Source organism: Pongo abelii, chromosome 6 (assembly GCF_028885655.2).
Source record: "Pongo abelii isolate AG06213 chromosome 6, NHGRI_mPonAbe1-v2.0_pri, whole genome shotgun sequence".
Classification (NCBI taxonomy): Eukaryota; Metazoa; Chordata; class Mammalia; order Primates; family Hominidae; genus Pongo; species Pongo abelii.
In genome coordinates this window covers 9,540,263-9,642,045 of record NC_071991.2, presented here as the reverse complement: position 1 = coordinate 9,642,045, position 101,783 = coordinate 9,540,263, and the positions used below count along the sequence as shown (strand labels likewise).

Genomic DNA, 101,783 nt, shown 5'->3' with positions numbered 1-101,783 from the left:
TGCTATTGTGAATAGTGCTGCAGTGAATATATACATGCATATGTCTCTATGGTTGAATGAAGTCTTTGGGTATTGGGCATATACTGAATAATGGGATTGCTGGGTTGAATGGTGGTAGTGAGGATTCTTACACAACTTACAGCATCTTCCCTAACTCATCCTCCCCTCCTCCCCTCCTCCCCTTCTTAGACATCAGCCATCTTGGCTTGTCTTCCTATTCAGCCTGAGCGGCCCCCTCATTCAACAGTTTCTACTGAGTTCTCAACTTCCCAGGATATTTGCTGTTATAGGTTGAATTACGTTCCCCAAAAACATATGTTGAAGAGCTACCTATGAATATGACCTTATTTGGAAATAGGATATTTGCAGATGTAAACAAGATAAGGTCATTTGGGTGGGCTCTAACCCAATATGACTGGTGTCCTTATAAAAAGAAGGAAACTTATGCATATGTTCGCACACTCATGCCCACATACACACAGAAAAATGCCAGATGGAAACAATGTGAAAGAGGCTCTGGAAGATGGAGGCAGAGATTGGATTGGAGTTATGCTGTCACAAGCCAAGGAACCTGGGGCTACCAGAAGCTGGGGGAGGGCAGGAAGAACCTTCCCCTAGAAGCTTTGAAGGGAGCATGGCCCTAGAAGCTTTGACAGGAGCATGGCCCCATCAACACCTTGGTTTCTGATTTCTAGCTGCCAAAACTGAGGTTAGACAATAAATTTGCATTGTTTTAAGCCACCCAGTTTGTTATGGCCACCTTAGGAAATGATGACTACACTTGCCCATCAGGACATCCTTCAATGCCTGCCTTACTAATAGCTAATCCTTTGGAAACTCATCAGTACCTTCTCTCCTCTCTTCCTTCTGGCTTTTGAAAGCTTGATTGATTCTACTATAAATCCTTGCTCTCTGCCTTCAACTGGGCCCTTTGGGCTGCACTTTTTTATCACTTGACTTGTTTTTACGTCTTTGGTGGCAATGATTCCAAACTTTTCCTTTTAAGCCTTCATGAGTCCCCCTTCATATGATTGCAAAGAACTTGCATCTTCAACGGAGAAAAAATTGTTTTTCTCTACCCTTCTTATTCTTCACAGTTCTTTGTGTCTGTGCTTGAGTCTTGATATTGACCCCTCTGGTCTCATCAGGTATGGGATGGGACCTAGGTGTTCATTTTAATTTAAAAAGCCGACCAAAAGAAAATCCACCCATAAACTCTTTCCATGCTTCTTAATATACAAACAGGATTGAAAATAAACTGTCAGTTGTAAACTAAAAATCCTAAGCCTGTCTGACTGAATGAACCCCCTCTTGGCTAAGGGGACTCCGGAGAAACCTGAAAAACAAATTTCTGGCCATGATGGGCTGAGAAGTTAGACATGCCTCAGGTGCACCTCCTCCCTTTTGGAGTCTAGATGCAACAACTGCCCAACATTAATATTAAGATAGAGACAACAGGATTAACAAAATGGGCTCTGTGACAATAAGATACCAAATCATAAATAAGACCTAAGGCCATGACAGACCTTAAGTCACACACCCTTACAGGTCAGTCTGATGCAGTGAATTAGCTAACAGACTTCCTGTCCTTCAGGGATGTCCTAGAAAGGGGCTGTAGTGCTGCAGTTGTCCACTTTCCAGTGGTACCTGCATATCATGCAGACCTGTCTGCAAGCTGAGGAGCAAGGAAGCCAGTGTGAATCCCAAAGCTGAAGAACCTGGAGTCTGATGTTCGAGGGCAGGAAGCATTCAGCACAGGAGAAGGATGTAGGCTGGGAGGCTAAGCCAGTTTAGCCTTTTCACATTTTTCTGCCTGCTTTATATCTTGGCTGTGCTAGCAGCTGATTAGATGGTGCCCATCTAGATTAAGGGTGGGTCTGGCTTTCCCAGCCCACTGACTCAAATGTTAATCTCCTTCAGCAACACCGTCACAGACACACCCAGGATCAATACTTTGCATCCTTCAATCAAGTTGACACTCAGTATTAACCATTACAATACCCATATATATACACACTTCTAGAATTCTTTGTCTACCCATCTATATTTATATTCAGCTAAGCATGAATTAATACTGATGTCTCCAACTCTAATCCAGCTCCATGAGATTCATTCTAGCCTTCCCTCCTTTCTTATCATCTGTAATTTTCTTCTCTGATAGAAACCTGGCTCTCATCGTCCACAATCTGTTTATTTATAACCCCATCATACATGCAAAGCAGATTCAGAATTGTTAACCTGTATCCCAGTGAGAAATTTATCAACTGGAGTATAGTGTTTGTGTACAATTCTTTTATTTTTCACCTTATGTTTTTCCATCAAAACAGCATTTTCCAAAGTTATTCAGCTTCTTCCCCTACCACTCCATTCTTCAGTGAGATTGTGTAATAGATTTGTAATATAGTTAGAGTCTTCCTCACAGTCTGCATTTCATCCCGGAATTCTTCCAACATCCTGTTTAATTTTTAAAATTTTATGTATATCAAAGTTCACTCCTTGTTGATGTATGGTTCTATGGGTTTTAGCAAATGTATGGGTTATGTATTTATCACTCCAGTACCAAATAGAGTAGTTTCATCATCCTATCATTACCCTGTGTATCCCCTTTGTAGTCATCCACCTGCCCTCCCACCTTCATCCACCTGCCCTCCCACCTTCATCCAGCTGCCCTCCCAACCCCCAGGTGGGAGGGCAGGTGGATGACTCCCAATGTATTCTGCATGTATTGATATAATCATATGGTTTTTGTTTTTGGTTCTGTTTATGTGATGAATTACACTTACTGATTTGCATATGTTGAACTAACCTTGCAACCCAGGGGTAAAGCCTACTCGATAGTGGTGGATTACCTTTTTGATGTGCTGCTGGATTAGATTTGCTAGCATTTTGTTTGTTCGTTTGTTTTTTGAGACAGAGTTTCACTCTTGTTGGCCAGGCTGGAGTGCAATGGCGTGATCTCGGCTCACTGCAACCTCTGCGTCTTGTATTCAAGCGATTCTCCTGTCTCAGGCTCCCAAGTAGGTGGGATTACAGGCACATGCCACCACACTCGGCTAATTTTTGTATTTTTAGTAGAGACAGGGTTTCATCATATTGGTCAGGCTGGTCTAAAACTCCTGACCTCACGTGATCCTCCCTCCTCGGCCCCCCAAACTATTGGGATTACAGGCATGAGCCACCACGCCCAGCCAAGTATTTTGTTAAGAATTTTTCCATTTATGTTTTTTTTAAGGATATTGACCTGAAGATTTCTTTTTTTGTTGTGTCTTTGCCATGTTTTTGTATCAGGATGATCCTGACCTCATAGAATGAGGTAGGGAGGAGTCCCTCTTCAGTTTTTTGGATAGTTTCAGCAGGAATGATACCAGCTCTTCTTTATACATCTGGTAGAATTCAGCTGTGAATCCTTCTGATCCTGGGCTTTATCTGGTTGATAGGCTTTTTATTACTAATTCAATTTTGTAACTTGTTATTGGTATGTTCAGATTTTTAATTTCTTCCTGGTTCAATCGTGGGAGATTGTATGTTTCCAGGAATTTAGCCACTTTTAGTAGGTTTTCTAGCTTGTGTGCATGGAGGGGTTTGTTATACTTTCTGAGGTTTTTTTTTTTTTTAAATATTTCTATTGGATCAGTAGTAATGTCCCGTTGTCATTTCTGATTGTGTTTAATTGGATCTTCTCTCTTTTTCTTTATTAGTCTATCTAGTGGTCTATCAATCTTACTTGTTCTTTCAAATATCAACTTCTGGTTTCATTGATATTTTGTATGGTTTTTTTGCACCTGAATTTCGTATAGTTCAGCTCTGATTTTGGTTATTTCTTGTCTCTTACTGGCTTTGGATTTGGCTTGCTCTTGTTTTTCTAGTTCCTCAAGGTGTGATATTAGGTTGTTAATTTGAGATTCTAGCTTTCTGATGTGGACAGTTAGTGCTATAAGCTTTCCACTTAATACTACTTTGGCCATGTCCCAGAGATTTTGGTATATTATATCTTTTGTTCTCACTAGTTTCAAAGAATTTCTTGATTTCTGCCTTCATTTCATTGTTTACCTAGAAGTCATTCAGTAGCAGGTTGTTTAATTTCCATGTAATTGTTTAGTTTTGAGTGCTATTCTTATTATTGTTTTCTATTTTTATTGTTTTGTGGTCTGAGAGTGTGGTTGGTATGATTTTGGTTTTTTTGAATTTGTGGAGTATTGTTTTATGGCTGATTGGTTGATTTTAGAGTATGTGCCATTGCAGATGATAAGAATGTGTATTATGTTGTTTTTGGAATGGAGAAAACACAAATAAATGAAAAGACATTCCATGTTAATGAATTGGAAGAATAGTATTGTTAAAATGTTCATATTACCAAAGCAACCTACAGATTCAATGCACTCTCTATCAAAATCCTGATGGTATTTATTACAGAAATAGAAAAAAATCCTAGAATTCATATGGAACCACAAAAGGCCTCAAATAGCCAAAGCAATTTTCAGCAAGAAAAACACAGCTGGGGCCATTACAAGTCCTGATTTAAGACTATATTCCATAGCTACAATAATCAAAACAGCATGATACTGATATAGAAGTTAAAAAGGAATTATTTAGGCAGTTAGTAAGGGTAAAAGAATTCTCAGTGGAATTTCCTTTTGATAAAAAGCAGCCCCCACATCATTTCTTTTCTAACAAAAAGCAGCCTGAAAAATCAAGCTGCAAGCATAGATACACAAGCTGGAAGCTTGCATGGGTGAATACTGGCACCTGTGCCAATACAAAAGAGATACCTGGAAGCCAGGTACATCCAACATGGAGGTTTTCTCCTCCCTTCTCTTTGTCGCCACATGTGCAAATGTCGTGGTGCTGGCCAGGTGGAGACCCCACCTGCATAATAAAAGATTAGGGTTGGATGGCCAGCCTAATCATGGGGTATGTAAATGGCACACCTGGTCCAACCAATCCCATGGGCCCTATGAAAATCAGACACTGCCTTTCTAAGCCCCTCTATAAAGTCAACTGCATCTCACCCCAAACCTGGAAACCCACTTTGGTTCCCTTCCTCTGCATGCGGAAGCTCTGTCTTCTTTCTTTCACTTTAATTAAAGTTCTGCTCTTAAACCCACTCCTTGTATGTGTCCTCATATTTCATTTCCTTAGCACAAGACAACGAACCTTGGGTATTTCCCCAGACAAATGATGTCGCTTCAATATTGACATAAAAACAGACATATAGACCAAACAGAATAGAATAGGCAGTGCAGAAATAAACCCATGCATATACAGTCAGCTTATCTTCAACAAGTGTGCCAAGAATGCACAATAAAGACAGGATAGTCTCTTTTCCATCCTGGCCAACATGGTGAAACCCCATCTCTACTAAAAATACAAAAATTATCTGGGCATGGCGGCATGTGCCTGTAATCCCAGCTACTCGGGAGGCTGAGACAGGAGAATTGCTTGAACCTGGGAGGCAGAAGTTGCAGTGAGCCGAGATCATGCCATTGCACTCCAGCGTTAGCCAGGATGGTCTCCATCTCCTGACCTCGTGATCCGCCCGCCTCGGCCTCCCAAAGTACTGGGATTACAGGCGTGAGCCTCCGTGTCCGGCCGAAACAGTTTTCTTTACCTGTTATTTCCACTTTTTCTGCTTCCATTTTCTCCTGAGCTCACTTCAGTTGGCTTTTGTCATCATCAATCTATGGAAACCATTAGTATGATTGTCACAAATGGCCTCCTTGTGGCCACATTCAATGGCCGATTTTCACTTGCTCTTAGCCAAAAGGCCAAGAAGCGATCAATGGCCAATTTTCAATGTACCCAACAGCCTTTGACAAAGTCGATTATGCCTTCCTTTTTGAAACACTTTCTTCACTGAACGCTACACTCACTTTAACTCCTTCTTCATTGAGTCTTCATTTTCCATTTCCTTTGCATTTAAATTCTTTCATGTTACTTCCTTGTTCTCATGCTCTTCTACAGCAGCGATTCTCAAACATGAGTACATATCTGAAGGTCATGTTAAAGCAGTTGGCTGGGCCCCAGTTTCAGGGTTTCTGATTTAGAGTTTCTGATTCAAAAATTCTGAATTTACATTTTTAATAAATCCCAAGTAGTGCTGATGCTGTTGATGTAGGTACTACATCTAGAAAATGTATTTTTCTTCCAGAATATCCATGGTGACAATTTAGCTGATGAATAAATTTAGGCTTCTGTGAACAGAGGAGAAAATAATCCCCCTGACTCCCGACGCCACACTGCTTCCCTGTCTTCTCATGGGAGCTGTCCCCTCTTGGGTGGCCCATTGGAGTCACAACACTACAGCCCTTCTTTTGTCTGGTCACTGGAATAACCCAAGAGTGGGGATATCAGCTCCATGGCAGGCAGCTGGAGGGGCTCATTACAGCTCAGAACCCCGTGGCTGTGCTCCTACTTACTCTCTCAAAGTGAGGGGCTTACCCGTCTCTACCTTCTGTCTCAGGTTTCTCAAGAACACATCTCCGTACTAGAGTATGATCAGGAGCATCTCAACACTCAAAGAATATGCAAGGGGAACTCTGGAATAAAAAAATGAATTCAGGCCGGGTGCGGTGGCTCACGCCTGTAATCCCAGCACTTGGGACGCTGAGGTGGGTGGATCACTTGAGGCCAGGAGTTTGAGACCAGCCTAACATGGTGAAATCCATCTCTGCTAAAAATACAAAAATTAGCCAGGTGTGGTGGTGCATCCCTGTAGTCCTAGCTACTCAGGAAGCTGAGGCAGGAGAATTGCTTGAACCCGGGAGGCAGAGGTTGCAATGAGCTGAGATCGCACCACTGCACTGTAGACTGGGCAAAAGAGTAAGACTCAAAAAAAAAAAAAAAAAAATAGGTGAATTTAGCACAATTGTAAGATACAAGATCAACACAAAAAAAGTCAAACACATTTCTACATGACAGCAATGAATATATGAAAACACATTATAAATGCTATATGATTTATAATCCCTCCAATTAAAATGAAAGACTTTAGGTATAAACCTAACAAAACATCTCACTATCTTGAAACTACAAAATGTACATGAGAGGAAGAAAGGAAGGAAAGGAAATGGAGACGTATCCTGTGTTCATAAGGTCAAGATTGTACATAGTAAAGATATAGATTTATTTCATATTGATCTGTAAGTTTATTTCAATTTGTATCAAAATTTCAGAAAGTTTATTTTTAGATATTGATGTTTATTCTGAATTGTATAGAAAGTCGAAGGACCAACAATAGATAAAATATTTCTGAAAAAAATAAATGAAGTGGGAGAAATCACTCTCGATGTTATGACTTACTATGCAGCTGCTATAGTCAAGACGCTGTGATCACAATAGAGAATGAGAAAGAGATGCACACAAATAGGCCCAGCTGATTTTTTTTTTTGAGACGGAGTCTTGCTCTGTCACCCAGGCTGGAGTGCAATAGCGTGATCTCGGCTCACTGCAACCTTTGCCTCCCTGGTTCAAGTGTTTCTCCTGCCTCAGCCTCCTGAGTAGCTGGGATTACAGGTGCACACCACCATGCCCGGCTAATTTTCGTATTTTTCAGTAGAGATGGGGTTTCACCATGTTGGTCATGCTGGTCTCGAACTCCTGACCTCGTGATCTGCTGTCCTCAGCCTCCCAAGATGCTGGGATTATAGGCGTGAGCCACCGTGCCTGGCCTGATTTTTTTTTTTTTTAAGCTGGAGTCTTGCTCTGTCGCCCAGGCTGGAGTGCAGTGGCTTGAGCTTGGCTTACTGCAAACTCCACCTTCTGGGTTCAAGCGATTCTTCTGCCTCAGCCTCCCGAGTAGCTGGGACTATAGGCATACGCCACCATGCCCAGCTAATTTTGTATTTTTAGTAGAGATGGGGTTTCACCACGTTGGCCAGGCTGGTCTCGAACTCCTGATGTCAAGTGATCCACCTGCCTCGACCTCCCATAGTGCTAGGATTACAAGTGTGAGCCACCGTGCCTGGCCCAACTGATTTTTGGTAGTGGTGCAAAAGCAATTCAGTGGAGGAAGGATAGCCTTTCCAGAAATGGTGTTGGAACAATGAACGGCCATAGGCCCCAAGAAACGAACCTTGATCTAAACCTGATACCTTATACAAAAATTAATGCAGAATGAATCATAGGCTTAAACGTAAAGGATAAAACTATATAACTGGCCGCCCACTCTGGGAGGTGAGGAGCGCCTCTGCCTGGCCACTCCGTCTGGGAAGGGAGGAGCGCCTCTGCCCGGCCACCCCGTCTGGGAGGTGAGGAGCGCCTCTGCCCGGCTGCCACCCCGTCTGGGAGGAAGTGAGGAGCACCTCTGCCCGGCTGCCCCATCTGGGAAGTGAGGAGCGCCTCTGCCCGGCCGCCACCCCATATGGGAAGTGAGGAGCGCCTCTGCCTGACCACTCCGTCTGGGAGGTGAGGAGCGCCTCTGCCCGGCCGCCCCGTCTGGGAGGTGAGGAGTGCCTCTGCCCGGCCGTCACCCCGTCTGGGAGGAAGTGAGGAGCACCTCTGCCCGGCTGCCCCGTCTGGGAGATGAGGAGCACCTCTGCCCGTCCGCCCCGTCTGGGAGATGAGGAGCACCTCTGCCCGGCCGCCCCGTCTGGGAGGTGAGGAGTGCCTCTGCCCGGCTGTCACCCCGTCTGGGAGGAAGTGAGGAGCACCTCTGCCCGGCCGCCCCCTCTGGGAAGTGAGGAGCGCCTCTGCCTGGCCGCCACCCCGTCTGGGAGGAAGTGAGGAGCGCCTCTGCCCGGCTGCCCCATCTGGGAAGGGAGGAGCACCTCTGCCCGGCCGCCACACCGTCTGGGAAGTGAGGAGCGCCTCTGCCTGGCTGCCCCATCTGGGAAGGGAGGAGCACCTCTGCCCAGCCGCCACACCGTCTGGGAAGTGAGGAGCGCCTCTGCCTGGTCGCCCCATCTAGGAGGTGAGGAGCGCCTCTGCCCGGCCGCCCAGTCTGGGAAGTGAGGAGCGCCTCTGCCCGGCCGCCCTGTCTGGGAGGTGAGGAGCGCCTCTGCCTGGCCGCCACCCCATCTGGGAGGAAGTGAGGAGCGCCTCTGCCCGGCCGCCCCCTCTGGGAAGTGAGGAGCGCCTCTGCTCGGCCGCCCCGTTGGGGAAGTGAGGAGCGCCTCTGCCCGGCCGCCCCGTCTGGGAGGTGAGGAGCGCCTCTGCCCGGCTGCCACCCGGTCTGGGAGGAACTGAGGAGCGCCTCTGCCCGGGCGGCCCCGTCTGGGAAGCGAGGAGCGCCTCTGCCCGGGCGGCCCCGTTGGGGAAGTGAGGAGCGCCTCTGCCCGGCCGCCCTGTCTGGGAGGTGAGGAGCGCCTCTGCCCGGCTGCCCTGTCTGGGAGGTGTACCCAACAGCTCCGAAGAGACAGCGACCATCGGGAGCGGGCCATGAGGACGATGGCGGTTTTGTTGAAGAGAAGGGGAGGAAGTGTGGGGAAAGGAAGGAGAGATCAGATTGTTGCTGTGTCTGTGTAGAAAGGGGTGGGCATAGGAGACTCCATTTTGTTCTGACTAGGAGAAATTCTTCTGCCTTGGGATGCTGTTGATCTATGGCCTTTCCCCCAGCCCCCTGCTCTCTGAAACATGTGCTGTGTCAACTCAGGGTTAAATGGATTAAGGGTGGTGCAAGATGTGCTTTGTTAAACAGATGCTTGAAGGCAGCATGCTCTTTAAGAGTCATCACCACTCCCTAATCTCAAGTACTCAGGGGCACAAACACTGCAGAAGGCCGCAGGGTCCTCTGCCTAGGAAAACCAGAGACCTTTGTTCATGTGTTTATCTCCTGACCTTCTCTCCACTATTATCCTATGACCCTGCCATATCCCCCTCTCCGAGAAACACCCAAGAATGATCAATAAATACTTCAGAAAAAAAAAAAAAAAAAAAAAAACTATATAACTTTTGGAAAAACAACAAAAACATCGGGGGTGGGGTGCGGTACACAAAGAATTTTTGGACTCAGTACCAAGAACACAATTCATAACAGGAAAAATTGATAAATAGGTCCCCTCAAAATAAAGTTTTGCTTGATAAAAGCAAGGAAAAAACCTTGTGAAAAAGAAAAGTTAAGCTACACATTGTGACTTTAAAAGAATAGCAGGTGACAGTCACGAGGGTCACATGCTGATGGAGCAGTTCCGTTATCTTGATTCTTCTGGGCGTTATGCAAATCTATATATGTGATGAATTTGCATAGAGCTACACACACACACACACATACACACAAATGAGGGCTCCTAAAACTGGTGAAATCTGAATAAAGCCCTCTGGATTATATCAATGTCAATTTCTTGTTACTAGAGTAATAGGAGTATACTATATACACAGTTATGGAAGACATTAACACTGGGGGAAACAGAATGAAGAGTACATGACACATCTCTGTACATTTTTGGGGCAACTTTCTGTGAGTATATATTTCCAAATAAAAATTAAATAACTATTTAAATTAAAAAATGAATGTCTACCCTCCAGTTTGGGAAGACAGAATAACATTCTTTCACTAGCACTGTTTTGATCATTGCTTTTATTTACTCAATAAAAGCAATAAAATACTTGTTAAGAGGAAAAGACAAGCAACACATTACAATTCTAAAAGAATAGCAGGTGAGGCCAGGCAAGGCGGCTCACGTCTGTAATCCCAGCACTTTGGGAGGCCGAGGTGTGAGGATCACCTGAGGTCAGGAGTTTGAGACTAGCCTGACCAACATGGTGAAACCCCGTCTCTACTAAAAATACAAAAATTAGCCAGGTGTGGTGGTGCATGCCTGTAGTCTCAGCTACTCAGGGTGGCGGGGGTGGTGGTGAGGGTGAGGCACGAGAATCCCTTGAACCCTGGGAGACAGAAGTTTCAATGAACTGAGATTGCACTACTGCACTCTGGGCTTAAAAAACCCCCAAAACCAAAACAAAACAGCAGGCGAAAAAAAAGCTGGCCAAAACCCACCAAAACCAAAATGGCGATGGAAGTGACCTCTGGTCATCCTCACTGATCATGATATGCTAATTATAATGCATCAGCATGCTAAAAGACACCTGCCAGTGCCATGAGAGTTTACAAATGACATGGCAATGTCAGGAAGTTTCCCTATATGGTCTAGGAAGGGGAGGAACCCTCAGTTCTGGGGATTGCCCACCGCTTTCATGGAAAACTCACGAATAATCCCCTTGTTTGGCATATAATCAAGAAATAACATAAAAATAGCCAAAGAGGAGCCTATGCTGCTGTTCTGCTTGTGGAGTAGCCATTTTTTATTCCTTTACTTCTTAATAAACTTGCTTTCACTTTACTCTACGGACTTGCCCTGAATTCTTTCTCATGAGTGATCCAAGAACCCTCTGTTGGGGTCTGGATTTGGACCCCTTTCCAGTAACATTATTGCTAATACTACACGCTATATTAGGGTAATTTCCCCTTGTTGAGGAAAAGAGTCAAACTCTGTAAAATATTTGAAGAGATTTATTCTGAGCCAAATATTAGTGAGCATGTCCTGTGACACAGCCCTCAGGAGGTCTTGAGAACATACGCCCAAGGTAATAGGGGTGCATCTTGGTTTTATACATTTTAGAGAGGCATGAGACATCAATCAAATACATTTCAGAAATACATTAGCTTGGTTCAGAAAGGTGGGACAACTCAAAGTGGGATGTTGGGGATGTGTGTGCTTCCAGGCTATAGGTAAATTTAAACATTTTCTGACTGACAATTGGTTGAGTTTGTCTAAAGACCTGGGATCAATAGAAAGGAAATATTCAGGTTAAGATTTAAAAAAAAAAGGTTGTGGAGACCAGGGTTCTTTTGAAGTCTTACAGTCTTACAATGAATGCCCTTAGAGACAATAGATGACAAATATTTCCCATTCAGACCTTTAAAAGGTGTTAGACTCTTACTTCATCTCTTCAGGATTGGGAGGGCCTGGAAGAAAAAGATCTAGCTACATGATGAAAAGAGATTCTTTACAGATGCAAATATTCCCCCCCACAAAGGATAGCTTTGCAGGACCATTTCAAGATACGGCAAAGAAACATGTTTTGGGGTAAAATATTTTGAGTTCCTTCTTTGTCACGTAATGTTATGCCAGAGTCAGATTGGAAAGTAAGTCACGATATATAGGGTTAAATAAAACGCATCTGATGAGAATTTATGGTTTGTAGGGCATGACTCCCTAGACCCCGTAGATAGGAATTTGGGCAAGATGAAAAAAATCAGGGCTTAGTCCTCACTCTGGAAAAGTGGAGACCCATATACACAAAATAAGAAAAACTGGCCGCATGGTTACAACCTGTCTCAACTAATTCGTTACGGTCATTTGGTTTATTTAATTACTTGCCTTTAAGCCTAGGTTCATGGCTCATAAGCATTATGAAAACTAGAGTTATCATATTACTATTAATTTCACTTTGTTTTTTTCGTTTTAAACCCTTGTATCTGTTACTAGTTACATTTCTTTACATAAGCACAACTCTCAAGCAAATAGTGCTGGTCTAGCCTCTTGAGATGATTTTAAAAATGTCTACAACACAGATAAAATTAGACAATAATTGACTTCAGGTAGACTTAGCCAGTTTATTGCAGCACTGTTTACAATAGCAAAGATTTGGAATCAGCCCAAATGCCCGTCGATGATAGACTGAATAAAGAAAATGTGGTACATATACACAATGGAATACTATGCAGCCATAAAAAGGAATGAGACCATGTCCTTTACAGGGACATGGATGAAGCTGGAAGCCATCCTCCTCAGCAAACTAACACAGGAACAGAAAACCAAACACCACAAGTTCTCACTCATTAGTGGGAGCTGAGCAATGAAAACACATGGACACAGGGAACAACACACACTGGAGCCTGTTGGGAGGGGGCGGGGGAGGTAGAGCATCAGGACCAATAGCTAATGCATGTGGGGCTTAATACCTAGGTGGTAGATTGATAGGTGCAGCAAACCATGGCACCCCTTTACCTATGTAACAAACCTGCATGTTCTGCACATGTATCCTGATACCTAAAATAAAATAAAAGAGAAACAAACAAAACAAAATATCACTGCTCATTGATAATACATTTAGTCACTCAAGAGCTCTGATGAAGATGACAAAAAGATTATTGTTGCTTTAATGCCTACTAACAAAACATCCATTCTGCAGCTGTGGATAAAAGAGTAATTTTAACTTTCAAGTCTTATTATTTAAGAAATACATTTCATAAGGCTATAGCCACCATAGATAGTAATTCCTCTGATGGATCTGGGCAAAGTCAATTGAAAGCCTTCTGGAAAGGATTTACTACTCTAGATGCCATTGACAGCACTTATGAGCCATGGGAGGAGGTCAAAATATCCACATTATTTTGAAAATTTGGGAATATATAGCCCCATTTCTTTGGGATGAAGCAGAAAAGGAAAAGGAAGAACTCTGTGCAGCCTCTGATACCGGCTGAAACTGATGAATGCCTTTAGCTTTGCTGCCCAATCAGTTGACTAATAAACCACATTTTATTCAGTGTTCATTATGTTAAAACATTTGGAAGTTAAAGGTGAAATAGAACAAGTATAGGAAAACATGTTCCCTGTCTTCCAGCACTATCAGGTGAGATGAGATATAACATTAAATCAAAACTAATAATGTAAAAATAAATTCCTAAGTTGAATGTTACCAAAATATGTGCTTCAGAAGAGGCCCAATGAAACTACGAATATGTTTTCTAAACAATGGGCAAAGTCACAGTGGTTTAACTCACACCTAGATTAATAATCAAGTTAGAGTCCTGTAAAGGACCCCACAGAACCAGCGATTATAATGACCAACAATATTTAGTTGTTGATCCTCATTGATCTAATTCTGTAGATTCATCCTTAATATGCAGGAAGACATCAGATAACAGTTTTGTAAAGAGGTGTTTATTGACTTTCTCAATATAATACTTATTATAGAATATCACAAATAGAACATGTAATATAAATGTCACTACGAGAATCACAACTATAATTTTCCTTTTCATTAAAAATTGTTGGTAAAATTGTTGAGAAATGTTTATTCTCCGATCACAGCTCAGGAGGACTTGAGGGTACTAACTATAGATGGTGGGGAGATAGTCTTATGAGAAGTAGAGAAGACGACTGTACTTATTTGGCTCTTGTTTGTCACCTGATTCATAGTATGCAATGTGTAATACTCTACCCAGACAATGAGAGCTCAATGAATGTAGAGAATTTCTAATTATTCACCCAGTACACTAGGTTAAGCTCATCTTCATTTCTGAGTTTTATTCACAAAACAATTTGAAGTGTCTAGTGTTCTGGGATACAGCTTTCTTGAACAAAGTGGAAGCTCTTAGGGAAAGTCAGGGTCCACTTGTAATCCCATCTCTTAAGTGCACTTTTAGAACAATAGGTTTTTCTGGTTGAAGAATTGGTAGATTGTCTAATTTCAGTGGGATCTGCAAAAGTTAAACAAGAATATTGGGAAACAATGAAGCAAATGAAGAAAAGATAGAAGCAAAATAAAAAAGATGACATCAAGGGCAATGCTTTGCAATGACTAAAAAAAACTACTTTCAGCACCATACATATTGGTTTATTTGTACTTGTTCAGTGAGCTCTGTGAAGACTGGATAGTGAAAGCATTTACCATTCATTATTTAACAAAATATTTATTGAGTATCTATTCTGTGCCAGGCTTGAGATTGTTCATGCTGGCTTCTGTTCCTTTTTATTTAAATTTTAAGCAAAGAGATATTTAAAAAAATCAAATCCAGATTATTAGGCATTATGTTAAACTATTTTGGAAAAGCCATATAAAGTTAATTTTGTATATGATGAAACTTGCAAGATAATCCTCAGTAGGTGTTATATATTTCAATTATATGGACAGTCTTCAACTTATTAAGCATTCACTAACTCCTTCCAACTGAATCCATCCAGTGTAATGATGGGAAGAGACCTTCAAGAAGCATTATGCTTTTGCTTTTTACTTCTTCTCTTGATTTCCAAAGGAAATGCAAATGGGAAGCTTCTCAAGGCCTATAGTGTTTTGACTAATACTTTGAGCCCTCATTCTCACCAAGTCACTTCTTCAGTGTCAGGGAAGCAGCCAGCAGAGAAATGTTCTGATGTCAGTTAAGTGAAGGGCAGGCAAATTGTCATGGAAATTGAAAAGTGCCAGCTAGTAGATGCTTGGGAAATTGCCAGGGAGTATCACCCCATCCCATGTGTGCCAGAGACCTGCTTTTATTCAGAGCTGAGCCCCTGTCTGTACACACTTAGAGGATGGATGCACAGCTTCCCTAAAGCCACAAATATGATTGAAACCCTATCTATTCTTCTTCTTTCCCATGCACAAAGCCTACTTTAGAATAGGAGTTGCATAGTAAATGCACAAGTCCTAGAAATAAGACTTATAGGGCCTTGCTCGATATAAATAAATGACAAGTGTTCATTAAGTCCTTCAGAGAAAGGATTCTGTATCTTTCTATTAATGTGACTCATTATTTTAAAATTTCAAATGGCATGAATGTTTTTCCTGCAGACAGACATACACACTCAAATATACAAATGTCACGTATTAAATTTAAAAATTAAATAGCTTAAAACTTGTATCCAAGAACTCCAAATCAACTGAAACTCACTCCTTAAACATGTATGGAATGCCTGCAATGGATAATGTCCCCTGAAAGACACTATTGGACTTTTATGAAAGAATTAAAACAAAACAACATAAATGGGGCAGAGAGGAGAAATTCTTAGAATAGAGAAAAGACTTGTAGAATAAAACTGAGTGGTTTAATGAAAAGTATAAAATTAGGTGATGATAACAGCCTGCAATAAACAGTAACAAAGCAGAAGAACAACTGGCCCTGTACTCGATGGGGAAGGTTTCTTAGAGTGGCTTGGGGAATTGATGTAGGACTTGTGGGATAGGAACATGAGAAGGAAAAGAAGAACATTCATAGAGCTATTATTGGGTTGAAAAGATGCACAGCTTGTATGAAGCAGGAAAGCAGTGCTCCTGGAAGATAAGGTCAAATGGTCAGGATGGCCTTGGACTGTGAGCATCTTTTCTATCTGGCAGAAATGCCTTAAATTAGTGATTCTCAACATTGGCTATACGTGAGGACCAATGGGAGAGCTTTTAAAGCCACAACTCTGGGCAAATTAGTTTAGAATTTGTGAGATGATCCAGGCATCATGAATTTTTGAAGCTCCCCAGTGATTCCAATGTACAGCTAGTGGTTGAGAAACACTGTCATGAGAAAGCTTCTGCAAGTTCTAGTGGAGGAAAGCATCATTCAAAAGTCCTGACAAAGTAATCATTACATTTCATGATTGTGCAAAACACTTCCTCATCTTTACAGTTGACATGAAACTGAATTTAAAATTTGCTCAAGTTCACAGAGACTGAACATAATTATACCGTGCTAATCTATATTGACATTAGATGATCTTTATAGTTCTGTCTTTATAGAGCCACAGATTTTGAACTCCAGAAGTGATTCATCTTTAAGCATTATGGATAGCTCCAATTAGATTCTTTGTCCCACAGAGCAAATTATTGAAAGATGAACAATAATTTTAAAAAAATATAGACTTCTCAGTTTAAAAAACTCCCAATAAACATTATTTATAAGAAAGTTTACTGACCTGCGTCTCTTTACAAGGTTTGAAGGAGAAGTTCTGCAGTGCTCTAATGACAGCAAGTTTTATGTTTGTGAGAGCAAACCTCATGCCAATGCAGTTTCGGGGTCCAGCTCCAAAAGGTATGTATCTGTAAGGATCTATGCTGTCCTTGTTCTTCTTACTGAACCTAGTTTCACAGTAGTAGATAAAAACAAGTTAATGAAACATAAAAACTATTAAAACTACACATTATGCCGGGTGTGGTGGCTTTTGGGAGGTGAGGCCCGCCTTGGCCTACCAAAGTGCTGGGATTACAGGTGTTAGCCACTGTACCTGGCTGGCTATACAATTTTTGAAGGTTAAACCAATGTTTATTCAAATTTGATTCCTCAATATTTGATTATATTGTGAAAAAATTTTGATGGAGGAAAGTGATAATGTCCTTGTGGTTATGTGTTTTTAAAAGACTACTTATATTTTAGAGAAAATTCTGAAATATTTACAGGTTATTTCTTCAAGATAACATTGTAGTCACAGAGAGGATTGCGGTGGTGTGTGAGACTGGTGATGAACACAGGGGGAAGCATTAATACTATTCTATAGCCTGGTGTCTATAGAATATAGTTATGTGTATGTCAAACATTCTTCACAACAGACTTTTTTTAGTATATGGATTTCTCACGGCCTGGTCCAGTTCCTGACACACGGTAACCACTTACTATCTGTTTGGTGACTGAATGATGCAAAGAGAAGTACAATGAGTGGTCTCTGATTTTGTGTTGGTGCAGCCACAGGAGGTGGAAGTGCCAAGATGGAGGAAACACAGAAGTCCTCTACTCCAGAAAACAGAGAAATTGGTCAATTCTGATTTGCTCTTCCAACAAGTATTATGTACAGAGTCTGTGCCAGCAGTAGGGACAGCATGCCTAACAAGACAAGGTCCCTGCCTTGGGAAGTTTATAGTTAGGGGCCAATAAAAGTCTAGATCCCAGACCTCACCAGCCAGTGCCCTACAAAGGTCATTCCAAATTTTCCTTTCCAAAATGGGAAAATATCAACTATTTCCAGAGTGCAAATTGTGCCCAAAGCCTGACCTTGGCTCTGAATTCCCAGAAGATCATGCCCAACATTTCCAAGGAAGAACTTCTGAGAAGTCTAGAAAGCACGTGACTTTGCTTTGGAAGAGTCACCAACAACTGAGAGTATAAGGGAGGTGGCACAGGACTGCAGACACAAACAGGACCAGGAGAAACTCTGCTTCCCTCTGTCCTCAATGAAGTGGCTTAAACCATCAGGAATGATGATTTCTCAGGATCTCAGCCTACACTTTCACAGTTACATTATGGAAAACAGCAAGCAATGTTAGAAAAAAAAAAAAAGGAATGTGGAAACATGTCCTAAACTTGGTGCTAAATTCAGTGAGCTAAAGGGCACAGCAAAGAAAAACTGAAATGAATAACAAGCTTATATCCTCAAAATAGCATTATGGTGAAATGAATTATAGCTTATGCATACAGAAATATGTAGTAACATAAGATAGTAGATAGGTTATGGTTTACTTTGAAATGCAGTAAGCAGCAGTTCAAACTCAAATAAAATGTGATAGTATACTAGTTTTAAAAATGTCTGTATGCATAGAAAAATGCCTATAAGACAGGCATTACATAGTTAATGAGGGTTGTTATAAGGTGTTTCTTAATCTGTGGTTTGTAAAGTTTAACAGTTATCATTTTGTAATAAAAAACTTCCAAAATGAAAAGGCACATATTCAAATGATTGCCATATGCATCGAGAGAGGCAGAATATACTTGAACCAGGCTGGTTGAAGGAGGGCTCCTTTCCCAGGGGCCTTGTACCTTTCAGGGCAGAACTTCTCAGGCTCTGTCCAGTACTTTGGGTCATGGTGAAGAGCATAGATTGGAACCATCACTGCTAACCCTTTGGGAATTAAGACTCCATTGATTTCAATATCTTTCTTGCAGACTGTCGTAACTCTACTAACAACTGGGAATAATCTGAGCGTTTCATTCACCACCATGTCAAGGTATTCCATCTGTACCAGGGCATCATAGGTGACAGGTGCCTGGGAAGAAAGAAACAGATTTGGATAAACTGAGATTGGGAATTAACTTTCAACTTAGTCCATGCAGTACTATTGAAGCGTTAGGAGCTCCAGAGAATAACTCGTTCTGGTAAAAGATTGTTGCATTTATAAACCATTTTAATAACTGTCCATACCCAGTGATGTGCTCAATGGCCCATTGAGATGTGTGGAGGAGTTATGAATTTGGCACAATCACTTACACAGAGACTGAAATCCTTGACATTACCATTTTGTGTTTTTTCTTTCTTGGGTGAACAAGAATGACTAATAGACGATGGCCATTTGAATCACCTAAAATATGCCAAAGCCAGTGTCACCTTTCCAAAGAGAGGCTATGCATCTGTACCAAGGAAAAAGAAAATGTAAAAAGCAAATCCTCTATTTCATACAAGCATTTAAAATGGAAAAGTCCTGTTTAGGCCAGGCATGGTGGCTCATGCCTGTAATCCCAACACTGTGGGAGGCCAAGGTGGGTGGATCACTTGAGGTCAGGAGTTTGAGACCAGCCTGGCCAACATGGCAAAACCCTGTGTCTACTAAAAATATAAAAATCAGCCAGGCATAGTAGTGCACACCTGTAATCCCAGCTACTTGGGTGGCTGAGGCACGAGAATCACTTGAACCCTGGAGGCGGAGGTAGCAGTGAGCCGAGATCACCCTACTGCGGTCCAGCCTGGGCCACGAAGCAAGACTCCATCCAAAAAAAAAAATGTGGAGAGTAACACTATGTTATATAAAAATCCTATAAATAGTTTGGGGATAAACCAGTTCTTTTGTAACCCAAATATGACGAAAGAACTTTATAACTGGAGAGGGCACACAATTTCAGTGCTACTGAGAGTTATAAACAGGATAGGAACCCTCCGGGCAGCCCCATCCTCTCTTTCTCGAACAATTTCCCACTTGTTCCTTCGGGCCTGGACTATGAACTTAGATGAACATTCCTTTGTGTTCACCTCACTGCCAAACAGGGCCAGCCCCAAGGCCAGATCTCATTACACCACAAAGAATTCCAATTTGGGCAGAATTCTGGAAACAGTGTGGGTAATACGTGGCTAGCATTTGGTGTTATGTTTGGAAGGTAATATTGTAGAGGTTAAGTGTTTGGCCCAGGTGTCAGACACCCTGGGTCCTAGCTTGGCTTCTTCACCACTAGCTACTTGACTGGAGCATGAGAGAGGTATGAGGCACAGCTGAGTCAGCCTGCCCAGCGCACCCAGGGCCAGGCTGCATCAGAACAAAGCCAGACCACAGTGAATCCAGCCAATATCAGCAGAGCTCACTATCCAGACTTGTGAGCAATAAATGATTGTTTTTAGATGTCATTGAGGTTTCTGGATATTTTTTACTTGGTGTTATGTTGGTAACAGACAACGGATGCAGCAGGACCAGCACTGTTTTACAAAGATCTTACACTTATGCAAGAAACATCCACTACCTACGTTTCTCCTTTTATTTTTACTCTTTACAGCCTTTCTGTATAGTGTAAGTGAAAGAACTGATGCTTACACTTTTTGCAAAAATTGTCCTGGCAAGTGGTGAGGAAGCATTCTTGCTGAGGCTTCACCTCCTCCCTCTTTCTCCAGGGATCATCCTCTTACCTTATTGGGTAAAACTGCGTCAATCTCCTCCTGCAGTTTCTGCTGGACATCAGGGTGAGTGGCCAGTTCATACATAATGAAGGGGAGAGTGGTGCTAGTTGTGTCATAGGCAGCAAAAGTGATGATAATTGACTGGGCCACAAGCTCCAGATCAGACAGAGCTGAAAGGAGAGGAAAGACATTTTAGGAAAAGTGGTCAGTATAGAGCATCACAGTTTAGATGAAGCAAAATTCCATTGAAGTTCCCAAATCCCTAGGAGCAAAAATAGAAAACCAATTCAGAGTCACACTGGGGGTGGTTTCACTGTGATGTGTATCCTACAGAGCCAGAACAAGGCAAAATCATTTTAATCCAGTTTTTTCCAGGGTCTACACGATTGTGGGCCATTCACTCCTCATCATACCATCCCCACCAGCTGCACAGCTGGGTAACTTTCAGAGAGAGCATTTCTGTCTAACATACTCAGTGTTATGGGGATGTCCCTTGGATAATCATAAAAGTTCTTTAGCGTTTCTGTCTAACATACTCAGTGTTATGGGGATGTCCCTTGGATAATCATAGAAGTTCTTTATCTATAAGTAAACGTGGAGTAACATTCTCCCCAGGGAAGATTTAAATTACTCTAGCTGCAATATAGCTTGACAAACAATGAGACAGTTTGCAATACTAAGGCTTGATTTTAGGGAAATATAAAGGATCTTTTCTTTAAGCATGTTTGAGAGAACCCAAGGGAAGAATACTGGGCTACAGATCACCTCTTGCCACTCAAAGTGTGGTCCATGAACCAGCAGCACCAGCAGCATCTGGGAGCTTATTAGAAATGCAAAATCTCAAACTCTACCCTCAAACTGCAGAAACAAAATCTGAACTTTCATGAGATGTGGTAATTTGTGTGCCCAACATGGCTTGAGAAGCATGGATTACACCTTTGAGTGACATCAAGTAATAGAGTTCCTAGGGCACTAGTCTTCAAAATGGATGAACTCTGGATATACAAAAACTACAAAGACAAAAATCTAGAAGTGAGGTGATTGACTGTAGTCCAATGAATGGTTTTAATAAAACAGCAGGAGGCTGGGCACAGTGGTGCAAGCATGTAATCCCAGCACTTTGGGAGGCTGAGACGAGAGGATCATTTGAGGTCAGGAGTTTGAGACCAGCCTGGCCAATATGGTGAAACCCCGTCTCTACTAAAAATACAAAAAACCCCACAACTGGGTGTGGTGGTGGGCGCCTGTCGTCCCAGCTACTCGAGAGGCTGAGGCAGGAGAATTGCTTGAACCAGGGAGGCAGAGGTTGCAGTGAGCCAAGATCAGACCACTTCACTCCAGCCTGGGCCACAGAGTGAGACTCCATCTCAAATAATAATAATAATAATAATAATAATAATAATAATAATACAGCAGGATGAATGCATTTATAGATGGGCATTGGCCAACACGAAATATAAAAATAATAGGGTCCAGTGAGTGGAATTCATAGTGCCTATTCCATCCTGGCCCGAATAGCACCTTCCTTAGTATATGCCCATTCTCTCTGCTCCACTTCATGCTCACTGAACAGCATTTATGACTACAGGTTGGCCTCCCTCTTGATATTCCTCCCGAGAAAAGCTTAGCACAGTCAGCCATTGGTCTGTTTGATCAGGACTGGATTAAGACCTTTAGAGACCTAGGGTACTAAAATAAATACGGTGCCCACTCCAACCATGTATTTCATAACTGAAAACAATACAAGATGAGTGTGAGAAAGGTCTACAGAGTTGTGATTTACTGGTGATAATTTTCGTGATGATATGGGTAAATTCAACTTTCCAATTATTTTATTCAGTTGGCATGAACCCCAGGACACAGAATTGAAATGAAATCGTAATCTCAAAGTGTAGATCTGCTATCCAGTAGGGTAGGCACTAGCCACAGGTGGCTACTTAAATTTAATTAATTAAAATTAGATATATTTAAAAATTGTTCTTCAGTGGCAGCAGCTACATGTTCAGTACTCAGTAGCCACGTGTGTAGTAATGTCTGTATTGAGCAACGAAACGATAAACTGTTTCCCTTTTCACAAAAAGTTGTATTGGGACAGATGGACAGATGATACATGACACATAGACAGACAAGTAGATGAAGACATAGGTATATTTACAATGGTGTGTTTGAATTAACCATTTCCTGCTCTTTATTTTTACTTATTTTATTTATTTAGCATTATTTTTGAGACGGAGTCTCACTCTGTTGTCCAGGCTGGAGTGCAGTAGTGTGATCTCGGCTCACTGCAACCTCCGCCTCCCTGGTTCAAGTGATTCTCCCACCTCAGCCTCCCAAATAGCTGGGATTACAGGTGTGCGCCACCACACCTGGCTAGTTTTTGTATTTTTAGTAGAGACAGTGTTTTGCCATGTTGGCCAGGCTGGTCTGGAACTCCTGACCCTAGGTGATCTACCTGCCTCAGCCTCCCAAAGTGCTGAGATTACAGACGTGAGCCACCATGCCCCACCTCCATTTCCTGCTCTTTAGAATTAATTGTTAATATTCACAATTATGTCATATGGTTGTCCAACTTTGATGGCTTGAAATCGATCATGGTCATTATTTTGCAACCATCATAGTAATGATGGTTTCAGTCAAAACTGTCCATGGGTGGTAAAACTAGTAGGTGAAAAATTGAAGAGAAAAGGACATTACACAGTCTTAAAGGTTTTCCCACAGTTACTTTTCCATTATATAGGGAAAAATAAAACCTGTCAGTAGATTAACCTGGTGAACACACTTTAACCAAGTGTTTCCGGTTAAAATCACCCTTATCTGGACAGTGTGTCTCCTGATTGGATGCTAGATGCACATTTCCAAGCAGAGGTTCTGAGTAAGTGGATCTGGAGGAGGCTGAGAACTGGCCTTTTATATGATGCGGGTGATCCACAGATCACTGACCAACCTCTGGGCGTGCCACACTTGTTCAGGGTTGCCCTTCAAGCCTGGGATGTGGCTATGCCTGTGTGCTTCTAGAAAGTGCCTCCAGCTATCGTTTATAACATCCAAATGTGTGCCTTTGTGCAATGTGGAAGAAATTCTGATTTTCCTGGAAAACTTTCTGCACATTTTCAGAACAGGGCCTTCTCTCTGAGTGTCCCCATCAGTAGCCCCCGGATACAGTCCTTGGTTACCTTTATGGGACTTTGTTTCTTTGGAATTCTGGGAGTCAATCATCTGTTGGAAGAAATCTACTCGGTGCTGGAAGCAAAAAGAGAAATTTTAATGACAGAAAGACACTTGTGAAGTCAGAAGTGAATCAGGAGTCCAGTCCTAAGCATCCGTCCTGAGAATATGCTCTCTTTAAGTTCAGAAGTGTAATGGGTGTTGCCTGAGTCACCAATGTTTAGAATAAAATCATGCATCTAAAACCTTGGAGAGCAGGATGTGTCCTTGAGAGAAATCCATTTGTCATGTCTATCTGCTTTTTAGTCTTTGCTCTCCCTGATCCTCAGCTTCTTTGGCCTTTGGACACAGCTTCCTGGCCAAAGAGTTGTCAGCTCATTCTCTAGTCATAATTTCTTGAACAGGAAGAAGTCCTGAATTTCAATCCTATTTGTTCTGCTGCCTTTATTCTTAACCAATGGACAAATAGATTAATCTCTGGATAATCCCAGGGAAGCTGAGAGCTGATTTGAATGCATCTTCAAATACTCCCCACTCCTAGAACTCTATACAATGTTCAGTGTTACCTAGGGGACCCAGTCCTGCATTCCTGACTTTGAGGCATCATCATCGGGCTGGTCTCCAGGGCTCATAAAGGCAAAGTTGGATCAGTCAGCTTGCACCCACAATGCCCAGAGAAGACCCCTGCCCAGTCCGGGCTATGACAGGTCTGAAATTTAACATACACTTACTTCAGCAGGTAGCCTGGTAGGGACTTCTGCTGAAGAAGGTATAAAAATAACAGGCTTGGACTTGAAATGATTCCTTACTAATCTAAGAACTGAGGAAATTGTAATACCCATAAAATAATTTTATACACTCATTTTTATCCAGTCAGATTTATTGGCAACTTTATATAGTCAAATTTATTGACAATTTTATACAGTCAAACTTATTGACAATTTACTGAAAGGAAGAGAAGCGGTAAAGCTTCTATCTCTACATTATGTATGCCACAATATACTAAAGTCATGCCTATTATTAAATTCCAAATGCTGTTTCACTCATTCTCTTTCTTCCCCAAGCTTCACCTTCTTTATTCCCAGCAAAATGTAAAAACCCTCTTGCTCTAAAGTTCTCTATCTGCCTTTAAAAAACACAGATAAATGCACAAATCATATGTAAACAGCCCAAAAAATAATAAAAAAGTGAATATTCTCATGTCACCACCACCAAATTTTACCTTTTGTTTATCTTTGAGGCGACTTTCTTTCATCCTTTCAATGGAATTTTTTAAAAAACGGGTAACATCTTTTGGAAACAAACCGATATTTAGGGCTTCAAAAACTGGGGTAAGAAATGGAAAGAGTGCTATAGGAAAATTAAAAAGAAAAAGAAAAAATAAATCATAGTGAAAAATGTGAAATTTACCTACAACAATTACAATTTTCTCTACCTATAGACTTCAGGGTTCTCAACCAGGATCCATTTCCTGTATGACCTTTGCCCCTCTTCCTGTATGACCTTTGCCCCTCTTCCAGGCCAATGGCTGAGCAAGAGCAGATCCACACATAGGGGCCTCCACTATAGCAGTGAGATCAGTGGTCCCTTCTGCATCTTCAGAGTGACCAAAGGAACAGAATTAAATTCCCTGACTTCTTAGCCTTTATCTACTGGACTACAGTCTCTTTGGATAGCCCAGATCATAGCCTGCTGATTTAATGAATCATGTTTTTCCATGAAATAGTAGTCAGGATAGAAACAATATGGCAAATGTCCTTCAACTACCATGGAATGAAACTAGAAATCAATAAGAGAAAGAGAACTGCACTTAGGGAGGCTGAGGCAGGCAGATTGCTTGAGGTCACGAGTTCGAGACCAGCCTGACCAACATGGTGAAACCCCATCTCTACTAATGATACAAAAATTAGCCGGGCGTGGTGGCATGTGCCTGCAGTCCCAGCTACTTGGGATCCAGGCATGAAAATCGCTTGAACCGGGGAGGCGGAAGTTGCAGTGAGCTGAGATTGTGCCACTGTACTCCAGCCTGAGTGACAATGAAACTGTCTCTCAAAAGAAAAAAAAAAAAAAAAGAGAGAGAGAGAGAAAAGAGAATTGGAAAACTCACAAATATGTGGAAGTTAAACAATACACTTTTAAGTAACCAATGAGCTGAAGTAGAAAGCAAAAGGACAATTAGAAATTGTTTTGAGATGAAGAAAAATGAAGACATGATATGACAAAGCATATGGGATGTAGCCAAAGCAATGTTCAGAGGGAAATTTATAGCTGTGAATGTCAGATAATCTCAAATCAATGACCTAAATGTATACCGTAACACACTGAAAAATGAAGACTAAACTAAAACTAAAGCCAGCAGAAAGGGGGAAAATAATAAAAACTAAAGTGTAACCTAATGAAATAGAGATTTAAAAGCAATAAAGAAAACCAAAAATTGGTTCCTTGAAAATATCATCAGCCAGGCGTGGTGGCTCATGCCTGCAATCCTAGCACTTTGGGAGGCTGAAGCGGGTGGATCACCTGAGGTGAGGAGTTAGACCAGCCTGGCCAACATGGCGAAACCCCATCCCTACTAAAAATGCAAAAGTTAGCTGGGCATGGTGGTGGACACCTGTAATCCCAGCTACTCAGGAGGGTGAGGCAGGAGAATTGCTTAAACCCGAGAGGCGGAGGTTTCAGTGAGCCTAGATCACGCAACTTTTTTGAGACTCCGTCTCAAAAAAAAAAAAAAAATTATCAAAACTCAAAACTCACGGACATGGAGAGTAGAAGGATGGTGACCAGAGTCTGGGAAGGGTAGTGGGGGTGGGGGAGGTAAGGGTAATAAAAGGCTACAAAAAATAGTTAGAAAGAATGAATAAGACCTATGATTCGACAGCACAACAGACTGACTACAGTCAATAATAACTGTACATTTTAAAATCACTTAGAGTGCAATTGGAATGTTTGCAATTCAATGGATAAATGCTTGAGGGGATGGATTCCCCATTCTCCATAATGTTCTTATTTCGCATTTCATGCCTGTGTCAAAACCATCTTGTGTATCCCATAAATACATATACCAACTATGTATCCACAAAAGTTAAAAATAAAAAAATTAGCTTCAAAAATAAAGCTCAAGGCTGGGCGTGGTGGCTCATGCCTATAATCCCAGCACTTTGGGAGGCTGAGGCAGGTGGATCACCTGAGGTCAGGAATTTGAGACCAGCTTGACCAACAGTAAAAACCTTGTCTTTACTAAAAATACAAAAATTAGCTGGGCATAGTAGTGCATGCCTGTAGTCCCAATTACTCTGGAGGCTGAGGCAGGAGAATCGCTTGACCCCAGGAGGTGGAGGTTGCAGTGAGCCAAGATCGTGCCATTGCACTCCAGCCTGAGCGGCAAGAGCAAAAGTCCATCTCAAAAAAAAAAAGCTCAAATTTTACCACAAAAAAGAAAATATCATCAAAATTGGCAAACCTTTAGCTACACTGATGAAGAAATAAAAAGAGATGACTCAGTTTACTAGTCTCAGAAATAAAAGAGGGGAAATAATTACTACTGACATTTAAGAAAAATAAAAAGTAGCATGAAGATATTCTCTTAACAACTTTATTATTAGAACAATTGTATAAATTAGATAACAGGTAAAATGGATAAATTCTTTGAAAGACACAAACTACAGAAACTGAGTTGGAAAGAAACAGACAATCTGAATAGATCTATAACATGTAAAGGGATTGAATCAGTAATCAAAACTACCCACAAAGAAAAGGCCAGGCCAGATAGTTCCAATAATGAATTCTACCTAATATTTAAAGGAGAATTAATATCCATTCTACAAACACTTTCAAAAACTAGGAAATGAGGGAACATTTCCAAATTCATTCTATAAGGCCAGTATTACCATCATATTAAAACTGGACAAATATATCGCAGGATAAAGAAACTACAGACTAACATATCTTGTAAATATAAATGCACAAATCCTTAACAAAATACTAGCAAACTGGATCAATCTAGCAACAGATAAAAATAATTATATACCATAACCAAGAGGGGTTTACCCCAGGGAAACAAGGTTATGTAATATACCATGTCAATTAAATGAAAACACACAATCATCTCAGTATGTACAGTAAAAGCATTTGATAAAAATCCAAAAGACTTGTGATAAAAACACTCAACAACTAAAAATAGAAGAGAATTCTTCCACCTGATAAAGGGCATCTATGAAACCCATGGCTAACCGTACTTAATACCTTTCCCCCTAAGATCATGAATGAGACAAGGATACCTCTCTCAGCACTCCTATTTACCTATTAAAACTAATAAATGTATTCAGAAATATTTGAAGATAGAAGGTCAATATACAGAAATAAACTGTATTTGTGTACATTAAAATATACAATCCAAAAGTGGAATTAAAAAAATTGTATTTACCATAACATCAAAATATTAGTGATACACTTATCAGGAATAACATTAACAAAAGTGCAAAACCTAGACTCTGAAAACTACAAAACACTGTTGAAATAAATGAAAGAGTATCTAAATAAAAGGAACCACCACCCGTGTTCACAGATTAGAAAACTTAAAAAGGTCAAAATGGCAATACTTCTCAAATGGATCTGCAGATTTAATATATTATCATAATCCTAGCTAGATTCTTTGTAGAAATTGACAAGTTGATTTTAAAATTGATTTGGAATTGTAAGGGATGCAGAGTAGCCAAAACAATGTTGAAAAAGAATCAAGTTGCAGGACTCATACTTCCCAATTTCAAAACTTACCACAAAGCTCTAATAATCAGGACAGTGTGATACTGGCATAAAGATAGAAGTATAGTTCAACAGAATAGAATTTACAGTCCGGAATAAATCCACATGTCTCTGGTCCACTGAATTTTGAGGAAGGTGTCATGATCATTGAATGGGGACAAAATCGTCTTTTCAACAAATGGTGCTGGGACAACTGGATAGCCAAGTGTAAGAATAAAGCTAGGCCCTTACGTCACACTGCATATAAAATGAAAATCAAGATGCATCGAAGACCTAAACAGAAGAGCTAAAACTATACAACCCTTAAAAGAAAACCAAGGGGGCAAATCTTCATGACCTCACAATTGGCAATAGATTCTTAGATTTGATACCTACAGGATAAGCAATAAAAGAAAAATACGCAAATCATGCATCATCAAAATTAAAGTTCAAAGAAGTTCAAAGAAGATACAGTTCAAAGAAGATACAGTTCAAAGAAGATAAAGTTCAAAGAACAATATCAAGAAAGTAAAAAGACACGTATAGAATGGGAGAACAATTTTGCAAATCATATGCCTAAGAAGGAAGTTGTATGTAGAATATGTAAAGAACTCTTACAAATTAACAAAAAGAATTCAGCTGTATATGGGCAAAATACTTGAACAGACATTTATCTAAAGAAGACATAAAGATGGCCAATGTTGCTCAATTTCATTGGCCATTAGAGAAAAGTAAATCAAAATCACGATGAGACCAGTTCACATGTAGTAGGGTGTCTATAATTTAAAAAAATGAGAAAATCAAGTGTTGGCAAGAATGTAGAAAAATTAGAACCATTATACGTTCCTGGTAAAATGGTGCGGCTGTTGTGGGAAACAGTTTAGAAACTCCTTAAGAAGTGAAACATGGAATTACTACTATAAAACGCACCAATTCCACTGCTGAATATACACCTAAAAGAAGAAAAATCAAGTATTCAAACATAAACTTGTAAACAACTATTCACAGCAGCACTATTCACAATAGTTGAAAGGTAGAAACAACACAAATGTCCACCAACTATGAATGGATAAGCAAAATGCAGCATATCTTTTTTTTTTTTGAGACAGGGTCTTGCTCTGTCACCAGGCTGGAGTGCAGTGGTACGATCTAGGCTCACTGCAACCTCCACTTCCAGGTTCCAGCGATTCTCCTGCCTCAGGCTCCTGAGTAGCTGGGATTACAGACGCCCACCACCACGCCTGGCTAATTTTTGTATTTTTGGTAGAGACAGGGTTTCACCAAGTTGGCCAGGATGGTCTTGATCTCTTGACCTTGTGATCCACCCACTTCGGCCTCCCAAAGTGCTGGGATTACAGGCGTGAGCCACTGCACCCAGCGCAAAATGCGGCATATCTATACAATGGAATATTATTTGGTCATAAAAAGAAATGAAGTACTGATCCATGTTTCAACATGAATTAACTTTGAAAATGTAATGCTAAATGAAAGAAGCCAGTCACAAAAGACCACATATTATATGATTCAATTTATATGATGTGTCCTAGATTAGGCAAATCTAGAGACAGAAAGTAGATTAGTGGTTGCTTAAAGCTGAGGGGTGTTTTGGGGCTGTGTGCAGTTGCTCACTCCTGTAATCCCAGAACTTTGGGAGGCCAAGGCAGAAAGATGGCTTGAGGCCAGGGGTTCAAGACCAGCCTGGGCAACATAAAAAAGGTGAGGAAGGCAGGGCACAGTGGCTCACTTTGGGAGGCTGAGGTGGGCAGATCATGAGGTCAAGAGATCGAGACCATCCTGGCCAACATGGAGAAACCGTGTCTCTATTAAAAATACAAAAATTAGTTGGGCGTGGTGGCACATGCCTGCAGTCTCAGCTACTCGGGAGACTGAGGCAGGAAAATCGCTTGAACCTGGCAGGCGGAGGTTGCAGTGAGCCGAGACTGTACCACTGCACTCCAGCCTGGTGACAGAGTGAGACTCCGTTTAAAAAAAGAAAGAAAGAAAGAAAAAAGGCCAGGTGCAGTGGCTCACACCTGTAATCCCAGCACTTTGGGAGGCTGAGGCGGGCAGATCATGAGGTTAGGAGTTCGAGACCAGCCTGACCAACATGGCAAAACTCCGTCTCTACTAAAAATACAAAAATTAGCCAGGCGTGGTGGCATGCACCTGTAATCCCAGCTACTCGTGAGGCTGAGGCAGGAGAATCACTTGAATCCAGGAGGTGGAGGTTTCAGTGATCCCAGATTGTACCACTGCACTCCAGCCTGGGTAACACAGCCAGACTCTGTCTAAAAAAAAAAAAAATGGTGAGGAAGATTGGAAGGGGATGATGGTTAAATGGTGTGTGGCTTCTGAGTTTACAAAAAATGTTCAGAAGTTTACAAAAATGTTCAGAAGTTAACAATGGTGATGGTTGTGCATATTTTTAAATGTACCAAAAACCACTGAACTATACATTTTAAGTGGGTGAATTATATGGTATGTGAATTTTGTTTTCGATAAAACTGTTTTTGAAAATTAGATGAGCGAGAGAGAAATAACATAAAAGTCCACATACATATTAAGAGTAAAAAGGGATCCAAAAAATCCAATTTTAAAAGCTTCTTCATATTTTTCAGAAAGGGATCTTGTGGGTTGTTGAGAGAATCCAAGTTCACTCCAAATAATGTGCCAGTGATTACATCCATGGTGTAGGCCCCAAAGAAACTGAGTAGAGTAAGACATGGAAAATTAAAACCAGCACCTCTTTACCTTCCTTCTGCTATACACACAGCAAGAAGTGCTATGCCAGAGCAAGACAGGTGAAAACCCACACACAATCAGAACAACCTGCTGCATCATCTCCCATCATGCTCAATGAGGCATTTATTGGGTACCAGTAATGCAGCTGGCCCTGTGCTGGGAGTGATGGAGACACTAAGGTGAGTTAGACCCATCTCTGAGCTCAAGGACCTCAGTCATAGGGAGACACAGACCCAATAATCAGACAATTACAGTAGTCTGTGTTGAGTGTGGATGGTAAAAGGTGTGTCAACACTGTGTTTCTGCAGGACAAGAATAAAATAATTAACTCTTTCTCAGCCAATCAATAAATTTAACATTGCCAGACCCCAGAGTCTATGCCCAGAGCTGATGTCTCTTCAGCACTTTATAGAACAGCCATGCCCTGTTCAGACTTGCTATGAATGTCATGTCTCTGCTACACTCCCTGATAAGGCTCCTGAAACACCTGCTTTTCCCCAACTCCTGGGATCTGAGGTTGCGCTGAGGGCAGATTATTTTTGTAAAAGTAAGAAGTAACAGTGATATTGATTAAAGGAATAATAGATCACTCCAAAGTTGATTGGGGTATCCCATAGCTGAGTGACCACGTGTCCCCAGTCTGCCCAGGACAGGCTCAGTTTACACATGTTGTTCCAGCATAATTCAAATTACATTCCAGTTCAGACAATAAACCATAATAGCATTGCCCTAACTATAGCCTTTATAGAGTCTTTTAAAATTTAAGATTGGAGAAATTAGAAGTGGTGGGAAGGTTTAATATTTCATATTTTGGTGGTATCCTCAGCAAAATAATGAAGGGATTGAAGTTATTCCAATTTCCTCATTGTAACTTTCCTGTCCCAGTCACTGCCAGCCAACAGCTGTCAAACACCTTCCCCTCCCACCACTCCATGACGTCTATGCTCAAAACTTTAGTACGATCAGGTTTTTATTTTTTCTTTCTACACAATGTATTATTCTTTTGGAATATCCAAGGGGACAATGTAACAGATAAGTTATTCCTGGCTCCTTTGCACAGGGGAGAAGATCCTTTTGTCTCAGCTTCCTAGCTTTCTTTTGTGAGCAACACCATATTGGGTGGCCTATTGGAGTTGCAACACCACAGCCCTGCTTTTGTCTGGTCACTGGAGTAACCCAACAGTGGGAATATCAGCTCCACTGCAGGCAGCTGGAGGGGCTCATGACAGCTCAGAACCTCAAGACTGTGCTACTTACTCTTTCAAGTTGATGGACTTGCTGTTCTCTGCTTCCTGCCTCAGGCTTCTCACCAACATATCTCCACACTGGGAAATGATGGGGACCATCTAAAACACAACACCACCCATAGTTAACTATGCAGACTCGAGTCTCAGAAGGACATGGCTTTGCCCAGCATGGAACAGTAAATGATATTTTGTAATGACTCACCATGTCCTCTAGGACATAAATAGAAAAGACCACCCCCCCGCCCCTTTTTTTGAGACAGAGTTTCGCTCTTGTTGCCCAGGCTGGAGTGCAATGGCGCGATCTTGGCTCACTGCAACCTCTGCCTCTAGATTCAAGCAATTCTTCTGCCTTAGCCTTCTGAGCAGCTAGGATTATAGGCATCTGCCACCATGCCCGGCTAACTTTTGTATTTTTAGTAGAGTTGGGGTTTCACCATGTTGGCCAGGCTGGTCTCAATCTCCTGACCTCAGGTGATCCACCCACCTCAGCCTCCCAAAGTGCTGGGATTACAGGCATAAGCCACCGTGCCCAGCTGAAAAGACCCTTTTTAGAAAGCTCAAACTCAGTGGACTACCCATTAAAAAGGAACTATGATGATACTTACTACCTGTCTCCAGATTCATCCTTTAAGTTTCTAATTATAAATCACCTTATTTTCTTACTTCCTTGAATTTTACACTGGTGAAAGCTGGAGATAGCAATGTTCGTATTCTCTTCCATTCTTCATCTTCAGCAAAACTTAAGGCACTTTTCAGAAATCCCATTGGACCTAAAGGCTTGAGTTCAAAGCAGAAGCAGTTTGTCCTATGTAAGTTTTAGAGATCTCCATAGTTGTAGAAAATGTGTTAAACAGGCATCATGAATTTAACAAATATTTAGTAACTATCTACTGGGTGGCAGGCTCTATACTAGATGCTCGATAAAGATTTATCTTGAATGTGTAGCCTCCTGTAAGCATATAGAAGGGGGATGGTGGAATTGAGGCAAATGGTGTGGTTTCCAGTCACTATATCCCAGTTTCCTTTTAAATGCATGGTTTCCACATGGAAGAGAACCAGTTCTTCCAGTAGACTAGATGGGAACAAGACCTAGCATCTCCTCCAGCATTGTGCAAAGCAGAAAGGGATTGGTGACAGATAGGCAGGTCGCCTTAGCAGATTGTACATTGCCTCAGAGCAGCTCTGTCTTTAATACACCTATAGCATGAGAAACTTGACAAAGGGGTAGTTTGATTTAGTGAGTTTTGAAAAAAAAATTAGTAATAAGTAAAAGACTAAGAATGCACTTTGAAGAAACAATGCAATTACATGAAAAGTCCCTTTCTTTTATTTTTCCCCCCAGGATTAGAGGAAAAATAAAGAAAAGAATGCTATTTCCCAACTTGGGACAGGCCTATCAGTCCAATAGCTTGAAACATTCTTCCATCTTTCAAAATTGTATTTTAAAATGGATAATTTCAATGCTTATTAATGATAAACCTGGCAAGCTAGGAAGAAAGAGAAACATCCTCAGTTTGATATTCTGAAAAACAAGGGAAAAATATATACAAAAAACCTTCAGCTAAATCATACTTAATGGTGAAAAAATGAATGCTTTCCTCCAAGATCAGAAACAATACAAAAATATCCACTCTTGCCATTCTTATTCAACATCATATTGGATGTCTCAGTGCAATAGACCAGAAAAAAATTAAAGGCATACAGATTGGACAGGAAGAAATAGAAGGGCTTCTATTTTCAGGTGACACAAATGTCAGAGTAGAACCTCTCTAGGAATATACAAAAAGACTTCTAGAGCTAAAAAGTGAGTTCAGCAAGGGTGTAGAACACAAGATCAACATGCAAAAATCAATCACCTTTCTACGCAATAACAATGACTATCTGAAAATACAGCAAAAATATTCCATTTACATGTCAATGAAAATGAAATACTTTAGATGTGAATCTAACAAAACATGTACAGGATCTCTATGCTAAAAATTACAAAACGTTGATGAAAGGACTAAAAGAAAACCTAAAGAAATGGAGAGGGATACTATGTTCATGTTTTGAAAGACTCAGTGTAGTAAAGATACAGATTTTCCCTAAACCGACCTATAGGTTTAATTCAATACTTATAAAAATCTCAGCCGGTTTGTTTGTAGACATTGACAAGCTTGTTCTGAATTTTTATGGAAAGGAAAAGGGGCCAGGCGTGGTGGCTCATGTCTGTAGTCCCAGCACTTTGGGAGGCCAAGGCAGGTGGATCACCTGTGGTCAGGAGTTTGAGACCAGCCTGGCCAACATGGCGAAACCACATATCTACTAAAAATACGCAAAATTAGCTGGGCGTGGTGCTGCATGCCTGTAATCCCAGCTGCTTGGGAGGGTGAGGCAGGAGAATCGCTTGAACCCGGGAGGCAGAGGCTGTAGTGAGCCGAGATCATGCCACTGCACTCCAGCCTGGGCTCCAGAGCGAGACCCTGTCTTAAAAAAAAAAAAAAAAAAAAAGCAAAAACAAGAAGAACTAAAACAATAAATAAAGTGGGAGGAATCCCGCTACATGATGTTAATAGTTACCGTACAGCTACTATTGTCACCACAGTGTGGTACTGGTGGAGGAATAAACACAGTGATCAATGGGACAAAACAGTGAATGAGAAACAGATGCGCAGGTTAGGTGTGGTGGCTCACGTTTGTAATCCCAGCACTTTGGGAGGTTGAGGTGGGTGAATCACTTGAGCCCAGGAGTTTGAGACCCGCCTGGCCAACATGGCAAAACCCCATCTCTACTAAAATACAAAAATTAGCCGAGCATGAGGGTGCACAGCTGTAATCCCAGCTACTTGGGAGGCTGAGGCACAAGAATCACTTGAACCCGGGAGGCAGAGGTTGCAGTGAGCTGAGATTGCACCACTGCACTTCAGTCTGGGTGACAGAGCGAGACTCTCTCTCAATTAAAAAAAAAAAGAAAAAGAAGAAAGAGATGCACAGAAATAAGCTCAACTGATTTTTGACAATTGTGAAAAAGTAACCCCATAGAGGGAAAGTAATCTTTCCAAAAATGGTGTTGGAAAAATCGCACAGCCACAGGACACGGAAAGTGAACTATGACCTAAACTTTATATCTTATGCAAAAAATTAAGACAAAAAATTAACACAAAATGTACCATAAACTTAAATGTAAAGCATTAAAGCATATAACTTTTTTTTTTTTTTTGAGACTGAGTCTTGCTCTGTTGCCAGGCTGGAGTGCAGTGGCGCAATCTTGGCTCACTGCAACCTCCACCTCCCAGGTTCAAGAGATTCTGTTGCCTCAGCCTCCCGAGTAGCTGGGACTACAGGCACGCACCACCACGCCTGGCTAATTTTTGTGTTTTTAGTAGAGATGAGGTTTCACCATGTTGGCCAGGATGATCTTGATCTCCTGACCTCATGATCTGCCCACCTCGGCCTCCCAGAGTGCTGGGATTACAGGCGTGAGCCACTGCGCCCAGCCTTAAACCATATAACTTTTAGAAAAAACACCAGTGACAAAAGTGTGCAACGGGAATAATTTTCAGACTTACAATAAAAGCACAATCTATAAAAGAAAAATGGATAAATTGGCTTGCTCAAAATAAAAAAAAAGTTTTCTCTACTATAGACCCTGTGAAGAGGAAAAGACAAGCTACACATTGTAACAACAGGAGAATACCAGCAGGGAGCCTCCTGGTGATAGAACAGATCTGTACATATTGTACTGATAGTCATGCAATTGTACACATGGGTATATTTGCATAATGCTACACACACACATATACACCCACACAAATGAGGACACATAAAGCAGGAACTCAGAATACGTTCTGTGGATTGTGTCAATGGCAATTTTCTGTTACTAGAGTGACAGAAGTACACTGTATCTACAGTTAAATAAGACATCACCATTGGGGGAAACAGGAGGAAGTACAAAGCACTTTCCTGTCCATTTTTTGGGCAAGTTTCCATGAATATATAATTATTTAAAAATAAAAATTTGATTAATACATTTAAAAATATAGGCCTACCATCCGGTTTGTGAAGACAGAGTAACATTCTTTCACTAGCACTGTTTTGATCATGTTGGGATCCATGATGACCAGCATGGGCTGTTGCCCCTCATACAGCCTGTGTGGGGGAAAACAGAGCTGACTAAACCGCGCATGTCGGATTCTGCAGCTGGAACCACACCAAGGAATCCAGATTTTGATCCTGACATTCCATCATCCATACTTGCAGTTGTGCAATACAAAGCAAAGCCAGCTCCAAGGTCAATTAGGGTATGACACAGGGTAAGATTCTCGCCACAGAAGCCACTTAAGCCTTCTTAAGTGTGATGTGGCTGAAACAGTGAAGGGTGATGTGGCTGAAACAGGAAAGAGATTGAAAGACAAAAGAGCTCTTCAAAGAGATCATGGTTAGAAATAACAGAAGCATTTGTTACATCTAGGTGGTATATACTTGGACATTCCCTATACCATTCTCCATAATCTTTTGTATGTTTAAAATATTTCATTATAGGCTGGGTGCAGTGGCTCACACTTGTAATTCCAGTACTTTGGGGAGGCCGAGGTGGGTGGATCACTTGAGGTCAGGAGTTTGAGACAAGCCTGGCCAACATGGTGAAACCCCATCTCTACTAAAAATACAAAAATTAGCTGGGCATGGTGGCTCACGCCTGTAATCCCAGCTACTTGGGAAGCCGGGGCAGGAGAATCACTTGAACCCGGGAGGTGGAGGTTGCAGTGAGCCCCCAGGCTGGGCAACACAGCAAGACTCCATCTCAAAATATAAAATAAAATAAAATAAAATAAAATACAGTTATATGATCCTCTTCATTATTTTCTTTAAAAATACTGTCTCCTTTTATCTTCTTGTTAACCAAAAAGTGACAGAGACAGGAGCCTTGATTAATAGTTTCCTTTAGCCTAAGTTTGAGAATACATCTGGGAAGAACACCAGCCTCTGTGACCTGTGTTTTTTCTAAAGAGAGTTTTGGAAACTTCAGAATTTAAAGGAGAAAGAGCAAGCAGGAGAGAGAAGAAGGAGAGTGTGTAGGTAGTGAGGCAAATGGTCACATTCTTGTGAGGCTCTGAGAAGTGCTCAGCAAATCGCATTTTGCATGTGAAAAGAGGGCATAGAGGAAAAAGTCAGTTATATATTTGTATTGTGATAAAGAAATCTCCATTTTTACATAAGATAATGCAAACATGTGAAAACAGAGGATAGAGGCAAAGTCGATTACGCATTCAACTCGGATTGGGTGGAGGGATAATTTCTTGGTCTTGTCCTTGTCCTGTGCCTGTCAAGGTAAACTGGAAATTGACGTTGTCAGGGTAAGTGAGATTCAACAGAACTTAGTTTTAAGGGCTGGTTCATGGAGGGAAGGAGGATATGTATCTTAAAATATTTAGGGACTCATAAGGAACGTCCTTGTGAGAAACTTATGAGGGAGGCCATCTGGGGAGATATGTGGCCTTCTATCATTTTGGGAATCTGGCTTTCATATGAGGTTATGACACAGCATTGTGAAATTACAGCTATATGATTTGAACTAAAGGAAGGCAGTATTGCATGACTCAGTTTCCAACCATAACTTTTCATTTTGGCATCGTGAGTTTGGTCAGATTTTTGTTCTTAATTTAGTCAAGATAACTTTTTTTTTTTTTCATAAAGGACCACAGTATGTTTTATTATGTAAAAAGTGTTTACACTTTTGTACGAAAAGTTACCATAAGCAAAGTTAAAAGACAGGAAAGAGACTAAGAGAAGATATTTGTACAAGGATTAATATAGAGAATCTATAAAACTTCTATAAATGAAGGATTTACTTGATAAGTGAGAAAAGGATATTAATAAGCAATTCATTGGAAATGAAGTCTGAATTATTAGTAATATGAATGAGTAATTGACAATGATAAGCATGGGAAGTTCCTCAGTATTGGTAGACATCACGAAAATGCAAACTAAAAAGATGCCATTTTAATTAAAATGGCAAAAATTACATTTAAAAGCATAGATTGGCAAAGATAGAGGGAAAGGATACTTTTTTATATAGCTAGGGAGATTGTAAATTAATAAGGTTCCTTTGCAGAGTTAGTCTGGCAGAAAATGGGCATTAAAAAAGATAACTTTTAAGGATAGACATGACCATTTTATGTCCTTTAGAAAATTTGATCTTTTAATTAATTGTTTAGAATAAAAGGTCACTAAAATTTTAAATTTAGAAGTCTTAATTCAAAGGCTCCCACTATTTTGTCATTGACAATTAGAATTTCTAATGAAATATTTATTATAATAGCACATAGAGAGAGAGAGGCTGGGAAGGTGGCCTTGTTATGAAAGAAAACCTCGTAGGTAGTAGCCCTCAGAGTATGTGTCAGATCCTTTTCTACTCTTCCCTAGATTCAGACAAGGGAAGTTCTGGTAAGTCCACATTAAAATGTATCAAATTTGGGAGGCTGAGGTGGGAGGATCACTGGAGCCTGGGAGGCAGAGGCTACAGTGAGCCAAGATGGTGCCACTGCACCAACCTGGGTAATAGAGTGAGACTCCATCTCAATTAAAAAAAAATGTGTAGGCCGGGTGCGGTGGCTCATACCTGTAATGTCAGCACTTTGGGAGGCCAAGGCAGGCACATCACCTGAGGTCAGGAGTTCGAGACCAGCTGGCAAACATGGTGAAACCCTGTCTCTACTAAAAATACAAAAATTAGCTGGGCATGGTAGTGAGTGCCTATAATCCCAGCTACTCAGGAGGCTGAAGCAGGGGAATTGCTTGACCCTGGGAGGCGGAGGTTTTAGTAAGCCGAGATCGCCCCATTGCACTCCAGCCTGGGTGACAAGAGCAAGACTCCATCTCAAAAAAGAAAAGTCTCAAAGAAATATATTTTGGGTTGCATATTGATTTTTCTTAACTGGCTGGGGTTTCTAGAGGGGAAAATTGACATTTTGTAGCTGTGGGAATTCCAGTAAACATTAGAGGGGGCCACGAATTGGTAAAATCTGGTGGAAGGTAGACTGAAACTCAAAACAGAAAGTTATCACACAATTTACCTAGGGTCAAGATCTCCAAGCATAAGCGGAAGTTATAGCTAGCTGACAATAAATCTTGACCCTCAGCTACCAAATTCCAAAATGAAAAGCCACATCAGCTCCTTACGTGGAGATGGATCTCAAGCTAAAAACTGTTCATCGTTATGGAAGCAGAAAACTCACCTTCCTTGTTGGAAGTAAGTAAAAACTCCCAGAAAGGAGCTCTATGGCAGAAGAAAATTCAGGTCTCAAGCAACATTTTGTGGGAGATCAAGGATCTCTAGAAGGAGAAGCTCCCAGACCTCAGCACGTGAGCCAATTGGTTAGAGTGATAAAAAGCTCTAGCTGGTTCTATCACACTGATGGGAAAATTTCTGCGGGCTGAGGGCCAAACTGCACTCAGTGAACCCCATTGTGATCACCAAGGTGTTAACCAAAAAGTGACTGAGGCAGGTGTCTTGATTGATAGAGGTTTATTGAGTCAAAGCTTGAGGGTACACCTGGAAACACATGAGCCACAGGGGTAGCTGTGACCTGTGTTTTTCCAAAGAGGGTTTTGGGAACTTCCAAATTTAAACAGGTTTTTAACCAGCAGGAAGGAAAAAAGGGGGGAAAGAGTAGGCAGTGTGGCAAATGATTACATTTCTGTAAGGCACCAATTAGCTCTCATCAAATCTGCATTTTACATGTGAAAAGACAGAGTAGAGGAAAAAATCAATTATGCATTCATGTTGTACTCAGAAAATCTACATTTTACATGAGATATACATGTGAAAAGAAAGAATAGAGGAAAAGTCAGTTACATATTCATCTCAAGGTAGGTGGAGGGATGATTTCTGGTCTTGTCCTTATTCTGTACCTGTGATAAGCTGGTAATTTACATGATCAAGGTGTGAGACAACAGAACTCAATGATAAGGCTGGTTTATAGGGCAGATGTGTAGAATTCCATGTGAGCAACTCGTGAGGGAAACCATCCAGAAAGAAATGTATCCTTCTATTGATATAGGAGCTAGAAAAAAATTATTTAGGCAGATAGTGAGGGCAAAGGGGTCCTCAGCAAGGCTTCTCTCATAACAAAAAGCAGCCCCCCAAATCATTTCTTTTCTAACAAAGAGCAGCCTGAAAAAATCAAGCTGCAGACATCGATAAGCAAGCTGGAAGTTTGCACGGGTAAATGCTGGCAGCTGTGCCAATAGAAAAGGGCTGCCTTGGAAGTCGGTTATGTTCAACATGGAGGCCCCATCTTCCCTTATCTTTGTCACCCCATTTACAGTAAAAAAGCAGGCAACATGGTGCCAGCCAGGTAGAGAACCATCTACATAATAAAAGATTAGGGTGGGGCAGCCAACTTCTTCACGTGTTATGCAAACAGTACACCTAGTCCTAACCAGTTTTTTATGTGCTATGCAAATGACACACCTGGGTCCAACCTATCTTTCATGCCCTATGTAAATCAGACACTGCCTCCTCAAGCTCATCTATAAAACCTCCTGCACTTTACCGCAGGTCAGAAGACCCACTGGGGACCCCCTCTCTCTGCAGGAGAGAGCTTTTCTCTTTCTTTCACCTATCCAACCTCTGCTCTTAACCTTACTCCTTGTGTGTCCGCTGTAGGGAGACCCCCTACATCTGTGGGACAACAAACCTCAGGTATTACCCCAGACGAGTGATGCCATATTGCTATTGTTGTGGGAATGTGGCTTATGTATGAAGCTATTACCCAGGGTTGTGAAATTACAGCTATCTGTCTGGGGAAAAAAGGAAGGCAGTAATGTATGACTTAATTCTCAGCTCAATTTTCCCTTTGGCATAGTGAGTTTAGGGTCTCAAAGATTTTATTTTTGTTCACATACCGAATATGCATAGAGTTTCCTACGACACGCATATTCCCCTTGCAATGCTCAATTCCCAGATCATCTTTTTCTTTTAGATAGCCTCTCTCTGTTTGTTACTTAGGTTGACAAGAGTTTTATCCAAACAAACTCTGGGCTGAGATTGTTCTCTCTGCAGTATAATAACTCAACATAGCAACAGCTCTATCCAATGCAAGTTTCCAGAATACTCACCCCCACATTTCTCCATATTTTTCATTACATTCTCTGTCAAATTTCCAAAGACCCTGGCAGAAGAAACAAAATACAATTAAATGATTATTTCAAATGTACTGAACGCTACATTTAACCAGGGCAAAAAAGTCAAATCCAGTGACGTTAGGCTTGGTACCATTTACTGGCAGTTAGAGGGAATCTTTTTTTTTTTTTTTCTGCTGCCCAGGCTGGAGTGCAATGGTGCGACCTTGGCTCATTGCAACCTCTGCCATCTGGGTTCAAGCTCTTCTCCTGCCTCAGCCTCCCAAGTAGCTGGGATTACAGAGGCCTGCCACCACGCCCAGCTAATTTTTATATATTTAGTAGAAATAGGGTTTCACCATGTTGGCAAAGCTGGTCTCGAACTCCTGACCTCAGGTGATCCTCCTGCCTCGGCCTCCCAAAGTGCTGGGATTACAGGCGTGAGCCACCACACCCAGCCGGGAATCTTATTCAGAGACCTCTTAGGGAAAAGGAGAGAAAATAGAGAAGATATTTGAAATGGAGAACTTAAAGTCACTTTTAAATTTTCTCTAACTAGTGTAGATATCGAATGACTTACTTTTGTCTATGAACACTAAGCAACTCATTGTCTTTCTGATGTGTTTTCATTTCTGCATATGTTGTCTCTGCAATCTCATAAACCCCTGAATTATCACCACCATGGGAACATAAAGAAACTGAGGCTGAGGGAAAGTGAGTGAGTGACTCAAGGGAATATGCAATCTTTTATCTCCTCGTTCAGCATCCTTTTCATTTATCTCTTGTGTTCTCTCTAGAATTCTAGCTGAATTAGAAAGTCAAAAACATCAGGGACCACTTTTAGTCTAGCAGATTTAAATAAAAAGTCCCAGGCATTTTGTTGAGTGAGAAAATGAGTGAGTGGGCAAATGACAGAGTGGACTCACTTTCCAGTTTTCCAGCTTAACACATAATAAATGTGTTATTTATTATCTAGAATAATAAATAACACATTTTTTATGGGAAATGCCACCTCTAGATGTCAGACACAGCACAATACTCACTCAGAGCTTTCACTTCTGACACTTAAAAACAAACCTTCCTGCTTCCTTGTTTCAGTTTTGATGTTCTAACTAGGCAACATATGGCCCAGGAAATGTGGATTTACTAAAGGATCGATCTAGGAAATATGAAGAGAAAATTATTGCTTTTTCGGGGGGTAAAAAAGGATGAAATTCTTAAGTGGTAATTTTGCAATGAAGGCCTCAGTTGGGAGAATTAGAATCTGAAAAACAAGCCTCAGGTCTGTAAGACAGAAAACCTGAGTCAGAGAGAAACCTGTACACAGGCTTTCTTACTGGCCGTGTGGACATTCACTTGTGACTTTCCGTCATGGCCCCAGGCCCCTGGTGGAGCATCAGACCAGGGTAGCCACAAGGCTCAGTCAAAATTCGTAGACTATGAGACACATATTACCTCCTGTTTAGATAATTAAATTTTGAATAAGTTTGTCAAATTATCCCCTTTCTAGTATTTTGTTAAGTAATTTTGCCTTTCTTTAAAAAAAAAACAGAACTCATTTTGTGGTTAAATATCTGAAGTTGATGGACAGCCACCATATTGTCTTCATTATAAGCACTCCTTGCTCAGGCTCACTCATAGGGTGCTGCCTTTGAAGAAAAGCAGCACCTTCTTGTTCTTCCTCTCAAATCTGTAAAATACATCCTGGGGAGAAGAAGCTGGAGCACAACTTTGGAACTACCTGCAGGGAATTTAACAGTTCTTGAGAGAATTCAAGTATGTGCAAATTATCCAGCGGTAAATAGCTGCCTAGTGAACTGAATTTTCTTTTTCTGTTTTTTTTTTTTTTTTGAGACAGAGTCTCGCTCTTTCAGCCAGGCCAGAGTGCAGTGGTGCTATCTCGGCTCATTGCAAGCTCCGCCTCCCGGGTTCACGCCATTCTCCTGCCTCAGCCTCCCCAGTAGCTGGGACTCCAGGTGCCCACCACTGCGCCTGGCTAATTTTTTTTTTTTTTTTGTATTTTTAGAAGAGCCAGGGTTTCACCGTGTTAGCCAGGATGGTCTCGATCTCCTGACCTCGTGATCCGCCCGTCTCGGCCTCCCAAAGTGCTGGGATTACAGGCGTGAGCCACCGCGCCCGGCCAATGAACTGAATTTTCAAAGCTGTCCAGGAGGAAGGAAACAAAATGTTACTAGAGCTCTTGCTGCAAACAGGAAAGTTTGAATCTGGTACATGATGCTAACAAGCCACTACTGGGGCTCCCATTTCCCCATTTCTGCTTTTCTCTTAATACTAAGGGCAACTGTACCTTCTCAGAAATCTGCACAGTGCAAAAGGAAAATCCTCTTTATGGTTCGCAAAGTCTGAACATCAAGTCCTGAACGTCCAGTGCTGATCCCCCAGATATCTGTGCCGTGCAATTGAGGCAAACCCAAACCCCCTGACCATTAACATGAGAGTCCTGGTGTAAACCTGACCCTGCTCTGGGTGGAGCATACACACCATTTCTGAAAGTGTAAAACATTCGAACTTCCTCCTGAGGAGGAGCATTTTTACTGATAGGACTAAGCTTGGGTTTGCATCGATAAGAAGCAAAAGAGGGAGCTCAAATAACACTTACCCTAAGGTAGAACAAAATAGTTCCCAGAAAAGGCAGAGGGGTTGGCCCAGGAATTCCCAGCTTCTTAAAAAGTTTATGTGAATGGGTCCCATAGCTATAAAATAAAAGAGAAAGCCAGGTTACAGAAATTGTAACTTTATAGATACGGGGTTGGCCAGACATTACCTCAGGAACTGGAATGTTCAAGGGAGGGAGGTAACATGGAGGCGATAAATAACAACAGAAACTCTAACGGCAATAATTACATTTTATAGCAGGATTTTAAGGAATCAGAGAGACTGATGGGGTTCAGGAGGATATTTATTAATTATTTAGGTACACTGGCCCAGTCAGATGAACATCCAAAGGAATGAGCCTCACTTTCTTCCAAGCCTGACTCTCCGGATGCTCCTGACTCTGCCTCCTGCCTTATTCTGGCCAAAGACAGGTATACTGGCACATACGGGGATGGACATTCCCTTTCCTCAGGTGGGGCCTGAATAATTGATTTCAGCTGAGGCTTTGGGGATTCCTGCAAGCTTGGCTCTAGTCACATCTCGGAAGCTGACTAGTCTACGCACAGCTGAAGCTAAGAGTACCATCTCCGGATAAGTAAATGTGGATACAATTTACAAGCCTAGTTATAATTCTGTCAGTACTGATTGTTTTGTTGTTACATTATTACTGCAAATGCTGCAAATGTCTATGCCCAGAGGAAGGTTTGCCACGCCCATGTGTAGTGTAAGCATGTTTCTATTACATACACTAATGTTGTTACCATTTCTGCCTACACTAAAAGGGGAGAAATCTCTAGAAGGATGCCCACACTGTGTACACACTACCTGGGTAAGGAATACCATAACTACTATGAATGTGCAGGAACCAAGTTAGGAACCTGCACATACAACCAGACCACCTATTCAGTCTGTGACCCAGGAAATAATCAGCTATATGTATGTTATGACCCTAAGCTCTTATCCTGTGAATTCTGGCTTGAGGTACATATTAAATCAGAGGGAGAAAAAGAAGGAGAGCTTATAGCTCAAACTGAAGAAGCCCTTCCCTCCTATAAAAGGCCTCTTTCCTTGTATTTTGATACCTACCATGCTGCATATGTTCATAATCCTAAAAAACCAGAAGCAGTCTGCAATGGTTTGACACAAGAGAGGCTTATCAGCAGCAGTCCTAAACATCTGTATGGAGAACGACAAATCGGATGCCCAGACTGTAACATTAAGTGGTCTACACTGACACAGCTCCAACACCTATATTCAGGGAAGACTGTTCTGCCAAGCAGTATGTCAACCAAACCAGATTGCAAGACAAAGACCTGCAATCCTTTAAATTTTACTATCTTAAAGCCAGAGCTACCTTTTTGGTCTACAGGACAGACAGCACTATTAAGAGTTGATAGACAAGAAGCAGGCCTTAGAATTCCACTACTGATTGTCAAAAAGACTAGAAGAACTCAGATGTGTCCAACTCTGCAATTCCGGGTTCATAAGTCATTCTATAAGCATTTTGATCAGCCAGTGCCCGAGCTTCCCCTATCAACCAAAAACTTATTTGCTCAGCTAGCTGAAAACATGGCTGGCAGCTTAGGAATTTCCTCATGCTATATATGTGGGGGAACTAATATGGGGGACCAGTGACCATGGGAGGCAAAGGAATTAATGCCACAAAATAACTTCACTTCGCTTAACTCTACCAGTGAACCAACAGCCTCAGCCAGTGTTTGGTTGTTAAAAACCTCCATAATTGGAAAGTACTGTATTGCCCAATGAGGAAAGGCTTTCACAGAGGCAGTAGGAGAAACAACCTGCCTAGGGCAACAGTATTATGATGAGACTAAAAACAAAACTCTATTGAAGAAACACCCAGAACAACTCCTACTTACCAGATCGAAATCTTTCTCTTGATTCTCTACTCTAAGCCACACTTGGCATCGGCTAGAGGCTGCAAATGCTTAGAAAGCACCCTCTGGCCTATATTGGACCTGTGGAGCATGGGCATATCAGCAACTGCCGGCTAAATGGACAGGGGAATGTGTGTTGGAAACAATCAAGCCATCCTTCTTTCTAATTCCTCTAAAGCAAGGGGAACTCTTAGGATATCCAGTTTATGATGAAAATAAAAGAACTAGAAGAGGCATAATCACAAAAATAAACAAAAATATCAAAAAAGATGTGGACATAGGAGACTGGAAAGATAACAAATGGCCTCCTGAAAGAATCATTAAATACTATAGGCCAGCTATCTAGGTGCAAGAAAGGTCATGGGGGTACTGTACCCCCATCTATATGCTCAACTGCATCATAAGGTTGTGAGCAGTCCTGAAATTATAACCAATGAAACATCAAGGGCACTAAATTTATTGGCAATACAAGCAACACAGATGAGAAATGCTATATATCAAAATAGGCTGGCTTTAGATTACCTCAGCCTCAGAAGGAAGAGTATGTGAAAAATTTAACTTAACCAATTGTTGCTTAGAAATCGATGATAATGGCCAAGCTGTCATGAAAATCACAGCCAGAATGCACAAGTTGGCACATGTTCTAGTTCAGACTTGGTCCAGGTGGTCCCCGGATTCCTTGTTTGGAGGATGGTTCTCAGCCTTTGGAGAATTCAAAACCCTCATTAGTGGGTTCTTGCTTATTTTTGGCATTTGCCTCATCCTCCCTTGCCTTTTACCCCTGTTTATTAGGAGTATTCAGTCAACTATAGAGGCAATAGTAGCCTGACACACTACCACACAGTTGTGGCATTAACCAGATATCAGCTGCTGCCGGTAGAAGAGAAAGCTCAGCTCCATGAGGAGGTGGCAAATAGTGGTGCTTTCTATTAACACCTCTGTTATAAAAAGCACCAAAGGGGTCAATGGAACAGGAATTAAAAGAAATTAAAGAGTGTGTAAGAAGAAACTCAGTTGTATATGAAAAAAATCCAACTTCCCCTGAAAAAGAGAAAGAGCTGGAGTCTTTTAAACACTAACTGCCTGTTTTTCTGAAGCTAGTGAGCCTTATCTCTCCTCCCTTCCCAGGCATTGCGAAGACCCTGTTTCCCTAGCTGTGCAGCTGCAAGGTCACTAGACAGATAAACTCAAGTCGCAAAACATGTTTTTCTTTGAAAAGTAAGAAATGATGTAATGCATGTCTCAATCGAATAACTGTGTTTGTTTCTCACTTCTCTAGTATGCTTCCCTCTGTACAGATCTCCCCCCACCACAAAATGCTTAAAAGGTAGCTTAACTCTTTGTTCAGGGCTCAGTCCTCTGGATGTTAATCCGACTGGGCTGGTGCACCTAAATAATTAATAAATATCCTCCTGAACCCCATCAGTCTCTCTGATTCCTTAAAATCCCACTACATTTCAATCCTCATCTTTTTTGCTGCCTCCTCTGTGAGACCCAAAAAAGTCACAATGATTAACTAAAAGCAGCTGAAGTCAGCATGATCCCAGTGCTAGAGTGAATGCTTAATAAATGTTCCCAAATTTGAGTGCTCTTAAGAGGTTCAGGCTGGAATTCTTCCAGGGCATTTCATTCACGTATGTCTATTTAGTTAATTGATTCTTTCCTGATTTGGAAATTCTCTTTCTAGGTGTATTAGTCCATTTTCACACTGCTATAAAGAACTACCTGATACAGGGTAATTTATAAAGAAAAGAGGCTTAATTGACTCACAGTTCTCCATGGCTGGGGAGGCCTCAGGAAACTTACAATCATGGTGGAAGGTGAAGGGGTAGCAAAGCAAGTATTACATGGAGGTAGGAGAGACAGAAAGACAGACAGACAGAGAGAGAGAGAAGAGGTGCCACACTTTTCTTTTCTTGTTTTGTTTTATTTTTTTCTATTATTATTATTATACTTTAAGTTTTAGGGTACATGTGCACAATGTGCAGGTTTGTTACATATGTATACATGTGCCATGTTGGTGTGCTGCACCCATTAACTCATCATTTAGCATTAGGTATATCTCGTAATGCTATCCCTCCCCCCTCCCCCCACCCCACAACAGTCCCGGTGTGTGATGTTCCCCTTCCTGTGTCCATGTGTTCTCATTGTTCATTTCCCACCTATGAGTGAGAACATGTGGTGTTTGGTCGAGGTGCCACACTTTTAAAACCATCAGATCTTGTGAGAACTCATTCACTATCATGAGAACAGCATGGGTGAAACCACCCCTATGACCCAGTTCCTCCCACCAGGTCCCTTCCTTGACGCATAGGGATAACAATTCAAGATGAGATTTGGCTGGGGACACAGAGTCAAACCATATCACTAGGCAAAAAAGGCGAGGGTTTTTTTTTCATCTTTTGAACTGATAATGAGTTTGTTCATCACTACATCCATTGAATTACAGAGGGTCACTGAGACCCTTTGCTGACACCTTCTTTCCTGTTTTCTCAGAGGTGTTTATGCTTTTCCTTCCCTCTAAACCCTGACCTTGTTTTAGGATCTGGCCATTCTTAAATATTCCTGCACAGAGAAGCTTTGGAAGAATCATAGTGTTCTTATTTCTATGCAATGACAACCATATTCAAGGCTTCCATTGGCTTCATAGAAATGTAAGCACCTTCCAGCTACACCCAAATCTCTGTGGTCAGATGATTTGATTGATATAAATTATAGTAAATGTGATTGACCTATATGTTCTCTGAATGGCACCATACAGAGGAACCAATGACTAAAGAATAAATTTCAAGGCCATTCCTCCTCTTGTGCAATCTGGCCCTCCAACTGGTGATCCTTACTTGATAAGCACAATGCCAGTCATGCTCACTTTTTTTTTTTCTCAAAATGATCAGTCACACAGCAGTCAGTTTACTGCTTCTGTACATCAACTATCTCTGCGGGAAAACCCATTAAGTCTGGTGCTCCTTACGGCAGGCCTGCCTGCAACTCATCTTTGATGGGTTATGTGTGAACTCCATCAATTGCAGGTTCTGGATCCTTGCAGAACTTCCCACTCTGGTGCTACTGAGGGATGGAAGACTGGAGGAAAAAGAGAGGCTGCATCCCACTGATGTAACCATGCAGCTGCTGGTGCCACAAAGTAGGCCTTATAAAGGTAAGTTAGGAAAGTGTGGCTGAAAACTATGGTGTGCATAAATAGTTTTAAATGCCCCATATGTGCTTTCAGCTGAAAGAGAGGTCTTCCAAAATTCAGGAACATTTCTGTTGATAGAAAAGTTTCACTGTGCTACATAGCATAAGTAACCATAAAATATTCCAGACAGTTGAATTAGAAACTTGATTTCTCTTCTTTATAGGTTAGCTTTTCTTAGATCCTAAATATTCGGTACAAATAAATAAATCTTATAAAATGTGATAAAGCTGAAAAATTGCATGAAGAGAATGTGTTTGAAGGACCCCACAGTGGCACCCTGGCCAGGCCCAGCTGTTAACTTGATTCCCTCTGTGGGGATCTTTTCCTACTCACACATCAAAAATAACCTCTCGGGTTTCCAGTTGTTTATAATCCATTATCTGCCCATGCTAAACTCTGGTTGTTAGTCTAGGTAGATCAAAACTCATAGTCAATCAGAAAGCATCCCCAGGATTGAATGATGTCAGTAAACACTCTTAGTAACAGAAATTGGAAGTTGAATGAAGAGGAGGTGGATAATGTTTATTTACTCCTTCAATGGATCTGTGTAACATCTGTAGGGTCAAGAGAACATTCCTCTATGGAGGTTTGATATTTGAGTCTGAGAAATGAACTAACAGTAGATCAATTAATAGGAGATAATCCTTATAAATTCATCCCATGAATATGCATGGGAGCCTTGAAAGATATGATACTCAAAGAATGGCCTGATGATTGAAGCTTAAATAGCATTCTGAGCTACAAAAATGTAGTATCTTCTGATGGGGAGTGGGTGACACAAGATATGAGACAGTGAGGGGAGAAAAAGCATGATAAACAAAAGTCATCTTATTATAATGTCTGTCAGGCATCAGTGCTCCAAAGAACAAGTATTATCAACCTTTAGTCTCCCTTTCTGTGAGCTAATTTTTTTTTTTTTTTTTTTAGACTAAGTTTTGCTCTTGTTGTTCAGGCTAGAGTGCAATGGTGCAATCTTGGCTCACTGCAACCTCTGCCTCCAGAGTTCAGGTGATTCTCCTGCCTCAGCCTCCTGAGTAGCTGGGATTGCAGGCACCTGCCACCACACCCAGCTAATTTTTGTATATTTAGTAGAGAAGGGGTTTCACCATGTTGACCAGGCTGATCTTGAACTGCTGACCTCACGTGATCCACCCACCTTGGCTTCCCAAAGTGCTGGAATTACAGGTGTGAGCCACCACGCCTGGCCCTGCTAAGATTCTTTTTGATGAGATTATAGGGAGGGGGCTCAAGAGCATTGCTTTTTTTTAGGAGGACCTTCCTTTAGGTATGAGAACTTCAGAGAAACCCCCTCCCTATATTTCAGGAGAAATAGCAGGGTTGGGAGACAGGAGAACATAAGAGTTAGCTTGGTTCTGAAGCCTTTCTGAGACCTTTCAATTTCCTCTGGTTCAAAGCCCTCAACATGCCTAAGTTCCATATTTTGGGGTTTCATTTTTGGAGCCCCAACTTTCCCCTGTCATAAACTTCCCTAGAAAATGTACATACTAAAGCTGAGTTGATGCTTGTGGAGAGGACAATTGAATTGGTAGCTGAGTCGCAAGGGATCACATTAAACCGGTATAAATCAGTCTCACACTCCTAGCAATGTCAATCCAGTTAAACAGCTGTGCCTCATTTCAGGAGGTGGTGTTGCAGGTCTGCTGTCATGAAAGATAGGTCTGTATATGGTGCAGTTAAACAGGTACTTAATAAGAGGTCATTGTACCAAAGCAAAAGAAGACCAAAAGTTAATCATTTAGCAGACTAGTTTCTGAGTTCATAGGGCAGCCAGATAAAAAGATTTCTACATGTTGGTTTTGAAACAGCTCCAGTTGGAGTAGAGGTAGGCAATGGTGATCTGACAGACTTTTTTTCTCTCTTATAGCTCCTTAGGGCCAGATCTGAAAGAGTTTAAGTTGTTGCAATTTCTCTGGAGTCTGCTCTATCACAAAGAATTCTGCAAAAATCACAACCCTTCCTGCCTTTGTGGACCAAACCAATGTATTTCTTAAATGTATTTCATATCTCATGCCTCCCTAAAAGAATAAAACCAAGCTGCACCCTGACCACCTTGGGTACCTGTTCTCAAGACGTCCTGAAGGCTGTGTCATGGGCCATGGTCACTCATATTTGGCCCAGAATAAATCTCTTCAAGTATTGTACAGAGTTTGTCTCCTTTTGTTGGCAGCATGTATTACTCTTTCTCTATTACAATTCCCCTGTCTTGATGAATGGGCTCTGTCGAGTCAGGAGGCAAGGTGAATCCCTTGGGTGGTTACAGTTAAAATCCATACAAAATTTTACATGCATATGCACTAGAGGCCCAAAATATATGAGACTAAAATAAGGACTGAATGATTAAAGCTTAAATAGCATTGTGAGCTAAAAAGCGGGGAGAGGCTTCTGATAGGGAGTTTCTGACACAAGTTATGGGAAGGTGAGAGGAGAAAACACATGATGAACAAAGGTTATTTTATTATGCAGATAAAGTCTCTCAGGTAGCAGTGCTCCAAAGAATAAGTATTATTAAACTTTTTCTCTTTTCCTGTGAGTTAGTTTTCTGATTGATGAGATTATTTGGAGAGGCTCAAGACAATTGCATTCTTTTTGGAAGATCTTCCCTTAGTCAGATAAGAGAACTTCAGAGCAACCCTGCACTTCAGGAGGGAAAGAATGGGGAATGGGTAGACAGAAGAGGGTCAGAGGTTCTGAAGGCATTTGTGAAGTCTTTCAGTCTTCTTTAGTTCAAAGTACTCAGTATGACAAAGTTTCATTTTTTTTTTTTTTTGAGATGGACTCTTGCTCTGTCACCCAGGCTGGAGTGCAGTAGTGCAATCTCGGCTCACTGAAACCTCTGCCTCCTGGGTTCAAGAGATTCTCCTGCCTCAGCCTCCTGAGTAGCTGGGATTACAGGTGTGCACCACCATGCCTGGCTAATTTTTGTATTTTTAGTAGAGAAGGGGTTTCACCATGTTGGTCAGGCTGGTCTTGAACTCCTGACCTCGTGATTGGCCTGCCTCCGCCTCCCAAGTGCTGAGATTACAGGCGTGAGCCACCGCGCCCAGACTAAATTTTACATTATCACATGTTGTATTAGGAGTCCTAACAGATTAATAATATTTTATGTGTTCATAGTATTTGGCACTTAGGTAACTTCCCCTCCGTTATCTCTTTTATCTTCAAAACAAATAAGAAAAAGATGGGCCCAATTAGCACTTCAGGTCTTAGAGTTAAGAGCAGACGTGCCTGCATAGTTACTCACATATAGAGGAGTACCAGGCTGGTAGCCACGAGAACCCATGTTTCCATGGCAAAGTTTGGAATGAGATCCATCACCAGTTTTCTTTTTCAGCTCTGTCTTCTGAGTTTTTCTTTCAGCTGTGTGCTGCTCTTTGCTGGGCTGTGCATATATAGGGTTTTGTTTCTCTGCCCAGAGGTGATTTAGTTAATGTTAACAGTGATATTTATGTGCTGGAGAAGGAGGTGGGTCTACAGCGGCAGCCAGTAGAAAAGCCACTTATGCTACTCCTCATATGGAGGGATTTGAGTACCCTTTTCAAATTGACAATTGGCAAATAATTATGGATGTCCTTATTTTGGCCTCCTTTGATATCCTATTCTGTGAACAATCAGTAAACAAATCAGTCACTGCTATTGGTAAGCCCAAAGGTTATAGATTCTCAGAAACCTAAAGAAAAATACTTCTGCAAGAACATCTGCCCAGCAACCGCCTGTCCAACCTCAAACTGATGTCAGCCTTGTTATTGATCTTTATAGCCAAGGATAATCATTCCAAAACAAATATGTAATCCTTCTCATTATTTTTTTAAACTTTGTCTTACTCTACCTACCTGAATAAGCACATAGTTTACCCTGGCACACATATTCCCATTGCAATGCTTTATTCCCAAATAAAAATAATTCTTTTTAGAAAGCCTATCTCTGTTTGTTATCTAGGTTGTCAAATGATGCCTCCAGGTAAACAGACAAGAAGGACTCCCTGCGCCTCAAAAGCAAAAACAAACCCAAGAGGCCATGGCAGGTTTAGGTGATGGTCATGTTCTCTGTGTTCTTAGTAAGTGTTGCAAAACCTATTTTTCTGTAGCCAAGTCAAATAACATTTTCTGAAAAAATCTGTACCTGGGAATTTTCCAACTGCTCACCAACAGATCATGTGGTAAGAAATAACTGACCACCTAGGAACAGCCAATTAAGAGACATGTGACTTGGGGCTTAAAGGCTGTCCAATCAAGATTCTTTTCTTCACTCCTCTGACTCCTCTACCGTGCTCTGTGGTTTTTGACTTTACAGCTCTCCACCTCCAAGGCTGCATCTCCTTAATCTGCAGACTGTGTTTTATAGAAAATGAAGCTCTCCCTCTGTCCTCCAAAGATCCCACAATCTTTGCTAATATTTCTTGGTGATGAGGAAGGGATCAAAATTGGCTCTCAAGATCCTCTCCCTTGTGCCATCTGGACTAATCAATGCATTGGCACCAGCAAGAGTCCTCTAAGCTCAGTTATCTTCCTGGCCTGGCTGTTTTGTGGAAAAATCAGTAAATCCTCTTGCATCCAAGATCTCCCAATTAGGATGACGTCTTGAGATCTTTATTTTTTTCAGGGAGCCTGCCCTTCTGGCTCCATGGCTACCCACTTGTGGGGTATGCTTGCACTTGGAGGGGCATGCCCATGTTTCCTGGGGTGCATTCATGCTGCATCAAGCAAGTTCATGCTTCACAGGATACTCCATGCTTCAGTGTTGCAAGGACTATCACATTTTATTTGCCCTTGAAGGGACCCCTTCCTAAGGTGAGGGCTATGCATAACCTAGGTTCTAAGGCCATGGTCTCTAAGGCCTGCCATCGGGTAATTCAGTGGCTCTGTCTCTGATCAATCACTGTCAGGTACTCCGGCAGTTTTTCAAGTTTAAAATTTAAAGGTAAAGGCTCAATAGAAACGGACGTGAGAGATACATCTAAATTGAACTCTGAAGCATGCAATGAGGACAAGAGGAGTCTGGACATCTCAAAGACAATAAAAGGCTTTCTTTCAATCTGCATTTTTGAAAGTTTCAAACACAATTGGGACTTTGGCTGTGTTTTAATAGGAGACTAACCTGAAGACTTAACCCATGTCTCAGAAAATCTGAAAAACTCGAAGACCCTAAAACGGAGAGTCCCATATCTTTCTGCTGCCCCACTTGCGTTCTACCTCCACTTTTCCCTTTTTACCATCACTGTCTTTGTCTGAAACATTGCAGGGACCTGGCAACTTGGTACCAGCAGGGGCCATTGAGCCCCTGGCTCCTTCATGATGATTGAAAACTGGTGGGTCTTTCATAAGTTTTGGACTTCCCACTTGATTGACAGCTGTCAGTTTTGTTCAGCTAGTTGTTCTCACTCCTGGATAAAAGGGAGTGAAAGGAAGTCTCTTTCTTTGAGACTTACTGTTTCTCAAGAAGGGGGAATCTCTATTTCTCCTCCATGAACATATGAATGAGTATGTATGCTATTTCTCCCGTTAATCTCCTTTGTGGGTGATTTTTTTTTTTAACAAACCTTCAGAGGAGAAAGGACAAACATTTTTCTTGGCCTCTGCAGTTCTGTCCCTGTGAGCAGGATACCAAAGCCACTCTGTTCTTTCAGAAGCCTCAGTGAAGGGAGCCCAAGCATGGTAAGTCAGCGGAAAAGTAAGAATTTCTTTTTTTCTTTTCTTTTCTTTTCTTTTTTCTTTTTCTTTTTTTCTTTTTTTGACAGAGTCTCACTTTATTACCCAGGCTGGAGTGTAGTGGTGTGATCTCGGCTCACAGAAATCTCTGCCTCCTGGGCTCAAGTGATCCTTCTATCTCAGCCTCCCAAGTAGCTGGGACTACAGGCACACGCCACCATGTCTGGCTGCGAAAAGTTAAGAATTTCTTTCCAGACAGGCTCCTGGCCTTTCTTTCTGGGAGATCCACTTGGGCAGATGTTAAGAATTGCTCTTTGTCTCTTCTGAAAAATCTTAATAAATAGGAGAAAATGATTTGTGTTACTAGCGCTGGGTGCAGCAACTCTAGGGTACTCTCTAGTACTTTCTGTTATGAATACTCATATTGTTTGATCTCTTTTTCCTCTAGAAATAGTCTTTTCCTTTGTTCCTGTATTTCTGTGTTGTTCTGTCATAAAGAGGGCTACAGGAGTGTAGAACATGGGCCTGAAACCCCTGTAAGCCCACTTGTTGGAGCTGGCTCTGCAGACTGAGCAGCTGGTGCTTCTGAAGAACACGCCTGTTGTTCTACACATGTCCAGCACTTGGGGGAGTTTCTCTTAAGAAGCCCCATCCCTATGGGTCTTTTGCTTTCCTAACCCTTGTGGCTTGGTTAGTCCCGGGAAAGTCCAATCCCTGGAGAATGTACCCAGTGTCACATATCGACAGGCCTGAACTTACTGGTTTTGGTGTCACTCAAAAGGGTACCTTCAGTTTTAAAAAATCAAAGCCTAGATAAAGTGTTTATAAAGGATAGATCCTCAGGTGAAATGGACTGACTTCTTTTTCAGAACTATTTATAGTATAGCCAAACATTAAAATGCTTTCTTTGGCTAGGTGAGGAGGCTCACGCCTGTAATCCCAGCACTTTGGGAGGCTGAGACAGGTGAATCACTTGAGGCCAGGAGTTCAATATCAGCCTGGCCAACATGATGAAACCCCATGTCTATTAAAAATATAAACATCAGCTGGGCATGGTAGTGCATGCCTGTAATACCAGCTACTGGGGTGGCTGAGGGGATCCAGAGGATCACTTGAGCCCAAGAGGCAGAGGTTGCAGTGAGCTGACATCACACCACTGCACTCCAGCCTGGGAGACAGAGATAGACTGTTTCAAAAAAGAGAAAAAAAAAAGGTTTCATCACTCTATTTAAGAGCTCCATCCTGAATTCAGTAATCTAATTAAGAAATTTCCATAAAAAGATTAGAAAATTATGGAGAAGACATCACAATAATGTTATGGGATCCTTGAGGCGTTGCTTTTATGGCCTAAAACCTCTGGCCAGTGGCACCTTTGCCCAAGTTTTGCTCGGACTTGCTGGGCTTCTTCCACCAACTTAGGTTGGCAAGCTGCACTCAGCCCACACTACCAGCCTGGATCCCATGCCTGCCAAGGGTGAGTTAGGAATGGAGCCGTGAGGGGTGTGTGAATGAATGTGGGGTCAGGCCACTGCACAGTCAGACACTACAGCCGCTGCAGTGGCAGGCAGCTCCAGGTGCTGGCACAGGCACTGGCTCTCTGTGAGGCTGTGGCTGGACCAGGTGCACTGCAAGCAGTTTCCCCAGCTGGCACTGGGGAATGCAGTGGTGCCTGCAAACTTGGAGACACCAGGCACTGCAGGATACCAAAGAGTCACAACCCTGTTTTGGGGAGCTCCCAGGTCTGGGCTCCCTGAGGGACTGTGGCTCTTCTCTCCTTCTCTTTGCCTGCAACATGGTGAGCAAGGGGCATGTTTCAGCCCTGTTTGTGTTATAGCTCTTTTACCTCTGCCATTCAGTGGGTCCTGAGTTCTTGTCCTTCGACCAGGAAGAATGAGGTATGCAGACAGGTGGAGGGAAAGCAAGATGAAGAGGAGCATTATTGAGCAATAGAACAGCTCACAAGAGACGCACAAAGGGTAGCTACTTTCCACAGTCAGGGTGTCCCGATGAGTGTTCAGCTCCTGGCAGAGAAGAGACCCTGGATTGGGAGGCTCCTCTCTTCAGGTAGGTCATCCTGTCATCTATGCAGCTCTCAGCAGAGAGGAGGTTTTGGAGTGGGTTGTTCCTCTCTGCAGCTGGTAGTCTGCATGTCTCTGCAAGTCTCTGAGGCTCTCAGCAGAGAGGAGGCCCTAGAGTGGATAGCCCCTCTCTGCTGCTGGTTGTCTAAATGTCTCTTGCTATCAGCAGAAAGGGTAGCTCATTTCTGCAGCTGGTCCACCTGATGTCTGCTCAGCTCCAGCAGAGCCTGGGGCTTTTATGGGCCCTAGAGGGGAGGAAGTGTGCACTGATTGGTCCTTGGGCAGCCATGGGAGGGCTGGAAAAAGAATCACAAGTTCCCACTCTGGTCAATGGGACTGGCGGCCCAGCCACCAGCCTTTAGGCCCTCCCTGACCTGAAGGTGGGGCCTTACTGGGGACCAAATTTGACAATTAATTTGTCAATTTTGGCTTTTGTTGCCATTGCTTTTGGTGTTTTAGTCATGAAGTCCATGCCAATGCCTATGTCTTGAATGGTATTACCTAGGTTTTCTTCTAGGGTTTTTATGGTTTTAGGTCTTACATTTAAGTCTTTAATCCATCTTGAATTAATTTTTGTATAAGGCATAAGGAAGGGATGCAGTTTCAGCTTTCTACATATAGCTAGCCAGTTTTCCCAGCACCATTTATTAAATAGGGAATCCTTTCCCCATTTCTTTTTTTTGTCAAGTTTGTCAAAGATCAGATGGTGGTAGATATGTGGTGTTATTTCTGAGGGCTCTGTTCTGTTCCATTGGTCTATATCTCTGTTTTGGTACCAGTGCCATGCTGTTTTGGTTACTGTAGCCTTGTAGAATAGTTTGAAGTCAGGTAGCATGATGCCTCCAGCTTTGTTCTTTTTGCTTAGGATTATCTTGGCAATGTGGACTTTTTCTTGGTTTCATATGAACTTTAAAGTATTTTTTTTTCCAATTCTGCAACACAGACTTTTATAAGCAGTTTTTAATCCATAAATACAATAGGCATTTTCATACTGAGATGTCTCACTTCTGTAGATTCAATTCAGTGTATTTAGGGTTAACTAAAGTTGACATTGAAATTTTAAAAATAGGCCAAAAAATCACATTAAAAACCTATATATTTTTATTTGGAGTAACAGTAGACAACGTGACTCCAGAAGTTAAAAATTATTTCACAGCCTGTGGCTTCAGCTTGGCAAATGGCCTAGGTTCCAAGACTGTTTGATTCTATTAAAATGTAAGCACTTATAAAAAGAATGGGTCTGTGTATGCATAGACATATCTTTTAAAGGAATCGTATAATCTATGAAGCCGCCTTAGTGTTTCCTTTAAATTTGCCTGAAAATGACCATTAGCATTAGCTTCATGGAAAGAAGTAGCCAGCTTCTTGTTGCAAAGCTAACAGTGTCATCATTTGTCTAAGGCTAGAAAGGTACCCACAAAATGTAAACTGTAAGGAGAGAAGGAGGAGATAAGCCTTTCCCTAGCATTTGATAGATAAAACTCAAGGGATTCTAGAAAAATGATACAATGTCAGCCCTTCTTGTCTTTTTCTTCCCATGTTGGTTCTGGTGAAAGAAGACATTTCTGCTCTTGAAATTTCCTTATAACCCAGACATGTTCATAGAAAGCTTGAGACCAGTCGTGGTGGCTCATGCCTGTAATCTCAGTACCTTGGGAGACCAAGACAGGAGGATCACTTGTGTCCAAGGGTTCAAGACCAGCCAGGACAACATAGTAAAATCCCATCCCTTAGAAAGAAAAATTAGCTTGGCCTGGTGGGGCAAGCCTGTGGTTCCAGCTACACCAGAAGCTGAGGCAAGAGGATCACTTAAGCCCAGCAGTTCAAAGCTGCAGTGAGCTATGATCATACCACTGCACTCCAGCCTGGGTGTCACAGCAAGATCTTGTCTCAAAAAAAAAAAAATAAAATAAAAAAGGCACCCTCTGCATTCATCCTAATCTTTGCTGATACCTCCATGTATATTACCTTACATTGCTGTGCTAAATGCTGTTTTTCCTGTGTTTCCTGTCTTTGATTATCCAGAGCTGCTTTATTACCCATAAAAATCATTGGAAACTCACCATGGTCCTTTACTCTGAGGAGAATCTGTCTTTGGAATTTATAGGTTTCTTCGAAACTGCCTCTATTGGTGCCTGAAAAGACCGATAGGAAACTCTCACCAGTCCTCATACACTGTTCCTTCATGACTCCAAACTCTTCTTGTCCTGTTGTCTACAAAACACATAGCTGGGCTGCTCTTCCATCTAGCACACACTGCTTTGTGTTGGAATCTGCAACGGTTGGAACAGAATCCATTAAAAAATAGGACTGGAGGAACTGTGTGCATCAACTTACAGCGCGGCCGGTGGTCTTGGGTGCCAGGAGTTGTCAGAACAGCTGGTCCTAGGGCAGCATGGTGCCTGGGGCTGGCTGGGTCTTGCCCCAGGCACAGAGAAGTGGGGCGATTACAAGGGTCCGGGGCAGTGGGTGAGGGTGGGGGTGCTCCTCTATGTCTCTCTGCAGCACAGCTATACATATGGCCATCTGGGAGCACTGTTTTCTTAAGTTTTAGCTTAGGTTCAGGGGTACATGAACCTAAGGTTTGTTACATAGGTAAATTATATAACAGGTTTGTTATATAGGTAAATTACATGTCCCAGGGGTTTGTTGTGCAGATAATTTTGTCACCAGGACAGCAACCATAGCACAGGATAGGTAGTTTTTTTTTACCCTTACCCTCCTCCTACCCTCTGCCCCCAAATAGGCCCCAGTGTCTGTTGTTTTCTTCTTTGTGTCCGTGTGTACTTGATGTTTGGCTATCACTCGTAAGTGAGAACATGCCGTATTTGGTTTTGTGTTCCTGTATTAATTAACTTAGAATAATGGCCTCCAGCTCCACTCTTGTTCCTGCAAAAGACTTGATCACATTATTTTTTAATGGCTGCATAGTATTCCATGGTGTATGTGTGCCACATTTTTTTTTTTTTTAACCCAGTCTGTCATTGATGGGCATTTAGGTTGATTCCATGTCTTTGTTATTGTAAGTAAAGCCACTGTGGAAAGCAGTTTGGCAATTTCTGAAATAACTTAAAACAGAATTGCTATTTGACTCAGCAATCCCATTATTGAGTATTTACCCAAAGGAATGTAAATATTCTACCATAAAGACACATGCACACATATGTTCATTGGGGCACTTCTTTTTTTAATGGAAATGTTTATAACTACAAGTTTCCCGTTTAGCATTGTTTTGCTGCATCTCATCAGCTGGTATTTTTTTGTTTTCATAATAATTTGTCTCGAGATATTTTCTAATTTCTCTTGTGATTTATTCTTTGACCCATTGGTTGTTTAAGAGTATGTTTTTTAATTTTCATGTATTTGTGAATTTTCCAGTTTTCCTCTTGCTATTGATGTCTAGTTTTATTTAATTGTGATTGGAAAAGATAAATTACATGATTTCAATCTTTTTAAATTTATTAAGACTTGTTTTGTGGCCTAATACGTGGTATATCCTGAACAATGTTCTATATGCACTTGAGAAAAATGTCTTCTACTACTGTTGGGTGGAATGTTCTGTATATGTCTGTTGGGTCTAATTGGCCTATAGTGTTTTTCTTGTCCCTTATTTCCTTATTATCCTCTGTTTAGTTGTTCTATTTAATATTGAAAGTTGACTATTGAAGGCTCTTACTATTATTGTAGAGCTATTTATTTTCTCATTCAATTCTATCAATGTTTGTGTCATATACTTAGGAGCTCTGATGTTTAGTACATATATGTTTATAATTATTATATCTTTTTGGTTAATTCACCCTTTCATCATTATGTAATGTGCTTTGTTTTTTGTAACAGTTTTTGAACTAAAGTCAATCTTGTATGATATTAGTGCTAGTATAGCCACTCCTTCTATCTTCTGATTATTATTTGCAGGGAATATCTTTTCTTTTCTTTCACTTTCAATGTATGCATGTTTTTAGATCTAAAGTGAGTCACTTGTAGACAGAATATAGTTGGATCCTATTTGTTTTATTCACTCTGGCAATCTATGTCTTTATATTGAGGGGTCTAATGTATTTACATTTAAAACATACTGATGGGGAAGGACTTACTATTGTGATTTTGTTATTTGTCTTCTGCATATCTTACAGCTTTTTCGTCCCTCATTTTCTTGTTGCCTTTCTTTGTATTTGGTTGATATTTTATAGTGACATGTTTTGATTACCTTCTCATTTTCTACTGTGTATTCTGTATATATTTTCTTTGTGGTTACCATGGTGATTACATAAAACTTCCTAAGGTTATAACAATGTATTTTAAATTGATTACAATTTAACTTCAATTTCATTAAAAACCACTACTCCTTTACAGCTCTGCACTACCTCCTTTATGTTATTTGTGTCACAAATTACATCTTTTTATATCATGTACCCATTTACATAGACATAGTTATTTGTCATGCTTTGGTCTTTCATATCCTATAAAATAATTAAAAGAGGAGCTACAAACCTAAGTTGCAATAACACAGGTTTTAGATTTGTACATATATTTACTTTTACCAAATAACTTTATATTTTCATATGGTTTCAAGTCACTTTCTAGCAATAAATAAATAAATAAATCAAGGAGAATCCATCTTTACCAGCCTGTACAGCACTAAAAGAATACCACGCAGTCCCTGCCTCTTTCCTAAAAATATTTTTTAAATTTTGGCTTTTGTTGTTATAACTTTACCAAAATTATTTAAAGTAACTTTACCAGTATTGAGTATTATTGACTAAAGTCCCCTGGATTATTTCATGGGTATAAACCCATTTTGTTTCAGCCAGTTTGCATGGGGCCTTTTCTTTGGAAAAAATAATTTCTGGATTGCTGGCAACATGGCTGAATAGAAATAGCTCCGTTCTGCAGCTCCCAGTGAGATCGACAGAGAAGGCAGGTGATTTCTGCATTTTCAGCTGAGGTATCTGGTTCATCTCATTGGGACTGGTTGGACAAGAGGATACAGCCCACAGAGGGTGAGCCAAAGCAGGGTGGGGCGTCGCCTCACCTGGGAAGCACAAGGGGTTGTGGAATTTTCTCCCCTACACAAGGAAAGCCACAAGGGACTGAGCCTGAGGAACTGTGCACTCTGGCCCAGATACTGCACTTTTCCCACGGTCTTTGCAACCCGCAGACCAGGAGATTCCCTCCGGTGCCTAGGCCACCAGGGCCCTGGGTTTCAAGCACAAAACTGAGCAGCCATTTGGGCAGACACTGAACTAGCTGCAGGAGTTTTTTTCTTTTTTTTTTTTTTCCATACCCCATTGGCACCTGGAACACCAGTGGGACAGAACCGTTCACTCCCCTGGAAAGGGGGCCGAAACCAGGGATCCAAGTGGTCTGGCTCGGTGGGCTCCACCCCCATGGAGCCCAGCAAACAAAGATTCACTGGCTTGAAATTCTTGCTGCCAACACAGCAGCAGTCTGAGATTGACCTGGGACCCTCGAGCTTGGTTGGGTGTTGGGGGGTGGTCTTCTTCCATTGCTGAGGCTTGAGTAGGCGGTTTTACCCTCACGGTGTAAACAAAGCCGCTGGGAAGTTTGAACTGGGCAGAGCTCACCACAGCTCATGTAAGGCCACCGTGGCCAGACTGCCTCTCTAGATTTCTCCTCTCTGGGAAGGACATCTCTGAAAAAAAGGCAGCAGCCCCAGTCAGGGACTTGTAGATGAAACCCCCATCTCCCTGGGACAGAGCCCCTTGGGGAAGAGGTGGCTTCCACCATTGTGGAAGACAGTGTGGCAATTCCTCACGGATTTAGAACTAGAGATACCATTTGACCCAGCAATCCCATTACTGATTGTATACCCATAGGATTATAAATCATTCTACTATAAAGACACATGCACACGTATGTTTATTGTAACATTACAATAGCAATGACCTGGAACCAACCCAAAAGCCCATCAATGATAGACTGAATAAAGAAAATCTGGCACATATATACCATGGAATACTATGCAGCCATAAAAAAGGATGAGTTCAGGTCCTTTGCAGGGACATGGATGAAGCTGGAAACCATCATTCTCAGCAAACTATCACAAGAACAGAAAACCAAACACCGCATGTTGTCAATCATAAGTGGGAGTTGAACAATGAGAACACATGGACACAGGGAGGGGAACGTCACACACCAGGGCGTGTTGGCGAGTGGGGGCCTAGGGGAGGGATAGCATTAGTAGAAATACCTAATGTATGTGATGGGTTGATGGGTGCAGCAAACCACCATGGCACATGCGTACCTATGTAATAAAACTGCACGTTCTGCACGTGTACCCCAGAACTTAAAGTATAATTAATAATAATAATAATTTCTGGGCATGTAAGTAGCTGTCTTTCAGGTTCTACTTTGATGTACATGTTCTGAGAGAATTATACCTGTCAAAGAAACCTTGACTTTCAATGGCAGGCACTGGAATTGACCCTAATAATGTGTTTTGGGGTAAGCCTACTTCATATTCTCAACCTGTCTGCAGTAGTCATTAGAATCTGAACTTCCTAAGGTTCATGTGCAAAGTTGAGTTCATTGTTTAATATTCAACAAGGATTATGCCAGTAAGATGGTAGGAAAATATTAGATATGTGTCATCACTGGTGGTATTATTTAAATTGCAACATATTTTAGCTGGCTGCTGATCTCAGCCCCCATGCCTGCATTTTATCTCTGTCTCGTGGTCTGCAACCTTGGAAGCTTTGAACTTAGCTCATAGAATCCTGGGCATCAAGAAAATGTGGTTCTAATGGCTAGATAGGGAATGAGAGTAAAAGGATTTTGCCATGGTCAGATGAGTAAACAACAGATTTGGAGGGGTCTGGACTCCTGTGATGACTTCATTGTGACAATATGTTCCAGTTGTCCTTTCATTTCCTCCTAATCATGTGTCTGGTCTGATCTGGCTGTTTCCCACCTTCCAATTCCTACCTTCTCCAATGCTCCCTTCCATAGGTCACTCTGTGGCTCAGAGACCCTGCTTAGCAAGTGCCCAACCTTTTAATTATTTGTTCAGTAAAACTTGAACTCATGTTTCCCCTTCTTGATAAAAAGAAAATACGTTATGTAATGTCGGGTTACTCTATAACTCTTGTCCTCTCTCTCGGCAACTACTGAACTAACTGTTTTCATATTGAGCAAATGTTTATGGAAGGACTGCCGAGAGTCAGGTACTAGGCTTGGTAATATCCGCCGTTCTCTCTAGTCAAAGCCAGCACCAGCCAGACTTGCAGATCTAGGTCCCAAGCCCACTGCAGATCACAGGCCAGGGTCTGGTCTCCTCTGGGCTCCTTTGGGAGGGAAAGACAGAATCATTAACACCCATTTTGTAGATTAGGCAACTGAGGCTGAGGAAGTTTAAATAACTCAGACAGGGCCTGCACGTCAGTCATATTCCAAGGATCCCTACTCGCTGCCTTCTCTCTACAGAACAAGAAGTCTCTGGAGTCCATAGAAAGCCCAGGAGCCTGGCTGGGCGTGGTGGCTCATGCCTGTAATCCCAGCACTTTGGGAGGCCGAGGCAGGCAGATCACCTGAGCTCAGGAGTTCAAGACCAGCCTGGGCAACATGGCAAAATCCCATCTCTACTAAAAGTACAAAAAATTAGCTGGGCATGGTGGTGCATGCCTCTAATCCTAGCTGCTTGGGAGGCTAAGGCACAAGAATTGCTTGAGCCCAGGAGGCAGAGTTTGTAGTGAGCCGAGATTGGGCCAGTGTACTCCAGCCTGGGCAACAGAGCAAGACTCCATCTCAAAAACAAACACAAACAAACAAACAAAAATAGAAAGCCCAGGGGCCACCTGCGTCAGGTTCCCAGCCACACCTTTTTCTTGTCCTCCTCTGTCTCTGGCATCTTCTCACAGGTTCTTAATTGTTTGTGGTTGCACAAAGTCAAAATCCCAGAAAAGTTTCCACTTCACACCCACTCAGATGGCTATTTTTTTTTGAAGGAAGGTAACAAGTGTTGACAAGAACGTGGAGAAATTGGAATTCTCACCCATTGCTGGTGAGAATGTAATACGGTGCTGCCACTATGGAAAACAGCTTGGAGTTTCCTCAAAAAGTTAAACAGAATTTCAATGTGACCCAGCAATTCCCCTCTAAGTTATAGATCTAAGAGGATTAAAAACAGTTACTAAAATACATGGACTCACATATTCCTAACAGTCCAATTCACAATGGCCAAAAGGTGCTAATAGCCCACATGTCCATCGGTGGATGGATAAATAAATTGTGGTCTATCCATACAATGGAATATTATTCGGCCATAAATGGAATGAAGTACTGACACATGCTACAGAATGGATGAACCTCAAAAAAAAAAAATGGATGAACACATGCTACAAAATGGATAGCCTCACTTTACTATGAAGTGAAGGCCAGAAGCAAAAGTCCATATATTGCATCATATAAAATATCCAGAAGAGGGAATCCCACGGAGACAGAATGTGCAGTGGTGGATGCCAGGGTCTGGGGAGAGGGGAGAGTGGGGAGAAACTGCTCAACTGGTAAAGGCTTTATCTTGGAATGATGGGAACATTTTGCAACTAGATAGAGGTAGTGATTGCAGAACACAGAATGTACTGAATTCCACTGATTTTTTTCACCTTAAAATGGTTAATTTTCAGTCCTGAGATTGGATAATCATAAAAAATGGTTAATTTTATGTTATGTGAATTTCATCTCTATACATATTTTAAATCTCAGAAATATACACTAACAGGCATGGAACAGGTCACTGTGGTGCCTGCCAAGCCCAGTGATGTTATCTGGGGCCCCCAGCCAGCCTCAAGCCTCTTGCTAACCGGTGGAGGGCAGAAACTTTGCCCTAAAAGTATAATATCCACATGCTGGCATGATTCCTGGCCAGATGGCTTCTTTATTAGCAGTAATTAAAACTGCCTCAGTACAGACACTGACCTTGCAACCGAAAAATGACTCAACAATGATAATAAGGGTTAAGCTGGGCCATTCTCTCTTTGCCAGTTAAGTTATATTTATTATAGCTTGACATGAAAACAAAGCAACTCCAACAGGTATCACAAGGGCGAAGGACATGAACATTTTATCAAAGTAGAAATGCAGCTATCAAAAATACAGAAATATTCAACCTTGTTAATAACAAAGTGGCTGGGCTCAGTGGTTCATGCCTGTAATCCCAGTGCTTTGCAAGGCTGAGACAGGAGGATCATTTGAGGCCAAAAGTTCAAGACCATCCTAGGTAAGTCAGTTCAAGACCAGACTTCATATCTACAAAACATTAAAAAATTAGCCAGGCATGATGATGCTTGCCTGTCATCCCAGCTACTCAGGAGGCTGAGGCAGGAGAATTGCTTGAGCCTGGGAGGCTGCGGTGGCAGTGAGCCATGATTGTGCCATTGCACTCCAGCCTGGGCAATGCAGCAAGACTGTCTAAATAACAAAAATAATAGTTAAGAAAAGGATTGGGATGCCATTTCTTGCGTATTCAATACACAAAATTAAAAGCAATTTCTACGTTTTCTATTTTTTAATTACTAAAAAAAGCTGGACCATTCTCATAGCCTGAAATGCTTCTCACCTTCCGTTCTTCTGTCCAAACACTTCTCTATGACAATGCAAACAGTCACTCCTTTAGGAATACTTCACCCCAGGTAGTTCCAGATCCTCTTATCTCTGCCTTCCCAGAACTCCTGGTGTCTCTCCAGTTCCCGCCATGTGGTGAAGTACCCCACTTAGGGTTTCAGTATGGCTCTGTCTGCAAAGGTCTTGTTCACACCTTCCCTTACAGTTCTGTTCCGCCGTGTTGTGTCATAGCACCGGGCACAGTGGAGAACCCATTCACACTGATAGAGAGGGCCCCATGGTTCTGGAGATAATCATGTAACCAATCAGAATAGGGCATTGAGGGCTGGGTGTCAGGCACGGGCTGCACTTGGGTGGGCAGACCCCCTGGAAAGTCACTGGGTTTGTCAAGCTTCCTAGTAACATGTCTCTCTGGGGTCCCCTCGGAATTGCATGCAAAAATGCTGGATGCTGGTTTATTCTGAGGAGATGGTTCATTCCTTTCATTTGATTATCAAAGAAACTCATGTCCCAATTAAAGGTCATAAAGTCCAGTTTGTAAACTGAGATGATCTCAGCTGAATGAATTTGCTGACCCTCTGCTTTCCCGCAGCCTCTCGGTGCCCTTGAAATCATGTCAGTTCAAGCAGCCTCATGAGGCATTACAATGTTTAATTATTTCAGTGATTATTAAACCTTGCCCTATGTTGACCCCAGGTGAATCACAAGCTGAACTTCTGACAAGGACAAGCTATCATGTTCTTTTCAATTACAGAAAAAAGTAAGTTAATTGATAGGATTTTTTTTGTTTAAAAAAATGTTACTAGTTTTGAAAAGGTAATATGTGCACATGGTAAACATTAAGAAGGTATAAGAGCATAATGCTTTTATACTACAATGAATAAAGTTTTCTCTAAGTTTTTTTGGTAGATGCTTTCATCAGATTAAGAAAATTCCCTGCTATTAGTTGTTGAAGGTTTTTTATATCATAAATGAGAGTTGAATATTATTGTTATATATTATTAATATATTATTATTGAACTATCAAAGGCTTTTCCTAAAACCATTGAGATGATCTTATAACCATTCTCCTTTAACCTGTTGACAAGATCATTGGTATTTATACTATTTCTCTGTTAACCATTCTTGAGTCTCAGGTTTAAATTCAACTTGGTCATGGTGTGTCATCTTTGATTATTGCTGTCTGTGACTTGCTACTATTTTGTTTAGGATTTTTGCACTGATGCTCATGAATGAGACTGGCATGCCATCTTCCTTTGCAGTCCTGATTTTTGTCTGATTTGGATCATGTGGTTATGGCCCTCATGGAATTAGTTGGGAGTGATGCCTTCTTTTTAATGTATCTGGATTGATGGGACACTTTGGATTCTCTCCAGACGGCCCTCAATGGTCCCTGCCTCCTCATTGTTAGGCCCCTGGGCGAGCCCTTCTCATTTCTGGTAGGCCGAGGAACCTGTGGGGTGTTTTTTTCTTTGTTTGTTTTTGAGTCGGAGTCTCGCTCTGTCACCCAGGCTGGAGTTGGAGTTCAATGGCCCGATCTTGGCTCACTGCAACCTCCACCTCCCAGATTCAAGCAATTCTCCTGCCTCAGCCTCCTGAGTAGCTGGGATTACAGGCACCCACCCACACACCCCACTAATTTTTGTATTTTTAGTACAGATGGGGTTTCACAATATAGGCCAGGCTGGTCTCTTGCCCAGGCTGGTCTCGAACTCCTGATCTCATGATCTGCCCTCCTTGGCCTTCCAAAGTGCTGAGATTACAAGCATGAGCCACCACACCCAGTGAACCTGTGGTTTTTAGAAGCTCCCCATGCATGTGAATGCTGTGAGCATCCCAGGATGACAGCCACTGTGTGTTCAGCTGTTGGAACTGTGAGAAAGCACCAGTGGGACCCTCTCCAGCACCTGCCTGCTGAGGTCATGGAAGAGGCTTGTTGGGGAGATGATGCCCTGGCTGACTCCTGAAGGATGGTTGGGAATGCACCAGATGGAAGCTGGGTTGGACCCACTCTATGCTGAAGAACAGCTTGTGTAGACACAAGGAGACACGGACATGTAATTTTTGTAGAGCCTGAGGAGTGGCCAATCACACCATTTGCTTAAAACATCGTGTACATTTGGAGAAGTGGACTGACACTGAATGAAGAAGCTAACAGTGGCCAGATCAGAAAAGGTCTTGTGTTACTTCCTAGAGATACTTAGATTTTATCCTGTGGGTGATAGGAGCAGTTGGAGGGACTGAAGACAAGGAAAGAAACATGTTTCAAGATCTATGTTTTCGAGATGCTTTCTGGTGGCTGAGTAGGGAATTCCCTGGATAAGTCCTGCCCAGGGTTAGGCAAAACAAGTTAGGAGGTTACTGAAATAAGAAGTATGAGAAATGGTGTAGGTTTTGCTGATGTTTTGTAACACATCTCATGATGATCTTCCTTTCCTTCACCAATTTCCTGTTTCATTAATTCCCTTCCATGTGCTCTTCTGAAATTTGCCTCACATTCTCTGATTTCTCTTTTACCTGTTGGTTTCATCACCTTTTACTTTTTGTTTTCCTGGAAACACAAATGATTCTGATTGTGACATGTCAGAATTATTTGCAACATTCCCCTTTCTGCTGAAACCATGAGTTCACTGAATACGCAATTTAGTAAAGTGTAAGATGCACATGTTGTTTTTGTGGTCACAACCAGCTCTGTAGGTTTTTATAACTACACTGGCAGTGTGCTGGGAGGTGTAGAGAGAAATATTTATCTCATATGTGGCTGACACAACCTGCCAAGTTATTTTAGGAGCCTCCTTGGAATCCCAGCAAGAATGCCACTGGCACAATTTGTAATCACAGCATCCTGCTCCATGCCCTGGCTTCATGGCTTAGTCACTTCTGCAAGTCTATTTCCAACTGTCTGTTTCCATGTCTATAAAGTATGAGTTAAATCATCCTAACACTACTCATCTTACAAAGTTTTCTTGCTGATATTAAGAGAGTTGGGAAAGAACTGTATAAACTGTGAGTGCCATGGAGATGTTAGTGGTTACTTTATCAAGAAATAGACAGTCTGGAATGGAGTAGAAAGCCAACAGTTATGATTGAGTCCTCCTCCTCTTCTTCTTTTTATTAATTTATAAAGAAAAGAGGTTTAATTGACTCACAGTTCCATATGGTTGGGGAGGCCTCAGGAAACTCTCAGACATGGCAGGAGGCAAAGGGGAAGAAGGCACCTTCTTCACAAGGCGGCAGGAGAAAGAGAGCTCCTCTTCTTTTTTGTCATAAAGTCTACAGAAGTGCTTATACTTTTTGTCATAAAGTCTACAGAAGTGCTTATATTTCAGGGCAAGGGCAGGCAGAGAGAAGGAAGGACATTTCTTCACCCCAGCCCTGACAAGTTTGCTAGGGGACCTCACTTTGTCCCAGTGTAGGGGCAGAGCTCTGGCCACAACCCATTCAGAAGGCCTGGGCTGCACCGCTAGTTCCTCACTAACTCTGTGTGGCCTTGGGCAAGGCTGGGCATGTGTCAAAAGATTATGACCCTGGGCTCTCAAGCTAGAGAATCTACATAAGAATCCTGGCTCTGCTAGAGCAATTAGTGATGTAACCTTGGATGGGTCAGTTAACCTTCCTGTGGCTTACTTTGCTCATCAGTAAAATAGGGATCATAACAATATCAATACCATGGGGCTGTTAGACAGATTGAATCAGTTAATGCAGGGTAAGTACTTAGCATGACACGTATATTCACTATCATTTCCTGGAGTAAGAGCTGTGTGTGAGTGGGTGTGAGCATGTGTAAAACCCTTTCTCTGCAATCTCAGTTAAGAAACCAATCCAGAATTTAAAGTTCAGGGCCTAAATGGGTGGTTATCTTCTCCCAGTTCCATCCTATCCCACCTTTGCTCTTCCTCCTGCCCACAGGAGCTGTTGGTCCTTGATTGGGCTGGAAGACCTGGTGGACCCTAAGTGATCTATGAGAATGAGAATAGAGGACAGGGAATGTCTTTGAAAATCCTAGAGGGACCCAGAGTCTGAGAGGCAGGCAGTCCTGCAGGGGTCTTCTGATTGGGACAAGGAGAACCATGGTCTTCATAGGCCAATTCTGGTCAATTTCCCCCATGGACAGATGAGGAAACAGGCCCAGGAATATCCAAGGTCTCACACTTCCCATCCATCAAGTCTTGTTGATTCTGTTGTATTCATGTCTCTCAAAGAGAGATAGAGTTTAGGGAAAGAAAGAAGAATCAACTGTGTCTGATACCACTGGGAGCTTAAGTAAAGGGTTCTTTTACTTCATAGCATTTATCCTAATTTGTAATTCAGTATTATTTGTGTGGCGGTTTGGTGTCTCTTTCTCCTATATGAGTGCCAGCTTCATCAGGGCAAGGATTCTGATTCTTTAATATTTAGTGCTTGCCACATGCCCTGAACACAGCAGGCATACAGGCTAACCAACATACAGTGGCATGAAAGTGAGACACCTACCTCCTCCAGTGCCAAGAGAGCATAACCATGCACTTGTCACTCTCCTCAACACCACCCCCAAGCATGAGGCCCAAAAGCATTAGCTAATCCCCTCCACCAGCCACCAAAACTTAAAGGCCAGGTGTGGTAGCTCCCATCTGAAGTCCCAGAACTTTAGGAGACAGCAGCAGGAGGATCACTGGAGGCCAGGGGTTTGAGACCAGCCTGGGCAACATAGCCAAATCCCATCTGTACTAAAAATTAGCTGGGCATTGTCGCATGCCTCTAGTCCCAGCTACTAAGGAGGCTGAGGCAGGGGGATCACTTGAGCCCAGGAGGTAGAAACTACAGTGAGCTATAATCACAGCACTGACCTCCAGCCTGGGCAACAGAGTGAGACCCTGCCTCAAAACAATTTTAAAAATAAATAAATAAGAACAAAACTTAGATACCACCTGGTCACCCCAACATGCAAACTCAAGTTTTCCCCTACTGAGAAGAATGGGGACTTGAGAGCTGAGTTACAGAGAGATAATCTTCTTCTTCTTTTTTTTTTTTTTTTGGTTTACATCCTCAAGATCATGACTTGTGAAATTTGAATCTAATATACATATAATTCCAGAGCAATGTTGCCTCTGCATACCATCAGCAATTCACTTGGCCACTGGAAGTCAGGATAAGCTTCCTAGAAGAGAGGTACCACTTGGGCTACCAATATAAAAGGATGAAAATATCAGCGTGATGGTTTTATTTGCAACATTGAGTCCCTGGACAGCCTGTCCACTGATGCTGATATCTGAGCCTAATGCTTCTCTGAATGTTGAGATTTAACTTTGATCCAATGAAACTAGAACAAGAAAGAAGTTAAGTCTTTCATTGTTAATAAGGACATTATATTTCTCATACTTGTATGATTATTTTTCCTTAGCTGTACTATAATTATCTGCTTATTTGTCTCTGCTCTATGTGCTTAGGGTACAAAGTTGACCAAGACCAACTTTGGTTGGAAGCACAGTACTGACAGCACAGTACTGAGAGCACAGTATTGAGAGCACAGCTTTAAAAAACATGATGAATGCTTTATATGGTGGAGAAGGAGGCAGGGCTGGAGTTGCAGCCAGTAGCAGGGCCACCTGTGCTCCGCCTGCAGTTGGTAGAGGCTTCTCCCCCTTGGAAGTTGGCAAAGAATCACACATACACCACTCATTGACCTCCTTTGAGTTCATATTCTATGAGGAATCATAAACAATTCAATCAATGTTACTGCGGAGTCCAAGGGTTCTGGGTTCTTATCAGAAACTCAAGTGGTGCCATTGGCATAAAAAATCTATTAAATCTCCTCTCTCCTGCCCTTGTTTTTATGGCTGTCCTCATTCCAGAATACTTGAAATTCATCCCAACAAGCCACGCCTACAGATCTTTACCTATGCCTGGAGTGTGCCTGTACCCCCTAGAAGACTCCTACACATCCTTCCAAACCCAGCCAGACAGAGCCTTCTCTTAGAGTCTTTCCTCACCAACCTCCTCACACACATTTAACTGTTTCCTCCCCTGGGCACTTTCCATCCCCTTCATGCAGTCCTATTGTCCTCTTTCCTCTTTACCACCATTGTGTGTTTCCACGCCTGTTTCCCTGAGCAGAGGTGAGCTCCTCCAGGGCATAGTTTGGTCTTATTCCCTGTCATAGCTCTGGTTCCTATCAGGGTGCTGTACACACAGTGGGCAACTAGAAAGGCTGGTGGAGTTGATAGGAAATGAGCAGGGGAGAGGCATGTGGTGGTTGGGTGTATCTTCCTTGACACAGTCAGTGCAGCTCTCAGTAGACAAGTCCCTACATGTTGGAAGATGTTACCTTCTGTGGAATTAAGTGGCAGAACATGCCTTCAATTATTTTCCTTTGCAGAACAACACCAATTCCATTAGTTAGGACACAGTGCTGGCTGCATTTGAGTCCCAAGCAATGATTAGTCTATCACTGTTGGCATAGATTCAAACCAATCAGACCACCTCCTAAAGTTCATAGGGCAGGTAAATCATCATCTTAGAATAAAAATCATCTTAGCTAAGTACGTGTTTTAGAGGAAAGAAGAAAACATATTCATTTCTATAAGAGTTTTGTTTCAAAAAAATATGAGAAAGGCTCTGGGTTTAGGTGAGGTAATGAAGTTGTTGATAGTTATCAGATGACACTGGAATCTTTACTTGTCTGAATGTGTTCTGTGCACCTCTCAGTGTGGGAACATAGAGAGGGAGATCCTCCAGCAATGCCACTGATATGGTCAGAAACTGCAACTTTCCTTCTCCTTGCTGAGATGAGATGGAGTCCTTTGTTCTAGAAGACCCATGGTGGTGCCACTGGGAGTAACCCTTGAAACAGGAACACAAATCTCAACCAATTTGTGGTTGCAGCCTTGAGTCTCACTATTTCCCATAGTGATGCTTAGCAGGGAATGGACGGTGCACCAGAGCAGCGGAGGACCTTCAATCTCCCTTCCTGTTAGCTTTTTATAAAGTTTTATTGTGATCAGTAGCAGTTGGGAAGCTACTTGCAGTCACTGAGCCTCAGTTTCTACATCTGTACACTGGGGATTGTAGCATGGCCCCTATTTAATGTGCTCAGCGAAGCCACTGAAAGGAGACAGAAATGTATCAAAATTCCCTGGAATTTTATCCTACCTCTCTTGGGGATTGTCACCACCGTCCCATGTTTGTCCTTTGTTGGTTTGATGCTTGCTGTCACTTCTTTCCTTAGGTACCTCTCTGTACAGCTCTGTTATCCCAGGGATTCCAGAGTTACAGCACATGCATACCTCCATCCAAGCATGTTTATGTGTCTCCTGCTTCACTAGGCTTTCCCCAAGGAAGATGTGGCTCCCAGCACACATCTGGCACAACACTGCATATGACATTCACCCACTTCGCCTTGAATCTGACAAGGAATCTGGCACGATGTTCACCCACTCAGGCCAGGTGCCGAGCAGCCCTGGAGGCTTAGGGGCCAGAGGGATGGGAAAAGGTGTCTTTCTGGGGTAACTATCAGTTTCTGCAGGAGGGCTGAATGTGAAGGAAGTGAACAAGCACAGCTTAAACATTGCCTATTTCTATTGAGTTTTAAGAACACTGATTTTGTTTGTCATGCAATCCATTCCTCAGGCCAAGCAGACACAGAACTTGGGTGTGAGTGATGATAATGAGCTGATATAATTTTCACACCCTCGTCACTGAGATCTCTCCCATCAGAAATGGGTCAGGGGGCTCACAGGTGGCAGCAACTGCTATTACAGGCCTCATCTCTACCAGCTCCTGGGGCCAGCTCTCCTCCCATTAGAAAATCCTCCACTTGTCAAAAAGGAAGCCGTTTGCTTTGAATTCCAATTCCATCCCCAAGAGGCTGGGACCATCTTATTGTAGTCCTTGATGCTGTGTGAGCCTGCAGTGACCGCTGCCCCATCGTTGCTGGCTGAGGTGGTTGGGGTCTACCTGGCTATCTGGGCAGCTCTTCTCTTCTTTCCTTTCTCTCTTGTTTCCAGACATGCAGTATTTCCAGGGAGAAGGGGCTACTCTTTGGCAAAGAACCTGTCTAACTTGCTATCTATGGCAGGACCTTTGAAGCATTCACAGGAAGCAGCACAAATTGATACTGTTCCACTAAGCCATCAGCTCCATCTCATCCATGCCCTTTCTCTCCTTTAGGGGTCCCCTTGCCAACAGAACCACAGATGACCAGCCTGAAAGGGCAGAGACAGCAGCTGAGGCACAGCCAAGAGCTCTGGCTGTATTACTGACCTAAGAAGATGGAGTAGTCACTGGAAAGTCAGAAGGGATGACATGCAGGGGCCCAGCAATCTCAGCTAAGTCAACTCCACCAGCCTTTCTAGTCGCCCACTGTGTGTACAGCACCCTGATAGGGACCAGAGCCATGACAGGGAATCAGACCAGACTATGCCCTTGAGGAGCTCACCTCTGCTCAGGGAAACAGGCGTGGAAACACACAATGGTGGTAAAGAGGAAAGAGGACAATAGGACTGCATGAAGGGGATGGAAAGTGCCCAGGGGAGGAAACGGTTAAATGTGTATGAGGAGGTTGGTGAGGAAAGACTCTAAGAGAAGGCTCTGTCTGGCTGGGTTTGGAAGGATGTGTAGGAGTCTTCTAGGGGGCACAGGCACACTCCAGGCATTGGTAAAGACCTGTAGGCGTGGCTTGTTGGGATGAGTTTCAAGTATTCTGGAATGAGGACAGCCATAGAGACAAGGGCAGGAGAGAGGAGATTTAATAGATTTTATGCCAATGGCTCCACTTGAGTTTCTGATAAGAACCCAGAACCCTTGGACTCCGCAGTAACATTGATTGAGTTGTTTATGATTCCTCATAGAATATGAACTCAAAGGAGGTCAATGAGTGGCGTGCGTGTGATTCTTTGCCAACTTCCAAGGTGGAGAAGCCTCTACCAACTGCAGGCAGAGCACAGGTGGCCCTGCTACTGGCTGCAACTCCAGCCCTGCCTCCTTCTCCAGCATATAAACAATCCAGCAGCCTCACTGAATCACTGCTCTGCAGGGCAGGAAAGCTCCACGAACACAGCCCAGCAAACAGCAGCACACAGCTGAAAGGAAGACTCAGAGGAGAGAGATAAGGAAGGAAAGTAGTGATGGATCTCATCCCAGACTTGGCCATGGAAACCTGGCTTCTTCTGGCTGTCAGCCTGGTGCTCCTCTATCTGTGAGTAACAGTACAGGCTCCTCTTCTCTGTTTCCTTGGACTTGGGGTGCTAATCAGGCCTTTCTTTCCCTTATCTGTTTTGAAGATCAAAAAAGATATTCAGGCCGGGCATGGTGGCTCACACCTGTAATCCCAGCACTTTGGGAGGCCAAGGCAAGTGGACTGCCTGAGGTTAGGAGTTCAAGACCAGCCTAGCTAACATGGTAAAACTCCGTCTCTACTAAAAATACAAAAATTAGCTGGGCATGGTGGTGCATGCCTGTATTTCCAGCTACTTGGGAGGCTGAGGCAAGAGAATCGCTTGAACCCAGCAGGCGGAGTTTGCAGTGAGCTGAGATCATGCCGCTGTACTTCAGCCTGGGTGACAGAGTGAGACTGTCTCAAAAAAAAAAAAGAAAAAAAAAAGATGTTCAAGGAGAAGTAGCTTAAGTGTTGGACGCTACAAACATATGGAAGTTATTATAGATCTTACGCAGCTCTATAAAGGAATAAATAAGCATCTCCCCCATCCATCTTTAGTGGCAAGAAGGGTTTTGGGACAGCATTGATTGAGGATGATCTACCTGACAACAGTTTGGACCCAAGGAAGGATAAGGAAGGAAAGTAGTGATGGATCTCATCCCAAACTTGGCTGTGGAAACCTGGCTTCTCCTTACTAAACTAGAATTTGGATTTTACATTTTCCCCTTTATGTTGCAGTAGAAGAGGATGAATCCTCTCACTAGTGGGATCCTGCCATCCTAGAGCAGGTAGAGAGAAGAGTCACTCCCCACTGTGGGTAGTGGAGGCTTCTTGCATGTCACATTTCACTTCTACCTCAATTTCACTCTTACTAAGATTTGGGAATCATAATGACAGGAAAACAGAAAATATAAACCTCATTTTAATTATTTCACAGAAAGGTTAGAAATTCAGTGAGTTGTGGCAACATATTTTCCATCTTCTGACATTTTAACACGAATTGATATGGCTTAAATTCATTGTATTTTAAACCAGATTTTTTTGGAGATAGTCTATTTCCAACATGTTCCTCCTAGGTGACAAATGAGGGCTGTTAGTTCAGTATTTGTTACAATAAATGTGTGTAAAATAACCTCACCTTTCCAGAATAATGTCAGGAATATGAATCTAATGCACAAATGTATAACTCTATGAGAAGATTGCATATATCTTTTAAAATATACCTTCCCAACAGTTCATTTTAATAACCCTATTTCAAACAAACCTGCTTAGCAGGTTATCTTAAATGCTCAGGGTAGGGGAGTAAGCAAGACTGTGAGCCAGTGATGACAGCAAAAGCATCCAGATAGGATCAAGATGAAGTAAGAAAATATTCCTCACCCCTCAGGGTAGAACTCCAAAGAGATATTCATGGGTCCTGGCCCCCTAGTGGAGGTCACTCAAAGGACAAACATGTTTGCGTCTCATCTGCTTGAAGCCTGGACACAGGGGCACCATCTGTGTCACTCTGTGTATGTGGTCTGCCATGTTGTGGGGCAGTCACTACAGACTCAGGCAGCCGGGCAGACAATACCTTAGCCTTAGATGATGCTGCTGCAGCCCAGGAGTCAGAAACTGTAGTGTAGACCATGCCCTCCTTAGGCCAACACAATTAAGTGCAATAGATGACTGGCTTTTCTGTTAGCCTCTTCATTGGAACCAAAAGCAGCATTACTCTACCAAACAGAGGGGAGCTGGAAAGAAACTAAACAGTTTGCCCAGCACAGCCTCTCCCTTGACATGGAACCGTGTGAGTCTAGACACTCACCTAGATCTTTCCTCGGGGACCAATGCTGCTGACACGTTAACTCAATAGTTTGTCCTGGCCTGAGAGATCATGTAACTTGTAGGAAGTTTAGAAGCAGCGATTAGTGTCATTGGTTTTCCATGGCTGTGACAACAAAGGAAGGAACAGGAGCGGGAAAACCCAAGGCCACCCTGGTTTTGGTAGATGGTGCACACACTTCCACTAACTTTTCTGGGGCAAGGATCCAAATGCACTATTGGGCCTGGCTATGCTGTCTCTGCTGGGTCCTCCAAACACGAGCCTCCATGCCATTTCTCAGTTGTATTTTACCACATATTATCACAGTCACTGGATTTATACAGAATATTTGTAACCTATACTGTCTTAAGGGCAACCCTTTAAAGAAGAGAAAACAAGGTTTTAATTCAACTGTCTGGAACATTTTATGTTTACTTATGTGGAATACTCCATCTTTTGTTATAAACAGGAGGGAACGTGGACATTAGAAGGCCCCTGCCTTTCAGCTGAAAGCCCGTATGAGGCATATGGATCCATTTATACACACCATGCTTTTCAGCTACATTTTCCTAATTTGCCTCTCTGGGGCCAAGCTTGTGGGACTAGCAGATTCATTGTTGAATTGAAGGATGGTGACCTCTTCCATCAGCTTTTCTTCTTCATCCAGTCTTCCAACCCTCAGTAACATCAGACTGGGAAGGTCTTCAGACATCCAGAACCCCCATTTGGGGGAGTTCATACATGACCCATCAAAGATGAGTTGCAAGCAGGCCTGCCTTAGGGAGCACCAGCCTTAATGGTTTTTCCTACAGAGATAGTTGATGGGCAGAGGCAATAAACTGACTGCTTTGTCATTGATCACCTTGAGAAAAATGAGCATGTCTGGCTGTGTTAGTCTTTTCTTGCATTGCTATAAAGAAATACCTGAGCCTGGGTATTTATAAAGAAAAGGAATTTAATTGTCTCATGGTTCTGCAGGCTGTACAGAAAGCATAGTGACTTCTGCCTCTAGGGAGGTCTCAGGAAATTTACAATCATGGCAAAAGATGAAGGAAAAGCAGGCAGATCCTACATGGCTGGAGCAGAAGCAAGAGAGAGTGGGGAGGAGGTGCCACACATTTAAACCACCAGATCTCATAAAAACTCATTGTCATGAGGACAACACCCAAGGCGGGATGGTGTGAAACCATAAGAAACTGCCCCTAGGATCCAATCATCTCCTACCAGGCCCCACCTCCAGTATTGGGGATTGCATTTCAACATGAGATTTTGTTAGGGGCACGGATTCAGACCATATCACTGGCACTGTGCTAATCAGGTGAATATCACCAGTCGGAAGACTAGATTTCACAAGGGGAGGAATGACCTGGAAATTGGTTCTTTAGTTGTGATTCTTCTGCAAACTGTCATTCAGGGAAATATGAGTCAATCATCCTTCCCAATAGGTCAAATCAACGAGATCATCTGATCACAGAGACTGACGTGTAGCTGAAAGCTGCTCACTTTTCTATGAGGTCAATGGAAGCCTTGAGCATGGTTGTCAATCTGTAGAAATAAGGACTCTGTGACTCCTCCAAGACCTCTCTGTGAATGGTGGTTTAAGAAGGACCACATCCTAAAACAGGGTCAGAGCTTAGAGGGAAGGGAAAGCATAAAAGCCTCTGAGCAAATTCTAAAGACAGGGTTACCATAGGCTCTCAGTGACCCTCTGTGACTGAGTGGATGCAGTGATGCAAAATCTCATCATCACTGCAGAAGACAAAAAAAGTCACCCTTTCTACCTAGGATGAGAATCCCCAAATTTGGGGAGAGGCCACTTACTAAATAGACGTAAGGGAATAAAGTGACCTGGAAGAATTCCTGCCTGAACCTCTCAGGATCATTCACATTTGAGAACATTTGTCAAATATTCATTCCAGGACTGGGACCATGAAGACTTCAGCTGCTTTTAGCTAATCATTGTAACTTTTTGGTATCTCATGGTGGAGGCGGGAAAGGACCTGATGAACAAATATAATCATTTCCCTTGGAGTTACTGTTATTATTTCTTGCCTTAATGTCACCTCCTTCTCTTGAGCATTCCAGTTCCTCAGTCAGTGACTCACCAGCCCCTATATCTATAAAGTCACAATCCCTGTGACTTGATTTCTGTTTCACTTTGTAGATATGGAACCCATTCACATGGACTTTTTAAGAAGCTTGGAATTCCAGGGCCCACACCTCTGCCTCTTTTGGGAAATGTTTTTTCCTACCGTAAGGTGAGTGTTTTTGAGCTCACTCTTTTGCTTCTTATGATTGGAGAGAGCAGTTTAGTTCCATCAGTAAAAATGCTTCTCCTCAGGGGGAAGGTCTGAAGTCTTACCCTTTCAGAAACAGTGTGTAGGCATCACCCAGAGCATGGCAATGTTTACCCTGGGGCTCTCTTGCTAACTCTCAGGAACCTCAGGTTTGCCTCAGTTGAACAGCCCAAATCTCAGGTAGATCAGCAATCTGATGCTCAGAACTTGATGTGCAAACTTTGTCAACACCATAAAGAAGATTTTCTTTTTGCTCTATGCAGGTTTCCAGGAAGGTACAGTCATACTTAGTTAGTATTAAAAGTAGGAAAAGGACTCCCTCACTGTGACTTGTTATCTGTGTACATGAGAGTCAATCTTTCTTCTCTGTAGCAAGAGCTCTTGAGTAGCCTTTTTTCCCTTCCTTCTGGACAGCCTTGAAACTCAATTTATTAGGGAGCCCAGGTATTTACCACTGGGTCATTTGCACCTGCTTCAATCCTCTCCGAAAAATGCTAAATTCCCTGAGGGTATCTTCATGGCTCTACCCTAGCTCTTACTCCCCATGACATCTTTTGCAGCTTTGAGAGACAGAACAAAGGGGTTCTGCTTTACTTCTTTTCCTTCAAAGGCTGCACCCTATGGGTGAGTCTGATCAGGGAGTGGATATAACTGAGATGAGATAGTGGTTGTCTATCGAACTCAGATATTTGAGCACAAAATGAATTTGTGGGGTTTTTTTTTTTACACAAAGTCAGAATCACATGCAAAATCACTAGAAAGGGGATGATTTGACAAAATTATTAAATATTCAATTTTGCTGAATAGAATATAATATGTGCCACATGGACTGTGAACTTTGGCTGAGCCTTTGTGCCTAACCTAGTCTGATGCTCTGCCCAGGGTCTGGGCCCTGGATGGAAAATTAGGAGCCCATGTCCACATGGCCAGCAGCAGCAGTCAGCTCTCTGGCTTTCATCATCTTTCCCACATACCTGAGGCTTGTTTCTCAGATTCTAATTCTCTCAGGTGAGGGCTTTGTTGTCTAAATACTACCCAGGAATTTCATATTTTTTCCCTGTGCAAAAGCAATAATTTCCCCACCACCTTTTCCAGGTCAACTCTTTAGTAGATGTACCCCCAAGATGCACATTCCTGGGACCTTTGTTTGCACAGTTAAAATGTCATCCCTGAAATGTAGATACAGGAAGGTTTGTTTTTAAGTTTCAGTGAAAACTCCTAGCAAGTGTTGTAATTTGCTGTGTCCGATGTGTAGAGGGGACATTTTCTCAGAACTTCCATGTTAAGCTGGAAAACTGGAAAATGAGTTCACTTTGTCATTCTGTCACTCACTCATTTTCTCACTCAACAACATGCCTCAGACTTACCTAAATCTGCTAGACTAAAAGAGTTCCCTGGTGTCTGTAACTTTCCAATTCTGCTAGAACTCTAGAGCGAGCTCATGAAATAAATGAAAATGATGACAAACAGATAAAAGACTGTGCATTCTCTTCTGAAGCTAATTCACTTTCCCTCAGCCTCAGTTTCCCCATGTGCCCCTGGAGGTGATCATTCAGGGATTCATGAGATTTTAGAGACAACACATGAAAAAGCAAAAAGACATCAGAAAGACAAGGAGGTACTTGGTATTTATACACAAGGATAAGTCATTTAGTATCCACAGCACTTGGAGAGAATTCAAGAGTGATTTTAAATTTCCCATTTCAAATACCTCCTCTGTTTTCTCTTATTTCCTTTATGACATCTCTAAATAAGCTTCCTCTGTCAGCAAGTCTGATTTCATTGGCTTCGACTGTTTTCATCCCAATTAGAGTCAGAGTTAAGTACACTTAAAATAATAATCAAATATTATTTTGTTTCTCCTCCCAGGGCTTTTGGAGGTTTGACATGGAATGTCATAAAAAGTATGGAAAAGTGTGGGGGTGAGTATTCTGGAAACTTCCATTGGATAGACTTGTTTCTATGATGAGTTTACCCCACTGCACAGAGGACAGTCTCAGCCCAAAGCCTCTTGGGATGAAGCTCTTGCCAACCTAACTACAAACAGAGAGAGGCTCTCTGAAAGAAGAGGATATTTATTTGGGAGTAGAGTATTGCAATGGGAATCTGCATGCCATTATAAACTACATGCAAATTCAGGGAAGTAAAGCAAGACAAAGAGGCTCCAAGGAAAATATGAGGAGTACTTCATATCAGTTTTGAAATAATTCTCCTTCGCTACAAAAATCAGTAACAAGGGTGACGGCACACCAAGGTGGACAGGCAGTCGCTGGGCAGGTGTCCTTGCAGAAATATTTTTGTTTAATGTTGGGATGGCCTTTGTGCAAGCTTGTAGTTTTGCAAAGTCTTTTGTGATCATGTTGTTATCAGGCACACAAGCATGAGAATCCTCTCTTCGTAGCCTTCTTTGATTTATTTGTCAGGGTTTTTAAACACACACACACACACACATGCACACACACAACTAGTGACATCATTTTGGTTCTAACAACATTCACACTGGTTATTGTAAAACTTTTCGAAGCTTGCCTGCCAAGGATCCCTTGTGTCACCAGGTGTCGAGTTCTACAGTCTGAACTAGGCTGGGAGCATAGTGGTTACCACTTTTCTCCAGACTTTGGTGGCCCAGGGACTTGCAGCATCACACTCTGTCCAGTGTCTGCCTATTCCTCTCTTCTTTTTTTCTTCCTTAGGTGCCCTTTTATCACATGCATTGTCTCAGACCCTTCGAATATGTGCTCATAAATGCATGGCATCATCTCCTTCACACATCGATTCACTTTCAATTAAAAGCCAAAACTCTTTCATTTAAACTTTAGATTTAAAGTGCTTTTGAACGAAGGGTTGAGAGATGATAGAGAAACAGATTGGCAAACCATTTATACTCTGCTGGTTTTTTTTTTAAATTTTCTCTGCAAGTGTGGAACTTTTCATTTTGTTTGAATGAAGAGGAATGATAACAGCTCCTCTTTGTACCTCTGGTAGAATTCAGCTGTAAGTCCATCTGGTCCTGGACTTTTTTTGGTTGGTAGCCTATTAATTATTGCCTCAATCCAAAACCTGTTATTGGTCTATTCAGAGATTCAACTTCTTCCTGGTTTAGTCTTGGGAGGGGGTATGTGTCCAGGAATTTATCCATTTCTTCTAGATTTTCTAGTTTATTTGCATAGAGGTGTTTATAGTATTCTCTGATGGTAATTTGCATTTCTGCAGGATCAGTGGTGATATCGTTTTTATCATTATTTATTGCATCTATTTGATTCTTCTCTCTTTTTTCTTTATTAGTCTTGCTAGCAGTCTATCTATTTTGTTGATATTTTTAAAAAAACAGACCCTGGATTCATTGATTTTTTGAAGGGTTTGTTGTGTCTATCTCCTTCTGTTCTGCTCTGATCCTAGTTATTTCTTGTCTCCTGCTAGCTTTTGAATTTCTTTACTCTTGCTTCTCTAGTTCTATTAATTGTGATGTTACTGTGTCGAGTTTAGATCTTTCCTGCTTTCTCTAGTGGGCGTTTAATGCTATAAATTTCCCTCTACACACTGCTTTAAATACGTCCCAGAGATTCTGGTACATTGTGTCTTTGTTCTAACTGGTTTCAAAGAACATCTTTATTTCTGCCTTCACTTCCTTATTTACCCAGTAGTCATTCAGGGGCAAGTTGTTCAGTTTCCAAGTAGTTGTGCGATTTTGAGTCACTTTCTTAATTGTGAGTTGTAATTTGATTTCACTGTGGTCTGAGAGACAGTTTGTTGTGATTTCTCTTGTTTTACATTTGCTGAGGAGTGTATTACTTCCAATTATGTGGTCAATTTTAGAATAAGTGCGATGTGGTGCTGAGAAGAATGTATATTCTGTTGATTTGGGGTGGAGAGTTCTGTAGATGTCTATTAGGTCCTCTTGGTCCAGAGCTGAGTTCAAGTCCTGAATATCCTTGTTAATTTTCTGTCTTGTTGATCCTTCTAATATTGACAGTGGGGTGTTAAAACGTCCCATTATTATTGTGTGGGAGTCTTAGTCTCTTTGTAGGTCTCTAAGAACTTGCTTTATGAATCTGGGTGCTCCTGTATTTGGGTGCATATATATTTAGGATATTTAGCTCTTCCTGTTGAATTGATCCTGTCACCATTATGTAATGCCCTTCTTTGTCTCTTTTGATCTTTGTCGGTTTAAAGTCTGTTTTATCAGAGACCTGGATTACAACCCCTGCTTTTTTTGGGTTTCTATTTGCTTGGTAGATCTTCCTCCATCCCTTTATTTTGAGCTTATGTATGTCTTTGCATGTGAGGTGGGTCATCTGAATACAGCACACCAATGGGTCTTGACTCTTTATCCAATTTGCCAGTCTGTTTCTTTTAATTGGGGCATTTAGCTCATTTACATTTAAGGTTAATATTGTTATATGTGAATTTGATCCTGTCATTATGATGCTAGCTGGTTATTTCACCCATTAATTGATGCAGTTTCTTCATAGCATTGATGGTCTTTACCATTTGGCATGTTTTTGCAGTGGCTGGTACTGGTTGTTCCTTTCCATGTTTAGTGCTTCCTTCAGGAGCTCTTATAAGGCAGGCCTGGTGGTGACAAAAATCTCTCAGCATTTGCTTGTCTGCAAAGTATTTTATTTCTCCTTCATTTATGAAGCTTAGTTTGGCTGGATATGAAATTCTAGGTTGAAAATTTTTTTCTTTAAGAATGTTGAATATTGGCCTCCACTGTCTTCTGGTGTGTAGGGTTTCTGCCAAGAGATCTGCTGTTAGTCTGATGGGCTTCCCTTTGTGGGGAAGCTGACCTGTCTCTCTGGCTGCTCTTAATATTTTTTCCTTCATTTCAACCTTGGTGAATCTGATGATTATGTGTCTTGGGGTTGCTCTTCTCAAGGAGTATCTTTGTGGTGTTCTCTGTATTTCCTGAATTTGAATGTTGGCCTGCCTTGCTAGGTTGGGGAAGTTCTCCTGGGTAATATCTTGAAGAATATTTTCTAACTTGGTTCCATTCTCCCCGTCACTTTCAGGTACACCAATCAAACGTAGATTTGGTCTTTTCACATAGAGCCATATTTCTCGAAGGCTTTGTTCATTTCTTTTCACTCTTTTTTCTCTAATCTTGTCTTCTCACTTTATTTCATTAATTTGATATTCAATCACTGATATCCTTTCTTCTGCTTGATCAAATTGGCTATTCTATTGAAGCTCATGTATGCTTCACGAAGTTCTCGTACTGTGGTTTTCAGCTCCATCAGGTCATTTAAGCTCTTCTCTACACTGGTTATTCTAGTTAGCCATTCCTTTAACCTTTCTCCAAGGCTTTTAGCTTCCTTGTGATGGGTTAGAACATGCTCCTTTAGCTCAGAGAAGACTGTTATTACCAACCTTCTGAAGCCTACTTCTGTCACTTGTCAAACTCATTCTCCATCCAGTTTTGTTCCATTGCTGCCAAGGAGTTGTATTCCTTTGGAGGAGAAGAGGTGTTCTGGTTTTTGGAATTTTCAGTCTTTCTTCTCTGGTTTCGCCCCATCTTTGTGGTTTTATCTACCTTTGGTATTAGATGATGGTGACCTAAATATGGGGTTTTGGTGTGGATGCCCTTTTTGTTGCTATTGATGCTATTCCTTTCTGTTTGTTAGTTTTCCTTCTAACAGACAGGCCCCTCAGCTGCAGGTCTGTTGGAGTTTGCTGGAGGTCCACTCCAGACCCTGTTTGCCTGGGTATCACCAGCAAAGGCTGCAGAACAGCAAATATTGCTGCCTGATCCTTCCCCTGGAAGCATTGTCCCAGAGGGGCACCCACCTGTATGAGGTGTCTGTTGGCCCTTACTGGGAGGTGTCTCCCAGTCAGGCTACCCGGGGGTCAGACACCAACTTGAGGAGGCAGTCTGTCCATTATCGGAGCTTGAATGCCATGCTGGGAGAACCACTGCTCTCTTCAGAGCTATCAGGCAGGGATGTTTAAGTCTGGGGAAGTTGTCTGCTGCCTTTTGTTCAGATATGCCCTGTCCCCAGAGGTGGAACCTAGAGAGGCGGTAGGCCTGGGTGAGCTGCAGTGGGCTCTGTCCAGTTCGAGCTCCCTGCCACTTTGTTTACACTGTGAGCATGGAACTGGCTACTCAAGCCTCAGCAATGTTGGGCGCCCCTCCTCCTGCCAAACTCTAGCATCCCCAGGTCAAACTCAGATTGCTACACTAGCAGCTAGCAAGGCTCCATGGGCTTCAGACCCACCAAGCCAGGCACATGAGGGAATCTCCTGGTCTGCTGGTTGTGAAGACCATGGGAAAAGTGCAGTATTTGGGCAGGAGTGTACCGCTCCTCCAGGTGTAGTCATTCACGGCTTCCCTTGGCTAGGAAAGGGCTATCCCATGACCCCTTGCACTTCCTGGGTAAGGCAATGCCCCGCCCTGCTTTGGCTCACCCTCCATGGGCTGCCTCCACTATCCAACCAGTCCCAGTGAGATAAACAAGGTACCTCAGTTGGAAATGCAGAAATCACCCATCTTCTGCATAGATTTCGCTGGGAGCTGTAGACTGGAGCTGTTCCTATTTGGCCATCTTGGAAGTGACCTGGACTGTAATTTTATAAGGTGACCTCAGCCAATTGCAGCAGCTGTTCCGTGTCAGAGGGGCTAGAGGTTTGGTGAGAGGAGTGGAAGAGGTGCAGTGGTGTGTTTGTTCACTAGAAGCAAGTGGGAGAAGTTTTTGCCTCTTTGTACTTCATCTTCTCTCATCGATTACTCAGAAACTGCAGTGCTGGCTGCAGGGTGCTGTGGAGCTGGCATGGCCCACACAGGCAACAGGACTAAGTAGAAAGAACACACAGCCTTACACTGTGTGTAAGGTCCATAGGCCTTACACCAACTGCCCTTGAAACATTTAGTCCTTGTGAGCATTTGATGATTTACGTGCCTTCAATTTTTCATGGATCTAATATTCTTTTTTAAAATAAAATATTTTAAACATTATGGAGAATGTCATGGGAAATACCCACGTATGCACCACTCAGCTTAACAAATGCTCTCCTGTCATTTCTAAACATGGTCTCTTTGAAGAGCTGTTTTGTCTTTCAATGTCTCTTCGTTGTTTGGCCCACATTATCCTTCATCATATGAAGACTTGTGTGGCTCCTGTGTCAGACTTGCTGTGTGTCATACCTAATGAACTAGAACCTAAGATTACTGTGTATTGTACAACTAAGGGATTATGTAATGTCAGGATCAAAGTCTGGCTTCCTGGACTGGGCTCCAGCTGTAGAATAAGGCTGTTGATGTTTAATCAACTCTGTTTTTTTCACACAGCTTTTATGATGGTCGACAGCCTGTGCTGGCTATCACAGATCCCGACATGATCAAAACAGTGCTAGTGAAAGAATGTTATTCTGTCTTCACAAACCGGAGGGTAAGCATTTATGTGTTGAAATTAAAATACTGATTGATTGATTAAATTTATATTTTGAAATTCTTATATATTCATAGACACTTGCCTAAAAAATGTCCAGGAAGGTTCCACGTCCACTTCATCCTGTCCCCCACAATGGTAACATTTTGCAATCTTGCATAACTATAAATACAGTATATTCATGTTACTATAGTACAGGAAATTGACATTGATACAGTTCACAGAGCTTATTCAGATTTCACCAGTTTTATGTGCCCTCATTTCTGTTTTATGCAAATTTATCGCAATCATAGATTTGTGCAATGACCAGCATGATCAAGATGCAGAACCCATTTGTGTTCTATACAAATTTATCACATTAGTAGATTTGTGCAACGACAAGCATGATCAAGATGCAGATCCCCTCTGTCTCCATGTGGCTCCCTCCTGCTATCCTACAGTCACAAGTCTTTTTCTCTGACAGAGTCCATATCAGAGCAAACTATTTTTTATTTTGAGGTGACCAATGCATTAATATTTCCTTTTCTGGATTGTACTTTTTTTGCCAAGTTTGAAAGTTCTTTGCCTAGTCTTCCTTCCTATATTGCTGTTTTTTTCCTAAAAGTCATAAAGTTTAATGCTTTACTAAATGTAGCTCTATTATCAATTTTGTGTTATTTTTCGCATAAGGTATGAGATTTAGATCAAGGTTCATTTTTTTGTGGCTTATGGCTGTCCAATTCCTCCAACGCCATTTTTGGAAAGGTGGGCATATTGTTAAAAATCAACTGGGCATACTTCTTTGCATCTCTCACTTACTATTGAGTCCCTTTGATCACTGTGTTTATTATTCCACCAATACAACACTGTGTTGACTCTAGTAGCTGTACACTAACTCTTAACATCACGTAGAGTGATTCTTCCCACTTTTATTTTCACTTATTTTTTTCAGATTTGTTTTAACTCTTCCTGGTCCTCTGCTTTTCCATAAAAATTCAGAAGGAGTTTCTCAGTGTCTACAAATAAATGTGCTGTTATTTTGACAAGAATTGAATTAAATGTATAGACCAGTTTATGGAAAATGTGTATCTTTACTGTATGATCTTTCAATTCATGAACATAGTATGCCTCTCCATTTCCTTAGATTTTCTTTGATTGCTTTTAACATTTTGTAGTTTTCAGCATAGAGATCCTGTACATGTTTTGTTAGATTTACAGCTAAATTATTTCATTTTTGTTGGAATGACTGTACATGATATTATGTTTTTCTTGTATTTTCAGATATTGATTGTTGGTACATAGAAATGTGCTTTGATTTTGTGTGTTGATCGGGTATCCTAGAATCTTGCAGAACTGACATAGTAGGTCTAGAAGTCTCTTTGTATATTCCTTGAGATTTTACAATTGTCAATTATGTCACTTGAAAATAGAGAGAATTCTTTTATTTCCTTTCCAATCTGTATGCCTTTTATTTTTTTTCTCTTGTCTATTGCACTAGGACTTCCCAGTATAATGTTGAGTAAATGTGGTGAATTTTTGAATTGTTCCTAATCTTAGGAGGGAAGCCTTCAGTCTTTAATCATTAAGCATCATTTAGATGAAGTGGGCTGTTTTTTTGTAGATTCTCTTTATCAAACTGAGGAATTTTCTCTCCCTAGTTTGCAGAGTTTTTATCATAAATGAATGCTGGAAGCACTCATTATAAAAAAATATGGTTATGGAAGATGAAAGAAAGTTTCAAGCATGTTGGCTTGCTAGGCTAGTTCCAAGTCGGCAAAAATAATTATCTCTTTTTTCTTTCTATCCATGAAATAAAAAATTAAGAGACAAGAATGTTTATGGAATTGCATTATTTCTTCAAAATATGTTCCTAGTTTTAAAGGTATTACCCACTATTTTTTTTAAAACCACCACATTGAGGCACCTCTTTTTCACGTTGCCCATGCTGTAGGAGAACATAAAGACAGCTCGTCTGAGGCAATATACAGTCCACCAAAGTCACCTGCTTGTCTGTCTCCACTCCCTCTCTACACTGCAGAAGTGCTAGGTCTTGATTCTGTCTATTCTACTGGAAGAACATGTTCTCTACCATGTGGATAATTTGCACGTAAAAGGAGACTGGGATATAGAGGCTGGAGACCACATCAGGTGGCTGGGTCTCCTGAGCACTGCCCCTGCCACCACCCCACACAAATACATCCCAGGACACTGGGCATCTGGGATAAATCTCATTGAGCATCTAGCATAGGGCCCGTCACCCAGTAGACAGTCACTAAATAGTTGTTGAATATGTGATGCCTGTTTAACACATTTTCTACAACCATGGAGACCTCCACAATGAATGTAGGACAAAATGTTTCTGCTTTGAACTCTAGCCTTTTGGTCCAGTGGGATTTATGAAAAGTGCCATCTCTATAGCTGAGGATGAAGAATGGAAGAGAATACGATCATTGCTGTCTCCAACCTTCACCAGTGGAAAACTCAAGGAGGTATGAAAATAACATGAGTTTTAATAAGAAACTTAAAGAATGAATCTGGTGGAGGCAGTTATAAAATAAGATCACAGTCCCTTTCCAAGGGGTAGTCCACTGAATTTGAGCTGCCTAAAAGTGGTCTTTTATCTTTATGTACAGAAAAGACATTACAAAATTCATTATAAAATGTCACTTACTGCTCCATGCTGGGGAAAGCCATGTCCTTCTGGGACTAGAGTCTGCACATTTAACTATGAGTGGTGTTGTGTTTTGTGCTTAGATGGTCCCTATCATTGCCCGGTATGGAGATGTGTTGGTGAGAAATCTGAGGCGAGAAGCAGAGACAGGCAAGCCTGTCACCTTGAAAGAGTAAGTAGAAGTGCAGCCATGGGGTTCTGAGCTGTCGTGAGCCCCTCTGGCTGCCTGCCATGGAGCTGATATTCCTGCTGTTGGGTTATTCCAGTGACCAGACAAAAGGAGGGCTGTGGTAATGCAACTTCAATGGGTCTCCCAAGATGGGGCAGCTCCGATGAGGAGGTGGGGCAGCTGGAGGAAAAGGATCTTCTCCCCTGTGCACAGGGGCCAGGGCTTATATATCCATTAAATTGTCACCTTGGATATTCCAGAAGACTAAATACATCCTTTAGGGGGAAAAAGTGTGATTGTACCAAAGTTTTAAGCATGGAGTGTATGGGATGGTGGAAGGGGAAGGCACTTGGTATCTGTTGGTTGGCAGTGAGTAGGGTGGGAAAGTTATAATGGAGAACTTAGAATAACTTTGATCATTTCATGTTTTTTTCCTGAGGATATCAGTAGAATACTAAATATTAAAATTCCCACCATTTCTTTTTCCTCCAGTCTCAAAGAGAGAGGGTGGTAAAAACGCTATAGGTAGGGCAAGCCTATTATTTGCTGTCTACACTAATGCAGGAAAAACAGGTGTAATCTGAGTCTGTCCTGGGCAGACCGGGGATATGTGGCCACTCACTATAGAAATTTCCAAATCAAATTTTGAGAGATTTTTTTTTAACCAGGACATTATCAGTCATTATATTTTACAAAAATAATTCTGCCATCAGGGCAACCTCAGCTTAACACAGCTGGGGATAGTGGAATTTTCCAAAGCTTGAGCAGGGAGTATAGAGAATAAGGATGATATTTCTAGGAGCTCAGAACAGGGTACTGTTGCTTTGTAGAGTGCTGAAGAGGAATCAGCTCTGGGCATAGAGTCTGTAGTCAGTAAATGTCACCTGTCTTGAGCCCCTTAGGAAGAGTTAATTATTCTCCTCTTGTTCTGCTGAAGCACAGTGCTTACCCATCTTGTATCATCCACAATCAACACATGCTACTGTAGTTGTCTGATAGTGGATCTCTGTCTTCCTATGATGGGCTCCTTGATCTCAGAGGTAGGTCTAATTCAGTTCAGTGTCTCCATCACACCCAGTGTAGGGCCAGCTGCATCACTGGCACCTGATAATACCTTCTGATGGAGTGTGATGGGATATGATCCAGTAGATCTGAAAGTCTGTGGCTCTTTATCTGTCTTGACTGGACATGTGGGTTTCCTGTTGCACACATAGAGGAAGGATGGTAAAGAGGTGCTGATTTTAATTTTCCATATCTTTCTCCACTCAGCGTCTTTGGGGCCTACAGCATGGATGTGATCACTAGCACATCATTTGGAGTGAACATCGACTCTCTCAACAATCCACAAGACCCCTTTGTGGAAAACACCAAGAAGCTTTTAAGATTTGATTTCTTGGATCCATTCTTTCTCTCAATAAGTATGTGGAGTACTATTTCCTTTTTTTTCTCTCTCTCTCTGAAAAATAACTGCTTTATTGAGATATAAATCACCATGTAATTCATCCACTTAAAATGTACAGTTCAGTGATTTGTAGTACATTTGAAGATATGTGTGACCATCATCATTTTAAACTTTAAAACTTTTTTTGTCAATCTAGAGACCTCATACATTTTTAGCTATCAGCCCCCTGTCACAAACCCTGTCATCATATGCAACCACTAATCAACTTTCTGCCTCTATGGATTTGCCTATTCTGGACACTTCATAGAAATGATATTAATTCGTCAGGGTTTTTTATTCTCTAGTTTGTGAATTTGTACTTTAGTCTGTATCATTTTCTTTCTTCTGCTGGCTTCAGGTTTAGTATGTCCTTCTTCATTTACTATGTTGTGGCATGAATACAGATTATCGATTTGTGATTTTTTGTTCTTCCAAATTTAGACATTACAGCTATAGATTTCCCTCTGAGCACTTCCTTTGCTAAATCCCATGAGATTGTGGCCTATCACATCTTAATTTTTGTTCACCTCAAAACAGTTTCTATTTGCCCTTTTGGTTTCTACTTTGACTCATCAGTTACTTAAATGTTTATTATTTAACTTCCACATATGTGTGAGTTTCCCAATTTTCTTTCCCTTATTGATTTTAGCTTTGTTCCGTGATAGGTGACAGAGATATGCTGTGTTATTTCTATCTTGACTACCTACTATTTCTTGAACAGCAAGATTAATTTTGAGCTTCAGATTATGATTTGGGTTATTCTAGGAGACTGTAGTCCAATAGATAAAGGCAAAGAGATTAGGGCATTGAATTTATTTCCTTTTATCATTCAAAAGATGCACAAGGGGCTGCTGATCTCACTGCTGTAGTGGTGCTCCCTATGCATAGACCTGCCCTTGCTCAGCCACTGGCCTGAAAGAGGGGCAAAAGTCATAGAAGGAATGGCTTCCAGTTGAGAACCTTGATGTCTTTTACTCTTCTGGTTGGTAGAGAAAACTAGAATTGCTCCAGGTAAATTTTGCACGTTCACAATGGATTTCTTTTTCTGTTTTTGTTTTGTTTTTCCTACAGTAGTCTTTCCATTCCTCACCCCAATTCTTGAAATATTAAATATCTCTGTATTTCCAAGAGAAGTTACAAGTTTCTTAAGAAAATCTGTAAAAAGGATGAAAGAAAGTCGCCTCAAAGATACACAAAAGGTAAAGTCTGGTGGTAGTTATAGGAGTATGTTTAGTTTTTCATAATTTTTTAGATAATATACATATGATTGGTGCAGTTACCTGTATGTTTTTAAAGAATGCTTTTAACATGAAGACTGCTCATGTTTAGAGCAAGAGAATTCATTTGGTAGAAATGCAGAAGGTGGAGTGTGGGGAAGGAGATATGAGAATGAGTCAGAGACAGCACATAAAATTTGATATCAGACACAACAATTAGTATGCCATGGCATAAATTTTATTGAGATAAAACTTTACCACTTTACTTCCCTTCAATAAATTGTCAGAGGATAAACATTACTGTTTGGAAATATATTTTACTGGTAGTATGCTTTCCCCAGATCATAGATTGGTGAAGATTCATTTCAAGTACAAACCTGTTATTTTACACATTCTCCAATGAAAGTCCCTATCAGGCCACCTGCTGAAGTGTAGCATGTGTTAAATTTGAGCCATCTCACATGATAGCCAGATTTGTTTCAGGAAAACATCCTGCTTTCCAAGGATTTAGAAGGGTATTTTTTTCACTGGTGACTCAGGCAACATGCATCAGATTTCTGGTCTTCAAGGAGCCATATTCTCAGAAGGGAGATCGAGGACCACGCTTGTGATTTACTTCTGACTTCAGGAGCCACTTTCTGTCAATGAAATTTCTCTTTTTGCTTCTAGCACCGAGTGGATTTCCTTCAGCTGATGATTGACTCTCAGAATTCGAAAGAAACTGAGTCCCACAAAGGTAACCAGAGTGCTTCTGAGGGCTACTTGTGGGGCACTCAGAGGGAGGGCCTTGTTCTGAAAATGTGCAGGAAGTATTCCAGGATGATGAGAATTTCTGCCACATGGCAGAATGACACATGTTTGAATGTTATAAGTGGTAGCTGGAGGCACTTTCTAGAGGCATGCAGGCATAGATAGCCATGTTCTAAGATTAAAGGGCAACCCTAAGCAAACCTGACATGCTAGAAAGTCAGTCCATGGTTTGTGGATCACCTGCATCAGATCAAATGCCAGTTCTCAGCCTCCTTCAGATCCACTGAATCAAAACTTCTACCTGGAAATTTATTAGGTTGCTGCAAAAGTAATTGCGGGTTTTTCCATTACTTTTAATTGCAAAAAAACGCAAGTTAAAGTAATGGCAAAAACCACAATAACTTTTGCAGCTACCTAATACATCTAACATCCAATCAGGAGCCACGCTGTTCCAATAAGGGTGATTTTAGCTGGCAGTACTTGTTGAAAGTGTGTTCACCAGGTTAATCTACTGCAAAGTTATTTTCCCCTTTGGAATGGATTAGTAACTTGTGGGGAAAACCTCTGAGACCATGTAAATATCCTCTTTGTCTTCAATGTTTCACCTACGAGTTTTACAACCCATGTATGTTTTTTACTGAAGTCACTATTACTATGACAGTGGCAAAATGATGGCCATGGTCAATTCCAAGCCACCAAGACTTGGCAACCATCTCACAAAATTCCTGAATATTTAACTATTGGTTCTAGAGAGAAGGACTGGGCTGACTCCAGCATATTGCTTTAAATATATCCATGTCTACATCTACTTTTGTCTGTATGTCTATGTATGTATGTATGTATGTATGTATGTATGTATGTATCTATGTATCATCTATCAATCATCTATCTATCATTTATCCATCTATCATCTATCTACTTATCTATTATCTATCTATCATCTATCTATTCATCTATCTATCCCAATATAACTTGCTATGATAAAGGAAATAGTCTACTGTTTTACTGTTTCATATAGAAATCACTAGACACATATGGCTATTGAGCACTGGATATGTGGCTAATGCCATTGAAGATCAATTTTAAATGGTATTTCAGTTTAATTTAATACAATTTGATTTTAAATAGCCACTAGTGGATAGTGGCTACCATATTGGACAGCAGAGCTCTAAACTTTGAGATTATAGTTCAATTTCACATCAGTAACATCAGGTTCAAGATAACTGAATACTATTAACTGAATAAATTAGGTAGTTGAATTTAGCTATAACTGCATCACAGAAGTCTTCACTGGTAAATCACAGCTCTGTCGACCTTTCTCACACTCCTTTCATATTGGTTTTGGTTGTGAATTACATGGTTGGAGCAGGCATCATATTTATTTCTATGTTCCAGGTCTCTAAAGGTCCTAATCCAGTCCTGATCAAACAAACCAGTGATGGACCATCCTGAGCTTCTCTCAGGAGAAAAATCAAGAGGGGCCCAACTTGTAATCATAGGAGCTTATGCTATTTTAATGCCATCCATCAGACTACAATCAATCACCACTCATCTAGCTTTTTGTCCATCTCTTGTTCTTGTACATCCTGAGATAGTCAATTCTGAGAACTGTAGCCTAGATCTATCACCTGATGCCTCTCAAAGATATAATCCATGCTTCTCAAGCTAGGCTATGCACACAAATCACCACATCTGTGAAAATTCAGATTTTGAATCAGTAGTTCAAGGGTGGGGTTTGAGATTTTGCATTTCTAATGAGCTCTCAGATGCTTCTGACCCATGGACCACAGTTTGAGTACCAAGAAATGGTCTGTAGACCAATATTGGTCCCTGAAGTTCCCTCAAACATATCTACGGGAAACGTCCTTTAATTTTCTGTACATTTAACCATTAGTGTTGCAAATTCTCTCAAAGTTTGTCAAGGTATATTATAGCTAAAATAAATTACATTTTTCTTGGGGGAGAGGACTACCTCATATTAACTTACAGTTAAGTACTTTTAGGATCATTCAAGGAACACACCCATAACACTGAGTAGGTTATGTGGAAATGCTCTCTCTGGAAATTACACAGCCGTGCAGGTGGCGGGGATGGCATGAGGAGGAGTGGATGGCCCACATTCTCAAAGACCTTGGGGAAAACTGGATTAAAATTATTTGCCTTATTCTGGTTCTGTAAGATACACATCAGAGTGAAACCACCCCCAGTGTGCCTCTGAATTGCTTTTCTATTTTTTTCCCTTAGGGATTTGAGGGCTTCACTTAGATTTCTCTTCATATAAACTGTGATGCCCTACATTGATCTGATTTACCTAAAATGTCTTTCTTCTCCTTTCAGCTCTGTCTGATCTGGAGCTCGTGGCCCAATCAATTATCTTTATTTTTGCTGGCTATGAAACCACGAGCAGTGTTCTCTCCTTCATTATGTATGAACTGGCCACTCACCCTGATGTCCAGCGGAAACTGCAGGAGGAAATTGATGCAGTTTTACCCAATAAGGTGAGTGGATGATACATGGAGAAGGAGGGAGGAGGTGAAACCTTAGCAAAAATGCCTCCTCACCACTTCCCAGGAGAATTTTTATAAAAAGCATAATCACTGATTCTTTCACTGACTCTATGTAGGAAGGCTCTGAAAAGAAAAAGAAAGGAACATAGTGAATGGTTGCTACTGGCAGAAGTATAGGATCTTTGTAAAACAGTGCTGGCCCTGGTTCATCTACTTTCTGTTACTGCAATAATGCTAAGTAAAAAACCTCCAAAAACCTCGGTGGCATCTAACAATAAGCTTTTATTGGTCACACTCATTTCACATTGGTTTTGGTTGTGAATTACATGTTTGCAGCAGGCATCATAGTGGTGTGTGATGTTCCCTTAGCTGTATCCACATATGGACACAGGAATTTGCTCTTTTTATCGGTTTTTACTTTTCTTGGTTACAGACATGTGACCTTTTTTTTGAAAGGTAACAATCATTTTCTCATATGTTATTTGATGCTAGTGATCATAGCCTATTAGTCACATTTGTTTCCATGAGAAAGAAAAACCACTAGACAGTTATGCTAAGGATTTCAGTCCCTGGGGTGAGAGCCGTCTCGAATGTCTCCCCACTTCATAACTCCTCCACACATCATAGTTGGATAGTGAACTCTGGTGATATTGGCAGGACTTGCTCTGGTCTGGCTGTGATCTGACGGAGCCTGGCCCTGGGTGTGCTGTGCAGGCTGACTCAGCTCTCCCCACACCTATCTTATGTTCCAGTCAGGCAGTAACCGGTGAAGAAGCCAAGCTAGAAACCAGGGTATCTGGCTCCTGAGCTAAAGTCTTAGAACAGTATCATATTGCTTTCCAAATATAACACCAAATACTAGGTGCATATCAACCACACTGTTTTCAGACCTCTGCCAAAACTGGGATTCTTTGTGGCATGAAGAGACACGGCTTTGGGGCTGGCCTGGGTGTGGCAATGAGGTGAACACAAAGGGATGTTCTTCAGAGATTACAGTCCAGCCCTGAAGCAACAACTAGGAGACTGTTTCAGCAAGTGAGGACAGGGCTGTGTGGGGTTCTATCCTCTTTATAACTTCCACTAGCACTGAAATCGTGTTCTCTGGTTACATCCAACCAGAACCTTCTTTGTCATTTTTGGGATAGAAAGGGACTAGTTTATCCTCAAATTATTTATAGAGATTTTATATAATATAGTGTTTCTCTCCACATTTTATGTATATAACAAAAGTCCTCCTTTTTGTGTGTGTATACATGGTTATGCTAAGGATTTCAGTCCTTGGGGTGAGAGCCATCCTGAATGCTTCTCATCTTCGTAACTCCTCCACACATCTCAGTGGGCCATTGAGCACATCAATGGGCATGACAGTTATTAAAACACTTTATAAATGCTTTGATCCTTTACCAGGATGAGTTAGTCTCTGGAGCTCCTAATACTTCAGTAGTACTGCATGGACGGAGTTAAAAGTTAATTCAAAATCTCAATTTATCCAAATCTGTTTCTTTCTTTCCAGGCACCACCCACCTATGATACTGTGCTACAGATGGAGTATCTTGACATGGTGGTGAATGAAACGCTCAGATTATTCCCAATTGCTATGAGACTTGAGAGGGTCTGCAAAAAAGATGTTGAAATCAATGGGATGTTCATTCCCAAAGGGGTGGTGGTGATGATTCCAAGCTATGCTCTTCACCATGACCCAAAGTACTGGACAGAGCCTGGGAAGTTCCTCCCTGAAAGGTACAAGGCCCCTGGGAAGGGAGCTCTCCCTGAACCAGCCTGGTTCAAGCATATTCTGCCTCTCTTAATCTACAGGACAGTCATGTGGTTATATAATTATTTGCTTGTCTTTTTATATTTAGAGATTTTTTTAATCATCAAATTGATTATTGTCACACTTTACAAACCATAGACTAGAAAAAAGAAAACTACAACCATCCACATTTCCAACAACTTACGATGAAGGTCATCAATTATGTCCTTATGGGTCATAAGTGTCCAAAATGTAAGGACTCTTCTGAAAACACATGATCACAGTGCTATTATTATGTCCCCCAAATGAATATTTTTTCATGAATATAGTCAAATATTTAGGAATAACACTTTAATAAAAAACATGCATCTAGTCTTCAAAGAATTTTATAGCTTAGTGGAACAGATAGACAAAGAAAGCAGTGATGATACTGCATTACATCAGTACAGTAGCATCATATGCCTGTGTAAATTATCTGACTTCAACTATTCTATGGAGGTGTGGGGGAGAAAGAGGGAGAGATGGAGAGAACAAGAAGGAGGAGAAGGAGGGATAAGACAAGGTGAGGAGGAGAAGGAGGAGAATTAGAAAAACAAGAGAGGAGACGAGAAGGAAAGTGCAAAATAACAATTTTGAAATAGTGCAAGACAATTTCCCCTTCTCCTTCCTCATGACCAATGTAAGTGCGACTTGGGCAGGAACCTACTTTTCCATCAGTCAGTCTCATCACTTATGTGCCTTTTATAGGGTGAACACATCACCACCCTGAATATAATTTCAGTGTTTAGAAAGAAGTATTCTTTGCAACACTATTTATCTCATCTCAACAAGACTGAAAGCTCCTGTAGTGTCAGGAGAGTACAAAGGATCTGTAGCTTACAATTCTCATAGCAAAATAAGCATCGCAGGATTTCAATGACCAGCTCACAAAAGTATCCTGTGTACTACTAGTTGAGGGGTGGCCCCTAAGTAAGAAACCTTACATGTAACTCTTAGGGGTATTATGTCATTAACTTTTTAAAAATCTGCCAATGTGGAACCAGATTCAGCAAGAAGAACAAGGACAACATAGAACCTTACGTATACACACCCTTTGGAACTGGACCCAGAAACTGCATTGGCATGAGGTTTGCTCTCATGAACATGAAACTTGCTGTAATCAGAGTCCTTCAGAACTTCTCCTTCAAACCTTGTAAAGAAACACAGGTTAGTCAATTTTCTATAAAAATAATGTTTTATTAAGGATTCTTTTAACTGAGGGGTCTGTATTTTTTAAAAAGAATATGCTTGTTTAATCTTTTACTAATTTGTTCTATGGGCCAAAGAATCAATAAGGCCCATCTGTGATCTTTAAGAGTTCTTCAGTTCTGGAGTTCAAAAGCTGTAGCATCAAAAACATCACGTAAAGCCCATGTAGATTAGCATGGCATAATTATCTGCAGTCTCCTTGAACTTGAGCAAAGTTTACATTCAGTTTCAAGTTGATTGGAAAGATGGGGAAGTATTTTGCACAGTCATGAAGTGTAATGATTACCTTGTTGTGACTTTTGAATGCTGCTCTCCCCAACCAGAAATTGCAGGAGCTTTCTCATGAGAGTGGCTCCCAACCACTAGCTGTAAATTGGAATCACCAGGGAGCTTTAAAAATTCATGATGCCTGGAATATCACAGAAATTCTAAACTAATTGCCCAGAGTGTGGCTTTAAAAGCTCCCCCATTGCTTCTCATGTGAAGCCAAGGTTGAGAATGACTAATTTAAGGCATTTCTGGTGTATATGAAGGACTACCACAGTCCAAGGCCATCCTGACTGACCTCACCTTCCAGGTGCCTAGCTCCATCCAGCTGGGCTCCTTTTCAATCCAATTAGAACTCTATGAATGTTGTTCCCTTTCTCCTCATTTTGTTCCTATCTTTCAAGTCCTAGTTCAATTCTCAAGCCCCTCCAAAGTGTCTTCTCCTCCTAGTCCAGGGCCCATTTACTTCTCTGCTCTGTTATTGGATACTGGAGGCTATTATCATATAATTTCACAATTTGCCATTGAATCATTGAGTTTTATTCTCTATATTTTCTCTGTATCTAAGAATGTCTGCCCCCCTCCATTAACAATATTCTCTCATTTTATTCGTTTTTGAAATATTCCAGTGGTGCCTTGCAAGGGACTGTATCTAATGCAAGCATTTGGTAAATGTTTAAGGAGTGATGTGCAGTTGATGGCTTGCGTACATACATTAAGCTATTTAATGTGAACCTTTAAACACATGCCATTCGTGCATATGCATGTGTGTGTGTGCATGCACATGTAGGCATGCATGTCTGTCTGCAGTGAAAATATATTCAGGGTTTTTGAAAATTTTTAAATAATAAGGTGTTATATTTATAGAAAGATTTGGAATATTTTTTCTGAAGAAAAGAACAGACGTCATTGATTCATATTAAACAATACCCTATAAATCTTATTTCTAGGTCTCATGTATTTATTATTCAATTCCACCCCTTAAGTAGGCTTTCTATATAGGAGAGGAAGAAGATAGAAATAGTTTCCATATTATTTCCATATTCCATATTATTCGTGGCTTTAGGCCAGCAGTGTAGCTGTCTTATATGTGCTCAGACAGGGGACTCAGCCCTGAATAAGTGGTCCTCTGGCACACCTGGGACGGGGAAGGTACTCCTTGGTAAGCTCCCAACCTGGCACTTCTTGATCTCCTTGGCAATTTTCTTGCCCATTACTCCATGGAGATCAGAATATCACTCTGTTGTGTCCCCTCAACACGGAAGGAGTGTCTCAATAAGAATGGGGCTAAAAGTTGAGTCCAAACACTGTAGGAATTGAGAGGTTCCCCACTTGCACTACCCTTGGAAGCCAAGAGAAGATGTTACAAAATAAAATGATAATGCTTCCTGAAGGTGTCTTTCCATCTTTACACTGGATGGGTTCAATTGGGAGGAATTACAGGACTCTAGAAGTTGAAGGCTGTCCATATAATTAAAATGTAAAATAACTACTCAGGATTACCTTGCAAGTTTCAACATACATAAAATTAACTTTATATGACTCTTCAAAAATAGTTTGCCATCATACCTAATAATCTGGTTTAAATTTTAAAAACTCATCCATTTTACTTAAAATTTAAATCAAAAAAGAACACAGGTTCCCATGAATTTTTCTCAGGCCTGGCACAGAATAGTACTCCATGAATATTTTGTTAAATGATAGATGATGAATGCTGTCACTGTCCAATCTTCACACATCTTATAGACTAAGTATAAAGAATCCAAGATTTATAGTGCTGGAAGTAGTTTTTATGTGTTTACAAAGCATTATTGTCATTACTGCATTTTTTTGCCCATTACTCCATGGAGATCAGAATATCACTTTGTTGTGTCCCCTCAACACTAAAGGAGTGTCTCACTCACTTTGATGCTATACTTTCTATTTTTGTTTATTTCATGCTTCTCAATATGCTTGTTTAACTGTTGCAGATCCCCCTGAAATTACGCTTAGGAGGACTTCTTCAAACAGAAAAACCCATTGTTCTAAAGGTTGAGTCAAGGGATGGCACCTTAAGTGGAGCCTGAATTTTCCTAAGGACTTCTGCTTTGCTCTTCAAGAAATCTGTGCCCGAGAACACCAGAGACCTCAAATTACTTTGTGAATAGAACTCTGAAATGAAGATGGGCTTCATCCAATAGACTGCATAAATAACCAGGGATTCTGTACATGCATTGAGCTCTCTCACTGTCTGTGTAGAGTGTTATACCTGGGAATATAAAGGAGGTGACCAAATCAGTGCGAGGAGGTAGATTTGGCTCCTGTGCTTCTCACGGGACTATTTCCACCACCCCCAGTTAGCACCATTAACTCCTCCTGAGCTCTGATAAAAGAATCAACATTTTTCAATAATTTCATCCACAATTATTAATGAAAATAAGAATTATTTTGATGGCTCTAACAATGACATTTATATCACATTTTCTCTGGAGTATTCTATAATAAGTTTTATATTAAATCAATAAAGACCACTTTACAAAAGTATTATCAGATGCTTTCCTGCACATTAAGGAGAAATCTATAGAACTGAATGAGAACCAACAAGTAAATATTTTTGGTCATTGTAATCACTGTTGGTGTGGGGCCTTTGTCAGAACTAGAATTTGATTATTAACATAGGTGAAAGTTAATCCACTGTGACTTTGCCCATTGTTTAGAAAGAATATTCACAGTTTAATTATGCCTTTTTTGATCAGGCACAGTAGCTCACGCCTGTAATCCCAGCACTTTGGGAGGCTGAGCCAGGTGGATCTCCTGAGGTCAAGAGTTCAAGACCAGCCTGGCCAACATGGTGAAA

The 101,783-nt window shown here is 41.5% G+C and overlaps 3 protein-coding genes and 1 long non-coding RNA gene across 5 annotated transcripts; 2 read left to right on the top strand and 2 right to left on the bottom strand.

Moving 5' to 3' along the window:
* Positions 1-13,926: 13,926 nt before the first annotated feature.
* Positions 13,927-52,336, bottom strand: LOC100437391 (cytochrome P450 3A43). 2 transcript variants are annotated; one of them, XM_054560227.1, is made up of 13 exons: positions 52,266-52,336; positions 43,914-44,007; positions 41,291-41,343; positions 36,217-36,316; positions 32,852-32,965; positions 32,199-32,287; positions 30,757-30,905; positions 24,682-24,809; positions 23,468-23,534; positions 20,304-20,464; positions 18,455-18,681; positions 16,623-16,785; positions 13,927-14,422 (listed from the first exon to the last, which is right to left on the bottom strand). In XM_054560227.1, the coding sequence occupies exons 1-13, from the start codon at positions 52,334-52,336 to the stop codon at positions 14,327-14,329; spliced, it is 1,512 nt and encodes a 503-aa protein (XP_054416202.1). In that variant the 3' UTR covers positions 13,927-14,326. The 2 variants fall into 2 exon arrangements, with proteins under 2 accessions (XP_054416202.1, XP_009240872.1); XM_009242597.2 differs by lacking the exons at positions 30,757-30,905; positions 32,199-32,287; positions 32,852-32,965; positions 36,217-36,316 and adding an exon at positions 41,653-41,774.
* On the top strand, positions 48,569-51,165 carry LOC129060584 (uncharacterized). Its single transcript, XR_008527386.1, has 2 exons — positions 48,569-48,964; positions 50,889-51,165. It is a non-coding gene; the product is annotated as an uncharacterized LOC129060584 (long non-coding RNA).
* Positions 52,337-58,182: 5,846 nt separating the features above from the next.
* Positions 58,183-58,994, bottom strand: LOC100439470 (ras-related protein R-Ras2-like). The gene is made up of 2 exons (XM_024250367.2): positions 58,672-58,994; positions 58,183-58,361 (listed from the first exon to the last, which is right to left on the bottom strand). The coding sequence occupies exons 1-2, from the start codon at positions 58,932-58,934 to the stop codon at positions 58,259-58,261; spliced, it is 366 nt and encodes a 121-aa protein (XP_024106135.1). The 5' UTR covers positions 58,935-58,994; the 3' UTR covers positions 58,183-58,258.
* A 16,221-nt stretch (positions 58,995-75,215) lies between these two features.
* On the top strand, positions 75,216-101,146 carry LOC100436782 (cytochrome P450 3A8). Its single transcript, XM_002817735.6, has 13 exons — positions 75,216-75,498; positions 79,428-79,521; positions 81,430-81,482; positions 86,846-86,945; positions 89,300-89,413; positions 89,679-89,767; positions 91,034-91,182; positions 92,277-92,404; positions 93,092-93,158; positions 95,510-95,670; positions 97,193-97,419; positions 98,476-98,638; positions 100,918-101,146. The coding sequence occupies exons 1-13, from the start codon at positions 75,428-75,430 to the stop codon at positions 101,011-101,013; spliced, it is 1,512 nt and encodes a 503-aa protein (XP_002817781.2). The 5' UTR covers positions 75,216-75,427; the 3' UTR covers positions 101,014-101,146.
* Positions 101,147-101,783: the final 637 nt, after the last annotated feature.

Bases quoted from the DNA above. Each gene is read 5' to 3' on its own strand.
- LOC100437391 (XM_054560227.1), bottom strand. From the start codon at position 52,336: ATGGATCTCATTCCAAACTTTGCCATGGAAACATGGGTTCTCGTGGCT. The intron at 44,008-52,265 runs GTGAGTAACTAT...TTTATTTTATAG, and splicing joins AGCCTGGTACTCCTCTATAT to CTATGGGACCCATTCACATA. The intron at 23,535-24,681 runs GTAAAATTTGGT...TTTTGCTTCCAG, and splicing joins GCCTCAAAGATAAACAAAAG to CACCGAGTAGATTTCTTCCA.
- LOC100439470 (XM_024250367.2), bottom strand. From the start codon at position 58,934: ATGAAGGAACAGTGTATGAGGACTGGTGAGAGTTTCCTATCGGTCTTT. The intron at 58,362-58,671 runs GGGTGCCTTTTT...CCACGACTGGTC, and splicing joins AAGATTAGGATGAATGCAGA to TCAAGCTTTCTATGAACATG.
- LOC100436782 (XM_002817735.6), top strand. From the start codon at position 75,428: ATGGATCTCATCCCAGACTTGGCCATGGAAACCTGGCTTCTTCTGGCT. The intron at 81,483-86,845 runs GTGAGTATTCTG...TTTTTCACACAG, and splicing joins AAGTATGGAAAAGTGTGGGG to CTTTTATGATGGTCGACAGC. The intron at 89,768-91,033 runs GTAAGTAGAAGT...TTCTCCACTCAG, and splicing joins AAGCCTGTCACCTTGAAAGA to CGTCTTTGGGGCCTACAGCA.